Consider the following 144,179-nt stretch of genomic DNA (forward strand, 5'->3'; position numbering starts at 1 on the left):
CAAGGTGTTTTTGCCAGAAAAACACTTCGCATTGGCGTGAAAACGCATGCTGGTGAGCACAATATCGAGCTGAGTTTCTCAGCCCAATACCCCTTGCCCATGTGTAGGTAGCCTCAGTATCTTGCACATCAAAGAGCACATGGACAGGATGTCTGCGGGCTGTCTGATGAGAGTTGCGCTCTAGAAACTCAACTGCAACTTTTTTCTCAGTCCGTGTGCATGTGCCCAAAGCATGCAATATCTTAACAAAATGTATCAGCTAAGTGAAATGTAATAAGTTCATACTTTTTCAGATGCACAAATATTATGGGTTTACTCAGAGGCGTAGCTTGAAGCTCCTGGGCCCCAATGCAAAACCTGCAACAGGGCCCCCAACTATAATGCTTTATTCATAGTACTGGGCTGCCTATATGGAGAATAGAGGCCTTTTGGGCCCCCCCGAGGCTCCTTGGGCCTGGGTGCAACCGCATCCCCTGCATTCCCTATAGTTATGCCAGTGGGTTTACTTAGTTTTGTTCAAAAATCATGATGAAGAATATTCATTTTCTAAATAAGACATTTCAGTTTCCATAAGGTAATGGTTGTCTTTGTGGGTCTGTTTAGCCCAGAAAAGTACCTTGATCTTTTTTCTAACACAATAATCCTAGAATGAGATTAGCACTAAACATTCTGGGAATGTACCACAAAGCTGACCACAGCCCTGCTTTATATCTCAGCTGGCATTTCCCGAAGGTACTAAGGGAAATACCCTTTGTGGTCACAGACTCTTCTGACACGTTTTCTCATCTGCATCCAATAACATCCCACCTATTTATTTGCACATTCTTACTTGTATCTAAAGCTCTTTTCAAAGGAAACCTCCTGTGTGCATCTTAGTGGTCCTTCTATGGCTTGTAACCGCATGCAATAAAGACTATCCCAATGTCTCCTCGCTGTCTTGGATTTAGGATAGAAATGAAGTATAACCACCTAGAAATCCATTCTTATTCATCTTGTTTTTCAAAACAAGATGAAGTCTCATGGAATGTCTGCAATGCTGATATCTTCATCGTAACCCTTAAAAAGGATGACTCATGACAGACCTTTATGATCTATCATTAGAATATGCCATCAAAGTCTGACTGACAACTGTGCACTGCCAGAAAAGTGCCTTACTGGCTAATTCAAGACAAAAAGAATCTCTTTAGAAAAATACACTTTATTAATATATCAATTTTAAAAAATTTAAGGGCACACTATTACCTCAAGCAGAATAGCGCAACCCTTGGGGTTTCCAGACTCTTTTACATCTGTCATGGCCTCATTGTGAACCTACTGTCATCCATAAAGAGAACCAGGTGCCATTATGGACCTTCCAATTCTGCTGTTCTCTGACAGATGCCAATCAAGTTGCATGGTGCTGGGCTGTGAACACACATCTTGACACAGTATATCTTGACTTTAGTAAAGCATTTGACAAAGGATCTCATAGCATCCTTATTGAAAAAAAATGACCTAATATGGGATCCACAAGGCAACTCTTAGGTGGATGCACAAATGGCTGAATGATAGTGCTCAAAGGGTGGTCATAAATGGCTGCACATCCAAGTTGAAGAATGTCTCAAGTGGGGTACCACAGGGCTCTGTCCTGGGCCCAGCGTTGCTCACCATTTTTATAAATGCTCTAGACGAGGGAATTGAGGGGAAGCTAATCAAGTTTGCAGATGACACAAAGCTAGGAAGGATAGCGAACACTGGAGAAGAGAGAGGATTCAAAAGGATCTAGACAAAGTTGAACAGTGGGCAGCAACTAACAGAAAGGTTTTTAACAAGGAAAAATGCAAAGTACTACATCTAGGCAAGAAAAATGAAAAAAGCACATACAGACTGGGTGCAGTTGGGCTAAGCAGCAGTACATGTGAAAAAGACTTGGGTATACTAATAGATCATAGACTGAACATGAGTCAGCAATGTGATGCAGCAGCCAAAAAGGCAAACACAATTCTGGGATATATTAAGAGAAGAACAGTGTCTAGATCATGTGAGGTAATTATCCCCCTCTACTCTTCCTTAGTCAGACCTCATCTGTGTCCAGTTCTGGGCACCCTAATTTAAAAAAGACATTAACAAACTGCAGCAAGTTTAGAAAAGCGCTACCAAGCTGGTTAGCTGTCTGCAAAAAATGTCCTATGAGGAACGGTTAAAGGATCTGGGAATGTTTAGCTTGCAATAAAGAAGGCTGAGAGGAGACTTAAAGGGGTTGTCCCGCGCCGAAACGGCTTTTTTTTTTTCAATAGGCCCCCCGTTCGGCGCGAGACAAACACAAGGGATGGGTTAAAAAAAAAAAAGTTTAGTACTTACCCGAATCCCCGCTCTGCGGCGACTTCTTACTTACCTTACCAAGATGGCCGCCGGGATCTTCACCCACGATGCACCGCGGGTCTTCTCCCATGGTGCACCGTGGGCTCTGTGCGGTCCATTGCCGATTCCAGCCTCCTGATTGGCTGGAATCAGCACACGTGATGGGGCGGAGCTACGCGATGATGCGTAGAAGGGGGCGGAGCCAGAACTCCGTTCGTGCCGAGACCCAAGAGAAGGGAGAAGACCCTTCTGCGCAAGCGCGTCTAATCGGGAGATTAGACACTGAAATTAGACGGCACCATGGAGACGGGGACGCCAGCAACGGAGCAGGTAAGTGAACAACTTCTGTATGGCTCATATTTAATGCACAATGTATAATACAAAGTGCATTAATATGGCCATACAGAAGTGCTTACCCCCACTTGCTTTCTCGGGACAACCCCTTTAATAGCGGTCTACACATATCTGAAGGGCTGTCACAGTGCAGAGGGATCAGCCCTATTCTCATTTGCACAAGGAAAGGCTAGAAGCAATGGGATGAAACTGAAAGGGAGGAGACACAGATTAGATATTAAACAGTGAGGGTGATCAATGAGTGGAACAGGTTACCAATGGAGGTGGTGAGTTCTTCTTCAATGGAAGTGTTCAAACAAAGGCTGGGCAGACATCTGTCTGGGATGACTTAGTGAATCCTGCACTGAGAAGGGGTTGGACCCGATGACCGTGGAGGTCGCTTCCAACTCTACCATTCTATGATTCTAATGCATAGTGTGTAGGTAGTCAAAGAAATGGTGCAGCCATTTTTGTTTGTCTAAGACCGGAGGGTTTCTTTAAGCATTCAGGATCTTTTATTGTGTAACATTCTTTATACCATATATTAATTTGTATTTTGGAAACTAAATGTGCTCCCTAAAACTCCACTGTTAGTCTTGATACTGCAGAGTACATAGGTGAACCTACAATGGACGGACGTTTGAATATCCTTGCCTCCACCTTCTCTCATAAACAAATATATCTTATGCACATAAATGGTCTGTTGGCTGTGGGTAGTCAAAAGCCATCTGCTATGCTGGCATTTATCCCTAATCCAAAAGATGCATCCAATAGTTGATTTAATCTGTAGTATGTAAGCATGTGTTTTGGGGACGTCTACACATGGGTTTTATTAAAAGTTCCAATATAAATCCCAAAGTAATGGAGAAGGCAAATTTACTGTAGCTTCTGAGCTACCATGATGAGTTGGGTTGTATAATTTATGTATAACAATTTTTTGTAAAACATTTAGACAGTTTGACATTTAAACTACGTCTTAAAATATATCTCCAAGGTGTAGGGAACCAAACAAAAGGATTGACCTTTGCTAAGTTCTTTTCATTGCCAGCAAGTTTTCTTTGAAATACTGGAGAGGTTGTTCTGAGAATAGCAGAGTATGTACTAATGTGATCACGGTGTAGTGTATAAATAAATCTGATGACTGTTCAGCGTTGTCCATTTAATACTAGTTTGTCAAACATTAACATTTATCACACAGACACATATTCCTGTAGATAGAGCACTTATGTAAATTCATTACCTAGTCAGGAATTTGTACTTCCCAAAAGGAAGTTTAGTGAATCCTGCACTGAGCAGGGGGTTGGACCCGATGACCCTGGAGGTCCCTTCCAATTCTACCATTCTATGATTCTATGGATGGATTTTAATAGAATACTTAAAGGGGTTCTGACATGAAAGAAAAAAATTACTCACCTTGCCTGGCCAGGACCGATCGCCAGGCATGTCTCCTCCATCCGACTTCTTCATCTGTGGCTTGCAGAAGCAGAGCAGGAGCGGTCTAAATGACTGCTTCCTGCTCTGCTCCGTCCGTCAGCCACTTCCGAGGTGAACGGACAGGCCGCCCACAGCAAGCACATGCCAAGCAGTGCTTGCTGTGGGCGGCCCGTCCGTCCTGGCTGAAGTCGGAGTTCTGCGCATGCGCAGTGGAGACACGGCCCGTCCTGACTCTTGTCAGAGGGCACCTCTCCACTGCACATGGGCGCAGTCCCGCTCGTCGGAGGAAGAAGAGGAAGAAGACTGCTTGCCGGGAGATGACCCCCCTGATGACAACAACAACAGAACACAAGGTAAGTGTTATGTTTTTATGCTTTAACAGCCATTAATTGTGGGTTCCCTGTGTCCATTAGGCAGACCAGGGAACAATGGCTGTTAAAGCATAAAAACATTATTCATGTCAAAACCCCTTTAATTGCATGCTAATCTCAATCAGCATTTCCAGCTAAAGGAATGGAGTCAGTACAGTGATATACATAGTCACTATGATTGTGAATTATGGGGTCACAGGCACTTGCTCAGTATAAATGCCGTCAGTGACTGAACGATGAATGATAATTCGTTCACCATTCAATTTCTGCATGCATAAAAATCAAATGATGATTGGCCTGTGTAAGCCAATCTATGAACGATAGCCTATTTACTGTGAATGGAGGCAGGTGGCCAGAGTGATCTCCAGCCCGCTTCCCCTCCAGTGGTCATCGCTACAGGGTGAAAACACAGGAACAATTATTGCTAAAACGGCTGTTGGATACTTCAGCACCCAACAATTGGCCCATGTAAAAGGATCCTAAGGGTATGTGCACACAGATGTGTTTTCCATCCAATTTTCAGACCGAAAAATTGGTACAAAACTCAGACAGAAATGAAACCCATTCATTTAAATGGCACACTGGCTGTTTTTTATTCGTACTTTTAGTCCGAGTAAAAAAAAATTGCAGCATGTCCTGTTCTTGGACAAGAATAGAACATTTCAATGTGCCATGCTCAGCACCTCGGACAGCACATAAATGGGATATCCGTGTGCTGTCCCATCCGAGTTGCAACTCTTAACATCCGTGTACCCTAAAACTGAGAATGCTAATTATTGATAACGAAACCAAAAAGTGGAGGAATGGGAAATCTGACCCTAACTAACAAATGTGATAAGACCCTACCTAAAAGCAGAGCGCTCGCCCTGATGAGGGAGACCCCACATCAGCAATCTAGAGTGACCCTAAGTCTCCCTAGTTGAAAACAGGGATGATGTTTGCAACAGGAAATAACAAAGGATATACAGTAGTATGGATAGAAACAAGCATGCAGTTTACCAGATGAAATAGAAATGCAAAAATAGCAATTTAGACATCCCAAAATATCTTTTACACCAAACAGAATTATCTGGAACAGGACAGAGCCACCAATTTGACACCTTCAGACTAGATGTATAACTGGCGTCCTCCCTGGGAGCCAGTATAAATGTGTTCAGACTGGTGCCGATGGGCCGGCAGAGACACACGATTTCCAGCCAACCGATCCATCCACACCCCCACAGAGATGTGCTCATGTCGGCATCTAGCGCCAAAATGACAATGAGCATGTGTGGATGATTTAGGCTGGGGGTGACGCCCTGACATCATCCCGGTCCCAATCTAACACAGTTGGTGAGATGTCACAGAAATGATTTGAAGAAAACTTTTAATTGTACAAAGCTTGCTTTATCAGGTATTAGGGGTATAGTTTACCATTGATCTCCCACATAATTTACGCCAAAGATCCAAATCTGAGGTTCAAATTTCTGCTGTGGATTTGCATTTCAGCTGCTATGGATTAACCCCACTAAAATATAACTTTTTAAACTTTTTACCTTAGAGCTACACACAACCATTTGAGTTTTTTTTAATCTACCGTAATATTCAATATTCGTTACGTTTTACCCATCATGTTGCTTCCTGTCATCACCTTCAATCAGAAGGTCAGTTGTCATATACAGGATAGGCTCTGTGCACATCACATTTTCAGCCTCCATTTGATGTATATGCAGAAAAAACTTTTGGACATATAACTTTGATGAAAGGCTGCAAAGTCTCCCACTATAGAGTCATGTAGTGGGATAAGTAACTAAAAGGGTCAATTATTAAAAAAAAAAAAAAAAAAAAAGATACCGCACAATATGTTTTTTACTGTGTACTGGTGTATTGAATAACATAGTCTATTGTGCTATGCCATATTGCATAAAACAAAAAGATTTACCCATTTATACTGGCCCAGTTGAGGCCAAAAGGATATTATTTTGTCCTCCATTGAATACATACAGCCCTTTCCTGATATATAGCAAATTTAGGACCATAACGTTATGTGAATACAACCAGAAAGCAACGGAAGTAACAACAGAAGTGTGTACTGGGGGGACAATATACCACGCTCAGTATACCCAAATATATAAGTGGTGCCCACTGCAATACCACCCTGCAAATTAGATGGATGTATTAGATAAAATTAATTGATTGAACTTTATGGGTGAACAAGTAAAAGAGTGGCCAACCAAATAGTTATGTCCATATTGATAAGTGGCACCTCTTCCAAAATGGGCCCAAAATTAGGAAGCATCACTGCCTCCTTGACTACTCAATACCACTACAAATAGCAATTGAAGTTCAGCTGCTTGATAAAACCTGTGGCTGATACGGTCTTCCAAGAAAGAACCCATTAAATCTCTACTTGCGACCGCATTCTTTCCCAGTCTTCCCTTCTCCCTGATGCTTTTTTAACTTGACACATGTAAATTTCATACAGAACAGATCCCCATTGTGCTCCTCATTGATGTGTCGGGAGGTTTGCCAATTATTTGGCACAGTTCACATGTAGTTGTGCCGGTGTACTTTAATCCACATACATATGTGGTCGTATAAATCACGACTGCACTGCTAGTTTTTCTGTCAAATGTGACAGCATCTGTTTTACCGATTTGATACTTTCATTGTTTGCTCTTGTCATTTCCCCTGTCTGTTTAGGCTATTTTATATTGGCCTATCAAGATAACAATAGAGATGTGATTCCAATCCTCCATCTACTATTATAATGAGATTACCTTGCCAACAGCCTCTTCGCTTAGCAGCAGATTGTAAATTGAGATTAGGCTGGATTCATATCAACATTTCGTTTACTCTCTTTCTGTTCCATCCTAATAGCACAAAAATGGAAAAAAAAACAGATGGCGTAAAATTACCATTGATTTCATTAAGTTTTGCTCGCATTGTCTAGTTTTCTGTGTTTTTTTATGGAAAAAAAAAAAAGACCAGTAGGACTTTTTTTCTGTCCAAAAAAAGACAAAACTGGATGTAATGCATCTTTACATTTTCTTTTTTTAGACTCATAATTCCATAATACCATAAAGGGAAAATTGTAGTGCAGCATTTTGCACAATTTATTTCAGACAACCCCAAAATCAATGTCCAAAATAGGACTGCAGAAATTATCATACAAATTGTGTATTGAAAATTACATATATATATATATATAGTAAAAACATTTTAAAAAAACAGAACATGAAGGAAATACAGCATTAGTACATAGGGAAATACATCACCTCAGGTCACACATATACGAAGTTCCTAAAGAAAATCATACGCATTGTTATATACATATGTTTCATACATCAGCCTACGCAAACATGTACATATATTCATATATCTACCTTCATAGGAAATAGCTAGCAGTTAACTGGTTATACCCTGGTATGTGCAAGCAGAATGTTGAGTTACACTCCCCCGCAGCTTTCTCACAAGAAACCTATCTAGAAAGAACACTGGGGCCTCATACACTGATAAGGAACAGCTACTGTGTTTCCCCGATAGTAAGACCTATCGGGTTTTCGGGGGAGGCATGAGATATAAGGCCTCCCCCGAAAATAGGACCCCACTTAAAAAAAACAAAAAAAAACCCCAAGAACCTCACATGGTCGGCGGTGTCAGCGGGGTCGGCATCGGCGGCGGCGGCCCGGCGGTGTCGGCATCGGCGGCGGCCCGGGAATGACATCACTGAATGGCTGTGATTGGCTCATCAAGCGCCAGCTGTGATTGACTGCCAGCGCTCGATTAGCCAATCACAGCGATAGCTTTACTGGAGGCGGGGTATTCAAAGCCCCTTTGCCAGTAGAAGGCATCTGTAAGACTGGAAGGACGCCACGCCACCGCCAGACACCATCGGGAGGAATCAGGGTGCCGCGGACGAGGTGAGTAAAAGGCCTCCCCCGAAAATATGACACTGTGCCCTTTTTGGGGCAAAAAAAATATATAAGACAGTGTCTTATTTTTGGGGAAACACGGTACTTGGATAATGAACACAGTATAAGTTTAGTTTGTTCTCATCTAGTTAGAGGTGACGTGTTTGGTAGCAGCATACACCTGGGGCGTTAACATATGTTACTCATAGAGTCATTACATACTAAGCCAATCATGAATTGTTATGATATTGGGGGCGTACATGTGTATTGATGCATCATGTCCCACTATATCTGTACTGTTATGAGGTGTATTAGAGAATGACCAACATGGAGTCAGACTCAAATACATTTACATACATGCTACTTCTCATTATAACCAATTTGGAGCAGACAGTGAAGTACATGAAATATGATATTTAGTCCCATAACATCATATGAACGTACAATAGGTGCAACCAAGCTCAATGTTATGCACATATTAAAGTGTTACCACGTAACCAAGGGTCTGGAAATCCCTGCGCCCTGCTGCACACGTTTCGTCCCATTAGGAACTTCGTATATGTGTGACCTGCAGTGATGTATTTCCCTATGTACTGATGCTGTATTTCCTTCATATTCTGTTTTTAAAGGTTTTTATTATATATGTGACTTTCAATAAACAATTTTTTATGATAATTTTTTGGACATTGAGTTTGGGGTTTTCATATTAATAAATATGTAGGACTGACATGTTTTGTGGAATTGTCTTTATACAGGATTCACAATTTAGTTCTGGTAAAATAATGGAAGCTTTGGACAGAACCAGACAGAATCCATTATATAGTCAATATATTTTCATTTTTTCTGTTCCACAACGAAATAGAGCAGAGCCTTACATTGTATTCTATGGGGGATGAACACAAAAAGAAACTAGTCTATTTGAGTCCGTTTGAGCTTCCATTTAAGGGTTCGTTCACATCAGCATTGGAGGTTCTGTTTTATTGTCCAAACTTTCCAGCATGTTTTATGTAGCGCTACAGAAACATATAAAGAAACTGATGAAATGAGTAGAGATGAGCGAGCATGCTTGGATAAAACAGTTACTCGAGCGAGCATCGCTCTTCTTGAGTAACTGCTTACTGGTCCGAGCAGGCTCGGGGGGGTGGCGGGGGTGAGTGGGGCGGTGGGTGTTAGTGTGGGGTAGAGAGAGAGAGATCTCTCTCACTCCCCCCCCCCCCCCCCCCCGCCACCCACCCAAGCCTGCTCGGACCAGTAAGCAGTTACTTGAGAAGAGCGATGCTCGCTAGAGTAACTGCTTTATTCGAGCGTGCTCGCTCATTTCTAGAAATGAGTACATGACAAGCTTTAGTGCATTGCAATTAAGTAATCAGTTAAAGAAATCAAAGCAGCTTTGAAATATTTTAATAGTTTGTCCTGTTCTTGCCAGTATGATATTTATCAAAATGTGCTCCAAAAGGGGAATAATAATCCCTACAAACAAATCTTATCCTAGTAATCTGGTGTTATCAGCGTAAGAAAAAATTATGGGAGCAGATGATATAGAAATACAATCGGATTCCTTAAACTTGATGGAGGAGGCAGACACTGAGGTCAAGCGTTATATTTAGCAATATGTAACGACCACTTGCATCTATTAAATTGAATGCTCTGAAGAAAATGAAACACTCTCTGACAAGAAAATAGAGGGGTATTACATTCCTCGTGTCATCTGCATTTTTTACTCCTCGCCTCACACTAGAAGGATGGTACATAATTGTAGGTTCCAACTGGTGGGTAGACTTAGTGTATACACAAAGCAATAAACCAAAAGAGAAATGGAATGGACTAAGAATTATTTGTATTAAATATGTGAATCTTTTAATATGTTGTACAATTACTGTGGGGCACTCCCTAAAGAATTACTCCCTAAACAAACACTATCACTGTGTTATACATCTCAGTAGAATAAAAATTGAGCTGATGTAACTTTTAATGTCATTTCATACCCCACCAATAATCACAACGCAAAAAAATATTCTCGGAGGAGAGGAGGGAGGTCTGTATTAATAGAAAGGCTAGCTACCAGCAAGAGATTTGCCTATTTTTAAAGTCTAAACTACTTCACTCTATAAAACATAATATACTCATCCCTTATTCCTCCACTGCATAGATTATATTACTGGCATTGGATTAAACTCTGCTATGCAAAAACGATCAACCTGCAAAGTTTCCCTAACCTGAATGAAATGGCTCCCTTACATGGAATATCACAAATACTGATATTGACTATATCCTCTTCTATACAGTGGAGCCACAGTAACTGGGCACTAAACTTCCATATGGAATATCAGGATACTTATAACAGGTTCTTGCCCATTCCATATATCGGCAAGTATCCCTCCAATATCGTCCCAGAGATAATCATTCCTGTGCTTTTACATAGGGATGATCAGTGAATGGAGGAGAGTGGGCCAGGGTTCTCATGGGCTAATTCGTCATTTGGTTTTTAGGCAGGCATAAACTCGACAAACGAATTATCATTCATTATTCAGTCTGTGCATGCTTTTACACTGAATGACAATCGTTCAGACTCTGGCTGGTCTTGGGAATCTGAACAATTTATTGGCCCATGTAACGGAGCCATAAGGATGAACCCGAAGTGTAGGGACCTCCATTTCCACCCCATATCCAACACCAGGCAACATGGTATGGGCCCTTTCTCTGTGCCCACCACATCACCAAAGGGACTGGCTGTTTGACTCATCTTGATAACTAGTCCAGCTCCTTTCTCTTTTACAACCAATGTAGAGACAGAGGTCTTTGTGAAAATAAATATATCTGAGTTCTTTGTGACAGGCAACAGATTATTTAAAGGGGTTGTCTCGCGAAATCAAGTGGGGTTATACACTTCTGTATGGCCATATTAATGCACTTTGTAATGTACATTGTGCATTAAATATGAGCCATACAGAAGTTATTCACTTACCTGCTCCGTTGCTGGCGTCCCCGTCTCCATGGCTTCGTCTAATTTCGCTGGCTTCTTGCTTTTTTAGACGCGCTTGTGCTGTGCGGTCTTCTGCCTGGTGAATGGGGCCGCTCGTGCCGGAGAGCTGGTCACCGTGTCGTCATCGTAGCTCCGCCCCGTCACGTGTGCCGATTCCAGCCAATCAGGAGGCTGGAATCGGCAATGGACCGCACAGAGCCCATGGTGCACCATGGGAGAAGACCCGCGGTGCACCATGGGAGAAAACCGCAGTGCATCCCTGGGAAAGGACCGGCGGCAATCTTAGGGAGAAGATTTTTTAAACTCCTTATTTCGTCGGATCGGTGAGTAGCAAGCGGTTTAAAAACCGCTTTAATTTGCTATTTTATGCCAGGGGGATGACAGGGGGAATGGGGTAAGGTAAAATTTTGATGCTTGCCGCGAGACGGACGACCCCTTTAAGGTCCCTGTTACAGTATAGGATCAGAAAGCAAGAGCAAGTGTGATGGCTGATCCCGCTGATGGCATTGTATGCAGAAGCACAAAGTGTCTTTACACTAATCATGTAAATTAACGAGTTGCAGATACAAGGACCGGCCTGCTAGGCTGTTATAGGGATTGTACCACAATTACCCATAGGGTAGGGAATGATTTGCTGATCGGTGGAGGACTCACAACTGAGACCCCTGCTGATTTCAATAACAAGGGTCATGCCTCTCTTCTTCCTGATCGTGGCGTTATTGCATCCCTTGCAGTGAGGAGGAGACTAAGTGGAGCATAAGTGCACTATCACTCCATTAATTTTCAATGGGACTGCAGAGATACCCAAGCGGCACCCGCTGGGGTATTTTCTTCAGTCCCACTGAAAGGAATGTTGCACCGACTGTGCTTGTTCGGCCAGCTCTCTGTTCACAGCAACATCACTGCTGGGGGAGAAGTGACCCCCACAGTGACAGGCAGAGCAAGACATGGGAGTCCTGTTCTCAAGATTGGCAGGGTTCTCAGTGGTGAAACCCCCACCAATCAGAAAGTCATCCCCTATCCTGTGGATAGGAGATAACTTGTAATTGTGGTACAATCCCTTTAATTCAGGTACCTTTGAAAGTTCTAAAGTATTCATTGTCAGTTCTTAATATTTTACATTTTTCTTTATTTTTCCAAGTTTATATTTTAGAGTAGTGTACCCTGGGATTTTGTTCACTTTTTTTTTCTTTTTTACCATTTTCTGTGATCAGTGCCATTAGGAAAGAAGGGCATCATAGTACGAAATGCAATATTCAATTTAAAAAAATAGTAAATATGTATTGATACTAATAAAGTTGAGGAATCCTGGTTTTGTAGTAAAGGATGCTATCACTGGACTTAAAGGGGTATTCAGAGATAATTTTCAATTTTTCACTCATCCACTGGATAGGTGAAAACTGATAGATCAGTGGGGGTCCAACCAACGGGAACAAAATTGGTCCTGAGAATGAGGGTCCAGTTGGCCTCCCAGGGAACTGAGCAGAGATTGCACAGGCACACCGTTTCTCGATTCACAGAATGGTAGGGTTGGAAGGGACCTCCGGGGTCATCAGGTCCAACACCCTGCTCATTGCAGGATTCACTAAATCATCCCAGATAGATATTTGTCCAGCCTTTGTTTGAACACTTCCATTGAAGAACTCACCACCTTCCCTGTTACCTGTTCCGCTCATTGATCACCCTCATTGTTAGAAAGTTCACTTCAATGAGAGTGCTGCAGATTGTTGAGCATTTGAACTTGGCAATCTAATGTGCTCTCATTGAAATAAACGTAGCAGGGTGCACATGCGTGACCTCTAGTTCCTTCCTTTGGAGATCATCCAGACCCTCGTTCTTTAAATCATTGGGGTCCCAGTGGTCAGACCTCCACCCAGTGGATAGGTGAAAACTTGAAAAACTGTAAGCTTACAGAATACCTCTTTAAATAACATCAGAAGTATGCTTCACTGGCTTGATCACTAAAAGTATGCTCTTCAAGAGTGTAGAGAGGCCAGGTAGTCTTTGAGTTGTAATGGTGGCCATATCGGCCCTGAGCCAGCATTCTTAAAGGGGTTTTCCAATATTCAAACACCATCAATGTTTGATCAGTACATGTCTGACCTCGTAGACTCTCAGGAATCAGAACACTAAAGGAAGCATTGTGACCCAGCCTGCCTAAAGTTAGCTCATCAATGTTAAAGTTCCAGAGAATATTGCTTCCAACAATATTTAAAGGGAACCAGTCATCACCTTTGAACTTTATAAACTACATCATGGGGATCAAAAGGTGATGGGACTGGGAGTGCCATTTCATACTTACTGGGTACCCTGTTCCACTGCTGTGTCCCCACGAACATGAGGCACACACACAACATGACTCTTTTCAGCAACCGGCTTAAATGCGCTTTCCCATATAGATGAATGGGAGTACCTGGTGAGTATGAATCACCACTCCTCAGATTCCCAGTTCCATTACCTTTGAGCCCCATGTAGTTTATGTTGCTCAAAGGAGATGACAAGTTCACTTTAAGCTCTTGAACTATCAGAAGACAGTTCAAGAACCTAAAGGGGGTTTGGATTGCAAAACTGCTGAGACATATTGCGTCGGGGAATACGGCGGATTTTTTGTCTGCTTCAGGTCGTGGTTGTGGCAACATGTCAGTCACACCCACTGACCTCAATAAGTGTGCAAGCTTGCAGAGCTACACAGCGATCTTTGCTCACATGACTCCTCATGTGACCAAAGTCACCAAAAAAGTTGATTTTCACCATCCTGCTGATAACATAACTGTCCAGAAAGGTAAGTATATTCCCCCCTCCCAAACCTTACATCATGTTGTCTGCAATTTTCTCGATGCATCACTGCTGACCGAGTACTCCCTTTAAATATATTGGTGACTCTATTTTGTCTGCAGCAGCATCTATTTTACATCTAATTTTGCCATCACCTTATATTTAACACACCTGTTCAGAAAAACATTTTGCTGTAACTATTTTCGTTCTGCTTTTTTCTCAGCAATGTACCCTGTCTATAAACTGCATGTCGTACATTAGTAATACGTAACTGACAATCCAAAATCTGGGAATACACGCTGATACATTCGTAAGAAATATTTATTTTTGGCTAATAAATTATTAATGTTTACTTTCACAAAGTCCTCCTTTGTTCAACCCTTGCCGCATACGGGCAGAGACGTTTCACAGGGCATCTGTAAAAATTGCTCCTCTACTAGATTTGAGGTTAAAAAATGAGAATGTCCCCATTCTATTTATAATGAGCCGTATTTCCGGCAGAAGGCAACAAGCTAGGAGCTAACAAGTGAGATCTATTTACTAGCCTCGTCCATGCCATCTGGTTGGAAGCGGTCCAACAAGGTCTCAACACACTGACGTATGTTTGTACTGAACGATACGTGAAAACATTGACTGCGGTCAACTGAATGAATGGACTAACCTAGAGTAATTACAGTCAGTAATGTTAGCACTTTATCTTACTGCACCTAACCATACAATTTTCAACCCACAGCTAACCAACTGATAGGCTCGTTGGGTAGTACACGATTATAGTACCTAGGACTGTGGTTGGATTTCCTTGGTTTGTATGGCTGTATTAGTATATCAGAAGTGAGAGCAGCAACTAAAAGTTGGTAATTTTTAACACAGAACATTTTTTTATTTTTTAAAATGTTTTTCGCAGAGGACAATTTTGTGGCCATACCTGTTGTCACCTTTGAATTAGCTGATCAGAAAGTGATGTTAAATAGAGATGAGCGAACGTACTCGTCCGAGCTTGATATTCGTGCGAATATTACGGTGTTCGGGATGCTCGTTACTCATAACGAGTACCACGCGGTGTTCTGGTTACTTTCAGTTTCCTCTCTGAGACGTTAGCGCACTTTTCTGGCCAATTGAAAGACAGGGAAGGCATTACAACTTCCCCCTGTGACGTTCAAGCCCTATACCACCCCTCTGCTGTGAGTGGCTGGGGCGATCAGATGTCACCCGAGTATAAAAGTCGGCCCCTCCCGCGGCTCGGCTCAGATGCCGTGTGAGTTAGTGAGGGAAAGTGCTGTTCTATTGGAGTTGCTGTAGGGAGAGTGTTTGTAGTGAGTGTAGGCTTCAAGAACCCCAACGGTCCTTCTTAGGGCCACATCTACGTGTGTGCAGGCTGCTTCAGTTAGCAGTGGAAAAAATTTTTTTTTTCTCAAAATCGCCAGTGCAGAGCATTGCACCCGGCATTAGGGACAGAAGTGGTGCTTAGGCAGGGAGAGTGTTAGGAGTGAGTGTAGCCTTCAAGAACCTCAACGGTCCTTTCTAGGGTCAAATTTAACCGTGTGCAGTACTGTGCTGGCTGCTGTTAGCAGTGTTGCATTTTTTTTTTTTTTCAAAAAATCGTCTGTGCAGAGCATTGCACCCTCCATTGATACTACAGGGAAAGAATTGTGTAGGCAGGGCCACAACACAGTTATTGTTCATTGAATATCCGCAGTGGGGCCCTCCCTTTGCAAAAAAGCAGGGAAAAAATTATATTTGGCCTGCCTGTGTCAGTCCTAAGGTCTCCGTGTACGTGTGTGCTGCGTGGAGAACGTACAAAAATCAAACGCAACCAGCTACGGTTTACTGCAGGCTTGCGCCATTGTCTTTCCTGACAGGCAAATACCTGCTCTGCCAGAGTTAATAACTCTGCTACACTAAAGTTGTGTGACACTTTTTCAGGGCCACACCACAGTTATTAATTAAACGTATTGTTCATTGAATATCCGCAGTGGGGCCCTCCCTTTGCAAAAAAGCAGGGAAAAAATTACATTTGGCCTGCCTGTGTCAGTCCTAAGGTCTCCGTGTACGTGTGTGCTGCGTGGAGAACGTACAAAAATCAAATGCAACCAGCTACGGTTTACTGCAGGCTTGCGCCATTGTCTTTCCTGACTGGCAAATACCTGCTCTGCCAGAGTTAATAACTCTGCTACACTAAAGTTGTGTGACACTTTTTCAGGGCCACACCACAGTTATTAATTAAACGTATTGTTCATTGAATATCCGCAGTGGGGCCCTCCCTTTGCAAAAAAGCAGGGAAAAAATTACATTTGGCCTGCCTGTGTCAGTCCTAAGGTCTCCGTGTACGTGTGTGCTGCGTGGAGAACGTACAAAAATCAAACGCAACCAGCTACGGTTTACTGCAGGCTTGCGCCATTGTCTTTCCTGACTGGTAAATACCTGCTCTGCCAGAGTTAATAACTCTGCTACACTAAAGTTGTGTGACACTTTTTCAGGGCCACACCACAGTTATTAATTAAACGTATTGTTCATTGAATATCCGCAGTGGGGCCTTCCCTTTGCAAAAAAGCGAAAAAATTATATTTGGCCTGCAGGCTTGCGCCAATTTATTTCCTGCCTGGGAAATCAAATCACTGGTAATACAGCATGCTGAGGGGTAGGGGTAGGCCTAGAGGACGTGGACGCGGCCGAGGACGCGGAGGGCCAAGTGAGGGTGTGGGCACAGGCCGAGCTCCTGATCCAGGTGTGTCGCAGCCGACTGCTGCGCGATTAGGAGAGAGGCACGTTTCTGGCGTCCCCACATTCATCGCCCAATTAATGGGTCCACGCGGGAGACCTTTATTAGAAAATGAGCAGTGTGAGCAGGTCCTGTCCTGGATGGCAGAAAGTGCTTCGAGCAAGCTATCATCCACCCAGAGTTCTGCGCCGTCCAGTGCTGCAAATCCGAATCCTCTGTCTGCTGCTCCTCCTTCCTCCCAGCCTCCTCACTCCACTACAATGACACATGCTCAGGAGCGGGAACACTCCCAGGAACTTTTCTCGGGCCCCTGCTCAGATTGGGCAGCAGTGGTTCCTCTACCACCAGAGGAGTTTATCGTCACTGATGCCCAACCATTGGAAAGTTCCCGGGGTCCGGGGGATGAGGCTGGGGACTTCCGGCAACTGTCTCAAGACCTTTCAGTGGGTGAGGAGGACGATGACGATGAGACACAGTTGTCTTGCAGTGAGGTAGTAGTAAGGGCAGTAAGTCCGAGGGAGCAGCGCACAGAGGATTCGTAGGAAGAGCAGCAGGACGATGAGGTGACTGACCCCACCTGGTGTGCAACGCCTACACAGGACAGGTCTTCAGAGGGGGAGGCACGGGCAGCAGCAGGGCAGGTTGCAAGAGGCAGTGCGGTGGCCAGGGGTAGAGGCAGGGCCAGACCGAATAATCCACCAAGTGTTTCCCAAAGCGCCCCCTAGCGCCATGCCACCCTGCAGAGGCCGAGGTGCTCTAAGGTCTGGCAGTTTTTCACAGAGACGCCTGACGACCGACGAACAGTGGTGTGCAACCTTTGTCATGCCAAGATCAGCCGGGGAGCCACCACCAACAGCCTGACCACCACCAGCATGCGCAGACATATGATGGCCAAGCACCCCACAAGGTGGGACGAAGGCCGTTCACCGCCTCCGGTTTGCACCGCTGCCTCTCCCCCTGTGCCCCAACCTGCCACTGAGATCCAACCCCCCTCTCAGGACACAGGCACTACCGTCTCATGGCCTGCACCCACACCCTCACCTCCGCTGTCCTCGGCCCAATCCAGCAATGTCTCGCACCGCACTGTCCAGCCGTCGCTAGCGCAACTGTTGGAGCGCAAGCGCAAGTACGCCGCCACGCACCCGCACGCTCAATCGTTAACCGTCCACATAGCCAAATTTATCAGCCTTGAGATGCTGCCGTATAGGGTTGTGGAAACGGAGTCCTTCAAAGCTATGATGGCGGCGGCGGCCCCGCGCTACTCAGTTCCCTGTCGCCACTACTTTTCCCGATGTGCCGTCCCAGCCCTGCACGACCACGTCTCCCGCAACATTGTACGCGCCCTCACCAATGCGGTTAGTGGCAAGGTCCACTTAACTACGGACACGTGGACAAGCACAGGCGGGCAGGGCCACTACATCTCCCTGACGGCACATTGGGTGAATTTAGTGGAGGCTGGGACAGAGTCAGAGCCTGGGACCGCTCACGTCCTACCCACCCCCAGAATTGCGGGCCCCAGCTCGGTGGTGGTATGTTCGGCGGTGTATGCTTCTTCCACTAAAGCACCCTCCTCCTCCTCCTCAACCTCTGTCTCGCAATCTAGATGTGTCAGCAGCAGCAGGACGTCGCCAGCAGTCGGTGTCGCGCGGCGTGGCAGCACAGCGGTGGGCAAGCATCAGCAGGCCGTGCTGAAACTACTCAGCTTAGGAGATAGGAGGCACATGGCCCACGAACTGCTGCAGGGTCTGACAGAGCAGACCGACCGTTGGCTTGCGCCGCTGAGCCTCCAACCGGGCATGGTCGTGTGTGACAACGGCCGTAACCTGGTGGCGGCTCTGCAGCTCGGCAGCCTCACGCACGTGCCATGCCTGGCCCACGTCTTTAATTTGGTGGTTCAGCGCTTTCTGAAAAGCTACCCACGCTTGTCAGACCTGCTCGTAAAGCTGCGCCGGCTCTGCGCACATTTCCGCAAGTCCCACACGGACGCTGCCACCCTGCGCACCCTGCAACATCGCTTTAATCTGCCAGTGCACCGACTGCTGTGCGACGTGCCCACACGGTGGAACTCTACGCTCCACATGTTGGCTAGGCTCTATGAGCAGCGTAGAGCTATAGTGGAATACCAACTCCAACATGGGCGGCGCAGTGGGAGTCAGCCTCCTCAATTCTTTTCAGAAGAGTGGGCCTGGTTGGCAGACATCTGCCAGGTCCTTCGAAACTTTGAGCAGTCTACCCAGGTGGTGAGCGGCGATGTTGCAATCATTAGCGTCACCATTCCTCTGCTATGCATCTTGAGAACTTCCCTGCAAACCATAAAGGCAGCCGCTTTGCGCTCGGAAACAGAGCCGGGGGAAGACAGTATGTCGCTGGATAGTCAGAGCACCCTCCTGTCTATATCTCAGCGCGTTCAGGAGGAGGAGGAGGAGCATGAGGAGGATGAGGAGGAGGGAGAAGAGACAGCTTGGCCCACTGCTGACCGTACCCAAGCTGCTTGCTTGTCATCATTTCAGCGTGTATGGCCTGAGGAGGAGGAGGATCCTGAAAGTGATCTTCCTAGTGCGGACAGCCATGTGTTGCGTACAGGTACCCTGGCACACATGGCTGACTTCATGTTAGGATGCCTTTCTCGTGACCCTCGCATTCAACGCATTCTGGCCACTACGGATTACTGGGTGTACACACTGCTCGACCCACGCTATAAGGAGAACCTTCCCACTCTCATTCCCGAAGAGGAAAGGGGTTCGAGAGTGTTGCTATACCACAGGACCCTGGCGGACAAGCTGATGGTAAAATTCCCATCCGACAGCGCTTGTGGCAGAAGGCGCAGTTCCGAGGGCCAGGTAGCAGGGGAGGTGCGTAGATCGAGCAGCATGTACAGCCCAGGCAGTGCAACAGTCTTTAAGGGCCTGGACAGCTTTATGGCTCCCCAGCAAGACTGTGTCACCGCTCCACAGTCAAGGCTGAGTCGGCGGGAGCACTGTAAAAGGATGGTGAGGGAGTACGTAGCCGATCGCACGACCATCCTCGGTGACGCCTCTGCCCCCTACAACTACTGGGTGTCGAAGCTGGACACGTGGCCTGAACTAGCGCTGTATGCCCTGGAGGTGCTTGCTTGTCCTGCGGCTAGCGTCTTGTCGGAGAGGGTGTTTAGTGCGGCTGGGGGAATCATCACAGATAAGCGTACCCGCCTGTCAACCGACAGTGCCGACAGGCTAACACTCATCAAGATGAACAAAGCCTGGATTTCCCCAGACTTCTCTTCTCCACCAGCGGACAGCAGCGATACGTAAGCAATACGTAGGCTGCACCCGCGGATGGAAGCTACGTTCTCTCTCACCATCCAAAACGGGGACATTTCTGCTTCATCAATCTGTGTCTAATATTCCTCCTCCTCCTCCTACTCCTCCTCCTGAAACCTCACGTAATCACGCTGAATGGGCAATTTTTCTTAGGGCCACAAGGCTCACTCATCTAATTTTTCGAAACAATTTTTATGTTTCAATGCTCTTAAAAGCGTTGAAACTTTAACTTGAACCAATTTTTCGTTAAACTGGGCTGCCTCCAGGCCTAGTTACCACTTAAGCCACATTAACCAAAGCGATTAATGGGTTTCACCTGCCATCTTGGTTGGGCATGGCCAATTTTTACTGAGGTACATTAGTACTGTTGGTACACCAATTTTTTGGGGCCCTCACCTACAGTGTAATCATAGCAATTTGTATGTTCTTTGCCTGCACTCATCGTACAGAAGTGTGTGTGGGGTTGGCCTACACTTTAGCTACATAAATGTAACTTGGGCCTTGGCTATACTGCAGCTACTGAAATGGAACTAAGACTGCGCTCCCACTATACTGCTGCTTCAGAATTGTTACTGGGGCCTGTCTTGAGTGCTACTATTGCTGACATGGAACGAAGACTGCGCTCCCGCTATACTGCTGCTTCGGAATTGTTACTGGGGCCTGTCTTGAGTGCTACTATTGCTGACATGGAACGAAGACTGCGCTCCCGCTATAATGCTGCTAGTGATATGTTAGTGGGGCCTGTCCTAATGCTACGGCTGAAATGTTACGAATTATGGGCTCTGCCTATACCGCTGCTAATGGTATGTCTCTGGGGTGTGGAAACAGAGGCTTCCCAAAGACATGATGGCGGCGAGGCCATTTCCCACCAACGCGGTTACTGTTAAGGTGCATATAACCATGGACACGTGGAGAGGACACGTAGTGCCTCAAAAACATCCCCCTCCTCCTCCAACAGGGAAAACATTCTTGGCAAATGCCTTTGCATTGGTTCGTCTGGTGGCAGTCCAAGAATTTCACCTTTACCGACACTACAAGAGAGCCCCCCCACCATCCCCCCGCCACGGCCCACTTAATCCTGGCCACATTCCGAAAACCAACAAAATAAAACCGCGCTACTAGGTCCACAGTCACCACCACATTACCACCAACGCGGTTACTGTTAAGGTGCATATAACCACGGACACGTGGAGAGGACACGTAGTGCCTCAAAAACATCCCCCCGCCACGGCCCACTTAATCCTGGCCACATTCCGAAAACCAACAAAATAAAACCGCGCTACTAGGTCCGCAGTCACCACCACATTACCACCAACGCGGTTACTGTTAAGGTACATATTACCAGTCTGACTGGGGCATGCAGACACCTTGACAGAATGAATAGTGTGTGGCACATAGGTTCCCCATTGCTATGCCCACGTGTGCAGCTCCTGATGGCGGTGGCACAGGATTCTATTTCTCATTGCTTCTGTACAGCATTGTGGGCTATCGCCCCGCCCCTTTTAAAGAGGGTCGCTGCCTAGCCGTGCCAACCCCTCTGCAGTGTGTGCCTGCGGTTCCTCCTCATGGCAGACGCACTTCTAAATAGACATGAGGGTGGTGTGGCATGAGGGCAGCTGAAGGCTGCGCAGGGACACTTTGGTGTGCGCTGTGGGGGGGAGGGGGGGCGGTTGGTCAGCATGTAACCCAGGAGAAGTGGCAGCGGAGTGTCATCCAGGCAGTGATTGTGCTTTGTTGTAGCTAGTGTGGTGCTTAGCAAAGGTATGCCATGCTAATGAGGGCTTTTCAGAAGTAAAAGTTTTTGGGAGGGGGGGGGCACTCTTGCCGCTATTGTGGCTTAATAGTGGGACCTGGGAACTTGAGATGCAGCCCAACATGTAGCCCCTCGCCTGCCCTATCCGTTTCTGTGTCGTTCCCATCACTTTCTTGAATTGCCCAGATTTTCACACATGAAAACCTTAGCGAGCATCGGCGAAATACAAAAATGCTCGGGTCGCCCATTGACTTCAATGGGGTTCGTTATTCGAAACGAACCCTCGAGCATCGCGAAAAGTTCGTCCCGAGTAACGAGCACCCGAGCATTTTGGTGCTCGCTCATCTCTAATGTTAAACTAATTTTGTCAGCAAGTTCTACTAATAACAGATTGACCGCTTTATCATCATATTCTTCAGACTGGTTGAATTTCATCGGTTGACCCATTATCATTTTTACTGGATATCAAAAGTAAGTGAGTATGCTAGCAAGACCCCGCGGAGACATAAGTCATACCTTTATGGCACCGGCATTATGTAGTTAGCGCCATAAACGTTCAGCGTGGGGATGGTGCAAGCACAGGGGGTTCTGTCCGTATCAGACAGAGGGAGATGGCTGCCTGTCAGTTTTATATGGATAGACTTAAAGAGGCATTTTTTTTCACTTAAATGCATCTATTTGGGGCTGACAAATCATTTTTGCAATAGGGTTCAATTAAAAATGTTGCACCATTTGTCTAATGCAGCTTCTATTTATCACTATATGTAGATGCTGTAGTCTAAGGCCTCATATCCACAGGAAAATGTCCGCAGCGAATCACTAGCACGCGTGATCCGCGCCCCATAGGGATGCATTCGACACCCGCAATTAATTAAATACCTGTGGATGTCATTTCCCCTTGAGGCGCGGATTGCGTGTGCGGGAAAACACCAGCAGCAATCTCCATTTTAGTGCGGGTCTCCTGTGCGGACGGCTCCCGTGGCTTCTATGGAAGACGTACGGTCCTGTGGCGCATCCACAGCTGTATTTCTGCTGTGCCGTGGGACCGTGGGAAAGCAGGCATTCAAAAAAAAAAAAGTGTGCCTGGAGCATGCGCGCAGCACGCTGCTGGCTCATCAAAAACTTGGGGTGACCCTCATATTGTGGCGAGCCAGGCAGAGGAGGGCCGGAACTAGACGCAGAGGCTGTCTGAGGTTACAGTACCGCAGTTACAATTGCTGCAGAAAGCTGCGGTAACGCTGTGTTAGATGACATGTTGCTTAGACGAGCATTTGCATTATGCAGGCATGCCAGAATTTGCTTCTGGCAATCACACTGTTGCGCCATTCCTTGCAACAACTCGGAGAGTCCCTCGCGGGAGGGATCAGTGGGGTCCATGGTCTCAGTGTCAAGAGTCTCCCATGGGAGAGATCAATGGGTTCAACGGCTTCCATGTACTCTTAGGGACTGCCAGTGTGGACCCACCATGCCAACCTATCATTAAGGCTTGGCAGCTGACCCTCGGTGGTCAGAGGGGAAATCTCGCCCTTTGCTAGTCGAGAAGATAGGGGTACAGTTGCCTAGAAGTGGGGTAGGTGCCCTAACAAGGATTAACAGAGTAAGCACAGACAAAGTAGTAGGAGAAAAGACCAATGCTGAGTGTCTGAGACAAACACACACCAACATTGAAGCAATGAGGGAGGATTCCCAGCTCAGCTAAATAGGGAAGTAATTGCCCATGCCCTACAGCTGAGCTGGGAACACTGGAGAAGGTAACCCTTCACATGTTGGCAATAAGTATGCAGCAGTTTATGTTATGGAGAAAGCAGGATGACGCCAGAAACAGCAGAGGGAGGGCAAGTCTGAGAATCTGGCCCAATTTTATTATTATATATTTTTTCATTTTATCAATGTAAATCAAGTTTAAAGTGGCTGCCACAAGAGGTCTTCCTTCCAGCTCCTCTGCAATCCACTGCATGTTGTTAAGTATTGAGATTTTGTATTTACTGGGACTTTTTTTTAGTTGTGAGAGAGGGGATATCTTCATGGGCTGCTCCCCTGCACTTATAGGCTGACAGATCTGTTTACCCAGTGTCTGCCATCTCCACAATTTCTGCCTTTCTTGGTGTTACAGCATGTGTGTGCACATTACTTTGCCTTTACTAATCATTTGGCCTAATTCATAAAATTATCCTGGGAATGCAGAGGGGTGGACATTTAGATACTGCCTCCCTCCTCGTTGGATCAGCAATGCAGCATGGGAAGTGAGGGAAAGGGAGTACAGGACAAAGAACTACTAGCAGAATGGTAGACTTGCAACACATTCTCTGCCTGAAAGTGAATTGCAAACATCAGGGCAGCTGAAAAATGGAGAAGATCTCCTGTAAATCAGAACTTAAAAACATGAAACAGGGTGCGAACAAAAGCAAATAAGCAGGTAAGGAAAGTCTGGTATATTTTAGAAAACTTGCTGAAAACTCAGGTAGACTTTAACTTGTTCACCAAGAGCAGAATATGAGTGTCCACTGACGTCATATTGGAGCGCAGCTATTTGCAATACACTTCATGCTATGTTTTGGGCCTGAAATCCCCAGGATGTTTAGAGAGTGCTGCAAGGAAGATGGCTGTAAAATAAATCATACACAGTCATAACCAGGATTATTACTCCCACTTCCAGGATTACCGCTTAAAAAAATATGTGCGCCAACAGATGGCCAGCCATAAAATATATACCCATGTTTCTGGTCAATCAACATCTCTTTGTTGGGGCAATATTTACAGAAACTTTATTTCTTCCCAGATACAGTATTTCACCATACATATTTGTAAATGAATGTTTACATTAATTTAAAAAGTGCACATTCAAGTTTAGGAACATACTTGGGAATGAATACTTGTACTCTGTCATAACTGGCAATATTCCATGCTTGAATGTTTTCAGTATACCACTTCCTTATATAAAACGCATCTTGGCACTATGAGGTGTGCAGTCAACATAACTTTTGACTTGATGATTTGAAACAGCTTGCTCCATTATTGCTGGTGTACATGGGGTCATCCCTTAAACATTAATCAAAATCACAAAAAAGGGAAATACAAACAAACCAAAAATAATAACAGATAGCGGCCGTATACTTATTGATACAAGAGGGCAGATAAAAACTTCACATCCTTCAACATGCAGACAGCCAAATGCTAAATGGAGGAGCAATTGCACAGGTGCAAGGATGGGTGAAAAGTCACTCAAACACCTTCCTTATAGTGAGGGGGGCGGCTGCTTAGCATTATACTTGCACACAAATAAAGCATATACAGGGTGTCTGGCCACATAGGACTTGTAGTGCACCATGCAGGCTTACAACCTATTAATGATGCCAAATTTAGTCCAGTGTGCTGCCCTGCATCCCAAAGGTGAACCACACCGGCACCCTTGGCTCCCCCAGCGTTCGAATTCCGCATTGCATGTTACTGATAAATATGAGGTATTGGTTAATATTTTGGACAAAATACACAACATGTATGAACAGTCACATGAACTCCCACCTCTCGCTGCCTTGGAGAGCCCACCTGATGCCTTCCATGGTGTGATGCTCCACACTAACCCACAGCACGAGATGCCCAGGCACCATTTATTTGCCCAAAAAGTTGTCTCTGCACTACACTGCCATATGAGTTATAATGTGTCTCTGGTATTAAAGAGTGCTGTCAGGGGCAGGGTACACCTGACCACGAACATGTGGTCAAGCAAGCTTAGCCAGGTGCATTACATATCCTTAACAGCATACTGGGTCAATGTCCTGCAGTGGGGTATGGAAACAAGAGTGGTGGCCAAGTCTCATGCTACAACAAAAAGTTGTGGGACATTCATCTATGTCTGTCCCCTCCTCAGCTCTTCCGTCTTCTCTTCCTCCTTCCTCCTCTTCAACATCCTTCATATCGTCACATATATCCGTATGTGACAAATTCTAACCTCCCTTTTGTCAATTATTGGCTTTAACTACTTGACTAGAGATGAGCGAACGCGTTCGTCCGAGCTTGATATTCGTGCGAATATTAGGGTGTTCGGGATGTTCGTTATTCGTAACGAACACCATGCGGTGTTCTGGTTACTTTCACTTCCTTCCCTGAGACGTTAGCGCGCTTTTCTGGCCAATTGAAAGACAGGGAAGGCATTACAACTTCCCCCTGCAACGTTTAAGCCCTATACCACCCCCCTGCTGTGAGTGGCTGGCGAGATCAGGTGTTCGCCTAATATAAAAGTCGGCCCCTCCCGCGGCTCGCCTCAGATGCGGTGTGAGTTAGATGAGGGACAGTGCTGTTTATACCGGAGCTGCTGTAGGGAAAGAATTGGTAGTTAGTGTAGGCTTCAAGACCCCCCAAAGGTCCTTATTAGGGCCACTGATAGCTGTGTGTTGGCTGCTGTTAGCAGTGGGATTTTTTTTTTTCTCAAAATCGCCTCTGCAGACCGTTGCACCTGGCATTAGGGACAGAAGTGCTGCATAGGCAGGGAGAGTGTTAGGAGTGAGTGTAGCCTTCAAGAACCTCAACGGTCCTTTCTAGGGCCATATTTATCCGTGTGCAGTACTGTCCAGGCTGCTGTTAGCTGTGCTGCATTTTTTTTGGGCTTCTCAAAATCGCCTCTGCAGAGCATTCCACCCTCCATTGATACTGCAGGGAAAGAATTGTATAGGCAGGGCCACAACACAGTTATTATTCATAGAATATACGCAGTGCTGCCTTTTGGTGGGAAAAAACTGAAAACAAATCTATTTGTCCAGCCTCTGTCCGTCCTTACGGGCGGTGGAGACGTGTGAGCTGCGTGAAGAACAGTGCTAAATCATACGCACCCAGCTACGCTTTACTGCTGGCTTCGCCATTTGCTTTCCTTAATTGGGAAAAAAAATACCTGCTCTGCCAGAGTTATAATAACTCTGCTACCCTCACGTTCTGTGACACATAAGCAGGGACACAGCACAGTTATTAAACTTCTCATGTTCATAGAATATACGCAGTGCTGCCTTATGGTGGGAAAAAACTGAAAACAAATCTATTTGTCCAGCCTCTGTCCGTCCTTACGGGCGGTGGAGACGTGTGAGCTGCGTGAAGAACAGTGCTAAATCATACGCACCCAGCTACGCTTTACTGCTGGCTTCGCCATTTGCTTTCCTTAATTGGGAAAAAAAATACCTGCTCTGCCAGAGTTATAATAACTCTGCTACCCTCACGTTCTGTGACACATAAGCAGGGACACAGCACAGTTATTAAACTTCTCATGTTCATAGAATATACGCAGTGCTGCCTTTTGGTGGGAAAAAACTGAAAACAAATCTATTTGTCCAGCCTCTGTCCGTCCTTACGGGCGGTGGAGACGTGTGAGCTGCGTGAAGAACAGTGCTAAATCATACGCACGCAGCTACGCTTTACTGCTGGCTTCACCATTTGCTTTCCTTAATTGGGAAAAAAAATACCTGCTCTGCCAGAGTTATAATAACTCTGCTACCCTCACGTTCTGTGACACATAAGCAGGGACACAGCACAGTTATTAAACTTAGATAATTCATTCACTAGAGGCAGTGGGGCCTTTCGTTTTCCAAAAAGGGCAAAAATTATATTTGGCCTGCAGTCTTGCGCCAATTTATTTCCTGCCTGTGAAATCAAATCACTGGTAATACAGCATGCTGAGGGGTAGGGGTAGGCCTAGAGGACGTGGACGCGGCCGAGGACGCGGAGGGCCAAGTCAGGGTGTGGGCACAGGCCAAGCTCCTGATCCAGGTGTGTCGCAGCCGACTGCTGCGCGATTAGGAGAGAGGCACGTTTCTGGCGTCCCCACATTCATCGCCCAATTAATGGGTCCACGCGGGAGACGGTTATTAGAAAATGAGCAGTGTGAGCAGGTCCTGTCCTGGATGGCAGAAAGTGCTTCGAGCAACCTATCGTCTACCCGCAGTTCTGCGCCGTCCACTGCTGCCAATCCGAATCCTCTGTCTGCTGCTCCTCCTTCCTCCCAGCCTCCTCACTCCACTACAATAACACCTGCTCAGGAGCGGGAGCACTCCCAGGAACTGTTCTCGGGCCCCTGCTTAGATTGGGCAGCAGCGGTTCCTCTCCCACCAGAGGAGTTTATCGTCACTGATGCCCAACCATTCGAAAGTTCCCGGGGTCCGGGGGAAGAGGCTGGGGACTTCCGCCAACTGTCTCAACAACTTTCTGTGGGTGAGGAGGACGATGACGATCAGACACAGTTGTCTTGCAGTGAGGTAGTAGTAAGGGCAGTAAGTCCCAGGGAGCAGCGCACAGAGGATTCGGAGGAAGAGCAGCAGGACGATGAGGTGACTGACCCCACCTGGTGTGCAACGCTTACTCAGGAGGACAGGTCTTCAGAGGGGGAGTCAAGGGCATCAGCAGGGCAGGTTGCAAGAGGCAGTGCAGTGGCCAGGGGTAGAGGCAGGGCCAGACCGAATAATCCACCAAGTGTTTCCCAAAGCGCCCCCTCGCGCCATGCCACCCTGCGGAGGCCGAGGTGCTCTAAGGTCTGGCAGTTTTTCACAGAGACGCCTGACGACCGACGAACAGTGGTGTGCAACCTTTGTCGCGCAAAGCTCAGCCGGGGAGCCAACACCAACAGCCTCACCACCACCACCATGCGCAGACATATGATGGCCAAGCACCCCGCAAGGTGGGACAAAGGCCGTTCACCGCCTCCGGTTTGCACCCCTGCCTCTCCCCCTGTGCCCCAACCTGCCACTGAGATGCAACCCCCCTCTCAGGACACAGGCACTACCGCCTCATGGCCTGCACCCACACCCTCATCTCCGCTGTCCTCGGCCCCATCCAGCAGTGTAGTTCAGCGCACCGTTCAGCCGTCGCTTGCGCAAGTGTTCGAGCGCAAGCGCAAGTACGCCGCCACGCACCCGCACGCTCAAACGTTAACCGTCCGCATCGCAAAATTCATCAGCCTTGAGATGCTGCCGTATAGGGTTGTGGAAACGGAGTCCTTCAAAAGTATCATGGAGGCGGCGGCCCCGCGCTACTCAGTTCCCAGTCGCCACTACTTTTCCCGATGTGCCGTCCCAGCCCTGCACGACCACGTCTCCCGCAACATTGTGCGCGCCCTCACCAACGCGGTTACTGCCACGGTCCACTTAACTACGGACACGTGGACAAGCACAGGCGGGCAGGGCCACTACATCTCCCTGACGGCACATTGGGTGAATTTAGTGGAGGCTGAGACAGAGTCAGAGCCTGGGACCGCTCACGTCCTACCCACCCCCAGAATTGCGGGCCCCAGCTCGGTGCTGGTATCTGCGGAGGTGTATGCTTCCTCCACTAAAGCACCCTCCTCCTCCTCCTCCTCCTCTGTCTCACAATCAAGATGTGTTAGCAGCAGCATGTCGCCAGCAGTCGGTGTCGCGCGGTGTGGCAGCACAGCGGTGGGCAAGCGTCAGCAGGCCGTGCTGAAACTACTCAGCTTAGGCGATAAGAGGCACACGGCCCACGAACTGCTGCAGGGTCTGACACAGCAGACCGACCGCTGGCTTGCGCCGCTGAGCCTCCAACCGGGCATGGTCGTGTGTGACAACGGCCGTAACCTGGTGGCGGCTCTGCAGCTCGGCAGCCTCACGCACGTGCCATGCCTGGCCCACGTCTTTAATTTGGTGGTTCAGCGCTTTCTGAAAAGCTACCCACGCTTGTCAGACCTGCTCGTAAAGGCGCGCCGGCTCTGCGCACATTTCCGCAAGTCCCACACGGACGCTGCCACCCTGCGCACCCTGCAACATCACTTTAAGCTGCCAGTGCACCGACTGCTGTGCGACGTGCCCACACGGTGGAACTCTACGCTCCACATGTTGGCCAGGCTCTATGAACAACGGAGAGCTATAGTCGAATACCAACTCCAACATGGGCGGCGCAGTGGGAGTCAGCCTCCTCAATTCCTTTCAGAAGAGTGGGCCTGGTTGGCAGACATCTGCCATGTCCTTGGTAATTTTGAGGAGTCTACCCAGGTGGTGAGCGGCGATGCTACAATCATTAGCGTCACCATTCCTCTGCTATGCATCTTGAGAAATTCCCTGCAAACCATAAAGGCAGCTGCTTTGCGCTCGGAAACGGGGGCGGGGGAAGACAGTATGCCGCTGGATAGTCAGGGCACCCTCCTGTCTATTTCTCAGCGCGTACAGGAGGAGGAGGAGGAGCATGAGGAGGATGAGGAGGAGGGGGAAGAGACAGCTTGGGCCGCTGCTGACGGTACACCGGCTGATTGCCTGTCATCCTTTCAGCGTGTATGGCCTGAGGAGGAGGAGGAGGAGGAGGAGGAGGATCCTGAAAGTGATCTTCCTAGTGAGGACAGCCATGTGTTGCGTACTGGTACCCTGGCACACATGGCTGACTTCATGTTAGGATGCCTTTCTCGTGACCCTCGCGTTGCACGCATTCTGGCCACGACGGATTACTGGGTGTACACACTGCTCGATCCACGGTATAAGGAGAACCTGCCCACTCTGATTCCCGAAGAGGAAAGGGGTTCGAGAGTGTTGCTATACCACAGGACCCTTGCGGACAAGCTGATGGTAAAATTCCCAGCCGACAGCGCTAGTGGCAGAAGGCGCAGTACCGAGGGCAAGGTAGCAGGGGATGTGCGTAGATCGAGCAGCATGTACATCCCAGGCAGTGCAACAGTCTTTAAGGGCCTGGCCAGCTTTATGGCTCCCCACCAAGACTGTGTCACCGCTCCCCAGTCACGGCTGAGTCGGCGGGAGCACTGTAAAAGGATGGTGAGGGAGTACGTAGCGGATCGCACGACCATCCTTGGTGACGCCTCTGCCCCCTACAACTACTGGGTGTCGAAGCTGGACACGTGGCCTGAACTCGCGCTGTATGCCCTGGAGGTGCTTGCTTGTCCTGCGGCTAGCGTCTTGTCGGAAAGGGTGTTTAGTGCGGCTGGGGGAATCATCACAGATAAGCGTAGCCGCTTGTCAACCGACAGTGCCGACAGGCTAACACTCATCAAGATGAACAAAGGCTGGATTTCCCCAGACTTCTGTTCTCCACCAGCGGACAGCAGCGATACGTAAGCAATACGTAGGCTGCACCCGCGGATGGAAGCTACGTTCTCTCTCACCATCCAAAACGGGGACATTTCTGCTTCATCAATCTGTGTCTAATATTCCTCCTCCTCCTCCTCCTGCTCCTCCTCCTGAAACCTCACGTAATCACGCTGAACGGGCAATTTTTCTTAGGGCCACAAGGCTCAGTCAAATAATTTTTCAGAACAATTTTTAAAAGTTTCAATGCGCTTAAAAGCATTGGAACTTTAACTTGAACCAATTTTTCGTTACACTGGGCTGCCTCCAGGCCTAGTTACCACTTAAGCCACATTAACCAAAGCGATTAATGTGTTTCACCTGCCCTCTTGGCTGGCCATGGCCAATTTTTGGGATGTACATTAGTACTGTTGATACAGCAATTTTTGTGGGCCCTCGCCTACAGTGTAATCAAATTAATTTTTAGCCCACCTGCATTACAGCTGACGTAACCTCAGCTGTGTTGGGCAATGCAATGGGATATTTTTGTGTACCGCCGGTGGGTTCCAGGGAGCCACCCATGCTGTAGGTGCACACGGAGTTTTTAATACATCTGTACACTTCTAAAGAACCCCAGTCTGACTGGGGCATGCAGTGTGGGCCGAAGCCCACCTGTATTACGCACAACATTACTACCTCAGCTGTGTTGGGCAATGCAATGGGATATTTCTATGTACCGCCGGTGGCTTCCTGGCACCCACCCAGGCAGTGGGTCCACAGGGAATTATAAATGCATCTGTTTCCACTTATAAAGAAACCCAGTCTGACTGGGGCATGCAGTGTGGGCCGAAACCCACCTGCATTAACCCTTTCCAGTCCACTGTGTGACCTGTGAAGACATTAGGGTTTAAGGCTGTACAGCTCCGTTGTTGGTAGACGTCCGTCGGGGTTCTCTTACTGTATATTGCCAGCCTCTCTGCTGTCGGAGCCTATCCTACGTGTCAGCTCATGCAGTACTGGCTTTAGCCAGCATATAGCGCCGTTGTATAACGGCAGAAAAAGAGTAAGCCCCCTAGGAAAACCATATACAAATTGGATTGGAAAGGGTTAAGCACAACATTACTACCTCAGCTGTGTTGGGCAATGCAATGGGATATTTCTATGTACCGCCGGTGGCTTCCTGGCACCCACCCATGCTGTAGGTGCACACGGAGTTTTTACTACATCTGTACACTTATAAAGAACCCCAGTCAGACTGGGGCATGCAGTGTGGGCCGAAGCCCACCTGCATTAAGCACGACATTACTACCTCAGCTGTGTTGGGCAATGCAATGGGATATTTCTGTGTACCACCGGTGGGTTCAGGGAGCCACCCATGCTGTGGGTCGACAGGGACTTCACAATAGGGAGTTGTACCTGCCTGTGTCTATGAATTAAAAAGCCCGGTCTGACTGGGGCATGCAGACACCTTGACAGAATGAATAGTGTGTGGCACATAGGTTCCCCATTGCTATGCCCACGTGTGCAGCTCCTGATGGCGGTGGCACAGGATTCTATTTCTCATTGCTTCTGTACAGCATTGTGGGCTATCGCTCCGCCACTTTTAAAGAGGGTCGCTGCCTAGCCGTGCCAACCTCTGCAGTGTGTGCCTGCGGTCCCTCGTCATGGCAGACGCAATTCTAAATAGACATGAGCGTGGTGTGGCATGAGGGCAGCTGAAGGCTGCCCAGGGACACTTTGGTGTGCGCTGTGGGGGGGAGGGGGGGCGGTTGGTCAGCATGTAACCCAGGAGAAGTGTCAGTGGAGTGTCATGCAGGCAGTGATTGTGCTTTGTTGGAGGTAGTGTGGTGCTTAGCAAAGGTATGCCATGCTAATGAGGGCTTTTCAGAAGTAAAAGTTGTTGGGAGGGGGGGGGGGGGCACTCTTGCCGCTATTGTGGCTTAATAGTGGGACCTGTGAACTTAGGATGCAGCCCAACATGTAGCCCCTCGCCTGCCCTATCCGTCACTGTGTCATTCCCATCACTTTCCTGAATTGCCCAGATTTTCACACATGAAAACCTTAGCGAGCATCGGCGAAATACAAAAATGTTCTGGTCGCCCATTGACTTCAATGGGGTTCGTTGTTCGAAACGAACCCTCGAGCATCACGGGAAGTTCGTTACGAATAACGAACACCCGAACATTTTGGTGTTCGCTCATCTCTATACTTGACCCTTTTATGGCCAAGGGTAATTTATGTTCCTGTGTCCAGTTCTCATTCTGGAGTTCTGCTATTCCCACTTACATACTTTTTTATTTTTCCAGTGACATATCTACATGAGGACTTATTTTTTGAGGAACAAGCTGTATTTTTCAATGTACTATATAATGTGTTGGAAGACTCTTAAAAATTTCTAAGTGAGGTAAAATGGGAAATATACGCAATTACAACATTTTTTGGGGGGGGGGGGGGGGATTATTTTTACAGTGTTCATGGTGCAGTTAAAATGATCTTTATTATGCTGGTCGATAAGATTACAGAAATACCAAATTTATATTCTAAAAAAAGGTAGGAGCCTTGTGTGGCACAGAGTATTAGGGCAATCCTAAGATCTCACTCATGACCTGAAGGTTGCGGGTTTAATTTCTGCTTGAGTCAGGTAGCCAGCTCAAGGTTGACTCAGCCTTCCATCCTTTGGTAAAATGAGTACCCAGCTTGCCGTGGAATAAAGGATGACTGGGGAAGGCAATGGCAAATCTGCCGAGAAGACATCACCCGAGGAGTGAGTCATTACTCGGTGCTTGCACCATGGGACTTTACCATCCTTAAAAAGGCAAAATAACCTCCCTTTTGTCAGTTGTTGGCTTTAGCTACTTGATCCTTTAATTGGCCAAGGGGTATTTATATCGCTGTCTTTTTAACTTTTCTATGAATGTGGGTGTGGGAGGGCTTGTTTCTTTTTTGCAGGGTGACCTGTAGTTTTGGAGTACATATAACTTTTTTATTGCTTTTTATTGTATTGTTTCTCAGAGATAGGGGTGACCAAAAAATGCACAATTTTGGCATTGCGTATTTTTTTTATTTCTGACGGCATTCACCATGTAAGCTTAATGCTTTACTGCAAAAAGTCTCTTTGCGCCTTAATGGCCAACTCATTTTTCTTTTTTTCATTGTCTTACTCAAAGCTTTTTAATTTTTATATTAACATAGCCATAAGAGAGCTTGGTTTTTTGCAGGACAAGTAGTAATTTTTAATTACATAATTTGGGGTACATATAATATATTTTATACCTTTTGATTATTTTTTTTTTAGGGGGACTGGGAAAAAAATTCTGCCAATTATTTTTTAGATGCCATTTTTACAGCGTTCAGCATGCAAAATAAATAATGTGATAACATTATTATCTGGGTCAGTACAATCTGGCAGTGCAAAGTTTATACAGTTTTAAAGTTTTGCTATTTCTGCTCATTAAAAAACTCTTCTTCTAAGATTTGCTTTTGCATTGACTGTGGCATGTAAAGGGTTAAACAGCAGGGATCTGAGGTTTCTCCAGTCCCCACTATTTGAGCAAGTGTCAGGCTGCTATCCAACAGCCGAGCAACTGCTTCCCCTGTCACGGAAGACCTGTGCCAGGCTTTTGATGCAGCGCAATAAAAAAACATTAGGCATTAACAGACGCTGTTAAAGCTCATATGGGCGGTCGTTAAGGTGTTAACAATGTGACAAATAAACACAGCGATACAAATGTTTACACTTTTAAAAAAATTATTTTTTTTTATGTGACTGGAAAAAGTAGATTTTCAAAACTTTTTAGATTCTTGTATATTAGTTAAAAAGTAGAGATGAGCGGGCATGCTTGGTTAAGGCAGTTAGTCGAGTGAGCATCGCTCTTCTCGAGTAACTGCATACTGGTCCGAGCAGATTCGGGGGTGAGCGGGAGGCGGCGGGGGGGGAGAGAGATCTCTCTCACTCTGCCGCCCCCCCCCCCCCGATATCATGCATCCTGTGTTGCCAGTGCCTGGAATTGCTGTATAAGCGATAAGGCATGGCAGGACAAAAAAGAAAAATGTAAAAAAATACCTTTTTTGTGCTTTTTTCTTTACTAGCATAAAAAAAAATTTAAATGGCACGTATTTGGTATCGATGCATCCGTAACGACGTGTACAATAAGTTGAACATGTTTTTTATTCTGCACAGCAAAAAGCGTTAAACGCTAAAAAATGCAATAAAAGTAATCAAAAAAGCCGTATATTCCACAAAATTGTAGCAATAAAAACTTCAGCTCGTCTCGCAAAAAATAAGCCCTCGCAGAGCTCCGTCCATGGAAAAATAAAAAAGTTACAGGACTTTGAAGGCAGCGATTTAGAAAAAAAAAAAAGATTTCCAAAAAAGGGTTTTTATTGCAGAAAAGTGGAAAAACCTAAAATAAAATATAAGAATCTTGGTATCGATGTAACCGTACTGGCCCACAGAAAAAAAAATGTATTGTATCATTTATGCTGCATGCTTAACGCTGTAAAAAACAAAAAACTATGGCAGAATTGATGTGTTTTCTCTACCTGTTATCATAAAAAAAAAAAAAAATTTGTACAATATAGTCTATGTACCCAAAAATGGCACTGATAAAAACTACAGTTTGCCACACAAAAAACAAGCCCTTATACGGCCGCGTCGGCGGAAAAGTAAAAAAATTATGGCTTTTGAAAATGGAGATGAAAATCTGCTAAAAATGGTTGCGTCCTTAAGCCCAAAATAGGCCATGTCCTCAAGGGGTTAAAGAACCATGGAAACCACATCCAGAGATGTCCTACCTACACAGCAGAAGGAGACTGCACATAAATTGACCAGCACAGAATCCAGGCCAGGAGGGCACTAAAACCCCTCCCTAATTGCCCCCAGGTGTGCACCAACAACCGACACACCCACCAGAGTCAAAAAGGACCAAATGCACAGTCAAGCTCAAACTGACACACACACACAAAAAAAAAAAAAAGAGTATGGAACTCAGAATCAGTACAAGTTTAGAAATGGAACTTGGACTTATCGAAATAGAGTCTTCAAGACTTTATTGATCAGATATTACTGATGTGAACGACCTCTTTACTGTCCAGTAAAAAATATGAATATGTTGGGGCTCTTTCTTAGAAACATCCTGTTGAGTTTGAAATCATGCCCATTTATGGCCAACCATACGTTGATACGATGAGTTCATCTTATGCTCAGTATCAGCACCAAAATATCACAAGGCGAAAGGAAAGAAAGCCATTAAAGTCACAGAAACTCACCAAAGTACAGAAAAAGAGAGACCGTTATCGAGCAAGCACACAATAAACAAGAGCACCTTATTCTTGTGTTCAATGATGTATTATCTCCAATGCATTACAGCTGTAGGATGGCGCACAATAAAATGCCAGCAGCTGCAGTCAATTACTAGGTATCCCAGTGGTAGCTTAAAGTAATAATCACAGTAATTTAGTAAAACCCATTCAGTATGACATGATTAGATTTTACTGACTGCAATAACATTTAGGGATTGAGTTTACATTACGCAGACACCAGTGATTAACTCGTTTCAGCCTTTCTCGGCGTTATATTTGGAGAGCATATTTTCACACATCTAATTTGTGACCACTTGAAATTTGTAAGTCTAATTATATCCTGCAGCGTGAATTATAGGCATTTTGCACAGCTTTACAACATTCCCAGAAGGTTAGAAAGGAAAGAAACGGCTGGTCAGGTCTCACAGGAAACTGAGACTAAGCATTGTATACATTCCGGCTAGCGGCTAATTGGGTTTGTCTTAATGGGTTATGCAAATGACAAAAACACTCTAAAAGGGTACAGTATCCTAACAAGAGCTTACTGTACTTACTGCCAGTTCCTTGGTAAACACGCGCTACTCGCTCAGACGGCTACATTTCTTGTTGGATATTATTTTAGAATATTATGTAGATTAGGGAAACCGCTATATCTGACACGTCTGTGGTGCATATTGTATGTCATATGAGTGGCATGGACATATACAGATATAAGGTTCTGTTCGCACGGCCAGAGGATTCCGTCATAAATGCTGGAAGAAGTAGTGTAGCACATAGCGCTAATTTTTCTGGCAGAATGACGCAAATTTGGTGGAACCCATTATAGTAAATGGAGTGCATCTGGCGGCATCAGTGTCCATCATATGACGGATCTGGCACTCTGTTACGTTCTCTTTTCTGCTCCTATGGCAAAACAAAGAAAAGCTAATTTTAAGGGAGGTGTGAAAAAAGATGTAAGGCCCATTTAGACCCAACGATTCTCGCACAAAATACTCTTTTGAGTGAGAATCATTTGGTCTAAATGCACAGGCATCGTGCAGTTTTCGTGCATGAGTTGTTCCTCGCTCAATACTAGTTTTCTTGAATTGAGCGATGAACTCTTATGAATGGTGCAGGCTGTTATCACAGTCAACAGCGCTGATGATTTTCTTTCAGCTCACGTCCCACTGGTAGTTCACAGCGGGACACGAGCTGTAATTGCGGAAAACTATGCAGCTGTTTGCTTATGCAGAACAGCTGTATTGTTCGCCGAGCGATAGCCGCAGTGTCCTGTTCAACCTGCATAGCTCTTAAGTAGCTACTATAGACTATGCAAAGATGATCGCTCAAAACGGTCACTCAAACTATCGTTTGAGTGACTTTTAACCCCTTAATGACACGGCCTATTTTGGCGTTGAGGACCAAGCGATTTTTTGGTATTTTTCCATCTCCGTTTTTCAAAAGCCATAACTTTTTTATTTTTCCATGGACGCGGCCGTATAAGGGCTTGTTTTTTGCGTGGCGAGCTGTAGTTTTTACCAGTGCCACTTTTGGGTACATAGACAATATCGTAAAAATTTTTTATTTTTTTTTATGATAACAGGGAGAGAAAACGCATCAATTCTGCCATAGATTTCTTTTTCTTTTTTTTACAGTGTTAATCATGCAGCAAAAATGACACACAAAATTTTTTCTGCGGGTCGGTACAGTTACAACGATACCAAAATTGTTATTTTTTTTTAGGTTTTTACACTTTTTTGCAATAAAACCCCCTTTTTTTGGAAATCTTTTTTTTCTCTATAGCTGCATTCAAAGTTCTGTAACTTTTTTATTTATCTATGTACAGAGCTCTATGAGGGCTTATTTTTTGCGAGACGAGCTGTTGTTTTTATTGGAACCATTTTGGGGAATGTACAGCTTTTTTGATCACTTTTATTGCGTTTTTTGTGAGGCAAAATGCTAAAAATTAGCATTTTGCCTCTGTTTTTTAGCGTTTTTTTTTACGCTTTTTGTCGTACAAAATAAAAAGCATGTTCAACTTTTTGTATACGTCGTTACGGACGCGTCAATACCAAATATGTGGGGTTTTAATTTTTTCCCCCTTTATGCTATTAGAAAAAGCATAAAAAAAGGGTTTTTTTACTTTTTTTTTTGACATTTTTCTTTTTTTACACTTTTCTTTTCTTTTTTTCACTATTTGAGTCCCTCTGAGGGACTGGCAGCACTGTACCGATGATCGCTGTGGTAAGACATGGCTGAGCTACTGCTCTGCCATGCCTTATCGCTTGTACAGCGATTATAGGCACAGGCAATACAGGACGCCAGTGTCTGGCGTCCTGTTGCCATGGTGACAGGCCGGGCTCTCACGATGACATCGTGAGAGACGGCCGGAGACACAGAGGGAGCGCGATCCCTCTGTGAACTCTTTCCCTGCCGCGATCTACTTAGCTGTTGCAGCTGGACGCCGGCTGTGACTGACGGCCGGCTCCCGCTGCGGGATAGCGTGGGATCATATGTGATGTCGCGCTATCCCCAGGACGTACTGGTACGTCCTGTTGCGGGAAGGGGTTGAGCAATCATCTATCAGTGTAAATGGGGTCTAACTTGAATGGAACTTTAGTTGCTTTTCCAGACTACAAGATTTTTTTTTGTAGGTTACTGAAAAAAAGTAGATTAAAATATGACTTTTATTCGCACAATTAAAAAATATTCAACACAAGCTCAGTGTTTTTCGTCTAAAGAAGGGAAATTGCTATTTGCTTATATAAGGGTGGCTTTACATAGGCTTATTTGCGTGCCCAATATACACAGAATGGAACCAATTGATTCCAATGAGATCATATAGATTTCCTCTGTTTGCATTTCGTGCACATGAACAAAAAAACCGCATCCTGCTCTACTTTTATGTGCGTTTGTACACTGAGGGTCCCCATAGAAGTATTTGGGGGTTGCACAAATGCACGCGGAAAGCGCAACAGGATGCACGATGGACTGTGCAATTCTGTGAGAAAGAGGACACATGTGGAACTCAATTAAGGAGTATTCATCTGCCGCACGCAAATGAAAATACTCTCAAGCTCTGGGTGAAATCTCTTTGATTGCGTCGTAGAGGCGTCTAGTGGTCAACAAGCTTTACACAAGTGGAAGACTAGGTCATTACACACAAGGAGCCTCCGAGAGCCTTTTATAGGCCAAGGGGGGAACCACTTTTAGAGCCTCCGGTGACAAGACCGTTCATCTAATCGCACCACAACTCCAATCATTTGCATATCTGCCTGAGATGTAACTGCAGGACGAGTTTTACAGCAAAACGACAGCTTCAAGGTGCTTGATTTTTTTTTTACAAAGTGTATAAAGCCGGCTCATCCAGCCAGTGATTGAAGAAATCTACCTTATTGGAGATCAGAAGGACTTCATTTTGGAGCAACTCTAGAAGATGTGAAGGATATTTCCTTCTTTTGGACCACATCATGAACAGAGAGAGGGCGATTCTAGGAATATTTTCCTCCATACAAGGCGGTTCATGATACCAGCGAGACAGAATTTTGTAATTTGTTTCCTGGTAGTTATTGTTGATATTTGTCTTTTGGGTAATAAAATGTTGTCTCTTATTTGGAGTAAGGTGCAAATGAAGGTGTCTCTCCCACTTAAGTAAAAAGGGGGAAAATTCATCATCTGCCTTGGAAATAGATAAACATTGTTGCGAATGTATATCTGACTTTTATTGGGGTACACCACAGCCAGGAAACAGTATCGCTGGATGCACCCCATTTCACTGCAACACGTGGCAGGAGTGGGAAAACAAAAGAAGTGCCACAGTGAGAAATAGAGACTGTTGCTTCATCCTCTTAATATCTTATACACCGCCCGCACCTGTGTGTTACATGTCATAGGAGCTGGATCATGGATCTGTATTTTTAGACTTGATTATCATGGGAAGAATACGTAGTTATATTTACTATGTATTTTGCTGATGGTTCAACTTATTTTAACCCTTGGCTTCCTAAATGGTCAGTAAAATACAATTTGGGACTTTTCACACAGACCCATAACAGTATAATTCTACAGGAATACATTCCACCAAGACCAACGTAAGTTTTCAGTTTGTTGGAAAGCTCGGCCTACAGTTACATCTCCAACTTTGCAGGTATGCAAATGATTAGATGAACGGCCTTGCCACCTGAGGCCCTAAAAGTGGTTCCACCTTTGGCCTAAAAAAAAGGCTCTCAGAGGCTACTTGTATGTAGTGACCTCTTTTTTCACTTGTGTAGAGCTTGTTGACCACTAGTCATGCCTCTTAGATGCAATCAAAGAGATTTCACACAGTTAACAGAGTTTGAGAAGGGGCGCATTATTGGAATGTAATAAACTGGATGGTCGTATTGATGCATTGCTCGCCACCTCGGCAGGGCTTCCAAGAAGCATTTTCCAGCAGAATAATGCTCTGTCGCACACAACAAGGGTGCTCCAGGAATGCCTCCAGAACATTGCCACACTTGGGGAGCAGAAAAGACGGCCTTACCTATTATGGGGTCAAAAACAATGGCATTATTATTGTGGCAGAAGAGGGGCATGATTTATAAGTGGGGCAGAAAAGGAGATATCAGCTAAGGGAACGTGAAAGGTAGTATTATGACCTATGGGAGGATTTTACCTACAGGGGGTAGAAGAGATGGCATTTTTACCTATGGGGCAGAAAAGGGAGCATTATTAATTATGGGGGCAGAAAAAGAGGCATTACTAATTTTGGGAGCAAAAGACGCTGAATAATTACTGATAGGGTCAGGAAAGGGGGCGCTTTTACTGTGTGGAGGACACGAAAAGCAGCACTTACTGCATGGGGCGTAATTACTATCTTAAGCATTATGCATTATATGCAGATGTGGAAAACATAGGGAGGGTGGTGGAAAAGCAAGGAGCCAAAGATTTCTGTGTCAAATTCTGCAGAGAGAAGTTGTGACTGGGAGAAGTCATTGTGATGGTGTGGGCGCAGATGGAGAAGAAAAGGGAGAGAGAGCGACACCAATACAAAATGACACCACCTGTAATCACTAGAGGGAACTGCACTGTAATCAATGTCACTATGTAGAGCTGGTAATTGACTTATTTAGAGATATACTATTACTATACAGGGGTCACCAGTGAGCACTATTACTGTGAGAGGGTATAAAGAGCATGGCTTAGCATAAAAGGGTCGTGATCTAAAAATTTGCTGCAGAGGGTGTAGAGCACTACTAGTTTACGGCTTTAACATTTCTTACCATGGGAGGGGCGTAGGGCATTGGGGGCCCCATCAAAATTGGCTACTTAATACTGCAGGCAGCCTTAATCTGTCCCTGCCCGGGGGTCCAGGATTTGTCTAGAGAGGACTTGGAAGCCTATCCTGCTCCATACATGGTGTGTGCCAGATGTCTTTAGCAGCCTGCAACAGCCATGATCAGCGTGAGCTTTGATTGTGTCTGTTAAGCCTTTAAAGGCCACTGTGAATTCTGCCAAAAGCATTAAAATGCTCCAATTGGCCCACCCATGATGAGATTGCAAGATGGTGCTCTGTTGCCACGAGAGCCTGGGGCTTCCTGAAGACCCCCAGGGCTGCCATGTCCGATTGCCTAAAGCTCACCATCAGAGCCGCAGGCGCTGCTGGAGATTACTCCTAAAATCTCTCTTTGCCTTACTCTACTCTACCTCTCTCGCTCTGCTGACTAGTATAGCTAGCCTAAGATTGCTTTGTGCCATTGTGGCAGTTACTAACAGTAGCTAGGCTAGACTTGGGCATTGTCCCAGATTGAATTAACAAATTTACAATCTGGCAGCCTATTCATGTGAAGCTACTAGTCCTGGCAGACGACTCACTGGTCTAGATTGACCTCTCAGAGACCTTGGGGGCTACCTAAGATAGATTCTACTCTCATAGTGCCTGCATATGTTGTGCGTATATCCCTTTAACCGGCTGGGCTAATAGGTATTTAACCTGGTGGCTGTTCATTTAGTAGCCACCAGCCCTAGCGTATGGTTCATGGTTTTATGCTAAATACCAAAGTAAAACTTGGTTATTCTGTACAGATGCAGGTAGCACTTATACGGATCGTGTGCATTATCCTCACACGATGCACATAGTGCATATTTAAGATTTCTCACTCCAGAGTGACACACCCCCCATGTCTACCTTCAGCTTCTAATTGCGAGCTAACTTAGATCCAGGTGTATTGATCTATAGATGGGTAGAGTATGCTGGTGAACCCGAATATTGTTAGGGTCAAGCAACATATTATAATAAGGCAATTGGGAGCATCTCCCTTTATGAAATATTGACAGACACATTTGAGTTATTCTTCTGTTATACCTTCTCAGTTAGTAAACTCCTCTCTGCTCACTCAAGGGCATATTTTTCGCCCAGCTCCTGATGAACTATCGGTCATTTCCGATACAGAAACGCGTCGAGCAAAAGCAGAAGCTTTCTATACGAGCAAAAACAAACTCTAAAAAAAGCTCTTATTGTTGAGCAAAAGCAGAAGTTCTTTATATGAGCAATAAAATAAAAAGCTCTCATCCTTCGAGCAACAACCATATCTACGTAATAACAGAAATTTCTTGTACATGAGCTATACCAATAAAACTCTCACTTTATTGTCTTGGAGAGTTTTCATGTGAGAAATGGTGAAAAAAAGTACAAGAAACGCACCATTTAATAAAGTGTAATACATCATAAGACATTGATCTAAACTTCTTACACATAAAAGTCTTTTAAATAAAGACTCTTGGTGCCTCTCTGGGAAAGAATATACGGGAGTTGTTGATATCCTCTCTCCTTCCCCTATATTCCCCGGGACTCCACTGGCGTGGATCTGTCTGTCTTGTGTTATATGTTCTATGTGTTGTTTTGTTAGTAGGCCCTGACCCTTTTTATATATTAATTCTAAATAAAAGTGAAATTTTAAATTCTATATCTGTGATGGCCTCAACTTTGGACTAATATAGATATTACATACCACTGTGACTTCGTTACTACTAGTTTACGGCTTTAACATTTCTTACCATGGGAGGGGCGAAGGGCATTGGGGGCCCCATCAAAATTGGCTACTTAATACTGCAGGCAGCCTTAATCTGTCCCTGCCCGGGGGTCCAGGATTTGTCTAGAGAGGACTTGGAAGCCTATCCTGCTCCATACATGGTGTGTGCCAGATGTCTTTAGCAGCCTGCAACAGCCATGATCAGCGTGAGCTTTGATTGTGTCTGTTAAGCCTTTAAAGGCCACTGTGAATTCTGCCAAAAGCATTAAAATGCTCCAATTGGCCCACCCATGATGAGATTGCAAGATGGTGCTCTGTTGCCACGAGAGCCTGGGGCTTCCTGAAGACCCCCAGGGCTGCCATGTCCGATTGCCTGTGAGACATCTTGATAGACTTCCTGTCAGAACACAGTGTATTGCAATACTATGGTAAAAATCACAAGTTCAAGTCCGCTATGGGGACTAAAAGAAAGAAAATAAAATTAAAAGGCAAGTTAAAAAGAAGTACTTTTCCCATGATTATGGAGAAAAAAAAATTACTATTGCTGAGTCCATGAAAGTATGATCTATCAAAGCAATGTATTATTTATCCTGCACGGTGAACGTTGTCGGAAAATAAAACTGACACCAGAATTGCGCTTTTTTAGTTACCTGGGCTATAAGAAACAATTTTAATAACTGTGTTTACGCTTACCCCCCCCCCCCCCCCCCTCACAAAAAGGCAGAATTGTGTTTTGTTCTTTTTTCAATTCACTCTTAGAAATGTTAAAGTTAGAAGTTTTGCACTACATTGTATGATGCCTTAACCCCTTGAGTGGCACGCCCGGAAAATTTCCGGGACGAGCTCCACTGCTCATACCAACATAGCCCGGAAGATTTCCGGGCTATGTATCACTATGGGAGCTGCAGAGCACAATGCCACAAGCTGTAACATTGTGCTCTGCCTGCACAGACTGACAGAGAACAAAGCAAGGGCTTTGAAAAACCAGCAGAAGATATTGCCGATATGCCGGCAATCTCCTGCTTTGTTTATAGGTTGCCATAGAGACCATCGGCTTGTCCGAAGCAAGCCGATGGTCTCTGTGGCAGGGAGAGCTGGTTGTTAGCTGTCAGAGGACAGCTAGGTACCAGCTCTTACAGCAGAGATCAGAGATAACCTCCGATCTCTGCTGTGTTAACCCTTTACATGCGGCAGTCTATGTGACTGCAGCATGTAAAGGGCTGTCACTGCAGCATGTAAAGGGCTGTCACCATCGGACCCCCGGAATGTGATCAGGGGGTCCTGATGGGTCCTTGCGGAAGTCCCGTAAAGGGACAAAAAAATAAAAATAAAAAAATTTAAAAAAAAGGTAAAAAATTATAAAAAAAAATAAAAAACACTTGTCTCCCTTTACTTTGTAAAAAAATCAAAAATACAATCACACATGTGGTATCCATGCGTCGTAATGACCCAGAGAAGGAAGTTAATACATTATTTAACCCCTTAATGACATGGCCCCTTTTTTTTTCTTTTTTCCCCATTTCTTTTTTTCCTCCCCCGTTTAAAAAAATCACAACTTGTCCCGCAAAAAACAAGCCCTTATACGGTCATGTCTATGGAAAAATGAAAAAGTTATGGCTCTTGAGACGCAACTGCAAAATTAGTTGAAATTCAATGATTAGACCATTTTAAAAAACCTGCCCTGGTGGGCACGACAGGGTGGTAGGAAACCCGCCACTCAAGGGGTTAAATGGTACCATTATAAAATACAGCTGCGTCAATGGCAGAATAAGAGTTATGATTCTTGAAACTGGGAAGGAGAGGCCAAAAATGAACAAAAAAAAGTGTGTGTGTGTGTGTGTGTGTGTGTGTGTGGGGGGGGGGGGGGGGGGGCATCATTAAGGTGTTAAATCCATGCTATAAAATAGGACTGTTTATGCTCAGCTGGAGCCCAATCCTGTATATGGCATTAACAATAAATACAAAAAGGCAGCCACTGGGGATATAAACAGACTTATGTCAGAGCCCTATCTGTTGAAAATATAGCATGTGTTAGGATATAAAATAAAGTTGATGTTGTTTACTTACAATATTGTTGGTAAAAAAAAAAAAAAGGCAAAAAAAAGAAAACACCAACTCAAGTCCAAAAAGGCAAAACCTACAGGGAAGTAAAGCAAAACATTTAACAAATGGTAGAAAGGTCAGTGCTGCAACACTGCCATCTAGTGTGCGAAATACAGACTACACTGCTATTATGCAGCTATGGATTAGGATACACACACACACGGTGCATATACATATTACACAGAACTGTAACCATTATATACACAAGTCTTATGCCGATAAAAAAATTCTTCACCTAGATGTAGAGAAGTATGACTGTGGCAATGAGAACTACCAAGTCTGCCTTACACTTGTCACCAAATAACTGATTATCTCATAAGGTAGCTCCAATCATTTGGCGGTATATATAGGATAACAAGAGAATAGACAGATTTTGGAGTTGATGTATTGAAAGCAGGAAAACATGCAGAATGTAAGGTTGTGAGTGACTCTAACAGACAAGTTGTAATGGATAAAGGGTCAGAGCATTTCCAAATTGGCAGGTTTTGTGAGGTGTTCCTGGTAGAAGGCGATTAGTACCTACCATAAGTGGTCCAAGTAAGGATCCACCCACAACACAGTCATAGATGCCAAAAGGAATGTATTGAGAGTGAAGGTTAACATGACTGGTCCGGTACCACGAGACACTAGTGTAGCGCAAAAAAAGAAGTCACGAAAAAAAAGCTACACTCACTGCTAGAGTAACAAGAGAAGGCACAAACACCAATTCCCAAACAGCATTGAGAAAAAACAAAGTGCCACATGGAAGAGGTTGCACAGGTGCAAAATACTGATGAGCAACCACTAGCACTCCTCCCAATGGGTGTATGAGTGATTGTTAACCAGTATTTTGCACCTGTTCAACCTCCTCCATGTAGCATTTTGTCTTTTCTGCATGATTCCAGGAATTTGGTGTTTGTACCTGCTCTTGTACGTTTGTATCAATAAGACCGCGTTAACACGGGGGACAAAGTTGCGCAATTTTGTCGTATTGCATCAATGCTACAAACCGCATGTATATAAAAAGCCCAAGCTTTCCTATAGGTTAATTCACATGCGATGTCTTGGAGTGTGCGTCATCCCGAGACAAAAACCTTCCGGATCCCACGATATGCCCGCGACTCGTGAGGTTGTGTAGCCTTCCTCTCTGTTGCATTGCATGAAAGCGCGATTTTCGTGCAGTGCAACTTTGACAGTAGGAAATCCTACTGTCAAAGCCCTAACCTAAGCCCTGGCTGCAGAAAAAAAAAAAAAGTATATAGCACCTTAGAAGTGCTGTCCGGGGCTCCACTGCAGCTTCCTCCCATTCCTGGTAGTCTTCATCTATTTATCTCCTCCTGGAAGCGCTGCCTCGAATTGGCTGACTCTTAGCTAATCACAGTCAGCGCTCGATGAACCAATCACAGCCATTCATCGAGCGCTGTCTCTGATTGGCTAAGCATCAGCCAATCACAGCCAGCGCTTCCAGAAGGCAAGGATTTTTCATTCCCCGGCCAGAAGAGATAAAGAAGACCAGTGCTGGGGGCCGGGGAGAAGCAGACACTTTCATGGTAGTGGTCCCCTAAAAGTAGTTTTATGACTACAATAAAGGTTCTAGCAGCTGGGTCCTAAAAAAAAACAAGGCATACTTACCTCTTTCCTGCCCCATGGGTCGCAGCTCAGGGGAATTCAGGTGACTGCTGCAGAGGTGTGCAAATGTATACAGCTGCACACCTCTGTGGCCTACGGGCAGCAGTACTCTACAAACGTGTTACAGAGCTGGCATGTGCTGTGACCAGAGCATGAGAGATAAAAGTCTCCCCATGAGCAGCATACGCAAAAAGACAGGATTGTGCACATTTCTTGAATTTGCAAAAGTTCATGAATGCTTTTAAAATAATACGCATCAGATATCCACTGTAAACCCAGGCAACGTTTATCAAGCCAAGAGAGAAAACATCCACCGTAGGGTAATATACACACAATTCCAGAGGGGTTGGTGGTTGAGTCTACCAGACGATACTGCTGGGGTGTGGAAGGAGATTCAAGAAGTGTGTGCAATCCTATCTTTTGAATTTTGGTTACCTCTGGCGGTCATGATGGGGTGACCATGGAATTCTGCACCACACTGGTACCAACTTGGCTAAAATGGCAAGTAGAGTGCAAACAGCATGGATAACACAAACACCGTTTCATGAGAAACCACCACAACACACATCTTGGCTTTAAAAGTTTTATTACAAAACCATGTTGAAACAAATTTTCACAAAATAGAACAAACTGTAAAAAGTTTTAATTTCTTGGCAGAACAAGTTAAGACATTCAACTGAAAACTGCAAGAGGCAAATGTGATGATGTGAGCTATGTTGCAATAGACCTTCATCTGTGATTAAAAAAATTCCTATATTGCTACAAGGCTAACAAAACATTAAAGGGGTTGTCTCACGCCAAAACGTTTTTTTTTTTATTCAATAGGCCCCCCGTTCGGCGCGAGACAAACCCAAGGGATGGGTTAAAAAAAAAAAAAAAAAAAGTTTATTACTTACCCGAATCCCCGCGCTGCGGCGACTTCTTTCTTCCTTTACCAAGATGGCCGCCGGGATCTTCACCCACGATGCACCGCGGGTCTTCTCCCATGGTGCACCGTGGGCTCTGTGCGGTCCATTGCCGATTCCAGCCTCCTGATTGGCTGGAATCGGCACACGTGACGGGGCGGAGCTACGAGGACCAGCTCTCCGGCACGAGCGGCCCCATTCACCAGGGAGAAGACCGGACTGCGCAAGCGCGTCTAAAAACGCCAGAAGTCAGCGAATTTAGACGGATCCATGGCGACGGGGACGCTAGCAACGGAGCAGGTAAGTGAATAACTTCTGTATGGCTCATAATTAATGCACGATGTATATTACAAAGTGCATTAATATGGCCATACAGAAGTGTATAGACCCACTTGATTTCACGAGACAACCCCTTTAACGGATGTAAACCATGAAAATTTAAAGGGAACCCGTCACGTGCCCACAGCACTATAAACTAAGTTTATGGGAGAGCGTGCGCACGGGACTCTGAAAAGAGTCAGATCTTCGTGCCACACACCAGCTTTAGAGGGTGACAGCGCTAGATCTCAAGAGTGGGCGAGTATAAAAATAAACACATCACCCGGCTCCCTGTCACCAGCCTTACAGTTTATGGTTGTGTGGGGACGTGACAGGTTCCCTTTAAGTCACTGGAACAAAGATTAAGTTCACCTATATAGAAAATACTAAAATTAAGACATTTACAAGTGCAGAACTGGCAAGCAGAGGGAATAGCTGAAAAGTGTGGACCCTATCAAAATAAGGCATTATTTATCCCGCACGGTTTGGCTGCACCGCGCATTACATGAATACTGCATCTGTCTAGAACTTCATTGTTTCCATGGTTTATAGATCAAGGATTAAGCATTAATGATGAAGATAATTTGGGCTCATGAAAACAAATGTGACAAGGAAGGGGCGCCTGTACTGACCTCCATAGAAATACCCACCAGAATCCCTCTCAGCCATAGAGTTAAACACAAGATCATGTAAAGCATCCAATTACAGTTACAACAGGAGGCGCAAGTCACAGGGATGGGGGAATATTGCACCAACTTGTGTAAACCATTTTTTTAATGCAGCTTGGTTATTCAGAATGTATCAGGGTTGTCCAGTCTTAGGTATAAAGAAACATGCATCTGCACGCTTATAGTGAAAGCGAAAACTTCACAGCGCTCTCAAATCCTCATCTACAATACATCTGTGCAGCCTTTCACTGCAAAGCCTAGGCGTTTGTGCAGCAGGCACCTCCCTCCCTTTCCAGCTAATTATATATAAGGGGAGGCTATGCTGCGGTATGTCCGCTGTGGAATTTACAGTGTACAATCCGCAGAGTTTTGAGATCCCAGCTAAATGAATGCTTTTTAGTGATTTTGCGTCTTTCTGCACGTTTCCGTAGCAGAAGTTAACAGAGGTAATATAGAGGATCGCAGTAACAGAGGGAAGTCTGCAAAAACCAACGGAAATCAAAATTGTATCAACTGCTCTGCAGAAATTCTGCAGCGTATCCGTCCCGTGTGAATATAGCCTAAGGAAGTTATCATTTTCTATCACGTTACAGATCTAGTGGAGCTGCAACCCGCAACCCATTACTATCCGTACAAGCCTGTTAGCTGATATAACACCATTCCCATTTTCTCCCCTCTCCGCTGTTTGTACACTCCTGTTGTCACAGCTTTCTCACAATGCAGGGATTACCTGCTTGAAATAGTGCAGAGGCTGCTGAAAGTAAAGGACCTTTAAATAGGGATTGTCCAAGGTCTGGCTGTTTTGCTGTAGGAAGTACTGTATAATGCATAGTGATACTGCAGGCCGTATTCAATAGAGGTGAATGAGACTGTGGCTGCAGTACTAACCTGAGCCAGTGTGCAAAGTACAATGCAGCAAAACAGCTAGAAGTGGGACAACCCATTTTACTACCGCGGCACGTTCTCTGCTGAAACATAAAAGAGCTGGCCAAGAGAAAAAAGTAGAGATGAGCGAGCACCCAAATGCTCGGGTCCGTGTTATTCGAGTCGAGCTTTTCGTAAAATTTGAGAGCTCTACTTGAGTAACGAACCCCATTGACTACAATGGGAGACTCAAGCATTTTTGTATGTGGAACGCATGGTCCTGAGCTTTCGTTCTCTCTCTCTCCCTCCCCCCCTCCCCCTTCCTGCCAGACCAAAAATTTTCAAATGACGCGCGCTGCCTCGCGGCAGGGAAGGGCCAAAACAGGCACGTCACAGCGGGAAGGAGCCAAAAGCTGGGGTGAGGTCGAACGCGATTTGATGCTCGTTCGAGTAGCGAGTACCATAGAGTACGCCAATGCTCGAACGAGCATCAAGCTCGACAGACTACGTTCGCTCAACTCTAGAAATAAGTCATCAGGAAAGAGGCAAAGAGCTATAGTTAAAGTTTTTTCTGCATGATATTTTAATAAATGGAGTGTGCAGGTTAAAAGTGAATGAAGTACCAAACATGGAGCACTTTTTAATTTTAGACGGAGTATATTCGAAGGATATATCTTGTTCACTTCATCATCGTTCTGTCAGGGAAGTCTGGAAATGGTTTGCGAACAACTGAACTATTGCTTTTTACGTGGCGATAGTAAAAAAAAAACTCTTTTTACGAATCGTAAAACCAAAAAAAAAAACCTTTTTTCTTTTTTACTATTGCAGAATTGCTTCAGACAGCATTCAGTGTGAGCGATGGCCTGCGTGGTTACTGAGCTTTTAGCGCAATAACAATGCAGGCAAAGCACGCCGATGACGTCACCACTTTCACTTTCCCTTCCAGTGGCATAGAAAGCTGCGTTCAAAAATGCGGGCGAACTAAATGAAACAAGTGCTACAGCTTTATTTATATAAGAATGGACAAATCCCTAAAAAGCATAGGGCCACTGTGGGCCTAAAATTGTGACATGTTGTAAATTTTGTCAGTCGCTTTCCTCCATTTCCATGTATTAGACTAATAGTCAACATTCAGTGTAATGTAAGGCAGTGACTTTCTGCAGTCTGCTTCTGTGGGCAACAAAGGACAGAATTTTAAATGGCTTGCAGCCAATCTCAGAAAGACTGAGCCTAAGCTTTAAAGACCGTAGAGGCAGGATTGTGTACATCTATATTCGAGGTAGGCATTGAAATATATATAGAAAGCATAAGGTATTTTTTAACATAAGTTACAATTAGTGTTATAAAAGCATTCATAAATTATGCGAAAAAAGGACACCCAAAAGTTAAAGAGTTCTTGCACTTTCAGAAAATGTTTGGCATGTCATAGTGGGGCCTCCTTTGGCTCTGATGACATCGAACACTCTACCTAGCATACTTTCTGCTAATGACTGATATACTTCAGCTGGTATTTCCCTCCATTCATCCTGTAAACATATGGCAAGTTCTCTCAAAGATGATGCATTGGCCTGTATACAACAGATGCAAGGAGCGTCGTCACTGGACACTTGAGCAATGGAAGAATTTTCAATGGAGTGATGAGTCACGCTACTCCAACTTCAAAATCAGATGGACGTAACTGGGTGTGGACGACGCCTGGGGAACATTTTTCTCCAAGTGTGTTATGCCAACAGTTAAATATGGCATAGGGTCCATTATGGTCTTGATCCCCTGGTTTTAGTAACAAGAACCACGACTATACCTTGACATTCTAGACAATAACGCGCTGACAACAATGTGGCAATACTCTGGGAATGGTCAACCATACTTCCAACAAGACAACACACCTCGTCACAAATCAAATGCTGTTTTACGTTAGTTTGAGGATATGGATGTTCCACAATTGGACTGGCTGCACAGAGTCCCAACATGAACATCTTTAGAACAAACTGAGATGTAGGGTCAAGAAAACTGAACAGCATCCATATTCTTTGAGAGATCTTGCCAGAGCTTTGCAGGATGAATGGAAGGAAGTACCATTTGAAGTGTATCAGATGTTAGAAGAAAGTATGCCACTGAGAGTATCCGATATCATTAGGGCCAAAGGAGCCCCACTAAGTATTAATATATGTAAATAAACACCTACTAATGTGTCCAATTACTTTTAGAATGAAAGTTTAAGTGTATGATGGAAATAGCCCTATAACTCAGAGGTTACATTTTAGTATTTTCTGTATAGAGGAACTTAGCTCTTATGTTATGACAAACAGTAATACGCTTCCCATTAAGTCAAACGGTTCTACATTGCATTAAGGCAAAAGTGTAATTCCTATAAAAATTATCTTATTCTACCAACTTTGGCTTGATTTCACTTACAGTACAATGGCCGGAGCTCAGCCAGCCAGTTAAAAGAGTGACATAAAACGTAAAAAAAAAAGAGCCAAACTCTTCCTACCGATTGTCTGGTGATCCGTTCAGGACTCCTTCCGGTTTTCAGCCCCACTCTGTACTAATTCACAGCTGATCCTGCCCCATCTAACCACGTGGCCACTAACGCTAATAACCGGCCACAGCGGTTAACCATTGCAGGGAGTACATAGCTGCAGCAGTAATGTGGTTAGATGGAACATGATCAATTGTAGGGAAGTACTGACACCGATGTGCGCCCAGAAGGGGTCCGAACTGGATCAATAGGCAAATCGATCAGACGAGTATAAGTTTATTTTATATCATAAACCATTTTAAGATATGTCTGACTTATAAGGTTCAATTGGTTGTTGCACAGGTGATTGTGCTGATCACAAGTGGCAAGGACTTTCCATTTCTTTTTTAGGACACTTTCAGTCAACTAAACAAGTTTAAAAGGGGTATTCCGGTTCCAACAAGTTACCCCCTTATCCACAATATAGGAGGTAACTAGGTTATCAGTGACTGCTGGTCATGTGAATGGAGTGCTTGACTCGGGAACCTTCATCACGCTTGTTAAAATGAATGTAGTGTAGTAAGCGTGCCCGACCTGAGCTTCCTTAATTTGGGGACTGACCAGACCCCTGTTCTTGTGATCAGTAGGAGTGTCAGCGTTCGGACTTCAAGCTATCCCCTATACCGACAATACGGGATAACTTGCTGGAACTGTAATACCCTTTAAAGTTCTGAAATAAACACCAGACATAAGAAAGATCCACCTCCAAATTATTGTTGGACGAAAAGGCAACAGCTTCTTCAGAGTAGATGTCAGTTCTGTGTAGTCATCAGGCACAGTCCTTCAAACTGTAGATCCAATGTACGTTTTACCTAGTCCAAATCAGTACTCACTGAAGACAAAAATCAGTGAACTTCAATATTCATCTTCTCTATCACAACTCATCCTAAAAAGAAACAAGTTTGGTACCGTGTTAGCCAGTAGAGCAAAATGGGATTGTTCTCAGCAAGAGAAACCAAGTAATCTTGTAGATATGATACCTTTAAATGGGCAACAAAAATACATGATGTTACAGCGAGCTTTCGGACCTACTTCGAAATGGGATTAAGTCTGAGGAAGAACCCCAAGAGGTTTGAAAGCTCACTATAACATCATGTATTTTTGTTAGGCATTGAAAGGTATTATATTTACAAGATTACTTGGTTTCTCTTGCTGGGAAGAATCACACTATATCCTAAAACACAAATATACGGTTTACTAAACTTAGTAGAAACAAAACTCAGTAATATCAATGGTCATCATTTAAAAGTTGACCGATGCAAGTCTCCCACATATTCTTCTGGGTTTCTCCAGTGCGCAGTTGCTTGAAATGAGAAAATTCATCTGTGTACATTATTGCAGATGCTTATAAAAGTGGCCACAGAAAAAAAAAAAAACATACTAGAAGTTTGATAGAAGTTTAACTGGGAGCTCATCTAAAATGGCCCTCCAAGTGAAAGAGGCGGCCATGTCAGCCTATCCCCTCCACGTCGTTATGACTGACCGCGCTCTCCCTATACACAAGCAGAGAGGAGCTGTCACTCTTTATGCTGTGGGTGGGGAGAGCTTGACACGGCCCACTTCATGGACTTAGGAGCTCTGAGATCAGATCCAAGTTAACTCTAGAAGTATATTTTCTTCTGAAACGCTGCAGTGTTTCAGAGTAGAATATATATGGGACAATTGGGCATATCTGTCCCGAGTTCGTGCTTTCCATAGTCTCAGAGATTATGTAATAAATATACTATGTGACAATATCCTTTAAATAAGGTTTTATACATACACTTACATAAGTCTGAGATAAATATATGTTCTAAATCTAACTTACTCTGTGCATGTCTATAAGAGTTAAGGCCCATTTACATGCAAAGATTTCAAACGACTGAAAGTTTGTGATCGCTTTGCATAAAAAGTGTTAGTGGACACTAATGTCCATTAACACTTTATCATCTTCATTTGCGCATAAATGAGCCTCCAGAAGCTATTTGCAGAGACCAGCATGTGGGCTGGGCTCTGCACACAGCTGCATTGTTCTTGTTGGGGCTGTCAGCAGAATACAATGTAATCTCCCGACTCCGGCTGAGAACACAGCATGTGGTCTGTTGAGAGATACTTTCTCTCTCTGTGGCTGAAGGATGGATTTTAAGTTCACCTTAAAACCATTGTTCAGATGGAAAGTACACAGTGGCAGCATTTACACGCAACGATCATTTGTGGTAGTTTGAACGAATTTTGAGCAATAAGCGTGTAAATGGGCCTTTAGGGTTAAAGCTGCGAATACAGTAATTGAACAAAAATAATCCATTTACCTTCCGAGATGCCTTATTTTGCTTTTGTAGGACCCCTAGTCTTGCCGTTACTGTGTTCACTATATCTTTGGCATCTCTTGAATCCACATGTTCACCTTCCACATTTTTCTGTACAAGAGACAAATCTCTGGATCAACATATTTCCTTGTCCAATTGCAAATTTACAACAGCTATGACAGGAGTTTACATAAAAATCCAATAAAGTAAGAGTTGAATCGATTCAGGAAGACGACAGGGGTAACGAAAGAAGAAGTCACCCATCACATCACAGGAAGTCTCCAGTAAGTGTTGTATAGACGGAAGCGGAAATACAACAGGAGTTGTATAAGAAGATGCAACAAATACCTTTTTAGATCCCACGTAAGGATAGAATTTCACGGTAGGGTACGCTCTGATGCCTGCTGACTGGCAAATGTGCCCATAAGCTTGGCAGTCCACTTTTCCAGCTTTTACTTTTCCTGTTAGAAGCTGTAAAGTAATCCATAAAGACATTATTTAGAAGAGGTCCGATAAAGCGAGTAGTTGTCCTGTTATGTCATACAAGAAGGAGGATGGTAGTACAGTCAGACAAAGCCTGAAAAGGACATTGTATTCAGGGATGCAATACAAGTCCTTGTTCGCATAGCGGATTAATGTTGCAGGTTCTGTATCAAATCTGCGGCACTGATGTTTTATTTTAATGGCTTTGAAATCTACAGGTTAGGCCGGCTTCATACGACCGTACTTGCTGCGTGCCACCGATCGCAATGTACTATCTTACCAGACGTGTATGCGTGTGTAACAGACTCCAAGATAGAACATGCCACAATCTGCGCGAGTCTTTCGTGAAATGCGAGAGTGGCAACATGGGAGCCTATGGCAGATTGGTACAGCATATGACTCGCCAGAGAAGGAATCGCTGCTAATAAACCGCACACCCACTTTACAGATACAGCACATGTCTGAGTGATGAAGAGGAGATACAGAAGAGAAGACAAGAGCCAAGTCTCCAAGTAGATTCATGAAGTGAACCCAACGTGTGATTCTTCAAAAGGTTTTGACACATTTAAAGTGCAGATATATTTGGATTTTGTAAAGTATTACAAGGATATGCTATAACGTAGCGTTTGAGAATGAACCTTCTGGGGTCCCGTTTGCTTTTCTCCTGCACACCGATGTTCTCATCCACCTTCCTTGCAGGTATACTACAACACAGCCCCCTTCTAATGTTAGCTGCACAGTAGGTCGCTGGGGATATTAACTTTTTATTCCATGCCACTATACATTCATGAGCAATACATCTAAAGTCACTGACCACCTACCCTGGCCACAAACTCAAATTCAGGAGCAAATTGTTTACAGGGACCACACCACGGAGCGTAGAAATCCAAAACCCAGTGATCCTGGCTCTTTAAAACTTTTTCATTGAAGTTTTCAGGTGTAAGTTCTGTGGCCATTTTTGGCAAGAATCTGTTTAGACACAGAGAAAAGCATGAGATTGATTAAAATCCTTCCTATAACATGTGGATCTCAACAATTTTACAGAAAAACGGACGGTGCTGCTTACAGCAACCAATCAGACCTCAACATTTACTTTTGCAGGTCATTTTAATGGGAGTGGTTTGGTTTTAAAAGGATCTTCGAAATAGGACACCGAGTTAATGGAGACATGGGAGCTCCCATCTGCTGGCCTTTGGAAGGGGAGGCGAAGGAGATGTTACAACTGCCCCACATGTTCTTCCAGCTATTAATAACCTACGCTAAGGCCCATTTAGACAACAATTATCGCTCAAAATTCGCTCAATAGCTGTCTTTTGAGCGATAATCGGTGTGTAACTGCACTGACATCCTGCAGTTTTCGTTAAGCCGTCGCTCATCGTTGTTTTTCAGCCTGCTGACGATGAGCCTTATCAGGGATTCACAGCAGGATACAGCTGATAATATTGTTTCAGCTGTATCCTGCTCCCTGATGACAGGCAGGGTATGAAGAACAGAGCTGTCCAGCTAGGTTCTCCATACCCCGCATGGAGCGCTCGGCTGTATAACAGCCAGGTTCTCCATGCAGAAAACATCTGGATGCAGAAGACAAGCCACTTGTCTTCTGCATCCTCCGCTGGCAGCACAAGGTGATCGCTCATCTTTCGCTGTAAATGACACAAAGATGATCGCTCAAAAGTCGCTTGAGCGGCATCTTTTGAGTGATTATTGTTGTGTCTAAATGGGAATCTAGGGATTGGTCATCAACAGCAGATCGACAGATATCCACCCCAAGACCTCAGACAGCTCTGTACATCATGCAGTGGCCAGGGTTGGTATTGCAGGATGAGTTCCATTAACGGAATTAATGGAATGCAGTTTTAACTCAGACTGCTGGAAAGTATGCAAAGCTGTTGACCTCTTTCGTTCAGTATGGTCAGCAGAGATAGAGAATATATATATATATATATATATATATATATATATACATACATACATACATACATACACACATATATACATACATATATATACATACATATATACACACACACGCATATATATATATATTATATATTTATTTTCCTCTTATCATATGAGCCAACTTATTGCTGCTGTCTTTTGGTTTGGAAGTTACATATGTAAAAGTCCATTGCTAATAAATAAGTACTCACGAAAGTCCCCAGCTTTTGAGTGCATAGGAATCTCTCTGCCATCCGTTGTAGGTTCTAAAAGAGAAGGGAGTAGGGACTGATTATATGGGCCATTTCCCCTTTGAAGCGCATTCTTTACATTACATATAGAGAATATGCCCGGTATACTCACTGGTAAGAGTTAGGATTCTTAAAGTTTGCTGGGTAAAGTCTGATTTCTGGATACGCTTGCACATATTCCTGGTTGCAGAGTGAACTGTATTTCTGACAGTCAACACTTCCAACGTTGATCAATCCGTTCAAATTCTGAAAAAGGAAAGACATTGCAGTAAAATAGTACAGTAATAAGCCAACACGATTACTAATGTGGTCAAGAGGACAGTAATTCACAATTCTAATAGAGCAATTTCTAAAAAGGGACACAGGTCTTTTAGGTCTAGGGCCAAAGTAGGTCATCCAGGGCACTGCCCGAATGCTCTCTCCACCTCAGTGTATGATGGTTTCTGACATTTCATGGTTAAGTGCGATTTTACTTAATTTTCATGTGATTTTCTCTACTTTGCACTTCTTGGGTTTTTTGTCATGCGCTCCCCATAGCAACTAGCATTAAAAATTCACACTCGCATGAAAATGGCATGGCATGCGATTCAGGGTTGTTTTTCTTTTTAATGCTCCTATAGAAAATGGGTGATTTTTGAAGAATCGTCGCACAAAAATAGGACATGCAGTGACTTTGTTTTTTTGAACTCAGCCTGAGATAAAAATTGCTCATGTGAATTTGAATTGGGTCTTTTCCCGTGTAAGGTCTGTCTGATTCCGAAATGGACAAAACTCACATCGGAAAAGAACCCGCTCGTTTGGATGGATTAATTCACAAGAGCGATTTTTCTCTCGGACTGAAAGTCTGAGTTAGCAAAAGCACTGCATTCCTATTTTTATGTGCATCTCCTTCAAGACTAGACTAGAGGACTAGAATACCCAGAGAGGTCAACAAAATTGGGATTATTTACCCTGGAGAAAAGACGGCTAAGGGGCGACCAAATAACTATGTATAAATACATGAGGGGACAATACAAGGATCTCTCCCATGATCTGTTTATACCCAGGACTACGACGGTAACGAGAGGGCATCTGCTACGTTTAGAGGAAAGCAGGTTTCATCACCAACACAGAAAAGGGTTCTTTACTGTAAGAGCAGTGAGACTAACTCTCTGCCTGAGGATGTGGTGATGGCAAAATCCATAAAGGAGTTTAAGAGGGGACTAGACGTCTATCTAGAGCGGAAAGATATTACAGGATATAGACATTAGGTGACCAGCAGGTTGTTGATCTGGGTGTTACATTCAGGTAGGAACGATCAAAGGTTCATCCAGGTATTATTCTGACTGCCATTATGGAGTCAGGAAGGAATTTTTCCCCCGAATGGGCTAATTGGCTTGCTGTTTTTTGTTTTTTTTTGCCTACCTCTGGATCAACATGAAGTGGGTGGAAACAGGCTGAACTAGATGGACATTGTCTTCATTCACCCTAACATATTATGTTACTATGTAACAATCGCCCATTATTTTTGATTAAAGTGTTAAAAAAATGCATTGCAATCGCGTATAATGCAATTTGCATGCAAGTGTGATGCATTTTAAAGCAGGTTATTATTATAGGGACTACATGATGAAAAGAACCAGGAAGTGCAGAGCAGAGAAAAACGTGATTAAAAACATGAGAGGCAAGAAAATAGCATGAAAATTATATGGAACACCATCAGTTTTTCACTGACCAAAATCGCACTTACCTGTGTGAATACAGTCTAAGGCCACTCAGACACATGCGTTTAGATAGCGACATTCGAAATCGCAGCATTTTAACGCATTTTTGTCATACACTGTGACATGTGTTCCAAGTAGCTTTTTTGTTATGCACCACATCATTGTGATGGGTGATGAGGTGCGTTAAAACAGAATAGTGTTCAACAATTGCAGCATTAGAAACATTCAAGCGCTGGTCTGCGAGGCCCCACCGAAATCAATGGCGGCGTTGTGTCGTGGTTCACACTCGCGGTAATAAGCTGTGAGTGTGAGAGCGGCCTAAGGCTGATTTAGGGGTGTGAACATGCTGAGGAACGAACAGTGAATAAACACTTTCTTACATCGTAGCGGAGAGTCATCCCTGCATAGAACAGCATTATCCACTCTCTTATAATATGTATTACTATCAATATACTACAATGCACTAATAGGACACAACTGTGTACCCGTGCCATGCGTTTCCACTCGGGCATCAGGGCCTGGCAAGGTCCACACCAGGGAGCGTAATAATCCACCATCCAGATCTCATCATGGCCCCGTCCTTTTACCAGTTCCCTGAAAGTTGTAGGTGTGAGGGTGACCACAGAGGGATTGCGAAGGTCCTACATGAAGAGAGAAGGGTTTCAATTTATGAAATGTAACAAAAAGATGTGGAGAATATACTCAATTTTGGCAGGGCACAAAGCAGAGAGGTTTCAGCATGTTGTACAGAGGTCATTAGTTTATGTAATTAGTACGGGTTGATTCACACTGCATTTTGCAATATGTGCTTGCTGGATCTATTGGGAAAGCTCCCAACAAATATGTCCTATGTGTATATGGGCTGCCATTCAACCAATGGAAGCAAAAATAGTGTCCTTATGGCCTCAGTGAGAGAGGGATAGAGTTTTTGGGTTTTTTATTGCATTAAATAATGAAGTCCGTTGATGAGCTACAGAACCACACAAGGAATAGAAATGGCTACTTTTAAGAGTCTGGATTAATTTTGGTGAAACAAAGTTAATCCATTATTTTTAGTCATCTTAACTTGTTTACTTCTTTTAGGTGTTCATTTCAAAGTACAATTGAGACATTAAACTGAGTAAATATCAATGAAAAAACTGGAAAAATTGAGGCGTTCTAAAACATCTGACCGATCATGTATATAGTGCATACTTATTCCGCAACGCTGTACTTCACCTGATGTTCCCACTGGCTTCATAGTCTATGTTCCCTATTAGCATGTTTTTGGAGTGGGGGGAAACTGGAGCACCCAGAGGAAAACCACAAACATGGGGAGAAGATATAAAATGCATGCAGAGGTTTCCCTTGGTGGGATTTGAACCCGGGGCCCCAGCGCTGCAAGACAACAATTCTAACCACTGATCCACCATGCTCCCCATTAATATTGATAAATTAGCAGTTTACATATGGCGTCATCCAAAAAGACTGTCCTATGAATAGGATGTTTTCACAGCTTTGTACACATGTATCCCATGTGCTTCTAACCCGCAGGCAGAATAAATACACCATATGCAAATTAGAGCATCAGAACTACATAACTGAACTTTAAGTATTGTTTGGATACTGGAGAGTTAGATGGGATCTGTTCAACTTGTACATTGGAATAGGTAAAAGGAGTTTCATGAGATTTGTAGCGATACAGCATTGCTACAAAATGCATGTATGTGAAGCTCAGGGCTTCCAACGGGTTCTTTCACACGAGAGATGTTTTGTAGCCTGAAAGAACCCACTGGAAACCATGGGCTTCACATACGTGCATTTTGTAGCAATGTTGCATCACTACAAAGACTCGTGATTTTGTAGTCTTCACACGATCTGAGGTTCTCTGCTGCGTGCTTTCAAGGCTCCCATAGAAGCCAACGGAAAGCACGCAGTATAGATAGGACATGTCCCATCTTTGTGCGCACCTCGGCGAGGACATATGAGTTTGTTCTCGCATCTCCTATCTTTCGTTAGGTGCGCTGATTCAGCGTGCCTAGCATTCTCTCATGTGAACGCTTCTATAGGAACCTATTGGATTGTATAAAAAGTGCGTTCTGCAAACAGCGCTCATCTGAATGAGCCCTAAAGACTAAAAGATCTATCAACCCACTCACATACACGTTGAGAGTTGACAAGTGTTTAATCTCACAACAGCCGTAACATAAAATATACAGTACCTCAATGAACTCCAAGATCTGCTCTGCGCTGTGATGCCCCTCGTACTCATGAATATTAGACTGATTGAAAACCACGGTTGTTGGGTAAGCCCTTATATTATGCTGTAAGGGAAAAGGGAAAGAAATCCAGAATTCAGCCGATGGGGATGTGAGCAGCCAACGACAATATGAAGCCTTTATAACAGGCTGAGCACAAAGTGCTTTACATAGTGGATGATCTAGCATCAGCGCACTTACACCACGGACTCAATGACTCACCATATTGCAGAGCCCTTCGTGAATTGTGCAATCCAGAGTGCCAAACCGTACTTGTCCAAACGCCCGCTTTGATGCTTTCCTCAATTCTGGCAGCAAGGCTTTACATGGAGGGCACCACTTCACATTAAAGAGATAGAAGTTAATAAAGTGACATAACTTTACAGTGCGGTCATCTCTCCCAACAAGGAAGAACTTGTAGTGCTCATGAAATTACAATGTTGGAGCTCTGTAGTGCGATATTCCCCTGTTACTCCTCCTGGAAAAAGGATCAATAAATTGACAACAGGGTGTTGTTATTTTCTTTTGTCAATTGGGCATCTCTCTACATATAAACCTGTCCAATCAGAGCATGTAGTGTCAGACAGCAGGGACATGCCGCACTAAGAATAGTAACACCCAGTTGTCAATTTATTCAAACACTTCTAGGAGCAATGACCGAGAAACTGCAAAATGAAGATTTACCCATGGTATTTCATGGAAAATACAAGTATTTCCTAATACAGGCGTGTGAGAACAGACCGATCCTTTCTAAATAGAGTACATTGTGTAATAGAAAAAAAATCCAACTTTGGTTTCTCGGATGGAAAAAATAATAATAATCATCTGCCAATAAACCGTTAATATGCCATTTAACCCTTTGCAATCCAATTTTGGATTCAGGGTTTCCTAAAAGGCCTTCTCTTTTTGCTGTTATACAACGGTGCCATCTGCTGGCTAAAGCCAGTGTGTGCGCGCCACAGAGGCTCCGACAGCAGAGTGGCTGGCAATAGACTAAGACTACATCGGACATCTTCTGACATTGGAGCTGTACAAGGTTCAATCAGAATGTAGGAAGACGTTAGACAGTGGATTGGAAAGGGTTAAATAGAATCTGTTATGTACTTTATGCTGTCCTCACTGAGCGCAGTAGTGACAGACATGCTGATTCCAGCGGTTCGGCATTTATAGGGTAATGTGCAGTAGTTTTTAAGAAGGTACAGCATACTTCTGTATATGTTCCTGCAGCGCCCAGCCATGAGCCCAGCCACTCTGACTGACCGCCTTGCAGCCATTACCCTCCATAATGATAAAACTGCCAAAGAGGATGGATGGAAAGAGATATTGGGTCCTCATGAATAAACTGGACTCATCTCTTGCTGGGAGCTGCAGAAACATGCTGCAAGTTCTTAAAACTAAAGCACATTACCCCATAAGCGAGGACACCATAAAGATACATGACAGGTTCCCTTTAATTATTTTTAAGATATACCCAGAATTCTAACATGTCCATGTGGAACAGACTCTCTGATGCTATAGGAAAGGCTTTGCAACAGAACATCTACTCACAGGAGCAAAGAAGTCCACCAGCCACGGTTCTCTCTCATTTCCAGGGAAATTCTTAGGCCCCAGTGTAATTACATGAGAATTGACACTGTCTTTTGCAAAGGTCACCAACTCATAAACATTTGTTTTTCCTTGAAAAATATTTTTAAAAAAGCGTGTAAATAACTTCACAATCCCACAATGGTCTACTGAATAAGACAATCAAATAAAAAATAAACAAGATTATAATTAAGCAAAGAATAGTTTATTTACTTGGGATGTAGTAATGTAGTATGCAATTCTACTAAACCAGACTTAGATCCCCACAGGATGTATGCTCAATTCAGCAGACTCCGGGGAGGTTTGGGAATTGCAACTGCAATACGGATGCTAAAATGTGTCCATGTGAGGGCTGTACTAAAGATTCCTTAGGCCTCATGCCCACGACCGTGCCCTGGCATTGACCTCATACTCACCCCTCCGGCATCTTCTCCTCCACTGTGTGATATGCTGTCTGTCGCACAACGGCGCAGGCCCGCACAGAAATAGAACATGCCGCGATTTGTTTACCACACGCATTTACGCGCGGTCAAATCGGAGAAGTGAGCATAGGATTGCATTAAACTAATGAAAATCTATGTATAGCGTGCCACAGCGGAAATTCATTGGGAAAAAACGGGCCTTATGGTAACTTCCCAGTGTGTTTTATCATCTCCCTCCACCTTACGCTTCTTTCCCACAAGCGTATATTGGCCGGCGTTTTCAGGGCCGGCCGATATAAGCTGCCATTTGGGGCGTAGAAGCTTGTGAACGGGCACACAAATCTACCGTTTGTGCGCCCATTCGCACGGCATGGGGCTCGGCGCATATACACCGAGGTCACCATGCCGTCGCCCCTTTCCCCTCCCTCACCCTTGCAGGCTCACCTCTGCTCTCTTCCCTGCTCTTTCTTTGCAATAGCAGGGGGTGGGATGGGGAAAGTTAGCTCCGCCCCACCTCCTCCCATTGCTGGCTGCAGACAAGGGGCGGGGAGGGGGCGGCGCCTGCCCCCACCCTTCCCCTCTCATTACAAAGAGCCAGCGGGGAGGAGAGCAGATGTGAGCCTGCGAGGAGGGAGGAGAGCAGGCACACTGCTAAACTCCCTCCCACCTCCGGCGGCTGTCATGGGCTCCCAAAGGAGCCCATACAGTGGCCGACGTATTCCGGCCCAAAAGATAGTTCCAGGACTATCTTTTGGGCCAGACATAAAAACGCCCGGCGCTATATTGACCTGGCTGGGTGCTTTTACGTCATGGGAATACACCCATGTGATCTGATGCATTGGAATCCAATGCATCAGATCACAGCGTATATCGCCCGGCTGTCATCTAAAGCAGACATCTAAAACAGACCCCAATGTTTCCAACATAACTAGGAGTCTTTGAAAGCGTGCAGTACTTGCTGTTATGCTACTACAGACAAAGGGGTAATTTAATAAGGTATGTGTGCAAAATTTCCGGAATAAAAAAAAAAAAAAGTCACAAATTTTAGTGTGAGCCATACTTGCACAATTGTTTGCAATGTTTTCGCTGTTTTCTGTCTTTCATCGCTTTTCTAAACCATGGGTGGAGATTGGTGGGAGGGGTGGGGCCACCCACAGCCCAACAAATTTATTATAGTTTACACCAAGGACTGGCATACATTGTAGAGCAACTCTATGCCAGGTCATAGCTGGTTCACATTTGACTTTTTTTGCCCACAGGAAATCCAGTAGATTGACAAATGTGTCAAGACGTTTGCACGGCTTCATAAATGTGCGCCAAAGGGATTTCTCTTTATTATACAGTGCTAGAAAATTTCTACCCTTATCTAACACTCCTCCCTATTGAGGTCCAGTCTAATGAATGCGGCTGAGCTGCAATACCAGACACAGCCAGTGACAAGTGTGGCACTATTATAGAAAAATAGGCAGACCCTTTTCTAATTATTGTTCAATGATCATTAATACACGGGAAAAGGGGAAAACAAAGAAAAAAGATTTCATTCATTTGTACTTTGTCTGAAACTGGCACATTTCATGAAGCATATAATCAAGGCCATGTTCACATCTGCATTATGGACTCCAGACGCCGATTCCATCGATGGGAAAAGAAGAAAAAAAAAACAAACAAAAAAAAAAACACACCACACAGCATGCAGAAAAACAGACACTCAGCAGAATAAGATGCACTCCATCGTAAGGCAATGGGTACATTGGAGATTAGTGGTTTCCGTTGCGTGACGGATCAGCGCTGCATCGTGGTTCCTCTTCATGGCAGTAATCATGAGGCAGTTGTGAACACAGCTTAAACAAGAATAATCCTGTAACACTACTACCATGTTTCCCCGAAAATAAAACTCTGTCTTATATTAATTTTTGCCCCAAAAGATGCACTAGGTTTTATTTTCTGGGGATGTCTTATTATACTTACCTAGCACACGCTCGTCCAGATCTCTCCCGCTGCTCTTCAGAGCTCCGGCGCAGTCCCGCACTCCTTAGCCGCTCATACATCATCACTTCCTGGTTACGAGATTCATAAATCCCACCTCCAGGAAGCGATGGCTGTGATTGTTTCCTTAACCACTGCTCAGCCAATCGATGCAGCGTTTGATGAACCAATCACAGCCATCGCTTCCTGGAGGCGGGATTTATGAATCCCGGAACCAGTAAGTTATGTTGGATGAGCTGTCAAGGAGTGCGGGACTGCGCCAGAGCTTTGGAGACAGAGGGAGGGACCTGGCCGTAGGTAAGTATTTCTTTTTTTTTGTTTAAATGTAGTGTAACTAGGGCTTATATTCAGGGCAGGGCCTATATTTCAAGCCTCCTCAAAAATCTCGAAAAATTAGGCTAAGGCTTATTTTCAGGATAGGTCTAATTTTCAGGGAAACATGGTATCAGGCTTTTTCTACCTTGATCTTTAGATGCACATATATTTTCACTGATTACTGAAGATATATCACTTACAATCCTGATAATAACTCATTCATGCTCAAAAGCTAAATTTGATTCCTTTGCCACCCTCTCTTACCATGATGGATTTCAAAGTCCTTGACGCCCTTCCCTTTAAATGCGGCCACACAAGGCTTGTGAATGTACAGGGAACTGCAGGTTGATGGACTCGACTGGCAATCAAAACGTCCAACCTTACAAGAGACAGAAAAAATGGGTTAAAGTCATTTCAAAACTGAGGTCTAGTTGTGAATCACAATCTATGGCCCCCCTTTAGATTTCTGTAAGATGTACACTATTCTGTTCTGTCATGGAACAAATGAAAATAACGGCATGCTAGATCTGTTAAACACCAGCGGCGGCGGACAAAACCTTGTGGTGTGCCATCTTACCGGGAAAAGATACTATGGTCCAGCTATTTTTTTCTAGCATTAATGATGGAAAGCACGAGCAGAAACAGGACCAGTGTCTTTTATGTTATAGCTATTTATTCTTTCCAGAAGAATTGTCAGATGGGGTTCAATATGAAGGCCACTTGTCTCATCAAGGGTCACAATGCTGCACGGTTCTTCCCCTATGCTCTACAGAGCTTCTGCGCCTTACCAGGAAGGCAGTGCATGAAGAGTGTATGCCAAAACAGCAAGAAGGATTATAAAACTACTATACAAAAAAAATGGCCAAATAATCAATGCCATACATAAGATCTAATGAGCCTTGATAAGTGGAGGTCTAGATTAATAACCATACTGAGCATTACACCCCATTCAGACAGCAGTACCTGGTCAGTAGTTTGCATCCCTATTCGAAAGCCAAAACCAGGAGTGGAACCTACAGAGAAGAAGTATCATGGAAAGATTTGTATCCCCCAATACCGATGCAAAATACAGACCAGATACTCCATCTGAATGGGGCCGAACACTGACAAACGACTTCTGGAAGCATCAGATGACTGTAGTGAATACACACACCAATAATAGCATAAAAACTATCATATACAAAGTGTACAAAGAGAGTTTAAAGCCATAATCAACTTACGTGAGAGAATATTTACCTGCACATGTTCACCACGCAGTAAAACATTGAGCTTCTTGAAATCTGGGAGATCAAACTGTTGGTCGTATCCATGAGTGAAGAATATCAGCCATCGATGATGGGTTAGCCTGTCCTTAAAAAAAAAAGGGAAAAAATTCCCATCTCATGGTTTCGTCTATTGAACAATATATAGAAGACCAGCTTGCTGCCCGCGACTTCGTCCGTGTGGAATTTGTACTTTTTAAAAAAATCTAAATCTGTGTTTTGCTGTATATAGAAACATAAAAAGTTGAAATATTTCTCATACTGCTAAGTTTAAATAAAAGCTGCGCTGTGATTGGTTGCTGCGGGAAACACAGATTTTCTTTAAAATCTCAATCCATATTAATGTGTCTTTTGTTCAAGTTTCAATCCCGTCAGTGTGTTTCTGCAATATGCGTCTGCCAGGGAGATGGCAATATGCGCAAGAAATATTCTGAGTAGAGATGAGCGAACGTGCTCGTATAGAGCAATTATGCGATCAAGCATCAGTTGTTTCGAGTAACTGCCTAATCGGGCGAAAAGATTCGAGGGCGCAGGGGGTGAGTGGAGAGCTCCCGCCTGTTCCCCCCCGCTACCTCCCCACCCCCCGAATCTTTTCACCTGAGTAGGCAGTTACTCGAAAAAAAACGATGCTCGATCGAGTAATTGTCCTGAACGAGCACGTTCGCTCATCTCTAATACTGAGAGATCAAGATTCTTGTTCTAGCATAAAGGACATAACGCTGTATGCAAGAAAACAATGAGATATAAAAAAAATTATATTATAAGTTCCTTCAAGTCACGCCTCTGAAAGGTCAATACCGGAAGTATACACGATGGCCAAAGATAGCTGGAAACTTAGAGCTCCTAGTTCTCACATTTTTTCCCCTTGCAAAAAGCTTTGGCCTTCCCAGCAATATATACCCTGCCTCCATGGGCCCGCCTCTATCCCCTGCCTCCATGGGCCCGCCTCTATCCCCTGCCTCCATGGGCCCGCCTCTATCCCCTGCCTCCATGGGCCCGCCTCTATCCCCTGCCTCCATGGGCCCGCCTCTATCCCCTGCCTCCATGGGCCCGCCTCTATCCCCTGCCTCCATGGGCCCGCCTCTATCCCCTGCCTCCATGGGCCCGCCTCTATCCCCTGCCTCCATGGGCCCGCCTCTATCCCCTGCCTCCATGGGCCCGCCTCTATCCCCTGCCTCCATGGGCCCGCCTCTATCCCCTGCCTCCATGGGCCCGCCTCTATCCCCTGCCTCCATGGGCCCGCCTCTATCCCCTGCCTCCATGGGCCCGCCTCTATCCCCTGCCTCCATGGGCCCGCCTCTATCCCCTGCCTCCATGGGCCCGCCTCTATTCCCTGCCTCCATGGGCCCGCCTCTATCCCCTGCCTCCATGGGCCCGCCTCTATCCCCTGCCTCCATGGGCCCGCCTCTATCCCCTGCCTCCATGGGCCCGCCTCTATCCCCTGCCTCCATGGGCCCGCCTCTATCCCCTGCCTCCATGGGCCCGTCTATATCCCCTGCCTCCATGGGCCCGTCTATATCCCCTGCCTCCATGGGCCCGTCTATATCCCCTGCCTCCATGGGCCCGTCTATATCCCCTGCCTCCATGGGCCCGTCTATATCCCCTGCCTCCATGGGCCCGTCTATATCCCCTGCCTCCATGGGCCCGTCTATATCCCCTGCCTCCATGGGCCCGTCTATATCCCCTGCCTCCATGGGCCTGTCTACACAATGTGGTCAGATCGCAGTTTGTTGCACAATTACTTGCTTTGCAACATTTTGCAGTAATTGCAACAAAAAATAAACAAACAAAAAAGATACAATTTGATTGCATCACCTGGGTGTCCCTTCTAGCATGATGATATTTAACCCCCGCTCTTTTTCCTCTCTAAATCCATGTATTTTTACGTAAAGGTTTGTAATTGAATGTTAACAAACATTTCCAACAGTTTACTCTCCAGGCTTGTGGTGTGCCCCATTATAGTGATAGCGGGAGGACTGGGGTGCTTGTACAATCCATCAGTCAAGCAGACTAATGGACTATGTAACTAATGACAGGAGGAGAGCGATCTGTATATACGCAATTGCTGCTCCTGTCAGTGATAACCAATTCACTGGTCAGAACTCATTTCCCCCTCAGCCTGCAATCATCAGGGCAGCAGCGTGAGCAGTAACAATGAATCAGTGATCACTGACAGCCGCCAGCAGTATGGAGCTGGCTGACATATAGTCATAGAATTACACACAGCAGTGGTGACCGCAGTCATAAAGGCATAAGGCCGGCTGCACACGACCGGATTTGAATGGCACAATCCTTGGAAGATCTGCAGTATTCCGCACACATTGAAAGAATAGAACATTCACATGAGCAGATAGCGACAGAGATTCCTGCGAGGGGGGGGATTTAAAAATCACAGCATGTTCTATTTTTCGGCAGAAGTCAAAGGAAGCCGTCCGACCCGCGGCCCATCCGCAATTGACACTGTGGATAGGCTGCTGGTACCCAAGTCTTCGCCTAGCGGCGGCGTGGGAGAAACAAGTAACTGTGCGGCGCATGACCGACGGTGAGCACCCATGGTTATCTGCGATACAGGAGAAAACAGATACACGGGGTCACCGGCCGCAGGCTCCATCTGGTCGGGTGCAGCCGGCCTAAATTAGAAAGTGTGTGAGAAGAATCCTTCCCCACACTCGTCTTGTGTAGCTGTAAATGACAATCCCCCCCACCCGCCGCCTAGCTCATATACAGAGATTTCCCCCCTCCTTGAAAACAATGGGCAATGCGTTACAAGGGAACGCCTAATGATAGAACGTGCACTGAATACAAATAGCATGTTGTCATTGAAGGAACTTGTGGAAGTCTGATGGGGGTAGATCATACACTTGTTGGATTTCTTCAAAGGATACAAAGAGGTTTTCACTAAATAGGTGTGTTGATGCTATCCCATAGGGGGGTTTCAGATGCCAGTTCTAGATATCCTGTCACTTTTCTTGCCAAGTCCCAGATTTGAGCTGACAGTTTAGGAATGGGTAAAAGAGGTCCAGTAGATAGGCTTATTGACTAAAAGGGACCACGGAATACTGGAAGAGGAGTAGTGTTGTAAGTGATGTTCGGCATGTCCTACAATATTATATAATTTAACCCCTTAAGGACACTTTTGGCCATTAGGACACAACAATTTTTTTCCAGGATTTTTATCTCCACTTTTCCAAAGCCATAACTATATTTTTCAGTTGTCATGGCCAAATTTTGGAGAGAATGGAGAGAAAATCCTGCCATTTTTTTTTTTTCATATAGCTTTAATCATGCAGCATAAAGGACATGATCAATATTTGTCTGCGGGTTGGTATGCTTACGGCGATACCAAAATTATTACCTTTTTAGGTTTTTCCATAATAATTAGTGGTACGGTTCTGAGATGGCATAGTTCTTCTGCTATTATCCATCCGGAATGCGTGGTCTGGATTTTCTTTTTATAATCTCTTCAAGACTCTTATATGCAGTTGCATTAGCATTATTGTGAAGGTAAATAAGTGTAGTTTACAATGGCAGAGACTGCCCCAGTAAACAGATATTCTCTGCTCTTTCCTACAGGGTTTTCTAGTTCTCTGGTGTAACTATATTCTGCGTTCCGTCCTTCAGCTCCGCACACTCGTCTTCACATCGGTGGTTATAGGGCTTCTGGTTGAATTCTTTCTCCTGATTTACAGTCAGATCTTTCTTATACCGCTAACAGGTGCATATATCTGAATTAGGGTTATTAGTTGGATTTAGTGTGGGTAGTTTAAAATTGCAGCTTTTTCTGACCCCTAGTCTCGCTTCCAGCGATTATTCTTGGCTCTCATTTATCATCTGATATTCAAATATTGTTGGTGATTGGTTCTCGAGCACCATAGCTCAGCCAATCAGAGCAAGCCCTTCATGGAGCCGGAATTTGTGAACCCCCTGACCAGGAAGCAGCGGCTGAAGACCGCCAACAAGTATGCCAGAGCTTCTGGAGGAGAAGTGCAGCGGACGGCACCTTTTTTTTTTTTTAATGCAGCTCGGGCTTATATTTCAAGCCCCTCGAAAATCCTGGCAAAAAAGCACGACTAAATCACGATACCGCCAAGAGAAAAACAGTGATAATGCACAGACGTTGCAGGAACACAGCTGCAATATCGATGCCATCCGTGTGAAAGAGGCCTTGTTGTACAGAGTTTTAAAAAAAAATAAAATAATTTTTTTTTTTTTTCCTTTTACATTTTTTCAACCATAAAAGCTATGTCAATACATAGCAGTACCTTTTTACTACATTGCATTATCACTCACAATAGCCATCACAAGCCATGGCTGGGCCGGACACCAGTGTATGGTGTCTGATTGCAGTAGCAACCTAATCGCGGAGGGCTGATGATGTTACGCAGGGAGTGGACTTCCTCTGTGAAACTTTTATGTGCCACGATGTACATTGATTGAAGCATGTAAGGGGTTAAGAGTGGGGATCGGTGTTCGCATCGAACCCTGCTGTTGCAGAAGGAGGCCGGCAATAAGTCACAGCCAGCGCCCATTGCAGCATGGTGTGGGCTCACTTCTGAGCCATCCACAGGGATATTTATGTCCCGTTGAGTCAACTACCACCTTGCCAGGACAGGTCTTCACCACTCTGGTGACCCCAGTCTCTGCTTACTCCTGGATCAAGCGGTCATGTGCCTGTTTAAGCATGAAACCACAACAGCCAATCACTGGTCTCCGCATTGCAACAATGAGGCCAGTGATTTGTTGGGGCGATAACATGCTCAGATGGGTATGCGATTGCTCAACCTGCAGCGAGTGCAGAATAGAGGGCACCAGAGTGGTAGAGGCATGGTCTAATATATGACATTTCCTTTAAATGTGACAATGTGGTAATAAACTAGCAACTTCTTAGCAAGGTACCTCGGCTTACCTTTAAAGAATCTGAAGAAAGCATTTCCAAGTTTGGAAGAAGTTCCATCACTTCTTTGTAGATTTCTTTAGTGTCTAATGAACTAAAGAACTAAATAAGCCAAAAAAAGAGTGTTAATACACATTAGTATTTCTGAGAAAAAAATAAAAAAAAAACAATAAAGTAATTACCAGGACACCACTTTTCTCTTTGTCTGCTAGATTCGCTCCAGGTGGAAAGTAAGCTGTAGCGCTGGTTGTGATTTCCAGGTTGTCACAGAGGTCAGCTTGAGTGGTACAATCCATCCATCCCACACTCACTAATCCATCCTAATTCATAAGGAAAAACAGCAAAAAAATAAGAAAAAGTGATCCCCGAAATAAACAATATTTTAAAATTTTGTTTGCCTTTCATTAAACTTTCCTTTTTTTGTCAATGTTATTTTTTGCTATAGTGCATTCCAATGCATAGCGGCCTCTACATGTAAAAACGAATAGGCAGCTGGTACAAGGGTTCACATTTAAAAGCCCTGGCGGCCTCTTGTCCCGTCCAGATCTGTTCTGGCAATTGCTATCAGCAGGGTTGAAGATCCACCTGACAGACTACTTGTGGACTGGTTTATAGAAACAACTTATAAATCAATGTTTTATAGTAAAAGTGGATGTGACCATATTAATGGTGACCAAATGCATTATCTAAACTGATGTATTTGGGACATGTGTCAGGACTAGAGATGAGCGAGCATACTTGCTAAGGGCAAGTTCGGCTGCCGGCGGGGGAGGGGGAGGGAACGGAGGGGAGATCTCTCTCTTTCCCCCTGCTCACTCCCGCAACTCACCGCTCACCTGCGCCGGCACCCGAATCTTTTCTTCCGAGTGGGCAGGTACTCGCTAAGGGCAATACTCGCTTGAGTAATTGCCCTTAGCAAGTATGCTCGCTCATCTCTAGTCAGGACTCAAGACAACGTAAAAAATTTGTATCATCCATTAAAGGGGTTGTCCCATCATGGCAATCCCTTTTTATATTGAAACTGGTCTGGCAATCGCCACAGTTCTGGGTTCAGGAATCCCTAGCAATCAGCTGTTGTGACCGAGGGAAGCTGCAGCAGACCATACATTTCAACTGTTTGAACTGCCCCGATCTCGGGGGTCTCTCTCTATTATATCCACTTGCCCTAAAACTGCATACAGGGTGAAGTTTATGAAAACCAGTGCAGGACAAAAGAGGAGTATCGTTGCTTATTACTGCCAGTTGCCTGCATTAGGGTTAGGTCACACCTAGCAGAATTGGTGCAGATTTCCACTGGGGTGGATTTTTTCACGGATCCGCAGAAGAAGTCACCTCTTCAATTAAAAGTGCGAAACCTACTGTGAATCCATAAGACAAACAGTGTCCAAACCTGCAGTGCAAAATATGCTACGGATTTTGGTGCGGATCTGCACTAAAATAAGCTGCGAGTGAATGCCCAATTACGTTCCCAATGAGCCTCTGAGAGATTAGAGCTAGAACTCAAATAGTTGAGATTTGCAACGACTCCAGTTTGCACTACTTGATATTTTTATAAAACTTCCTTGTCCATCAGCAAGAAAGTACCGTATATACCGGCGTATAAGACGACTTTTGAACCCCCAAAAATCTGCTCTGAAGTCGGGGGTCGTCTTATACGCCGGTAATACAAAAAAAAAAAAAAAAAAAATCATTACTCACTTCCCCCGGCGTTCTGCGGCGCTGCTCCAGGCTGTCGCTCCTTTCTGGTCCCCGGCAGAGCATTGCTTTCTGAATGCGGGACTTGAAATCCCCGCCTCCAGAAAGCTAATACTGTGACTGGCTAACACACACCGTCAACCAATCACAGCCATTCAATGACATCATTGAATGGCTGTGATTGGCTGACGGCGTGTGTTAACTAATCACAGTATTAGCTTTCTGGAGGCGAGGATTTCAAGCCCCACGTCCAGAAAGCAATGCTCTGCCAGGGACCAGGAAGGAGCGACATCCTGCAGCAGCGCCACAGAACGCCGGGGGAGGTGAGTAATGATTTTTTTTTTGCTCCGCTGTATTTCTGGTGTATAAGGTGACAGTTGGGGGGGGGGGGGGGGGGGTCGTCTTTTACGCCGGAAAATACGGTAGTTAGAATACAAGAAGCAGAGTTAAGTGGTATGTAGGTAGTGGGTGCAATAATTTGGAACAGGTCTACAGGCGAGAGCGGTTCGGGAGGAGATAACCCCTTTCAGTATGTGGCACCTGGGGCAAACAGAAACGGCTTAAAGTCTGCCAGAATAGGAGCAATTCTTACAAAGACTCTTGTTTCAAGCTCTTGGAGGAGTTCCTGAGTCAGTGTTCCCGCTCTATAACAGCCATGTGCCCAAATATGGCATATAAACAAGGGTTGTGTTCTTGGCACAACCCCTTCAACAGAATCTTGTCATAGAGAGGAATGGGAGCGTGTGCATAGCCTTCCAAAGGGAGTCCTGCTGGCGTACGTCTACTACCTTTGCTAGGGTACACAGCAGGAACAGGTGACTGGGCGAGTATGAGAAGAGGCTCCCCGGACTCGGCATCACCTAAACTAAGTTATGGTGCTAATAGTCAATGACAGGGTCCCTTTAAATGTTGCTTCAGGCAGTAGTAAACCATTTTCTCTTGTTTGTAGAATACTTACAAGCATGCCGGCCAGTTTTAACCGTGTCTGTGTGGACAGGCAGTCTGGAATAAAGTAAAGAGACTTGTTTAAACTGCAGGATACTTTAAGCATACTCAATTTATCAAGGTACTCGTGCCAGTTTTCTGGCATAAAGTAGTTAATTTGGTTCTTTTGCACTCTGTAGGATTTTAGCGAGAACTTTTTCAAGAAGTGGGTGGGGTTTAGTGAGAGCATGGCCCCCAGTGACCTGACAGACATAATATATTTTACACCATGACCTGTATGTTTACAAGTCTATGCCAGCTCATAGCTAGTGTAGATTAGCTTTTTTGGTGCATAAACAAGAAAAAAAAATGCACCAAAATGTATTAAGAGGCATGTGTTCCTCAGTAAATTAGGGGCATGTAAAGCCCCATTTACACGCAACAATTGTTGCTTGATTGAACGAGCAAACGACCAAAAACTTTTTTGCATACATTAACACTTAAAGATAATCGTTGGAAATCCTCACCATTTCCCGCATTAGCTAAAGTAAACCCTGTACATTCAGTTTGCTCAGGTGTGCGTATGTTTATGCGAGGAATCTCTGGCCAGGGAGCTTTTTAATTAGTGTGAAAAAAAGCCATTGCCTACTGCAGCACGAGTCATTGTGTTTAGCTGAAGTCCTTTGAAAGACTGAACAACTGCCATTTAAATCACCTTGAAAAGCGAACCAACTAACAACCATTTTTATGCAGGCTGAAACTCTCTGATAAACAAGTGAATGAATAGTGCGCGATGGCCGTGCGCTTACTTACAATTTGTTCGACCGAATTTTGAGTGATAATCGTGTGTAAATGGGCCTTAACTCCAGTGAACTTTACATTAAAATCAGCAAATGAAACACAGTTCTGAAGAAATCTAGGTGTCATGCATGAACTTGACCTGTTGGCTTGAAAAAGGTGCCAAGATTGGAGCACCGAAACACGTTGCTTTCATATTGAAGTACTGGAGTATATCTGTTCTGGCGGTGGAGTTGATACTTCAAGGAGGGGGGTTTCTGATTATCATATCCCCCCTCCTGTCCAGTAAGTGTTGTTTCTACACCTACTTTCGTTTTTAGGACAGAGGTGCTCTCTTGCTACAGTATCGTGAAGCACAGAGACGTTTTTTCTAACAGAGTACATTGTTTAGATTTCTTCTTTTTTGGGGGCTCTCTTTTCTAAGAGAAGCCCTCTACATGGCCTGCAGCTCTCCCTGAATCCAGAGGATTGGATACATGTAGCCGAGAACCCGAAGATTAACCCTGTGGATTCCTGTTGGTTTTTCATGCATGAACTGGAGGTTGAAATACATTGGCTTGTGTATTTACTGGACTGATAATAACATCCTGGACTTGCTATATGTATAGCATCAAATCAATTATCACATTAGCAACCAACACGGAGTCCAGATAAGCACATAAGTGGCGCAACGCCTCACTTGATCCGAAAATTCATGATCTACTGAAAAACCATGAAATTAATGGCACTTACATAATGAACCTTTGTGCCTTTTTTAACATAGAAGATATTTCTAAACCTGAAAGAGTAGCCTTTCTTCCTTCTCTATCCCGCGCAGAAAACAAACCACGGCATACTCTATTTCTGCGCGGGGCCCGCAGAGACGTCACTCCACGGCCGCCGGCTCCGCTCTGCACATGCGCCGGCTGTCCGGCAGCCGGCACATGAAAGAGTCGGAGCTGCGGGAGCGGGTGAGTTCCGCGCTGCTCTCTGCAGGTGCTCGGGTGGGGTCCCGCGGCGAGAATTCTCGCAGCCGGATCCGACCCGGCCGTCTGCAGGCGGCCTATATTAGATCGGGCGTTTCATTTACTGACCTCCACTAGGAAAGAGCAGCTGGAATCTGACTGAACGCTGTGACATAATTCTCCGGCTATGTGATCACTTGGAGTGGGCGACTTCTCAATGTTTTACCTGCATGGTTTCCTTCTTAATAAGGTACAAAGTGAAATCCTGCAATACCTGACCAGTAAAGCACAGCCCGAGGGCATGTATACATCGCTAACCTTATTGCAGGCGCTGCACAGTGGCTTCTCTAGTGTCATGGATGGGAGCGTAGCGTTGAGTTCCACTAATGTGACGGAGCATTGCATATACATCACATGCACTTAAATCAACTGCTAGAACCTGTGAAACTGGAAACACGATTACTACTGCATATTATATGACGAGATTAGGTTACCTCCACTGTCCGCACAGAATGTAATTAGCCAGCCAACTCCTGATGCAAAGGAATTTTCTAGAGAGCTTCTGAAATTACCTAATCAAAGTATAAATACAAAAAAAGTTAGTTTGATCATTCAGATCATGGCTGTTAACCCTTTAAATACCACCATCAATTCAGATATCAGCACTTAAATTTCCAGAACGGCCACCGCCTTCATAAGATCGTTGGGTTGCCGTCTGGGTGTCACAACAGCCTGGGACCTTCTGAAGGCCCCCATAGCTGTCATGGTTGTTTGCCGATTGTGGTCAATAGGCAACCTGTAATACAGTGTAATGCAGTATTATAGTATTGCATTATACTGTACAAGTGATCAAATGAGCACAAGTTGGAGTCCGCTATGGAATTTAACCCCTTAGCAAGCAAGCGTGTTTACGCGTTAATGACCAAGCCAAATCTTAGCTAAAAGTAATACTGTAAACTGTGTGGTATGCCGATAAACAGGGGCGATTATGGAGGTCCATCTGGAATGGGCACATGGGGCAATAAAACTGGGTATCCCTCCTCCCATGCTTTTTGGGGGGTATTTCTTGACCTCAGCAGCAGGGAGGAAGTGTAAAAAGTGGCGCTCTGTGAGGCTTCGTAAGCTTGCTAAGGTGCGGCGGTCTCACACAGAAGGCGCTCAACAAGCTGCTCCTGGAACTGCAGGAAAGTGAGCGTTCCCGGGGCTTCTTGTAAATTACGTATGACAGGTATCTGAATAATGTCTGGCTCACACGGCCGTATGTGGAATTTGCTTGTGGAGACACGCAGCGGATCCCAGCTGTGAACCCGGCCATGGCACAGTGTACGGCTGCGTAATGTACTGCGCAGAGATGAAACTAACTTTTTGTTAAACTTTTTTTTTTACTTTATATGATCGCTGTTATCCGATGGATAAAAGAGTCTATGTGACCAGAAAGTGCATACAGCGGTCCCCGGTGACATCTCCCTGCACTCGGCTATCTTTGACAGCCGGGTGCAGGGAGATTTTAAATTTGCTGGGCCCTCTGGCCTTCTGCACATGCGCGCCACATCAGTGCCCGCGCAGAAGGCCGCGGCAGGTCCTGATCGCCGGGGGACATCACGGAGGACGGAGGCGAGTATTTTCACCTGCCCTCATAGATCCGATCTATGACAGGAGCTGAAAATGTACCTTTTTTTCCCAAAAAACTTTTCCGTAATCGCCATTATCCACTGGACCGCTCACCACTATCCCCAGTGACATCTCCTGCCTTCCAGTTGCCTTCAGTAGCTGGGAGCTTGGAGATTTCGAATCTCCCGGCTGTCTGCACACAACTTTGTTAGGTCCTTTCTGGACCACATTGCACCTGCAAATCGGAGGACGGGGGTGAGAACGCTTAGCTGCCTTCAAGGATCCCCCCCCCTCATTAGGGAATAGTTTAATCCAAAAACATATAGATAGGTGAATATAGATTGTGAACCCCAATGGGGACAGAACCCAATGTCAAGTCCTAGAGAGTGCTGCGTAATATGCATGCGCTATATAAATGAAGAGGATTAATACCTTATTTACTCTAGCAGGTTACATCCTTACCTGCCCATAACTCTGTTACAGCACTTGAAACATACTTCATTGCAAAATTTACTAAACTTCCATGTGATCGGTCCCCAAAATACTTGACTGGATTCTGTAAATTAAAACCAAAAAACAAAAACATTTTACACAAATTCTGTAAATTCCAGCACAAAAATTAAGTCTAAATGAAATTGGCCATTTCCGGACTCACCATTCCAGCTTTAAAGATATAGAGACTTGGATAACTGTTGATCCCACGGTTCCTGCAAAGCATCCTTTCATCTCTACAGTTGACAGCCCCTATTCGGATGAGTCCATCCATTTCCTTGGCAAACTCTCTCCACTATGAAATAAAGCCAGTAAGAAGTTACAAAGTGACTCTCCAGGAGTGATCTAACTTTACCGCAACAATCAGATTATATGCTGAAAAACCCTCCTAAAATATTTCACTTTTTATTAGAGATTTGGAATTTAAAGTTTCATACAAATATACTTCACACAGAACTCAAATCGCCTTTAGTGCATTTTTAACCCTGTAATGATTTAACAAATTTTAGCTTTAAGTGCCAGTAAATCATTTCTCCTTGTGTGTTCCAGGGGTTGTAATTTTTTTAGTTTGGCTTACATACCCAAATCGCGGTTCTTGCAGTTGACCTTTTTTATATTTGAACTTCAAGGCACCGCGCGTGACCACTGTTAGCGACTAGGAAACTACATTTCCCAGAGGCGCCCAGCATCCTGTCCCAGCTCCTACCTTCTCTTTCCCTTTAGCAGGGTCACATGTAATGCGTAGAATACATTATTTTACTCTGAATTTTCTCCTAAGTGGTTCAAACGGTATTTTCCGTGCACGCTCAGCTGTCTAATGACAGCCAATCAATCAGTGTGTAATGACAGCCAGGATCTCCTCAGGTGGGGCAAGCGCTGCATGTTGTTACACTGCACATATTTGCCCTGTGTAGGGAGACCAGTGAAACTGTACATGCGCCAACTCATTGCACAGGGGGAGAGAAAGATGCGCTATGCAAAAATACCAGATGCTATTGCGCATGCTCGGCCTGGATAAGGAGAGCTAATAGTGGACGCGACCAATAAGCAGGTAAAGACATCACAACATGGGACACTTGGAGGGTTCTCACAGAAGATGGGTGCATTTTGGATTAGTACAAGTATTTGCAGGTCTTATTTATTTTTCACAATAAAGGAAACGTGTGATTGTGGGAGTAACCCTTTAAACCGATAAATTAGGAGAGCAAACAAACAAAAATAATGATGTACAACGATTCAATATTTGACTTACCGTTGGTGCCAGATCATGACAGTGAGAGCAACCAGGGGAGTAGAAATTAACGAACCATACTTCTCCCGAGTTTGTAGCTCCATCTACAGAAAAATGGCACACATGTATCATAAAAGAGTGTTAGGATCAATACTGCCGTCATAACCTGTGTTTCATTCTAATCTTTTATCTGGAGTTAGGATGAAAACTTTGGGTACAGCAACAACAGAAAATTAAGGCATCATATCCACGGCCATGTCGGACTCCGCCAGCAGAATATCGCAGCAGAGTCCAACACGGCCCCCCCTACTCACCTCTCTGGATTGCCAGCAGCAAGCGATGACGCGGCCAGCGGTGACGCATGATCATGTGATACTTCCGCTGTACTCACGGGAAGTATTGCATGACGAACGGCTTCTATTGACTACAACGACAGCCGGCCGTGCATTTTCCCGCTGCAATTAGAACATGCCGTGGTTTCTTTCACATTGCGTAATTCCGCATTGTGAACATTAAGCCATTAGGTTCAATAGAACCCAATAGCTGCAGGATAACGCCGTGGATTTCCACTGCGTAAACTGCGGCAGAAATCCATCTGTGGGCATTAGCCCCGAAACTGGTAAAAAAAAGTCAAGTGAGCTGAGTCAGTGTAATTTGTAGCATTATGTGTTATGTTGTTTAATAAATACCGGCATTCGCCATAAAATAAATCTGGAGCTTTTTACCATTCACAAGGGGAACAGAATCTTACCTTGGGACTTGCACCTATCTCCAGAACTGGGGGTCACCCAAACCCTCTCTCACCTGGTGAAGCTGGCTGCAGCATCCAGACAGGATGGCAGTAAAGTTATAGTGACTGCGCAAGAGTCTGGTGACCCCGGTTGTCCGATTCCCACCGGCTGCATACTTCATTAAATGCAATGAATGGAGAGCCACGATTACACATCGCACTCTCCATTTAGTTTATCGGAGTTACAGAAAATGCCGAGCAAGCAGCCGCTCACATGATCATTGCAGGTTAGGAAATCTGGGATCACAACTCCTGGACCACACATATAACTTTCTGACAGATGAGAACATTTTAAAATTGTTCCTTATTGTGTTTCCTGTGACCGCCCAAGAAAGGCATAAAGTAGGAAAAAAATGTGTGATTACTTACCAAATTCTCCTTTATCCAAAGTGAAAATTTCAGGGTCGTCATCATAAATACCTTAAATCAAGAAAAGAAAAAAAAAACAAAAACTGGTAAACTATAAGTAGGGCTTTGTTATTTTTACATCTATTAGCGGTGCAATTGTTCTTACTGAGCACCAGATGGGCAGTTTGTGCAAACTTGCTAACCAATGTAGTTTAAAGCAGGTCTATGAGGTCTGCTATACGGAAGACACACTCAAATTGAGTAAGAACAAGTGTTTTTATGGACGCAACAAAAATTTTACCATAGATGTACAGTCAGGGTTGCAATGAGACCAGCCCCTGCGTTTAGGAGGCTCAGAGGGCACCTTCCGCCATATACAACTGCACATTCAGTGCATTACCAGCTGTCCGCACAGTGGGCCATATCGCACCAATCACGGGGACGGGCCACGAGACCAGCCGGAGATGAAGCGGAGCGTGTTGATGAAGACATCTTGCTGCTCCTGCCTCCTGCTGTACGGCGGCCACATCTTCATGCCTTCTGCTGCGCTCCTCACCTAGAGACGTGGTCCGGGCCCCAGGGTATGGATCGGTCGATCTATCTCACGTCTGTCCGTATGTATATATCTATATATCGCTGGTATAAGTTATTCATCTCCTTGTATATACTGTATAATTGCACACTTTAGACACAATTAAAAAACGCATCAAGAACACATGCGTTTTTAAATAGTGTATGTTGTTTCTTATAACTTATGTGGTCCTTGAATACCACATGCAGTTTTTTTTCATGTGTTTTTCTTAATTGTGGTTCAAAAGCCCAAAAAAAACAGGAAGACACCCTAAGGCCACTCTTGGACATGCATTCAGAAAATGTAGCTATTTCGAGCAGCGTTTTTGAACACAAGGTATGGCGTTTGACAGCACTTTTTAATGCACCCCATCATTGTAATGGGTGAGGTTGTGCGTAAAAAAATAAATAAAAACGCAAAAATAGAATAAACAGCTCTTGAAAAATTGCGGTGTTAAGATCACCGCATTCGAGCATATGTCTGAGTACCCCTATAAAAATCAATTTGAGCATTGTACCACAGTTAGCACGGCGCTCGGGACACCACACTAATAGCGGTATAAATAAATACAGCCCCTGCCCCCCTAGTTCAAGATACACTCTTCAGTTTATGTAGTGTAATGGGCAATGGAGCCACTGGTCGCACTTGCACAACAGCGGCTCCATTCCACTCAATGCTGCAGGCAGATAGCCGAGCTTTGTGCTCAACCATCCCTGTCTGCTCCATTCATTTCAATGGAGCAGACTTGTCAACCACAGCGCTTTACTAGTTCTATCTGCCCCATTGAAATTAACAGAGTGGCGTGACTTCATTCATTTTAGACCCAAGCCAAGTACAGCACTCGGCTATATGCTTGCGCTATTGGGAGGAATGGACAGCAGCTACGCATGCACGATCAGCGGCTCCATTCCCTACCACACCACAGAAATGGAACAGTGTATCTTGAACTGTGAAATAGAAGGGACATGGGTCCCCCATTTTCAGGATCAGTGGGGTCCCAGCAGCCACATGCCAACTAATCGATCAGTTTTCACCCATCCAGTGGATGGGTAAAATCTGAAAAGAAATATCCCAGCGCTGGAACACCCTTTTAAGCTCTCCAGTTAGAAAAACAACTAGTATAAAACTTATTCTATAACAGTAGTTCATTCTTTGCAAGACTTACAGTTAACATTACACTAAATCTGGGAGTATTTTTAACTGTGTAATGAGCAATATGAGAAGTCAGGCTGACAATGGGCGGCTTACTGGACCAGAACAAGAGAAGCTGGAATGAGCCTTGGAGACTTCTCTACATCCTGCTGTGTAAGGGAGCATGACCACTCTTTCAACATGGCAAGAGAAGGCGGACGTGTCTTCTACTTTGGTATGTGTTAAATCAGAAACAATCAGGGACGTTTGTGTCCAATTAGCAGAAGAAAGTTCAAGAGTGAAAAATCAAAAACATCACAAAGAGAAAAACATACCAAAGTCATAGCGATAGAAGCTCCAGCTCTCATAATGGCCTCCTTGGTTTTCGTCCAGACCCTTTTCCCCATATTTATCGTACTTCTTCCGAAGATCTTCGTCTTTTAAGACCTCATAAGCTCGATTTATTTTCAAAAATTTGTCATGTGCAGTTGGGTCATTCTGGAAAGATTAGAACCAAATCATTTATGATGAGCATCGCTATAATCAGGATTTATCTGGGCAGAACAATTCATCCTATCACCAAAATGTCATTTTACGCTTCTATAACCTCTGAATCTAAAGGCGCAGCTGTCTGCATCTTAGGTATGGCGGGTCACATCTCATTCATGGCAATAGGAGACTAGTGCAACTTTACTGCCACACGGGTGGCTTTGGAGCAACTGGGAATTCTATGACCAAAGTCATCATGTAGCCCAAGCATTATATAGTCAGGGGATATATAGTAACACTGAAGACATCCTTAACCCCTTCCTGCTCCATGACGTACATGTACACTATGGAAAGAGAGGGGTTCACCAAAAACGCTGTACATACAGCATATGAATGGCACAGGCTCTGGAACAGAGCCTGCACCATCAGCAGGGGAAGTAAAATAGAACTCTGATCCCCACTATTAACCTCCTGCATGTAGCGATCAAGGTTGATCTCATTCTGTGGATTCATCTGCCTTCAGTCATGCAATCGCAGAGGGACATTCGGTTGCCATGGAAACAGGAGCCAGGCAGTGGCCCCTGGGTCGGTCCTGACTTGTAGAGAGATAATAGACTGCAGTACAAAAGTACTGCATTGGGTTATCTGAGTAAATCACAGGATGGCCGGTTTAAGACATCAAAAATAAAACGGAAAAAAAGAAAAAAAAAAAAAGTTTTGGTATCATTACATTCCTAACGAGAAATTGATTGCATGTTTTAGGGCTTATTCAGACGACTGTATATTGGCCGGGTATTCACACTGGCTGATATACAGCGTCTCTCTCTGCAGGGGGAGGAGGCTGGAAGAGCCGGGAGCAGTGCTCTGAGCTCCAGCCCCCTCTCCACCCCTTCTGCACTATTTGCAATAAAAGGGGGCGGGGCTACATTTCAGGGAATTGGCTCCGCCCCCATCCCACCTTCGCTCATTGCAAATAGTGCAGAGGGGCAGAGAAATACCTTCCTCCGCTTCCCTGCTTGCGGAGGAATAGAAATCGCAGCATGCTCCATCGGAAGCAGTCTGATCTGCAGCCCATTAGCAATTGACATTGCGAAAAGGTTGTGGATTCCGTGTGATCGCTAGGCGATGACACGGGAAAAGCAGGAGTTTAAAAAAAAAAAATATATATAAAAAATCTGCAGTACACAGTTGAGAAAAAGATAGCAGCTACACGCGGATGTTACTGCTGCCAGGACGGATTCCGCTGCAGGAATCCGACCTGCCAGTGTGCAAGGGCCCAAGTACTAAATTAGGGTGCATTGTTAAAGGGTTAATAAGAACAAGATGCTATCACTAGTTAAACATAAGTACAACACCAACATTTGCAGAAGGGTGTGACTTGCATTAGAGAGCCAGCTAAGTGACATCATCAGAAGAGAGGAATGTGCACAATCTGAAAAAAGATAACCCAGGGAAAGTAATTAAAAATGACATTTCCATGTTAAGAAGCTAATTACTAAAGTACAAGTAGGTGCCGCTCATCTTCAACATCACCTGTTCCTTATATTAGAGGGCAGAAGTGCATCCCCTCATTCTAATGCACCACAGAGACGCTAACAAGGCAGCATTTAGTTGAGGGACGGCCTGCATCTCCGTGGTGAGCAGTATTAGTCATCCATTCAGATGGTAATGTGTGTCAGATTTCAATGTTCTTTCCCACATTAGTAATTGTTTAAAAAACAGGTTTGGTATCCCTTACATCAAGCAAATATTTGGGGTCTCAACTGAAAGGGAGTCTCTCAGTGTGAACCAGCTTTCCAGACTGCAGGCGTCTTGTTGTAGAGCGGGAGGAGCTCCGCAGATTGATAGACTGAAAATCCTTCACTGCAAGACTATATAACGGGTATATAATTCATTTAACCTCTGCACATTCTGTGCTGAACAGTCCAGTTGGCGGTGCTATCAGTGATTGACCGCTACCTCTATATATACTCAGATAGCTGTCAATCACTGATAGGACCGCCCATTGGACTGTTCAGCTCAGAATGAGGAAAGGTTTTAAATGAATAAAATACGAGTTAGACCAAATGTCCACGGGTGGATTTGATTTGCGGACTCCGCGCAGAAGATCCACAGTTCAAGTCGCCAATAGGGAAGCATAGACGTCTGCACCTCAATTGACAAATGCGGATTTGATTTGCGAATTCCGCACCCAGAAAAGAAATCTCAGCATGCTCTATTTTAGCAAGGATTCAGTGCAGGCATGCTCCATTGATCTCTATGGAAGCAAGCGATTCGCAATTAAATTGCAGATTTGTAGACAGATACCCCTCTGATTGCTTGGAGACCGGGCAGGTGGGTGATTCCCCCCCCCCCCACACAGATAATCAGTAGTGCATCCGCGTACACCTGCACAGGGGGAAAAAAAAAAAAAAGAATCACACCCGCAATCGTCGGCAAGCATTTAAAAATCATTTCCGCACTGACTCGCAGGTCTTCCACTGCAGGAATCTGCGTGTGCCGTGGACATGAGGCTTTATACTGAATCTTTCCCCGTAAAACTATATATCAGTCTGCTGAGCTACTTTTGCTCTAAAACAGGATGCCTGCAGTTTGCACAGCATGTTCCAGATGTCAGACTCCCTATTAGGCCTCATGTCTACAGCACACGCGAATTTCCAGAAGACCTGCAAGTAAGTGTGGAAATTTTTAAATGCTTGCTGGCGAATGCGCTTTTTTTTTTTCTGATGTGGATATACGTGGATGCACTGCAGATAGTCTGTTTTGTAAAAAAAATATGCAAGCCCAAAGTTACTTCCTTCCCCTTCCTCCCTGTTTCCTCTCCAAGCAACAAAAGAGGTATCTGCTTACAAATCTGCAATGCATCTGCAATAGAATTGAGGATGCATTACGGATCGCTCGCTTCCATAAAGATTAATGGAGCTCGTCCGCGGTAAAAATGGAGCTTGGGTTAATAGGCCAAAATTACTGGTGCATTATGTCTCCACCACAACAATGGGTGGAGACATGGATTGGCCGGCCTGAGTTACAGGGGACAGCCAGGTCATGCCTACAGTTGCAGATTGGCTGATGGAGACAGAAATGTACCGGCCATCCTTGCTTACAGCCCAGACATCTCCCCGGCCTCGTGTCACTGTTCCCGCCAGCCACCCATCTCCGCTCCTGACCCCGCTATCATTCTCCCTGGCGGTCTGCCATCTCCACTCCAGGCTCCTGTCACTCTCCCAGCTGGCCTCTCATCCCCCTGCCGACTCCATTGCCATGCTCCCCGCTGGCCTCCCATCTCCTCTTTGTAGAACCTAATGTGATGGCTCTTGACTCGTAAAAGATGGCGCTCTAAGATGATATTTGTAAATACCGTACTTACCTGATTTTTATCAGGATGTAATTTTAGAGCTAACTTCTTAAATGCCTGCCTGATTTCTCTACTACTGGATGCTCTGGATATGCCAAGTAGGTCATAGTAGTTGTCATCTGTGCAGACCAACACGGCCAGAGAAAAGATAATGAAACATAGAACGGTACATCTCCGGTTAGCAGCTCTTGCAGTGAGAGAAACCATCATTTATGTAAATACTGATGTGTCTAGTAAACAATGGATTTGTGCTCCGGTCCTTAGTGATTTTTCATGGTGTCTTCTTTCTTTCGGCTGAAAATGAAAGAAAAGAAAGGGGGGGGGGGAAACTCAATCACATGTAAATTATGACTATTGTGTCACGCAAAAGTTGCAGCCAGCTGCCATTATACTGTAATACTGAACTTAGTGAAGTTAGTGGCATACCTAGACAAGAGGAGGCCCCATAGCAAAAGATTAAAGGGGCTGTCTACACTTTTACTACCGATTACCTAACCTCAGTATGGGTTAGCAATAGTTGATCAGTGAGGGTCCACATGCTAATTAGCTAATTGCTGGGCCCGCTGTCAGTGTGAAAGCAGATAGCGCTGTCTGCATTGTAGCAGCTCAGTTTGGCACTGCAGGCACACCACCGATTGAATTGAAATTGAGCCGTTGCAGTGTTGACAGCGCTATCTGGTTCTAGTGCTGACCGCAATGACAGCAGGCCCATCCCGAGCAGTAAACCCTTGTCAATCAACTACTGATGACCTATCCTGTCCAACCTCCTTAAAGTGCCGCCCCCTGTTATGATGCCAGGGATTCTCCCAGAAGTGAAGGATGATTGTTTTTTTTTCCCTTTCCATATTTTTTGGCTATCCTCATGTTCCTAACAATCCTATGAAGAGAAGTGCTGCACAGGTCCTCTCTACTGGCTTTGGCTTATATTCTCATTCCTTGTTCCATGCCCATTAAAGGGCCACTGCTTTTTTTTTTAAATTCACTCCTGATGTAGCTATCCCCCCCCGAAACTGCCTAGAGGGGGATACAGACACTCCTATCAGAGTTACTGATTATGATCACACAGCTCCGGTCACACAGTTATAATAGAGAAGATCAAAGCTCATCTATGGTCTGTAGGGTGTTCTCCCTAAGGCCTCATGTCCACAGCATTCACAGATTTTTCATGCGGACTTCCGCAGCGGATGCACTGCGAGTCATCGTTAAATTGATTTTTTATGGTTTGCGGGAGATTGTGGATTGTGTTTTCCGCACAGATGTAAACAAATGCACAGCGGATCATCCGCGTGGAAAAAAAATCTCCAATCCCACCTCCCAGCCTTTCCCCCACTTTCCTAATTGAATTTAACTTTCAAATCCGAGGGCATCCGCAATTACATTTGCAGATGCACTGCAGATCGCACGCTTCCATAGAGATGAATGGCGCGTCATCTGCGGTAAAAATGGAGCATGCTGTAATTTCTTTTCCACGCGTGCCACCCGCAAATCACATAAAATCAAATCTGCAGGTGTTACATTAAGTGCTTCTCTATGGGCTGCTTGAACTGCAGATCATCCATGCGGATTCTGAAATTCAATTTTGCTCGTGGACATGAGGCCTAAAGAGAAACTTTACCCCTTCAGATCAACCTAGTAAGAAAGTAACCAGCTCCCCATAACAGCCCATGGTCTACTCTCTTGGGTAAGGCATTATGCCATTGGCTGCAATGATACATAGTTCATACATAACTACGACCACAAGGTATTTTGCTACCAGTTGTCATGCAGATCATCCTATTAGACTTGGATAAATATACTTGGAACGTGGAAGGAGGGATGAGCAGCTGTCGCAAAAAGCAAAACCTAATATGATCACCCCGGAAATAGAAGGGGGCATATCAGAGGAAGGCTGTGAGGAATAATGTAATGCCAATGGCAGACATCATCTTACAGACCAAAGGCTTCTATGAAAAAAGTCAGAAAACATCAATTTCTGAACTCAAGCTTGCTCAAAAAGATCATAAATATTAGAAAAGTACTTTAACCCTTCCCAATCCAATTTCCCTGACACCCACACCCTCCCCAACTCTTACTTATTTTGGATGGGAAAGAACATTGTGGATTCCTTGGAATTACTCAACAGAAACAAAAAAGATTTTTGAAAATTAAAAAAATTGAAAGTGAATCAATGTTAGATTTTGGAAAACTAATGAACAGCGCAGAAGATGGGCCAGAGGTTTGTAATGTATCTAGTACTTTAATTGGGTCCTAGACAAAGATCTTGGGGCTGTGATAGCTGGCAATGTAGTGTCGCTTGCATCTTCTGGGGCACGGATGGATGAAGTATGTATTCCCATGAATAAACAAAACATGACCTGCTGCCCCAAAGGTTCTGCTCTTTGTAGCTGTTTTCTGCAGTACTAAATAGAGATGAGCGAACGTGCTCGGCTCCGCCCCTTTTCGCCCGAGCACCGAACTTTGCGAGCAATTCCGTGCTCGGGCGAAAAAAGTTCGGGGGTCGCCGTGGCAGCGCGGGGGGGTGCGGCGGGGAGTGGGGGGGAGAGGGAGAGAGAGAGGGCTCCCCCCTGTTCCCCGCTGCTGCCGCCCGCGCCGCCGCGCCTCTCCCCGCCCCCCGGCGCCGGCCGAATCTTTACGCGCGGACACTGAAGTCCTCGGTAAAGCCGGTGTCTGGGTGCGTAAGTGTTCGTTTAGAACACGTTCGCTCATCTCTAGTACTAAATGGTTGATTGAAATCATAAAATGGTAGATTTGGAAGGGACCTTCAGAGTCATCTGGTCCAACCCCCTGCTCAGTGCAGGAAGAGACAAGCATGCCTCCGGGTTCAACTCTGTGGGGGATGCGGGCATCGATCTTGCTACCTCTCGCATGCAAACCAAGAGCTCTACCATGTGAGCTAATCCCCAACGCTAATAGGTGATCAGCCTATTAAAGCCTTAAAAGGGCTTAAAATAAACAAAAATTGATTACCACCTACGCCCGCAGCTTACCGTCCAGCACTGTAGCCCCAATTCTCTCCACAGGAAATTTGGAAGCAGCTACTCTCAGGCTTCATCGACCAAGGGGGAGCACTCTCTCCCCCCTCCCCCCCCCCCCCAATCCCCTGCTCACCCAGAATCTTTTCGCCCGATTAGGCAGTTACTCAAGCGATGCTCGATCGAGTAATTACTCTAAAGCACGTTCGCTCATCTCTACTCAGCACCTTTGCAATCAGCCAATATCTCCAGAGAAAAGTGCTAAGTGACTACATGAATCCCACAGAATCCCTACAAGGCATGCAATGAGGTCAAAAGGTGTCCACTAATTTCTATGAACCCTCGTAGTCCTTCACAGCAAACAGGTGCTACTTATGGCTGGTGTAGTGAAGGGGGTGTTGCAGACCCAAACAAGATGCCCTTAGATTAGTTCAGGGTGCACGAAAAGTCAAATATAAAGGGGTTGCTAATGGCTATTACTTCCTTTAAGTACAAAGTTCCGTGCATTACTAATTCCGCACTTTGTGAAGTCGTTTTTTGTTTTCTTTTTTGTAGGTGACAAATCTATGATGGCCACAATCTAAGTTTGTCTTTACAAGAAACTCACCCATCCACTGGATAGTTCAAGCGCGGCAATCTCTGGCACTCTTACTAAAATGAATGGAATGGTAGTGCACCTGCGCGACCTCTGCTCCATTCCCTTAGAGACCAACCAGACTCGTTTTCAGAATTAGTGGACATTCCAGGTGTCGGCCCCCCCACCCATCCATCATTTTTCATGCATCCCGAGGATGTGTGAAAACTTGAAAAAAACATTAAGGCCTCCTGCACACGGGCGGATTTGCATTGCGAAATCTGGAGTGGGATTCCGCCTCCGGATTGTGCAGCAAATCCAGCCCATAGTATGCTATGAGAAATCGCGATTTCCTGCCCACAAGTGGAAATCGATTGCAATTTTCTGCTCGTGGGGGAGAAATCGTAGCATGCTGCGGTTCTCTGCGGGATATGCACAGACAGCTTCCATTGTGGTCAATGTGAAGGAGACCGTCCCGCGGCACTTCCACAATGAGCACTACAGAAGTATCGCGGGATCCACGCCATTGCCGGTGGCTACTGTGCATGCTCGACAGAGTGCCGGTTGGCACATTCGCAGCACAGAAAGACGCCACCAGACAGGTACGCAGGGGTCAGCAGCCGGGCACTGGGTCGAACTCCACTGCAGGAATCCCACATGCAGGGTCCAACCCGCCTGTGTGTAGGAGGCCAAAGGCCTCATGTCCACTAGGAAATTGGGGCCCGCGCGGATTCTCCATGCAGAATCCCGCAGCGGGTCCCTCCTTTTCCGCGGACATGAGACCTGCAAATAGATTTTTCTTACCTGTACGGACACAGTGGATCTGCCCTCCTTCGTGGCCGGATTCTTCGGCCCGGTGGATGTGCTTGGCACGTCGAAAGCGTGCAGCGCGAATGCACCGTGCACTCTTTCTTTATTTGAACTCCTGCTCTCCCACGCCAGAGAGCAGAAAGCCAGCTGCGGGTGTGCCGCGGAAACAAACAGCTTCTACGGAAGCGCGCGGGAGACATGCAGAAAATGGAGCATGCTGCGGGTGATTTCCCACACGTGCGATCCATGCGGCAGGGAAAAAGGACATCCGCAGGTATTTACACACCTGCGGGTATATAATGCATCCCTATGGTCGCTGAAAACACGTGCAGGACACCCGTGCAGATTTTGTAATCATAATTGTCCAGTGGACATGAGGCCTAAGTCTCTGGAATATCCCTTTAAAAAGGAGAGCTTAAGCTTTTGTTACGATTTGCACTGGACACTCGCAACCTCATTTAAGGGAGCTGTCTGAATTGTAAGAACTCTGGAATCCCCTTCACCATGCATTAAAATGAGTAAGTCAGCGGTCTGGGTTAAAAACAAAACGATAACACCAAATCAAAGGAACGGACCCACCTGGCATAAACTGTCATGCCTCCTGGTGGTCCGCTACACATGTGGCCTGTGAAGGTGTTTAAGTAAAAGCAGTTTGTTACCAGAGCGTCCCAAAAGGAGAGAGCGGGGAAGGGATCCAAGACTTTACGAGGCTCAGTGTTAAAAAACAAATAAAACAGCAACCAAGAGTTTAGACTTTGTGTTTGAAAAAGGAGATACAATTGTCCGAAACGGGTCGCTCTGTACTGTACCTTTTGTTTGTCTATAATAAACATTTTGAACAATCCACTCAACGTTGGAACCGGCCTCATGTTTGAGGAAGAACACCTGTTGAATTTTGGCTTTTCTGGATAACAGAGGGAGGAGGCTGTTCTGTAGACGTATGTTAGAGTATACAGGACAGCGCTCCATGGGATTGCCCTGCAAAGCTCCGATGTCGGACGAGACGTTTCTAACATTATGCAGGACAGCACTCTGATGTCGGAGGCTGTTCTGCATATGTGTGTTGCAGTATGCAGGACAGCTCTCCATCTGGTGGAGCGCTGTCCTGCATAATGTAACATACATTTGCAAAACAGCCTCCAAAACAACATGCAGAGCAGGGCTCCAAGAACACAGACAAACACAACAGCCTCCGATACAGTAAGCAGGACAGCGCTCCAACAACCTACATATGCAGAACAGCCTCTGACATTGCAGCGCTGCCCTGCATACAGTATGCTGGGTATTAGTGTATCTTGACGCCACCGGAAGCTAGGGGTTTGATAGGAGGAACTCCCCTCTCACACCCCTAGCTCCTGAGAGTGCCAAGGCTGGCAGGTCCTTGTCTGCAGGCTTACGCTCAGGGTAACGTGTTATTAGGCTTACATTATTACCTGTAAATGCTGCCATGTTACTGCTGTAACATGGCAACATAAACATGTAATAATGCAAACCTAATAACACGTTACCCTGAACCTAAGGTCCCCCAGCTCACATTTGGCGGCCTCAGCGCTTGTTCTCCGCTGCATGCATAGTCAGCTCAGTCTCGGACGCTTGCAGCTGCCGCGCTCACAAGTACTGCACCGCCACTGTGAGAGTGAGGTCCCTGGACGCCCCTTCCATCCTGAGAGATGGTGCTTCTTCTCCGCCACCGTGAGAGTGAGATGTGTGCCAGCCGTTCCCCTACTTACAGCTGCCGGGCAGAGCGGTTATGCTACGTGTGTGTGTGGGTGTTGGTGGTGGTGGTGGTGGTGGTGGGGGGGTTGGGGGGAGATAGGAGGGGAAAGCCGGCAGCGTCTGCTCCTGCATCGGGTGGCTGCCGGATAACACTGTGTCTTCCCCCGACCATATCGCTTGCCGGCAGTATGTGGAACTCACTTCGGTTGCAGGTGGGGATACCTATTGTGCAGCGCCGCAGGCTGTAGTGCCCTTCCAGAAGCTATGTGACAGGCTGCTGTGCAGCCAATCAGGTACAGGGGGCGTGAACCCCGTCAATCTTGAGTCCACCAGGACTTCCTGGTGGCATCAAGATACACTAATACCGGAATGCTGTTCTGTATACTGTAACATACATATAGCTATGCAGAAAAATCAGACGAAGGCCAACAGGATTAATGTCGGACGAGGGCCAACAGTGGGTTGGAAATTGTTATTTTAAAAATTGCTAATAAAATCATCATGACAGTTAATTTTTAGGTGTTTCTATTGAGTAATTCCAAGAAATCCAAAATGCACTTTCCCACCCAAAATAAATAAGAGCTGGGGAGTGTGGGGTGGTAGGGAAATTAGATTGGAAAGGGTTAATATCATATTTGAGTGCAGGATTTTATTAGTTGCTGTTTTAAATGCAATAAAACAACAAATGGCTATATACTCTCCTCTCCTGCCGGGTCCCACAACATGCTCAGCCCCCCGCTTTGGTCTTTGTTTATAGCTGCGGCCCCGCCCAGGATGTCACGGGGGGGGGGGGGGGCAGCAGCCAATAACAGAGGTCAGCGATCAATCACTAAGGCCCAATGGCCACGGGTGGATTTGATTTGTGGCACGCACGAGGGAGATCTGCAAATTAAGCAGCTCATACATATGCATTAGTCTCTGCAAAAGAATTAAAAGCATGCGTATGTCATTTTTCCCCCCTGAGTGTGAATTGCATGCGTGGGAGAAAATTGTAGCACGCTTCATTTTCTGCGGATTCCCGCATGGATGGCTTCCATTGAAGTCAATTGAAGCCGTCCGATCTTCGGGAACACATGCAGCTGACACTTTGGACATACCACAGATCCTGCGGGAAAGCAGCAGATTTGAAAAAGAAAAAAAATAGAAGAGGACTGCGCATGTGCCGGGCGAGTGTGTCAGCAGGAGAATCCGCCGTGCAGAAGAAAGATCCAGTCGCGACTGAGGAGACTCGCCGGAGAGGTAAGAAAATGTCCCATGGCCACGGGCGAACTCTGTGCAGAATTCCGCACTTAGAATCCGTGCCTGCCGTGGACCTGGGCCCAAGCGCCGTTAATGGCTGCAGCCTTGTGACATCTCGTAAACCAGGCAGGACTGCAGCTGTAAGCAGAGACCAGAGCGGGGGACCGAGAACCGTCTTGGTATCCATTGGGAGCGGGGAGAGCGGAGTATATTACCACTTGTTATCTTAACACATGGGGAAGGAGTTGTTCCGAGTTCTTACAACCCATTCAACATCAACACTGCATTCTTTATGATTAGACAGCATTGAAAATCCGTAAAGTGATTTGTCCCCGCTACTCCGGGCTGTCAGTTTAAAGGGACTGCCCAGGTATTGTGTAACATGCATCCAAATAATAAAAGCAGTTGTACTTCCCTGTCCCCCGGTGATCCAGCGCTGCGGCCCCGCGGTCCTACTAGTCTTTGTTTAGCAGCGGAAACCCCTTGACCTCTGCAGCCAATCAGAGACCACAGTTGGCAGGAGGATGGCACGTAACCTCTGCAACAGTCAAGTGGTGGCCATTCCTAAAGCCCCGGAGGACCGCGGTGCTGGGGGGAGGAGGACGGGTAAGTACCGCTGCCTTTATTGCTTTTAGAAGATTTGGATCCATTTTTAAGAAAAGCTCATCACACCAAGACAACCCCTCTAACGATGGCCCGGGCTCTTAAGGCGGTTTTCACATCTGCGTCGGCAGTTCTGTTACAGAAGCAGCAAAGGGGATTCTCCCGACCGAATCGGTCTTATGATGTAACCGAACAGACCCCACTGACTACAACGGGGCTCATTCAGTTTCCAAGTTACGAGTAACGATCAATTAAAGTTTCCACCATACAAATAACGGCCATCTCTTCACTATTATAACCTTATATCGCACACAGGAGCCGCCATCAGCAAAGTACATGCAAAAGCATCTATCACATCAATGTACGCAGCACCCCCGCAGGCACCACAGCTACACACCGTCCATCACTCCCAGCTCTGCACTACTGCAGCTCCCAGATCACAACCAGTTAGTAGACAGAGCTAACAATACTGATGGGGGATCCACAAGAATGAGGAGACGTGCTGTGCACCGCTAATCCTCGTCCCCAGCATCTATAGCAGGCTGGGTGCTGTCTCCTACCTCCAGTCCTGAGCCGGCACAGTAGTGTGAAGTAAGCCGGAAGCCGCTTGTACACATCAGATGATGCTCCGGGCAGTGACGCCGACACACTCGGCCCCGCCCAGCTCCTTCTAACTAAGCCACCGCCGCACAGGATTATGGGATTTGGGCGGGACTCGTGTCTTGGCGCGCGGGGATTGGTGCTGGAAGCTTCTCCGGCGGAGCCGCAGCGGTGTGGAGGCTCCTGCTCGGACGGTTGTGGCGCCGGCTATATCTGTAGCTCCTAGTTCAGTGGTCACAGCGGGGCTTGTGTCAGTCAGGGAGTAATGGTGGCTGCATGTGTTATCTCCACAGTTTCGCTCACATTTCTCATCCCCATTAAGCACCCGGCGGTTTCTCTTCACCTCATGTTTTTCTTCCAAGAACCAGGAGGGAGATTTGGGAAACTGCCTAAAAGAAAATCTGTTTTAGTTGCCCATAGCAACCCATCACAGAGCAGCTTCCATTTCTTATAGCTCCTATTGGTTGCTATGGGCAACAAAGACAGGTTTATAAATCTGCCCCCATAACTTTAGTAGTCTTAGGCTGGGTTCACACGTGGCGTATTTCTGTCGGAAATCTCGCGGTTGGCCACAGCAAAAACCGCGGCGGCGGCTTTGAAGCGGCCCAGCCGCTCGCTTTTCCGTTGCGGCCGGCGCTCCCATAGAGGAGAGCGCAGCCGCGACGAAAATAAACAAAAAAGTAAATAGACATGCTGCATCTTCTGAAACTGCGGCCGCCACAGCCGCGGTTTCAGCCGGACTTACCGCAGCGGATTGGTCGTCCCGTGTGGACGAGATTTCTGAGAAATCTCGTCCACATGGCTGGCTAATCCCGAGATTAGCGGCCGCGGGTGGATTTGCAGGGGCGAAATTCCGTCCGGCAAATCCGCCCTGTGTGAACCCAGCCTTAGGCCTCCCTCACACGGGGCGTTTTGTACAGCGTTTAACGCTGCCTTTTCAGCCCAGCGCTATACGCTGTACAACACTCCCATTCATTTCAATGGGGCTGCTCACACAGGGCTGAAAACACAGCGCCTTCCAATGCTGCGCTTTGACAGCGATGCAAGTTCTATTTTGGGGCGTTTTCAGCCCTGCGTCGCCCATTAAAATGAATGGGCAGCAGTTTTAGCACTGCTGAAAATGCGGCAACACTTGGTGCCGCGTTTTTGGCAGCGTTAACCGCTCGCCGATTTTCGGGGTGAGGGCTTGCAATAGAAGCCCTACCCCGAAAATCAGTCCCAGCTAGGTAGAGAGAAAAAAAAAAAAGCAATACTTACCTAGCCGCTGCAGTCCGGGTCATGGCCGCTGGTCTCTGCCGCTGATCCGGGCTTTTTCGGCACTCCCAAGTCTATTGCTGTAGGCCAGGTTTGAGAACCCCGCCTCCAGCAATAGAGTGCTGTGATTGGTTATCGGCACGCTCGATGTCCAATCACAGCCCTTCATTGACTGTCTCAGCCAATCAGCGCCGGCAAGCTCTGATTGGCTGAGACAGTCAATGAAGGTCTGTGATTGGACATAGAGCAAGCGGCAACAACCAATCACAGCACTCTATTGCTGGAGGCGGGGTTCTCAAACCTGGCCTACGGCAATAGACTTGTTAGTGCAGAGGAAGCCCGAGTCAGCGGCTGCAACCCGGACTGCAGTGGCTAGGTGAGTATTACTTTTTTTTTTCTTTTCAGCATCCTTGGCTGCGTTTTCAGCCGAGCTGAAAACGCTGGCATAAAGTATGCCAGCGCTGCGGAAACTGGGGGGATCTGCAGTAAACGCAGCGTTGAAAAACGCTGCGTTTCTGCAAACGCCCTGTGTGAGGGAGGCCTTAGGTTGTTTTCACACGGCCGAGAAAATCGAGTGAGAGTTCTGTGTTGTAAGATGCATAAATCTCGCAGGAATATGAACCTTATTCTTTTGAATGGGGATTGTGCAGATGAGTGATGGAAAAAAATATATATATTTCACCTGCACTGTGATGTGGGAAACAAGTGGCACCTATCTGTGGTACCTACCTACCTGACTGCTCATTCAGTGTCTCCTTTGCTGGCTCTATCTCCCCTCCTCTTCCCCTTGCTGTTGGGGTCCCCCAGGGCTCCGTCCTCGTCCCCCTCCTTTTCTCCATCTCCATTTCCCCTATTGGACAAACCATCAGGAGATTTGGCCTCCAATACCACCTCTATGCTGATGACACCCAGCTATACACCTCTTCCCGTGACGTCTTCACCTTCCTCCAAAACATCACTGACTGTCCGCTGTCTCTAAAACCATGTCCTCTCTCTACCTAAAATTGAAGCTCTCTCAAACTGACCTACTGGTGTTCCCGCCATCTGCTAGCCGACCTCATCCTGACATCTCCATCTTAGTGAGTGGCACCACCATAACTCCTAGACAGCACACCCGCTGCCATGGGGTCATATGCGACTCAGATCTCTACTTTACCCCCTACATCCAACCTGTGGCCTGAACTTGTCAGCTCACCTCAAGAACATTGCAAGAATCCGCCCTTTTCTCACCATGGACACGCTAAAAGTGCTTACTGTTGCCCTCATCCATTTTCGCCTCGATTATTGCAACTCGCTGATCAGCCTCCCCCACACCAGACTCTACCCTCTCCAATCCATCCTGAATGCGGCAGCCAGGCTCATCTTCCTGTCTAGCCACTACGCAATGCCTCTGCCCTGTGCTGGTCACTGCACTGGCTGCCCGTCAAATACAGAATTCAATTTAAACTCACTACTTTCATCCATAAAGCCCTGCACAGCGCAGCGCCCCCCTAAATTGCCTGCCTCCCTCATCTCAATCCATCACCCAGCCCGGGCTCTCCGCTCTGCTAATGAAATCAGACTGAGTTCCACGTTAATTCGAACCTCTTGTTCCTGCCTCCAAGACTTCTCCAGAGCAGCACCAGTCCTCTGGAATGCGCTACCCAAAACTACCCGCGCCATCCCTGATTCACAAAACTTCAGGTGTGCTCTAAAAATGCACCTCTTTAGGGAGGCATACCATATTCCCTAAACCAATCTGTACTTTGCCTGAAAACGTGCTTCCTGTACTAGTATCTGCAACCCTTGCTAGCCACCATCAACCGCCCCCTGTAGTCACACCAATTCAGCAACTACACTGCTTAATGTCTGACCATTGTTTATGTATATAGCACCCCTCACTCTCCACCTCACCATACCATACACATCTCCAGCCCCTTTACCTTCTGTATCACCCTGTTATTTGTATGTCAGCTCGTTGGAGCAGGACCCTCACCCCTACTGTTTCCATCAACTGATTACTCTATAACCATGGTTTTTGTACTTTGTCTTACTGTATCCCCCTGTTTTTGTAAGCACTGCGGAATATATTTAGTGCTATACAAATGAAGATTATTATTCTTATTTAGGCGTGTCCTCGCATCACCCATCATTTTCAATGTGGCCGGTGGTAGCATGGCACCACATTCTAGGTTGTTGAAAACAATTGGTGAAACTGCAATCCTCCACCACAGCTGACAGAGCTAAAGATAAGAACACCTCGCATTCATGGGGAAATTGCATGTTGGCGATGATGATATCGGACCGTGATTTGCGTCCTGATATCACACTCGCCCGTGTGAAAGCCTTATTGGGTTGTTCTCACACTTGCGTTAGGGCTCAGTTCAGGGTTTCCGTCTGCTCTGTTTTTGAAGCAGGTAAACCATTTTTACCCCCATAGATTTCTACGGGGTTTCCAGAAAACGAAAAGCAAACTGAAAAGTTTCCATTTGCTTCCATCCCATCAGGTTTCTATTTTTTTGGGGGAAAAAATAACGCTGCAGACAACGCTATTTTCTTCCCCCAAAACCTGAAACCTAGCTCAACAGAAGCAAACTGAAGCTTTTCAGTTTTATTTTACTGTGTTCCCCGAAAATAAGACCTACCATGATTTTCGGAGGGATGGAGGAGGAGGGCTTGAAATATCCCTACCCTGAAAATAAGCCCTAGCTACATTACCTAAAAAAAAAAGACAATACTTACCTAGCAGGCACCGTCCAGGTCCCTCGGGGGGTCTTGCTTCAGTCCTCGGCAGCTGACAGAAGATCGTTTCCTGGTAACAGAGTTTGTAAACCCCAGCTCCAGGATGTGACAGCTTTGATTGGTTCGTGAGTGTCACAGCTAAGCCAATCAATGCAGCGCTTGATGAACCAATCACAGCCATTTGGGGTTTACAAACAGTTACCAGCAAGCGATCTTCTGTCAGCAACTGCAAACAAGCTGCTGGAACTCGTGGTATAACGCTCCCATTGATTTCAATGGGAGCTTCGCAGACATGCCCTTAAACACAATTTTCGAGCGCTGTCTGTTTAACTTTTTGTGTTTAGCGCACCTCATCAATGATGGGGTATGCTAAAGCCTCTGTCAGAGGCAGGAACACTGCCAGCAAAAGTGAAATTGCGGTGCTCTGCTGCTGTTATAAGACGTCCCGCAAAAATAAGACCCATTCTTCTTGTGGGGCAAAAATTAATATAAGACAGGGTCTTATTTTTGGGGAAACAGTGTAGTTCGCACTAAAAAAGAAACAGAAAGATGGAAACCCTGAGCTGAGCCTTAACACAGGTGTGAATACAGTTTAGGGCAGGCAATAAACAGAAGAGCACCAATTGATTTCAATGGGTTCATACACATTTTCCGCACGCATTTTGGTCACGCAAAAAGAAATGTGAAAATGTTGTATTTTTCAGCAAATTTGCACACCAAAAATCCCTATAAAAATCAACGGAGGGTGCTCAAATGCAATGCACAAGGAGATGCGTGGAACACCGCATAACTGCTGGAATAAAAACATCTTGAAATCATTAGACAAATTAGCAATTTTACTCAGTGCGTCTTTGTGTCCCACACAAATGAACATGTCCTGCAAGCGGAAAAAGTACAGTAAAGTACCCCTACATGCGCGCAAAAAAGCCTTGTTCATAACGCAAAAGGCATTGCGCTAAGATGCAGGCAATTGCACCTAAGCTCGTAGGAAGTCAATCTTGGGGCTTGTTTTTTGAGGGAGGAATTATACACTGGGGAATACTTTTGAACAAAATTTCTGTTGACTACAGTTTTTCAGGTGATTTAGACTAACATAGGCATGCGGATTTTAAAAATGAAGTTTTCTTCTATCACGTCGGCTGTTTTCTCCACAGCTTATCTTAAGCCCATTACTCAAGCCTGGGTTGAGTCGAGCACTGGTGTTCTATTAGCTGAGAGCGTATCTCCCAAGTGGAGGAGAGTAATGGATGACTTTGACGACAGGGCGGAGAGGAGGCAGAGAGGGGGCGGGAGCTCAGTTCCTGCTCCTGGCTCTTCCATCCTCCCCCCTCTGCACGTGAGGACGATGTATATCGGCTCGGCATGAAAACCGAGCCGATATACGTTCGTGGGAGTGCAGCCTTAGTTTGTAAGGGATTTTATCAGCATGAGTTGAATGATTTGGCGTGAGATTTGGGACTATCAAGTCTTCAAAACTCCTAGCATTAAGGGCTAATTCCCATGGGCGGATTTCCTCCGTGTTGCCCTGCAGCTATTAGGTTCTCTTGAACCTAATAGCGCAATGCTCACGGTGCGGAATTCCGCACCGTAAAATCTCCCGTCCTCACCCGCGGCATGCTCTATTTGCCGCAGGCGTACGCAAGGACGGCTTCCATTGCAGTCAATGGAAGCCGCCCATCACGCTATCTTCCACTGTAGCACAGCGGAAGATAACGTAAAACCGCTTCCCCGCCTACCGCTAGCTGCGTCATATGACGCAGCCGGAGGGCCATGTGACGCTGTGGGCATGTCATATGATGCGGCCGGCACGTCACATGACGCTGCCGACGCGTCATGCGGTTCTGGAAACACTTCCTTTTTAGATAGTGTGGTGCAGATCTTGTGTGTGTTTGTCTCCTGGCTATGGTGGGAGTGGTATTAGGTGAGATATGCTTGGCTCACCTGTGGGTAATTTGTCAGGGCTGTTTAGCCTGGTCTGGTGCTTGACTTGGATGTGGTTTATTTGCAGTCATCCACTGGCTGTGGAGGAAGTCAGAGCTTGAAGCTGGTTACCCTGTTTACCTGAGTCTACACAAAGCTAAGTACAGCTGTCTATATCTGTTACATCTTGTTTGCTGTGGTATTCTCCGATCCCATGTAGGGTCAGCTAGTGGCCTAGGTACGTGGTCAGGTGTCCTCTTCTCGGGGTGGGTTATCTGCGTATAGGCAGGTCCATTCCCTGGGTAGGTTCATTAGGGACAACATTTCCATTGTTGCGGTTGTCTTTATTGTTTACTATTGGGTGTGCATTTGCATAGTATTTCAGGTTATGGATCCAGCACATCCCGTTTAGATGTGACATAATAAACCGCTTACACTTACTTGTTGGGATAACCTTGCTTTTATCTTGGTGTGGATTCCATTAAGGTTTTGGCAGACCAGCTAAGGATGCTGGCAAGTGAAGTCGCTGAGATTAAGCAGCGGCATCCAATTTTGATGGCTCCAGGTAAGAAGCCTAAGGTTGAGTTACCTGACCAATTCAAGAATTTGTCTTTCAGAGAGTCTTGCAGTCTTTACTTTAGGTTGCATCCTGTTTCCTCGGGGATCGCGTTGCAAAAGGGGGGGGTATTGTTATTTCCAGGCTGCATGGGGCTCCCCAGGCATGGGCTTTTTCTTTGCTTCCCTCCTCTGAAGCTTTGTCCACTGTGGATAGGTTTTATTCTTGCTCTAAATTTAATCAATGACGATCCCGATAAAGTGTCATTGGCAGAGAGAACAGGGAGACTCTTCTATTGGGGATTTTTGTGCTGAATTCTGCCATTGGGTGACAGAGATTCAGTGGAATGACCCTGCGTTACAAACCCAGTTTTATTCTGGTCAAGCCAATAAAATTAAAGATTTATTGGTTTCTTATCCTGTCCTCACAACCTTGATGATGCCATGTCCTTGGCCATCAGAGTTGGTCGACGGATTAGAGAAAGGCATAATCAGCTGTCCTCTACTTCACCTTTCATGCCGGATGATGGAGAGGAACCCATGCAACTGGGTTCATTAGTTGGCAACATCAGGAGAGGGGAGACGTTTTCAGTTAAAGGGCAGTGCTTCTTATGCAATCATACTGGACATTTTGTTTGGAATTGTCTTCCTCATAGGTCTCGGCTAGAAGAACTAGGGGGCCTGAAGGTGGGAGGGAAGTTCCCTCAAGGTCCACTGATTGCTTGGATGGCGTCCTCCAGGCTGGTTCTTCCTGCTGGGATCATTTTTGGGGGTGATAATGATCCGATCACAGTTTTTCTAGATTGTGGAGCTGGTGTCAACCTAATCGGTCAAACGCCTAGGGTTGGAGGTAAAACCTCTGTATTCACCCATTCCATTGTTCACCATCGATGCCTCTCCATTATCACAGAAGTATTTGAAGTTCTGTGTTCCAGATGTGTGTTTAAAGATTGGATTATTCCATAGTCTATCACTCTATATATCTTGGAATCCCTCCCAATGCAGGAAGTCTTAAGGTTGCATTTGCATAATCCTTTGGGGGATTGGGAGAAGAGAGACCTCTCTAAATGGAGTCCTTACTGTAATTCTTGTATATGTAAAGGTGTCTTTCATGCATATTGATGAATCGCTTGAATATACAGTGGTGCCTTGCATTAAGAGTTTAATTTGTTCCCTGATGGAGCTCTTAATCAAAAACACTTATGTCATATCAATTTTTCCCATTGAAATGAATAGAAAAGCCATTAATCCATTCTGGATCGCGAAGTTCTCCAACTGATTTCAATAGGGATGGTGTAACCCAATTAAAAGCAATAGGACGCTGGCACCCCCACAGTGATTTTTGGGGAAAAGCTTTAAATATAAGCCTTTCCTGAAAATCATCCCTAGCGCATCTAGCCGCTGATTGTTCTCCCTGCACTGCTCTAAAGCTTTTCAGCAGGCGGGGATTAAAAATGCAGGGAGAACAAGCGGCAGCTGGACACGCCTGAGCCCCAGCAGCGGCGGACAGGTGAGTATATATTTTTTACTACAGCTAGTGGTGGCCATATGACTCCACTGCACACTATCCAATCTTATATAGCCAATATTACTCTTAGTCCAGCCCCTGGGTGTGTCTACCAGACCATTCCCCCGTAATCAACATTGCAACGGTCAATAGAGACCCGCTTCCATGGTAACCAGGGAAGTTTATTCCCGGTCTAACACCTGATCCATATATTAAATACCTCAGAAGGACAACTCCCAACTGGTTGTATCCTAAGATGGAGCATCGCGATATAAACCATAATGGGATGTATAGATGCCACCGTATTGTATGAGACACCAGCCCCCTTGTTGCCTGACCGAAGGGTCATCAATGCCATGCCCCTTCCATTATGTCGCGTCCATTATTATCCTGTGACATATCTGTGAACATTTGCTGTAACTTAGCCTCTAGATCGTACAAACTTGTAGGCTGTCAAAATTAGTGTTCCAGATAGTCTCATACATGTTCTATTGGTGATAAATTTGGTGACCGGGCAGGCCACAGAAGTATGGTAGTATTATGGAGGCATTTCTGTGACATGCTTGTGTGTGTGGCTACGCATTATCTTGCTGGAAAATGTCTCTTGGAAGCCCCGCCATAAGAGGAACACCTGTTGCTGCAGGATGTCCTGAACATATGGCTGAGCGGTCATTGTCCCTCGTACCACTACTAGAGGTGATAGAATGTTGTATGCAAATAAAAAAGATTGAAAAATACCTCTACAGCGCCATCTATTGGATGGTAGCATTCCTTCAGATCAAAGTGACTTTATAAGTCTTATCAATGATTAAGAATAAGAAACCAAGCCAGAATCCATACACAGACTGTTTCAGGGTGATTGGCCCCTTAGCCGTGTGCAGCAGGCTTCTGGCTTAGTTTGTGAGAGGCCTATGATGTGGGTCAGAAGCAGTGTTGTGTCTCCTTAAGGAGAACACCCAAAAAGTATGTGGAGACACCTAGGGGGTAAGTGGTTCAGGGGATGGTATAGTGTCTCCCAAAGGACAGCACTCAGAAAGGGTGTGAGGACACCTAAAAGATGAGTAAGGAGACTTTATAAAGCAATGCTCCTCTGGGAAATTTATGCAAATAAGAAAGATGGAAAATTTATTGGATGGCAGCATCCCTTCAGATCAAAGTGACTTTATAAGTCTTATCAGAATGTTGTATGCGATAGCCCCCCAAATCATCACATCAGTAATGGTGGCAGTGTGGCACTCTACAGCAAACGCAGAATTGATGCACCCACCCCTCGGTCTCCAGACAGGAACACGGTCGTCGTCAGTGCCCAAACTAAACTTGCATTTGTAACACTCCAGTTTTGTAATTCACAACTCCACTACAAACGGAGGTGATGATGGGTGGGTGTCACAGATATTGCACGTAATGGGTGTCGTGTAACCAAATGTCCTTCCATCAAGCACCTGTAAATGGTGTAGATGGACAAAGTGACCTGTAATGATGGTGCCACCTGTCTCTGGATAGCAGACAATGAAACAGATGGAGTTGCTCATGCTTTTGGGACGATCCTCTCTACTGGTGGTCTATCAAGGGCATTCTAAGCCTTGATGCCTTGTGTGTGTGCCCTCATACATCCACTGGTTTCAACACCTCCTAACAGTTTGGTCAGAATGTCCCAGGTGGTTGGCAACTCATCGATACAACCATCCAGCCTCTCTCATTCTAATAATGCACCCACTCCCAAACTCTGTTAATTGGGCCAAATCTCTTTGATTACTTTGTAGAGGTGTCTAGTGGTCAATAAGCTCTATACAAGCTGATAAAGAGATCACTACACACAAGTAGCCTCTGAGAGCCTTTTTATAGGCCAATGGTGGAGCCACTTTTGAGGCCTCTGGTTGCAAGACCATTTATCGGGGGCTGCATTCAGACGAACGTATATCTGCTTGGTTTTCACGCCAAGCTGATATATGTTGTCCTCGTGTGCAGGGGGGGGGGGGATGGAAGAGCCAGGAGCAGGAACTGAGCTCCCGCCCCCTCTCTGCCTCCTCTCCGCCCCTCTGCACTATTTGCAATGGGGAAAGGCGGGGCTAAGTTCCGAGAATTAGCCCCGGCCCACCTCTCCCCATTGCAAATAGTGGAGAGGGGGCGGGAGCTCAGTTCCTGGCTCACCCCCCCTCCCCCCTGCACACGAGGACAACGTATATCGGTTCGGCGTGAAAACTGAGCCGATATACGTTCGTGTGAATGCACCCTAAGCACGCTGAAACTGTATTCATTTGTATATCTGCCAGAGATGTAACTACATGCCGAGCTTTCCATCAAAATGACAACTCCTAGATGCTTGATTTTTATTTTTTTTTTGTTTTTACAATGTGTATTTTTAAAAAAGTAAGCATAACTTTTTCTTTTTCAGGATTGGGTTTTACGCTTTTTAATCAAGGCCATCGTTAATTTGCTATTTTTGTCCCTATATGCATTTTATGTATTTTGTAGATCATATAGTTTTTGCTGAGTTAGCATTTAATACGGAGAGTGTTTAGGTTATTAGGGCTATTATTCTTTCTGCATCGTTTTCAAGATTACTGGGGAACTGAGGGAAAAGTGCAACTAATGAGTGGGGGCATGGTCTGATATTGTTCAGACTCTAATGTTTGCTTGTGAGGGTCATTGCAGCATGTGAAGAGCTGTGAGTTCACTTCTCCTTTATATTGATGTCTAAGATTTGCTATCTTGAGGGAAGCAGTAGATAGAGCAAACCCCACTAAAATTAAAGGGGTTGTCTAGTTGTAAACTATTGATGGGCTATCCTTATGATAAGTTATCAATAGGAGATTGGCAAAGGTCGGTCATCTGGGACCCCCATTGATCGACTGTAAGCTGGGCCCTTGTGCTGATGCACTGAGCTGATTTCTTTAGTAAGTAGATAGCTCTATTCTTACTGCAGTGGACAGTCTTGGAATTGCAGGCCAAGTTTGCATTCTCCTAAATTCCTGTAATATCAAGCCTAGCCACTGCAGTGAGAATGGAGCTGTTTGCTTCCTACAGAAATCATCTCGGTGCATGAGCACAAAGGCCCAGCTTCAATGTAAATCCTCTAATTTTATGCATAGCAATGCCATATATATACATTGTCTAACATATGATGCCAATACAGCGCTACAAGAACATAGCCTCCATTTTAGTTTGACACGGCAGGAAATACGGGATTGGTCTGTCGTGACTTTCTGAAGCAGCCCATGGTACTGTGCGTATGAGAAGACATCGAACAGTGCACATAAAATAGTGAGGCAGCTAAGAAGGGGTTAAAAAAATTTAATTTCATTCAAATGTATTTGTAAAAAAATGTTTGCTATGTAAAAACTCATCTCCTATCCCCGATAGGACACGTGAGGCGTTTTTTAAAGCACAAGCTCTAGTAAAATTTGTAGCAAACCTGGACATATAGCTACAGTGAGTGGTCATGAAGTGGTTAATAAATCTTCCCTGAGCGTTCCAAGACATCTAAAACTAAAAAAATGAAGCAACTTTGCAAGAGCCTTTAATAAAAGATCATTTTATGTCTACAACATCTATACAAACCCTTGTGTCTCGATTGTAACAAATTATGCGCAAACCCCATGCAGCCTGATCGTGTAGTCATACTGTAACATACCAAGTGTATGTTAGTACGACTCTGTTCATATCTGCCTTGCAGGCTGTACTTGGAACCTCAGTCGCAGATCCGAAGTTAAGTCCCAGACAGAATAGCACATAACATAACAGAAGTTCGATGGACCACAGTATAGTCAATGAAGTTCATTGGGCAGTGTTTAAGTCTGTTAAATGCCTATGTAATTTTAGTTGTTCGGCTCCTATGATGGAGCTGAACAACGTAAATCTGGATCGCTGGAGTGAGTAGAGTCTAAAGGGCAGGAGACAGAGCGGCGGGTAGAAGTAAGTGGGACTGCAGGATCAGGTCACACTGGGCTTATTTGTAGTTTTACCGTGGAGATACGTAGATCTGCAGAACAGCTGTAGAATCCAGTGATAGAAAACGTGTTAAATATTTGCAGAGTTTCTTGATTTTTTTTTTTTTTTTAATTTTGCATGCATATGATTAAAAAATAGTTTGAGGCATTTAACCCCTTCTTGCCTCATATCCATTAGTTTATTATGGTAGGTGTGTCATTAAGACAAATTGCTATTAAAGCCAACTAATAGCTGACATCCCTTAATAACTTGAATCTTGGCTAATTAAGGCCTCCTGCACATGGGCATATTTGCATTGCGGAGTCCGCGATGGGTGTCCGACTCCGGACTCCGCCGCGAATACAGCCCATAATATTCAGTGGCAAAGCAACATTTCATCTCCAGGAGCGGAAATCGATTGCGATTTTCTGCTCGCGAAGAATAAATTGCAGCATGCTGCGATTTTGTGCAGATTACGCACGTCATTGAAGTCAATGGAAGAAGTCCATCTCGCGGCACTTCCGCAGTGAGTACTGCAGAAGTATCGCAAGATACACATTACCGTCCAGCCAGGGCGGTTACTACGCATGCGCGATGGAGTGCCGGCCGGCACATCCGCAGCATCTGCAGAAGCCGCCAGACAGTTAGGCTGGGGTCACCAGCTGGGCACTGGGTTGAACTCTGCTGTGGGAATCCCGCATGCAGTGTGCGACCCACCCTTGTGCAAGAGGCCTAACTCTTCAGATGCTATGGCCATTAGCAACCCTTGGCAAAGTTTAAAGTGACCCTCCAGGCCTGTATAAACAAAGATGGCTGCACCAGCTTCTCTGACTTCCTGATATACACTGTGTATTAATATACATCATTAGTCTAAGACGCCTGCTTTGATTTTACCAGTGCTGTCCACATCGGCCCTACTGGCCAGCCAGAGCAGCATGTAGTGTCTTAGACCACCGATGTATACTATGCACAGTGTGCATCAGGTAGTCAAAGAAGTGGTTTAATCATCTTGCTTCTCCAGGCCCTGAGGGTTGTTTTACAAGAGGGGCAATAGGTTGCCTGTCAGTGTAACATTGACAGGCAATAAAACGTTTCAATTCAAAATTATTGCAACATTCTGTATCATAGAAGAGATCAGCGAAAAGTAAGAAAATATAAAAAATGTAAAGTAAAAATCCGCTTACTGTTAAATACTGTGCCCTTTGTTAGAACATGGTTCCTTGAAATGGCTCTTAAAGGTAATAACTTCATTTGTGCTCATCTATACATTGATATCCATAAATGTATTACATCCAGATATACAATGAGTTATGTATCTGCGCTTCCTTATTCCATTGTTTGGCTCCAACATATGAGCTGAACAATAAGAATAGTGTAAGCATTGGACCCCATGTACATGCAGGAAAAGAACAATGCCATAAAGACCCTATTGACTCAGGTATACAGGTATTACTGTATCTTGACACCACCGGAAGCTAGTGGTTTGACAGGAGGAATGCCCCTGTCACACCCCTAGCTTCCGATTGGGTCCAGCCTTGAAGGTCCTAGCAGTGTGGGGATTTACTTCATGCTGAGATGGAGGTTTACACTTTGGCTTGTTTCAGTATTAACCCCAACACTGAAAGGAACTCTCTCCCTAACCCTCCATGCCAGCCACACGGTCACCCAGTGCTGTCCCTGCTCCCCTCCAGCCTTACCATCCCTCTCCCTCCCTAACTCACTGTCACCCAGCGCTGTGCTGGCGCCACTGCAAGTCCCCTCTCTCCCTTAGTGTCCGGCGCCGCTGGCCAGTGTAGGTAGGCCACCGGGAAATCTGCTCTGCCGCCACCGCTCCCTCACTCTCCGCCGCCGCTGGCCAGTGCAGGCAGGCCACCCGTGAAGCCACTCTGCTGCCTCTGCTCCCTCACCGCGCCCCACCGCTGCCCAGTACAGGTGGCGACAAGATACAAGAATACCCTGACTATAACTGGGTGTGTCTGGCTTTGCCATGCCACCAGCAATTTGCCGGACAAAACAGCGCAACATGCTGTGTAATTTCATACAGGAGTTTGTGCCAAATCTTCTACAGAGATTCTAAACAGATGTGAACAAAGCCCTATCTAAACAGTATTAAAACACAAATGGAATTAGAGTAAGATGTGACTGTACTGCATTATTACTGTAACTTTTTAATAAAATGCTAAGTATTTTTATTTCTAATCTTAATACATTTCGTTTAAATATTATCTGCAACATTTTAATATGTGCACTGTAATACATCTGCAAATATTGAGAATATGACGGTTTCTGCCAAGGAACCACCTTAGTCAAACAAAATGCTCTGTGTTTTTATCATGTTCCCTTTTGTTTCATTAAGCCTTATTGCTGACGTGGTTCTGCAGGATATATCCAGTGCAGTAAATCCGGTCGAGTCAGAATATTGAGATATATGTGGAGTTTTCAAAGTGCTGACTAAGAAGTCGTTCACCAGCCTTTAACTAAGCAAAAACTTTGACAGAAATAAAACCTTGGTAAGTGTAATTAAAGGCCCATTTAGACACAACGATAATCGCTCAAAAGATGTTGCTCAAGCGACTTTTGAGCGATCATCGTTGTTTCATTTACAGCGCAAGATCGCTCAAGATGAGCGATCACCTTGCGCTGCCAGTGGAGGATGCAGAAGACAAGCGGAATTGTTGTTTGTAGGATGAGTTGTCTTTTAATGGTATCATTTAATGTATCATGTAATGCATTGGAAAATTTAAAAAAATTGTAAGTGGGCAAAATGGAAAAAAAGCAACAGCATTCCCCCTCAATGGTGTGGTTCAGTTCCAAATCAACACTGTGACAATCCAGTTTTGGAACTGAACAGCTGACTTCTGATTGATAGCATCATTGCTAGTGATAAACTGTAACAAGCGAAGTCTTTCAATAGTGTAGTCAGGCAGCATGTCCCTAGCAAGCAGCCTGTCTCAGATTAGTAAGGTTAAGGCTTTGACTTGGGGGCGTATTGATAGGTCTAGTAGACACTTCACAATGGATGCCCAGCCTGAAGTGGCCACAGCTTTTCTATGGGACAGAGGCTACTGTGTTTTAACAAATGCTGTAGCCTTTTGTTCTGAACACCAGTGGGGTCCAGAGGTCGGACAGTTACTGATCAGTCATTGATAGTTCGTCATCAAAGTAAGAGCAGTGAGACGATGACTACATTGCAGAGGGCTGATGACGTCACAGAGGGAGCGCACTTTGCATGCCACGATCTACATAGATTGCTGCATGTAGAGAGTTAACAGCCGGGAACGCTGTTCTTATCTATTCCTGTTACAGCGGAAGGCTAGCTAATTAACAGCCAGCTTCCGATGCGGGATGGCACAGGCTCTGCTTCTTATCCCACCCCATCCACATGTAGGTATACATCCTGTTGCTTTAAGTACCTCGAAACCAGGATGTAAACTTGCATCCTGTAGAGTAAAGGGGTTAAAGGGAACCTGTCATCACCTTTTGAGCCCTATGAATTATGTTACAGGGCTCAAAGGTGAAGGAACATGGATTCCAGGGCGCTGTGTTTCATACTCACTGGGCACCCCATTCCAGTGCTGTCTCCCCAGGAAGTTGCAGCGCACACACATCGTGACTCTTTTTAGAAGGCTCTGTGCGTGTGCTCTCCCATAGATATGAATAGGGAAATGGAGAGCCTCTTTAAGGATCAAATGAACATCAGAATATTGAAGCTACAATAGTATCAAATAAGTGACATTACATCACCGAATGATAATCTTGCAAAATAAAGATGTTCCCATGCATTCTCAGGCATGATGATGATATGTATAATGATAACAAGAACATTGAAGACCTATTCCATTTTTTTATGCATGTACAGTAATTACCCTCTAAATGTACAATATGTTATGATGTTTGAGTCTGATCTAATATTGCTCTGTTTTGCTCTGTTTATCATTTCCATCATCAATCAAACTGGGGAGCAGGATTGGGTGTAATGTAATATTGTTTTTTTTTTCACTTCATAGGGTATAGGTTTGGAGAATTCCTCTTGATTCATTAAAATGGCACTGCATTGATCGGGGACTCCCTGAGTTTGTATACTTGCAAAACTGCATTGGGTAATGACCCTGCTGTATTACAATTCTCTAATCTTGGCATTTGATATGTTAGTTTTCTTGAAAGCATCTGTGATGTACCAACACCATAGCAACAGGATAAAATAAAACAATTGTTACAAGTAGTCTGTTTTGTGGCCATTTTATTTTACCCTGTTACCATGGCATCTAACTTTTAGAGATCTATTTACATTTTCTCATGATTTTTTTAATATGCTAGAATCCCTTCTCTCTGGCTTTTTATGGAGTAGTTAGAGCAGCGGGTGAAGTCCGTTGCATCTTAGAGAACAAGAGATGCTGAGAAGTCGCCTCAGGGTCGTTTTACACAGGACGATTAAGCGCCCAACATGTCATGCAGGCCGATGTGGATGAACCTTGCCACTTACCAGTTTGACTTTGTGCTATTTCTAGAGGCAGCACATGGCAAACCCCAGCCTTGACCAAGAGGGATTTGGTCTTTTGCTGCACGACCCCCAAGCTCTTACATGCACTGATAGTTCTGGTAATGTAGCTAATGACGTTGCACTGAGCTGAGACACGGTACCTGAAGGTCTGAACAGGAGCGTAGTAGAGAAACAGACTAAAGTCAGGGCAGGCAGCATGCAATAACGAGGTCCAGAATTCAGAGCCAAGATCAGAGATCACAGAAGTCAGAATAGTCAGTCAGGTAAGGGGCAGAACCACAATGAACACAACCAGTGGTTTTGTCATAAATGGCAGTATGAGACTTGGACATTCACCTTAGGGTGTTGATTAACTAAAAGATAGGCTGTGAGAAGGTGACCGGCAAAGTGCTGGAGGGCAGATATATCTCGCCTAGGATGCTCTCCTATGAGGCGTTGGGGAGCGCTTGGGCAGATACGTGCCACCGAGCAGCCTGGGCTCGGTGGAGGAAGCCGGCAGTATAGTGTTAGTAGCATTAAGCCACTAACACGGTGTAGTATGTAAGTGGCTCCAAGCCACATAATCCGGGCCGGCTTTTCCTGGAGTGACCAAAGTGAAGGGTGGGATGGACACTCCCACGTACCAGGTGGGGCTGGTACCAGGCCATATAAAGCCTGGGCCTACAGGGCCTAGAGGAGAGCTGAGACCTTTGCAGGTCTGAGAGTCCTGGCTGGCTGGGTGCAGGAGCCATTTGTTTACCAGTACGTAGACAGGGACGCTACATGTATAGTAAGTGCTCAGACGAGCAGGATTTACGTTATGTTTGCCTGATGTTAAGGCCTGTATTTTGCTTTTGTTTGCTTGGAAATAAACCCAGGCAAGGCCTGGACTAAAGACTTTATCCTATGTGTCACTGTCTCTGACTGCTTATGCCCCGGTTGCTACCGATCCTAAACGCTGATCCCTCACAAGGCTCAAATGCTTAACAAATGCAAAAACTCTCTACTATATTGCTATGAGAACACAAAAAGGATCCACACGTAGAGCTTAGAATAGTTAAATAGATTAGCTTTATTACAAAGCAGGACAATAATGCGAACACTATGTCAAATGAGCTAACTGTAGCATATTTACATTGTGAATAAATTATCCATTGAATAGACCTCATCTAGAATAGATTATTTTTACACAAGCAAATGACGTTCTTATGAAATCATGACATATTGGATGATACAGACTTATTTGTCTACCATAGTAGTCATATATAGTCAGATTGTATAGATTCAGAAGAAGAATCTGAAACAACTGAAGCGCATGTATAGAATTATCTTCAACATAACTAGACTGTAACCCTGAAAAGTCTTATCTCATCTTGGGTAAAAGTGACAAGATGCTCCCTCCTATATAGTGGACTCCTGCGGGAGAGCAGGAGTTCCAAAAAAGAAGAGTGCACGGCACATGCGCCCGGCACGCTGCCAGCGTGCCGAGCACATCCGCCGGGCCAAAGAGAGAAGATCCAGCCGCGACTGAGGGAAAATCTGCAGCGTCCGGACAGGTAAGTAAATCTTCTTATTAGGCCTCATGTCCGCGGGAAAAGAGGGACCCGCTGCGGGCCTGATTTTCCCCATGGACATGAGGCCTAAAACTTTTTTCCGATGTCTAAACATTACTTTTTCTGTAGTATGCAGTGTGTATAGTACTTTTTTAATATGGTTGTAGACTCTTGGTCAATGATATTCCTTTTCTGGAGCAGGAATAAGGCGGGTTCTTTACTGCCGTTCTTGCTAATTAATTCAAGTGCTAAGTTCTCCTTGTAGATTTGAGGCTTATTTGCTTTTTTTAAAAGGAATAAATGTAGTAATTTATAATGTTATAATTGTCCATACATGTTGAAGGGTACCAATGGCATTTTAAACAATACTCTGTGGACAAAGGGATTAAAATTTTGTATCTGTCCTGCATGATGATCTTATCCATGTAATGCTACCTGCAGTTACTTGTATTCCATGCTGGCAAATTGCCTTTTAAAATTTATAATTTATTTCAGCTAGATACGGTTTTTAGTTGGGTTGTACGCATAGATGATGATCAAGAACCAGATTACTTGATACAGTTCAGAGTAAACTATTTAGGTTTTATAAATATTGAAGTACAAGGTGGAACATTGAGACTTGTATTTCCCCCAGCATCTACAGCAGTGATGGGGAACCTTTTAGAGACTGAGTGCCCAAACTGCAACCTAAAACCCACTTATTTATCGCAAAGTGCCAACATGTCAGGGGGTGGGGCTTATCACGACGTATGATTTTTACCTCCGCCATTCTAAAAAGGACAGGGTCGGTTCAAAATAGACCCAGTGCAGATTTTGACTGCTTTTTGGATGCGGTAATGCTGCAGAATTTGTCACGGAAATTTCCGCTGAGGGCATTCTTCAGCATTTCCGCCACGTGTAAACATACTCCAGCAGTGACAGTGACCCCCAGAGTGGCCCCAGCGGTGAGTGACCCCTTCCCCCCCCCCCCCCACAGCGGCCCCAGCAGTAATCGTGGCATCCCACAGTGGCCCCAGCTGTAGTAGTGATAACCTACAGTGGCCCCTTAGTAGCAATAGTGCCCCCTGAGACCCATATATTACCCCCCCCCCCTCCTCGTGAAAGCGCCGCTGCTCCTCTGCTCGGCGTTGCTGCTGATCCCAGGTGCACACTGTGACGTCGGACGCCTCCTCCCCCTGCTCTCGCGGAACAATGGAGGCGACATCAGAGGAGGGGGGGGGGGGGGAGGAGGATTACGGCTGCACACTGACGTCACAGTGTGCGCTGGGATCAGCGCCGCTGAGTGAATACTGGCAGGGAAGCTGCGGTACCACTGACTGTATGTGAGTGGCTGACGGTGGAGCATGCCAGCAGAGAGGGCTCTGCATACTGCCTCTGGCACTCGTGCCATAGGTTCATCACCACTGATTTACAGTAATTAAAGTGAAGGTCCACAGTTATGTACTAATGTTTCAATCTCGTCATTGTGGTCATTGCTTTCTTTGATAAGAGTTCCAAATAGACATACATGTTATCATAAAGGATTCTTTTACACAGAACAATCAATTATTTGAAAGCAAACGTCTCATTTGCTCGTTCCAACGATGTCCATTTACACTTGTAGATAATCGTTCACATTTTTTAACTTTTTTGTTCACCCCTTTTAATCCATTTTTGGTCTGTTGAGACTCTAGAAATGCTTGGGAATGTTTTGCGAAAAACTGAACGAACACCTTTTACACACGACTGGCAAACGAACAATTATTTTTATGACTCCATAAAATGAATAACTAATAGAGATGAGCGAGCACCAAAATGCTCGGGTGCTCGTTACTCGGGACGAACTTTTCGCGATGCTCGAGGGTTCGTTTCGAGTAACGAACCCCATTGAAGTCAATGGGCGACCCGAGCATTTTTGTATTTCGCCGATGCTCGCTAAGGTTTCCTTGTGTGAAAATCTGGGCAATTCAAGAAAGTGATGGGAACGACACAGCAACGGATAGGGCAGGCGAGGGGCTACATGTTGGGCTGCATCTCAAGTTCACAGGTCCTACTATTAAGCCACAATAGCGGCAACAGTGGGCCCCCCCCCCCTCCCAACAACTTTTACTTCTGAAAAGCCCTCATTAGCATGGCATACCTTTGCTAAGCACCACACTACCTCCAACAAAGCACAATCACTGCCTGCATGACACTCCACTGCCACTTCTTCTGGGTTACATGCTGCCCAACCGCCCCCCCCTCCCCCCCCACAGCGCACACCAAAGTGTCCCTGCGCAGCCTTCAGCTGCCCTCATGCCACACCACCCTCATGTCTATTTAGAAGTGCGTCTGCCAAGAGGAGGAACCGCAGGCACACACTGCAGAGGGTTGGCACGGCTTAGCAGCGACCCTCTTTAAAAGGGGCGGGGCGATAGCCCACAATGCTGTACAGAAGCAATGAGAAATAGAATCCTGTGCCACCGCCATCAGGAGCTGCACACGTGGGCATAGCAATGGGGAACCTATGTGCCACACACTATTCATTCTGTCAAGGTGTCTCTGCATGCCCCAGTCAGACCGGGCTTTTTAATTCATAGACACAGGCATGTCCAACTCCCTATTGTGAAGTCCCTGTCGACCGACAGCATGGGTGGCTCCCTGGAACCCACCGGCGATACACAAAAATATCCCATTGCATTGCCCAACACAGCTGAGGTAGTAATGTCGTGCTTAATGCAGGTGGGCTTCAGCCCACACTGCATGCCCCAGTCAGACTGGGGTTCTTTACAAGTGGAAACAGATGCATTTATAATTCCCTGTGGACCCACAGCATGGGTGGGTGCCAGGAAGCCACCGGCGGTACATAGAAATATCCCATTGCATTGCCCAACACAGCTGAGGTAGTAATGTCGTGCTTAATGCAGGTGGGCTTCGGCCCACACTGCATGCCCCAGTCAGACTGGTAATATGTACCTTAACAGTAACCGCGTTGGTGGTAATGTGGTGGTGACTGCGGACCTAGTAGCATGGTTTTATTTTGTTGGTTTTAGGAATGTGGCCAGGTTAAGTGGGCCGTGGCGGGGGATGTTTTGGAGGCACTACGTGTCCTCTCCACGTGTCCGTGGTTATATGCGCCTTAACAGTAACAGCGTTGGTGGGAAATGGCCTCGCCGCCATCATGGCTTTGGGAAGCCTCTGTTTCCACACCCCAGAGACATACCATTAGCAGCGGTATAGGCAGAGCCCAGAATTAGTAACATTTCAGCCGTAGCATTAGCGACAGGCCCCACTAACATATCACTAGCAGCAGTATAGTGGGAGCGCAGTCTTAGTTCCATTTCAGTAATAGTAGCAGCCTACACAGGCCCCAGTAACAATTCCGAAGCAGCAGTATAGTGGGAGCGCAGTCTTCGTTCCATTTCAGTAATAGTAGCAGCCTACACAGGCCCCAGGAACAATTCCGAAGCAGCAGTATAGTGGGAGCGCAGTCTTAGTTCCATTTCAGTAGCTGCAGTATAGCCAAGGCCCAAGTTACATTTATGTAGCTAAAGTGTAGGCCAACCCCACACACACTTCTGTACCATGAGTGCAGGCGAAGAACATACAAATTGCTATGATTACACTGTAGGTGAGGGCCCCAAAACATTGGTGTACCAACAGTACTAATGTACCTCAGTAAAAATTGGCCATGCCCAACCAAGATGGCAGGTGAAACCCATTAATCGCTTTGGTTAATGTGGCTTAAGTGGTAACTAGGCCTGGAGGCAGCCCAGTTTAACTAAAAATTGGTTCAAGTTAAAGTTTCAACGCTTTTAAGAGCATTGAAACATATAAAAATTGTTTAGAAAAATTAGATGAGTGAGCCTTGTGGCCCTAAGAAAAATTGCCCGTTCAGCGTGATTACGTGAGGTTTCAGGAGGAGGAGCAGGAGGAGGAGGAGGAATATTAGACACAGATTGATGAAGCAGAAATGTCCCAGTTTTGGATTGTGAGAGAGAACGTAGCTTCCATCCGCGGGTGCAGCCTACGTATTGCTTACGTATCGCTGCTGTCCGCTGGTGGAGAAGAGAAGTCTGGGGAAATCCAGGCTTTGTTCATCTTGATGAGTGTTAGCCTGTCGGTTGACAGGCGGGTACGCTTATCTGTGATGATTCCCCCAGCCGCACTAAACACCCTCTCTGACAAGACGCTAGCCGCAGGACAAGCAAGCACCTCCAGGGCATACAGCGCTAGTTCAGGCCACGTGTCCAGCTTCGACACCCAGTAGTTGTAGGTGGCAGAGGCGTCACGGAGGACGGTCGTGCGATCGGCTACGTACTCCCTCACCATCCTTTTACAGTGCTCCCGCCGACTCAGCCTTGACTGGGGAGCGGTGACAGTCTTGCTGGGGAGCCATAAAGCTGTCCAGGCCCTTAAAGACTGTTGCACTGCCTGGGCTGTACATGCTGCTCGATCTCCGCACCTCCCCTGCTACCTGGCCCTCGGAACTGCGCCTTCTGCCACTAGCGCTGTCGGATGGGAATTTTACCATCAGCTTGTCCGCCAGGGTCCTGTGGTATAGCAACACTCTCGAACCCCTTTCCTCTTTGGGAATGAGAGTGGGAAGGTTCTCCTTATAGCGTGGGTCGAGCAGTGTGTACACCCAGTAATCCGTTGTGGCCAGAATGCGTGCAACGCGAGGGTCACGAGAAAGGCATCCTAACATGAAGTCAGCCATGTGTGCCAGGGTACCTGTACGCAACACACGGCTGTCTTCACTAGGAAGATCACTTTCAGGATCCTCCTCCTCCACAGGCCATACACGCTGAAAGGATGACAGGCAATCAGCCGGTGTACCGTCAGCAGCGGGCCAAGCTGTCTCTTCCCCCTCCTCCTCATGCTCCTCCTCCTCCTCCTCTACGCGCTGAGAAATAGACAGGAGGGTGCTCTGACTATCCAGCGACATACTGTCTTCCACCGTCCCCGTTTCCGAGCGCAAAGCAGCTGCCTTTATGCTTTGCAGGGAATTTCTCAAGATGCATAGCAGAGGAATGGTGACGCTAATGATTGCAGCATCACCGCTCACCACCTGGGTAGACTCCTCAAAATTACCAAGGACATGGCAGATGTCTGCCAACCAGGCCCACTCTTCTGAAAAGAATTGAGGAGGCTGACTCCCACTGCGCCGCCCATGTTGGAGTTGGAATTCGACTATAGCTCTACGCTGTTCATAGAGCCTGGCCAACATGTGGAGCGTAGAGTTCCACCGTGTGGGCACGTCGCACAGCAGTCAGTGCACTGGCAGATTAAAGCGATGTTGCAGGGTGGCAGCGTCCGTGTGGGACTTGCGGAAATGTGCGCAGAGCCGGCGCGCCTTTACGAGCAGGTCTGACAAGCGTGGGTAGCTTTTCAGAAAGCGCTGAACCACCAAATTAAAGACGTGGGCCAGGCATGGCACGTGCGTGAGGCTGCCGAGCTGCAGAGCCGCCACCAGGTTACGGCCGTTGTCACACACGACTATGCCCGGTTGGAGGCTCAGCGGCGCAAGCCAGCGGTCGGTCTGCTGTGTCAGACCCTGCAGCAGTTCGTGGGCCGTGTGCCTCTTATCTCCTAAGCTGAGTAGTTTCAGCACGGCCTGCTGACGCTTGCCCACCGCTGTGCTGCCACACCGCGCGACACCGACTGCTGGCGACATGCTGCTGCTAACACATCTTGATTGCGAGACAGAGGTTGCGGAGGAGGAGGGTGCTTTAGTGGAGGAAGCATACACCTCCGCAGATACCACCAACCGAGCTGGGGCCCGCAATTCTGGGGGTGGGTAGGACGTGAGCGGTCCCAGGCTCTGACTCTGTCCCAGCCTCCACTAAATTCACCCAATGTGCCGTCAGGGAGATGTAGTGGCCCTGCCTGGGGGGGTTGGATCTCAGTGGCAGGTTGGGGCACAGGGGGAGAGGCAGCGGTGCAAACCGGAGGCGGTGAACGGCCTTCGTCCCACCTTGTGGGGTGCTTGGCCATCATATGTCTGCGCATGCTGGTGATGGTGAGGCTGTTGGTGGTGGCTCCCCGGCTGATCTTGGCGCGACAAAGGTTGCACACCACTGTTCGTCGGTCGTCAGGCGTCTCGGTGAAAAACTGCCATACCTTAGAGCACCTCGGCCTCTGCAGGGTGGCATGGCGCGCGGGTGTGCTTTGGGAAACAGTTGGTGGATTATTTGGTCTGGCCCTGCCTCTACCCCTGGACACACACTGCCTCTTGCAACCTGCCCTGCTGCTGCCCATGCCTCCCCCTCTGAAGACCTGTCCTGTGTAGGCGTTGCACACCAGGTGGGGTCAGTCACCTCATCGTCCTGCTGCTCTTCCTCCGAATCCTCTGTGCGCTCCTCCCTCGGACTTACTGCCCTTACTACTACCTCACTGCAAGATAACTGTGTCTCATCGTCATCATCCTCCTCACCCACTGAAAGGTCTTGAGACAGTTGCCGGAAGTCCCCAGCCTCATCCCCCGGACCCCGGGAACTTTCCAATGGTTGTGCATCAGTGACGATAAACTCATCTGGTGGGAGAGGAACCACTGCTGCCCAATCTGAGCAGGGGCCCGAGAACAGTTCCTGGGAGTCTTCCCGCTCCTGAGCATGTGTCATTGTAGTGGAGTGAGGAGGCTGGGAGGAAGGAGGAGCAGCAGACAGAGGATTCAGATTTGCAGCACTGGACGGCGCAGAACTCTGGGTGGATGATAGCTTGCTCGAAGCACTTTCTGCCATCCACGACAGGACCTGCTCACACTGCTCATTTTCTAATAAAGGTCTCCCGCGTGGACCCATTAATTGGGCGATGAATGTGGGGACACCAGAAACGTGCCTCTCTCCTAATCGCGCAGCATTCGGCTGCGACACACCTGGATCAGGAGCTCGGCCTGTGCCCACACCCTCACTTGGGCCTACGCGTCCTCGGCCGCGTCCACGTCCTCTCGGCCTACCCCTACCCCTCAGCATGCTGTATTACCAGTGATTTCCAAGCTAGGAAAGAAATTGGCGCAAGCCTGCAGCCAAAATAGAATTTTTTCCCTTGTTTTTCAAAGGACAAGCCACACTGCGTGTATTCAATGAATACTACTAAGTTTAATAACTGTGTTGTGGCCCTGCAAATGTGTCAGAGAACTGCAGTGATGCAAAGTTATTGGCTCCAGCAGATCAGGGATTTCCCATGCAGGAAAAAAATTGGCGCAAGCCTGCAGTAAAACGTAGCTGGCTGCGTCTGATTTTTTTTAACGTTCTGCACGCAGCACACACGTACCCAGAGCCCTGAGGACTGTCAGAGGCAGGCGAAATAGAATTTTTTCCCTTGTTTTTCAAAGGACAAGCCACACTGCGTCTATTCAATGAATAATGTATGTCTTCTGGCCCTGCCTACACAATTCTATCCCTGTAGTATTAATGCCGGGTGCAATGGTCTGCACAGCCGGTTTTGAGGAAAAAAAAAAAATATGCAACACTGCTGACAGCAGCCTGGACAGTACTGCACATGGATAGATGTGGCCCTAGAAAGGACCGTTGGGGTTCTTGAAGCCTACACTCACTGCTAACACTCTCCCTGCCTAACCACCACTTCTGTCCCTATTGCAGGGCGCAATGCTCTGCAGATCCAATTTTGAAAAAAAAAAAAAAAATACAGTGCTAACACAGTACTGCACACTATTAGATGTGGCCCTGAGAAGGACCGTTGGGGTTCTTGAAGCCTACACTAACTCCTAACGCTCTCCCTACAGCAGCTCCAGCACGATACCACTGTCCCTCAGCTAACTCACAAGGCATGTGTGGCGAGCCGCGGGAGGGGCCGATTTTTATACTCGGGTGACATCAGATCTCCCCAGCCACTCACAGCAGGGGGGTGGTATAGGGCTTGAACGTCACAGGGGGAAGTTGTAATGCCTTCCCTGTCTTTCAATTGGCCAGAAAAGTGCGCTAACGTCTCAGAGAGGAAACTGAAAGTAACCGGAACACCGCGTGGTACTCGTTACGAGTAACGAGCATCCCGAACACCCTAATATTCGCACGAATATCAAGCTCGGACGAGTACGTTCGCTCATCTCTAATAACTAACGATAAGCAAGTGAATTACGTTCACTCATTTGCTATGCTTACACCGAACAATTATCGTTCCTTTTTGCACGATTCAACTAAATCGGGGGGGGGGGGGGCAAATTAAAGAGAAAAAAAAGATAATAGACACACACTTTAAAGCTGCTTTTCTTATTCTCTTCTGCATGTCTGTTGCAATGTGGTAAAATGTCTCCACTATTAGCATTGATTAAGCAGTGTTTCCAGACTTGTAGCCAATTTACAGTTTTGTGTATGTCCCTATTGATGCATGTTAATGTACTGGTTTTGCTTTTAGTTTTTTGGTGGTCTTAATTTTGAGAACTTCTTCTCTTCAACAGGTAGTGCATCTTCATAGGCTGCTATATTCACAGCTCAGTCACTTTCCTCTTGACATTAGCCTATTCTACATGACTGATGAAAGCAAAGGCCATAACTAAAGCGCATGTCTTTGGGATCCAAGAAAGCTGGGTTTGTCTTTCAGTGGCTCTTCTTCTGTCATTCTCTTAGTGTTCACATATCTCTATATAAAGACGAAAGCCCTCACTGACTCGCCACTAATTCTCTCACTTCCTGATGTCGTAGAAACATGAAATTTGGCACAAGCATTGACTGTCATAAATAAGAAACTTTAATGGGTCTCAACTCGATTATTCAATTCTAGCACAAAATAACTAGCGTCCAAATTTTACGTACAGAATCTAATTCTCTCACTTCACGATGTCATAGAAACTTGAAATTTGGCACGATCATTGATTGTGTTATAAATAGGAAAAGTTAATGGGTCCCAACTCTATTATTCAATTCTAAGCGCAAAAGAATTGGTGTCCAAATTTTACGTACGGAATCTAATTCTCTCACTTCCCGATGTCATAGAAATGTGAAATTTGGCACAAGCATTGATTATGTCATAAATAGGAAAAGCTAATGGGTCCCAACTCGATTATTTAATTCTAAGCGCAAAAGAATTAGAGTCCAAATTTTACGTACAGAATCTAATTCTCTCACTTCCCGATGGTTTATGCACTGGCTTAACCTTCACTGTTTATCTTGTCAAGGCTTTCCACATCCATCACGTTTGTCAGGTAGTACATTTACTCTGTGCACAGAATGTCTGTACTGCGATTATTATAAGCTACTTTCTTACATTAAAATCCGCATATGAACAATTATGTCTGGAGGGATAGAGGGCTCCTACCAGCTTCAGCCAGAGGACAAGAAAGGCAGGAATTATGTTTCTCCAAAAGAGGCTTTGCAGTTAATAGTTTAGCTGTTGGCACTATTAAACAAGATCTATTTACCTTTTGGCTTCTCACATCTATGTATGCTGTCATTTTTCCAGCTTGCTTGTCTTAAACCTGAGCTTTTAGTTCACCTGTTGTTTGAGCATATGAAAATGGCAGTTTTGTAGTCCATCACATGAAATTACTGAATGCAGCCACCGTAGGAACAAAGTCTGTCCATCTTCTGATTTTTAGGTCAGAATATCAGCAAGTCTTAGCTCCGTGAATCCCACTGTTGATCTCCATTAAAAATGAGTTGCAAAACCTTACGAGTGAGCATGAGCCATCAAGGTGACCTTCTGCCATAACTGTTTGACGTGTGGTACTATTCATTGCCTGTCGCCGTTTTCGGCAGGGGCTGAGTAAACTTGAAGTTTAAAAAGGCAAAAAACTATTTATGTATGACCTGTTAATATGCTTTATAAAATAATTGGAAAAGGTGAAGAAAAGGGAATGTGTCATCAGAAAATCACTGGTATTTTTTTAAGTTGAGTTTTTAGGTCAAACGTTTTTTTGTTGTTTTTTTACTTTGTCATGTCACGATGTATAATTCTTTTTAAATTGTATCTAGCAGTTTTTGACACTGTGCACTAAGCCTGACACTCCCTATTCTAAAAAGAGAACTTTTCAGTAGGCACCTCATCACAGGCAAGATTATAATGAGATATAAATGTATTGTAACAGTGTCCTCCAAGGGTGGGGGCGGCAACGACACACTGGACTCAAATGGGCATAAAAATATACTTCAATCTTTATTTTAACGTATGCTTCCAGGCAACAAAACAGCAACACAAAAGTCCATGCAATATAACAGATGAAAATGCTGCACCACGCAGCGTGCTCGGAGGGTTTCTCCCTCAGGCTGTCAGACACTGACTCCTTGGGAGCTGCAGCCTTTTATGCCCCAGTAACGGGGTCAGTGCCCACAGCTGAGCTTCCTAAGAACCAGGGTGAAGGTGTAGACTGGACCGCCACCCTGTCCAGACTAAGAACCTCAGAGGGAGATAACCTCCATCTACAACTTCACCCTTTAACTGCCTACCGTATTTATAATAAAAATAAACACAAGATCCAGCATTCACCTCCTCCCCTCTCTGCACAGGTCACAGAGCATGCTTACAACTCCCATCAAAGTCAGTTAGTGCCCTCCAGTTTATTGTGTCTGTAGTCCTGAAGGGTGTTGTACAGAATGCAAAGTTGCAGATTAGTAGGCTAAAGGTCCCTTTACACTGGACGACTGTTGGGCATATTAACACCTGACGGTTGTTGTGTGAATGAAGGCTGAGTCTTCACGGCCCAACAGTTGCTTGGCTTTTAGTTTTGCTAAAAACCAAGCAACTCTGACAAGTGAGCGATTTGTAATTCGGGGGATCATCACCCTGTATCAAGGTAGCTTTGATGGACAGAGTAATAACTGCAAGATTTAGGATTGAAAATTTTAACTATACATAGTAACATGAAAAATACAAAAGAATTACCCCCAAAAAAGTTTATAATAAAAATGGGACATAAACAATAGGTTACACATTCTCATTAAGGCATATATGAATGCTTCGTACGTATGTATGAGACTGCACCCTTAAAATCTTACCATAGTTTACTATGTGTTTAGAGGTATGTTAGCCACTTAGGCCTAATCAGCATTGTCCCCCAGTATTATTTCTGGTACCAGTATCGTAACTTTTTTGTGTCTGGTTTTAGGTATTATCGGCACTCATTGCAGAATACCTTAGTTTGAAGAGATCTTTAGTTACAAAGCACTTGCCATCATTTTGAGTACATGATGCCTATCCATACAGACATCCAGTTTTGCTTCCACCTAACACCAACTTAAAGTATTGCAGATGAGTAATGGAGGAAACAATGCATATAATGTAGGACTTTTATTGGTGACACTTAGATGTGCGATCTGCTTCTAGTTCCTGAACATGTTCTAAAATGTATTGTAGAATGTTTCCCTTTTCAAGCCAAATCAGGGCTTGGGAATGTGTCGGTATTTATTAAAAAAATCATTTTTATTGGTAAAATGTAGTATGCATATTTTTATTTAGTAATTCATTTTTACAACTGGAAATTGCATTCATTTAGTAAGGTACTCCAGATCAAAAAAAGCTTTGATTAATATTTTTCAAACTTTTGTACTGTGCTTCAATCCAAAATGTGTCATTTTTTTAACCAAATCTTTAATTAAAAAATGTTATTTGTTGCAATACATTTTTAGATTACAAAATGTACTTTATGCACTCAAATTTTCAATTTCTCTGCAAGTTTGAGCTTTTCACATCACAAAGCTGTAATGTAAGCAAAGTATACCCAGAGGTTTTTTCTCTCCCACGTCTGTATAGTATATGTGTTTTGTGGTTTTTCAGAGTATAGGAAGTTTGGAGTGTCCGAAGCATAAGTTTTAGCACTTATTCAGGCCCCCGTATACCGGCTAGGTTTTCACGCCCGGCCGATATATGGTGTCCCTCTCTGCAGGGGGAGGAGGCTGGAAGAGCCGGGAGCTGTGCACTGAGCTCCCGCCCCCTTTCCGCCCCTCGGCACTATTTGCAATGGAGGAGGAGGGGGGGGGGGGGGGGGGCGAGACGGGGGGAGCTAAGGTCCATAACGTGGCTTTTCCCCCTCCCGCCCCCTCCCATTGCAATTCAAATACTTGGAGAAAAGGGTATTGCATTTCAATTTGTAAAAAAAAAACTTTTTAATTTTAAATACTTTGTAAAATGCAACCTGTAACTGGAGAAACATTTAATAAATAAAGATTTTCTATATTGAAAAACTTCTGTGTTTTCTGGGTGGTATTGCGGAAAATGTCAGTATTGTATGGTTCATGGCAGTGTGACCAGTTTTGGAGCTTCTAAACAACTTTCTTGATCATATCATATTTTGAGACTTAAGGCCCTTTTACACGGGACGACAGTCGGGTAAATGACTGCACGAGCGATTACTTCACCAGTAAGATGGTAAGCGTTCTTGCAGAGCGTTTGCACTGACAGACTTCACCTCTGGATCGCAGGTTTCACACTCAGTGCTTCACCTGCTATGGGGGCGTTTACACTGAACCACAAGCCCGCAATCCAGTGATTAGTATTTATAACTACAAACGAATAGTGAGCGTTTTTTTTGGCGGAGGGGGTTCTGCATTTACACATTCGTTTTAGAGAAAGTCGTCCCGTGTAAATGGCCAATTAAGTGCTACCATAACAAGGTCCACACTTCAAGATTAAATCAGTTTCACCACTAATTACAGATGTCTGCAATCAGTTTTTCCCTGTGAGCAGAAAAGCTCTAATGATCATCGTAGAAAACAACCGCATCTTTCTTTCTTCTGACTTTTACAAGTTCTCTTTGCAACTTTCCCACAAGAGAAAAATGCTGCAGTTTTTTACCCTGAATTGCAAGCGTTTGTGTTAACCTCTAGCCATACGGCATATGATCTGACTGGTAGGTCTCCGACAGCTGAGTGTGTATGTATATATAACAGACATGCCAGGAGTGCTCAGTTCCTTTCCCAGTATAGTTAGTCAAATTGACAACTCATTCATATTGAATGTGGGAGAGCCCCTTAAGCATGGGCCCTGTGTTTTTTTTCCTTTTCTTCTCCACTTTTAAAAAATCAGAACTCTTATTTATCTATTAACGTAGCTGGCTGAGGGTTTGTTTTTTGCAGGACAACTTGTATTTTTCAATGGTATTTAAACCCTTAACACGCTATAGGACGTACATTTACATCCTGCAGCGTCAGAGTATGTATAAAGAGAGATCGCGGGGTAATCTCCCTCCATACAACGCAGGTGCTAGCTGTTTCTCATCGGAGCTGCTAAGCCACTGAATGCCGCTGTGAATTCTGACAGCAGCATTTAAATCCCCCGTATGATTTTTGTGGGTCCCATATAGCCCCCGCCACAAGAAGATTGCATGCAGCCGTGCGGGTGTCATGGCAGCCGGGGGCCTTTCAAAAGGCCCCAGGGCTGTCATGGCAGAATGCCTATCAAGCCATGCATGTGAGGTGGCTTGATAGACTGCCTGTCAGATTCTGTAAAAGTACAATTTATCAAAGTAACGCATTATTTACCCTGCACGATGAACGAAGTCAAAAAAAAAACCCCACCAGAAATGCGCTTTTTTGCTCACCCTGTCTCAAAGAAAAAATGCAATGAAAAGCGATCAAAAAGCCGCATGTATTCCAAAATAGTACCATCGTAAACTACAGGATGTCCTGAAAAAATTTAGCTCTCGCACAACTATGTTGACAGAAAAATAATAGTTATGTCATTTTAGTTGCAGTTTGTGCACCGTAGAAACAAGATGCACCGAAAGATGGCGGAATTTCATTTTTTTACCATTTCTCTCCACTTAGAATTTTTTAAAAGTTTTTCAGTATATTATATGGTACATTTAAATAGGACCATTAAAAAATACAACTCGTCTCGCAAAAAACAAGCCCTCATACAGCGACGTCGATGGATAAATAAAGGAGTTACGATTTTTTTTTTTTTTAAAGCGGAAAGGAAAAAAATGAAAATGGAAAAGCAAAAAAAAAAGCTTGGTCACCAAGGGGTTAATGTACCATATAATGAACTAAAATTTTTAAAAAAAATTCTGAGGATAGTGAAATGGAAAAAAAAAAAAGAGTAATTCCGCCATCATTGGGGAGGGTCTTGTTTCTTTAATGTATACACTGCAGCAAAAATGACACAACAGGCAATCTGCAAGGCAGCCCTTGGGGCTTTCAGAATGACGCTTGGCTACCATGGCAAATAAACAGCACCCCGCGATCTCATTGTAGAGGGCTATTCAGAACCCATGAACTCTGATAGGAGCATTTAAATGCAGCTGCCAGAATTGGCGGTGTTTAAAGGGTTAATGCTGCAATCAGCGTAAATGCTGATCGCAGCAGATGCTGACTGGTTTTAACTATAAGAAACAGCCGGCACCAACGTTGTATGGAGTGGGATCTTCTGATACTACTCCATACAAACCGTGAACCTTCAATCTGTGGCCTTTACACCACTATTCCCTGTTGGAGAGGCATCTTTCACGTCAAGAATGTACATGCTGTTCTGTGTGTTCTAGGTTTTAATGATTTTAACATAATCAGTTGAGATATAATGACAGAAAGCCAAATGCAACCCCTCAGCCAAATCTCAGCATTCAATTAGCAGAATATACCTTGAGCATTTCTGTTCTACCAACGGCTGGATGCTATCTACTGAGTTCTGTTCTGATGAAAACGTTCTATTGAGGTCTCACTACTTACTACCAGCAGCTGTTTGGACACTAATGTTACAGGATAAAATACAATCTGATTGGGAATGGGTTAGTTTTACCTTGGTTGTCAGTTCCTCGCAGGTCCCTCAGATTGTTACTCCTTTCCATAGCTCCTGTACATTTCAGTTACTGTTTGATCACGTTTCCTGTTGTACCATTCTAGAAGTTTGCCAGTATGTAATAAATGTAGCTTACTTGTCATTAAACATATAATTATGCCATTTACAGATCCTAGGTGGCTTGTTAAGGGACTACCCTAATTTATCTTCCCTACTTTCTCCACTAATTTGTTGCATGGTCCAGATTTGCCACAAGGAGTTCCTTGGTCTCCTCCCCTGGTTCACTCACGCTCCTGTTGGCTAATCCCCAATTTAAAGCCTTTCGTGTATAGTACATTACTCCTGTCTCTCCCTACAAATCCTATCCTTATGTATTTATATTAAAGAATATAGTTTTTATAGCATTCTGGGGACTCCTCTGGGCTTTAAAAAAGAAGAGCACTTCACAAATCTAACCAATCGTGGACCCAGAGACACCGATATAAGGCACAGGAGCTGTAGCAAAGCATATATCAAAATCACAAACATATATGCAAGACACATAGTATCATAGTATGTTAGGCTGAAAAAAGACAGTGTCCATCTAGTTCAGCCTGTTTCCACTCCCTCCCTTGTTGATCCAGAGGAAGGCATAAAAACTCCCATGAGCAGAAGCCAATTTAGCCCATTTGGTGGAAAATAATGGCAGTCAGAATAATCCCTGGATCAACGTTTTGCAAGTTCCCTTCTGACTTCAAGCCTGTATCAACACCCCCGCTGGTCACCTAATGTCTATATCCTGTAATATCATTGCTTTCTAGAAAGACGTCTAGTCCCTTATTAAACTTCGTTATCGATTTTTGCCATCACTACGTCATCAGGCAGAGAGTTCCACAGTCTCACTGCTCTTACAGTAAAGAACCCCCTTTTTGTGTTGGTGATGGAACCTTCTTTCCTCTAACCGTAGAGAATGCCCTCTAGTTCCTGCCGCAGTCCTGGGTATAAACAGATCATGGGAAAGATCCTTGTATTGTCCCCTAATGTATGTATACATAGTTATTTGGTCATCCCTTAACCGTCCTTTTTCCAGGGTGAATAATCCCAATTTTGATAGCCTCTCTAGGTATTCCAGTCCTTTCATTCCGTATATTGTTAGTTCCCCTTTTTCGAACCCCCTCAAGCACTGCAACATCCTTCCTGAGCAGCGGTGTCTAGAACTGTGCACAGTATTCCATATGAGACCTGACAAGTGCCTTATATAGTGGAAGAATAATGTTCTTATCACTTGCCCCATACCTCTTTTAATGCATCTCAAGACTTTATTTGCTTTTGCAGCAGCTGACTGGGATTGATTGCTCCAGGTAATTCTACAGTCAACTAGTACTCCCAGGTCTTTTTCCATATCACTTTTCCCTAGCAGTACCCCATTTAGTGTGTATTGGTGACATCCATTTCTCCTGACCATGTGCATAACTTTACATTTATCAATATTGAACTTCATTTGCCATTTTTTGTGCCCAAGCCCCCAGCTTATCTAGGTCCGTTTGTAGATGTATATTGCCCTCCGTTGTATAAATTAACCTATATAATTTTGTATCGTCTGCAAATATCGATATTTTACTGTGCACCCCCTCTATCAGTTTGTTGATAAATATATTGAACAGAATGAGGCCTAATACTGAACCCTGTGGCACCCCACTAGCGACAGTGGCCCAATCAGAGTATGATCCATTTATTACTACCCTCTGCTTTCTATCTCTGAGCCACTTCCTTACCCAGCTACACACGTTTTCGCCCAGACCGAGCTGTCTCATTGTAGCACGGTATCAAATATTTTAGAAAAATCCAAATATACAAGATCAATAGACTCTCCCAGGTTCAGCCTAGAAATTACTTTATTGTAGAAGCTGATTAAATTGGTCTGACATGATCTACTCTCATGAACCCATGCTGATGAGGAGTTATACTGTTGTTTTCCTTGAGGCATTTCAGGATGGCATCTCTCAGAAACCTTTCAAATATTTTTCCAATTATTAAAGTGAGACTTACTGGCCTGTAGTTACCAGGCTCTCTTCTTGACTCCTTTTTGTATATTGGAACCACAATGGCAATGCTCCAATCTAGTGGTACAACCCCGGTCTCAGAGTCCCTAAATATAAAAAAAAGTGGTCTGTCTAAGTTCCGTCACTTCCTCCCCATAGAACCTTTGGGTGTATTCCATCTGGGCCCGGCGATTTTGTCAATTTTAATCTTTTTTAATCAGCTCTGCATTCCCTCCTAAATTATGCAGGTGATATTTAGCGGGGGGTTCGTTTAATCTCCCTGCATCTCGTGTGACATTTCTGTTTCCTCCGTGAATACACTTGAGAAAAAACTATTTAATAGATTTGCCTTCTTCCCATCATCTTCTATGATTTCTCCTGCATTATTTGTTAAATGGCCAGTGCTCTCAGTGCAAGTCCTTTTAGAATTTATATAATTGAAAAATAGTTTAGGGTTATTTTTGCTCTCTTTGGCAATCAATCTCTCCCTGCTCCTTGGCAGTTTTGATCTTTTCCTTACATAATTTGTTTTTTTCCCTGTATGTTTTTAGCGCTTCTTCACTGCCTTCTTGTTTTAAAAATTGAAACACTTTTTTTTCTTCATTTCTTGCCCCCCTTACAGTCTTGTCGAGCCACATTGGTTTCCATCTACTTGTAGTTCATTTATTTTTAAAGGGTATGAACTGCTCACATGAGGTAATTAGGATGTTTTTAGACTTCTCCCATTTGTCGCCTGTGCTGTTATTTTTGAGGATGTTGTACCAATTAATGCTGCCAAGAGTAATTCTGAGCTGATCAAATTTTGCTTTACTAAAGTTTAGCTTTTTGTCCCTCTGATAAGGCTTCCTATTGAATGACAGCTGGAAATTATTTATACTATTTCCCAAGTGTCCCTCAACCTGCACCCCCCAGGATTTTGTCCGGTTTGTTAGTGAATAATAAGTCCAGAATGGCCCTCCATCTAGTTGGCTCCCGTACAAGTTGGGTAAGGTGGTTATCTTTAATTGATCTCAAGAACTTATTGCCCTTGTGAGATTTGTGGGTTTCATCTTCCCATATTATATCTGGATAATTAAAGTCCCCCCCCCATAATAATTACTTAACTGTGGTTTGACACAATTTCTATTTGCCTTATTGATAAGTTTTCCGTTTCTTCCGTTATTTTTAGTGGCCTATAGAAAACTCCCTTTCAGGATTTTGTTATTTTTACCTCCCTGTATTTCTACCTACACGAATATCAAATATTACCAAAAGTTTATTTCAATATACATAATCTTTTAAAAACAGCATAAAAAGGGACAGCCATGCTTCTTCTGAATGTAGAGATAAAAGATTACATATGTTGAAATAAACTTTGATAATTTTTGATATTTGTGCCTGCCATATAATTTTCTAGGAGGTAGTGGGCCCTTGGCTGCCTGTGCTCAGCCCTTTTATCTCCAATTCCTAATCATAGAGCACTTCTACATAGCTCAGCCCTACACACACAATCTAAGGCTGGATTCACACGAACGTATATCGGCTCGGTTTTCACGCCGAGCCGATATACGTCGTCCTCATCTGCAGGTGGGGGGGGGGGGGGGAGGATGGAAGAGCCAGGAGCAGGAACTGAGCTCCTGCCCCCTCTCTGCCTCCCCTCCGCCCCTCTGCACTATTTGCAATGGGTAGAGGTGGGATAGGGGTGGGGCTAATTTGCGGAACTTAGCCCCGCCCCCATCCCACCTCCTTTCATTGCAAATAGTGCAGAGGGGCGGAGAGGAGGCAGAGGGGGCGGGAGCTCAGTTCCTGCTCCTGGCTTTTTCATCCCCCCTCCCTGCAGATGAGGACGATGTATATCGGCTCGGCGTGAAAACCGAGCCAATATACGTTCGTGTGAATCCAGCCTAATAGACAGTAAGAAACTACTTTTAAAGGAAACCTGTTACCACCATTTTATCTCCTAGCAGCCAGTGAAATTGGTTTGAGAGGTGGAATGGTGTTGACAGTTTGCCTTTAAGGTGACTCTGGCTCACCTAACTGTCCTCCAGTGTGACTGCACAGGTTGCATATATGTTGTGCCTGCCCTTTGTATCAAGCCATAAGATAATGGAAGAACAATAGAAACATCTGTCATAAACTATAGTAAATGAGTTGGGCTGTAGGAGGCTACACCTTCCCACTAAGCCCCACCCACTTTCCCTCACCAGAAGCACAAAAAGTTGCAAATGATTACACAACTGTGGTATGTGCCATAATTGGAACACAGCCTGTAATAATTTTTCCCCAATATTCATTATGTAGCAAAAAAATGTACGCTAATTCACTGACCAGGTCAGTTCATTCCTCTTATTGGAGCATCAGCAAAGCTGAGTGTGACCAGCGCCATTTTAACTATAGGGCAAAAAGTGCTCTAACTGTATATGTATCCTCGGGACACATATAGAGTTGAACATGATAAAGGACCCCTTGCATGCATTGTATTTTTGTTCAATGTGTGGCTACTCTGTGGGGACACTCTTACTTTCTGACCACTAGTGTTGTTGGAGGGACATTAAGAGAAGCATTTGGGGAGGATGGGAAGAGTGTGCAGAGAAGAGTCATGGCTGAACCGAGTCTTCATGGTGGTCTGGGCCAAGATAGAGAACAAAAAGGAAAGTGAATGTCACCAATCAGACAACACTGCACCTGTGGTCATATTATCATGTGTTAATTTGAATTATTTAACTGTATACTATAGCTAAGCCTGCTCTGTTATAAAAGTTGTACTGTAGATATGATGCCTCTGAGATGTGTATATATACAGTGTATTTTAAAAGTAAGGTAACACCCCAGGGGCGTAACTAAAAGCTCAGGTGTTCGGGTGCAAAAGTTCAGATCAGGCCCCTCCCCCACCCTTACGCATACTTAAATCATGATGCATACAGCTGTGAAACAAATTTAAATATGTGATCAAGCCCTTTGGCATAAGCTTTCTAAATATGACTCATTTCTTGGATGACATGAAAATCTGTTTGTAGCCCGTATGGCCACAATCACATGCCCGAGAATATCATGCAGGATTTGTGCTTTGCGAGATTCATGAAGATGAACCCCATTCTTTTGAATGGGGCCAGAGGCGTAGCTTGAAGCTTCTGGGCCGCAATGAAAAACCTGTAACGGGGCCCCCAACTATAATGCTTTAGTCATAGTACTGGGCTCCCTATATGGAGAAGAGAGGCCTTATGAGCCCCATAAGGCTCCTTGCCCTGGGTGCAATCGCATCCCCTGCATCCTCTATAGTTACACCCCTGGTGCTTACGCTTCTACAGCTTTTCTGACCAACTATCTGATTGATAATTGCTCCATGTAAAGATACTGTAAGCCTCCAGCAGTACAACAGGGCTGTTATCTATCACTGAATCCTCAGGTCTCTAATGTCAATGAGATTACTCTTCTGACTTTCCCAGCCTACACAGCAAAGCTGATAATCAAGCTGGAGAAAAAAATGAAAACCAATATAAGTGCTCCAATATAAGCCGCAACAGAGTATCGTTACTATCCTAAAGTCATGCAAGGGTTTTTTTTAAATACAAAAACTCCTCGCATTTGCGGGGACATCACACGTTGGCGAGCACGTGCCCAAGTTTCATTGCCAGATATCGCATTTGCCCGTGTAAAATTAGTCTTGGGCTGTGTTCATGTTTTTTTGTTGCATTTTTAAACCACAATTTAAAAAACACACAGTTTTTGAATACCGTATGCAGTTTTTTAAAGAAACTGCATATACTATTAAAAACCACATGTGTATGTAAACAAAACATGCAGTGTTTTTAAAACCGCATGCAGGTTATACCAGCATGGTCCATATCACTATATACAGCAGATGCATAACTTATACCAGCTGTACATATATAATTATATACAGGAGATCTCCAGGTTATACCAGCATGATCTATATATATAATACATCTCCCTGTATGTAGTGGTATGGAGAATGCTGGTATAACCTGGGTGTCTCCTGTATATAATTATATATTGTAGCAGGGTGAGAGGAGAAGTCAGGGATGGAAGGTATGTGTCGCAGAGGTTACTCAACTCTGTGATGTAGGCCTCGCATCCTCTCTCCAGTACAGGTTTTCACCTGAGCCAGGAAACCAGGTGGGGCTTAGGCACCTGCTAGATATAAAAGGAGTCAGTCTGCAAGCTCCACTGCAAGTTGGTAAAAGCTGCCTGAAACAGAACTATCACTGTTATATTGTTTATTGCTATGGATAACAAGGACATTCAGCTGTTCATACTACTTACCGCATTGAACTTGAAGGACTTTTTTGATTTTTTTCCCCTTTTACTGGGATACCAGCTGTTTATGTTACACCCTTTCGTGTGAATAAACCAACACGAACAGACTTTTGTTGTTTGCCTGGTGTTTAAACCCCCTGGAGCGTCACTATATGTACAGATGGTATAAATTATACATCTCCTGTTTATAGTGACATCGACCATGCTGGTATAACCTGAGTATATATTGTATATAATTATATATGTACAGCTAGTTTTAGTTATACATCTCCTGCATATAGTGATATGGAGCATGCTGGTATAATTTTTATATCTCTTGTATAGAATTATATAAGTACAGGTGGTGTAAGTTCTATATCTCCGTGTACATAGTGATATGGAGCATGTTGGTATAACCTGGTTAGCTTCTGTATATAATTATATAGGTCGTATACGTTATACATCTCCTGTATATGGTGATATGGACTGTGCTGGTATAACCTAGGTATCTCCTGTATGTATATACATACAGCTAGTATAACTGATACATAGTTACAGGCCGCACATATCTCAGCCACTCCACATCGTTACACAATTTTATTTTTTTCCCCCGCAATGATTCTCCACTTGGGGACGGGGACGGCACTTTCCATAGTGACCGACAGCGAAATCACGTTCGTGGACAGGGGGCCTAAGAATCCTTAAGATTAGAGATGAGCGCGCACCAAAATGCTTGGGTACTCGTTGCTTGAATTAAACTCGTTGCTTGAATCAAACTTTCCGCAATGCTCGAGAGCTCGTTTTCGAGTAACGAACCCCATGGAAGTCAATGGGCAACTCAAGCATTTTTGTATGGGACCGATGCTTCGCATAGGTGATGACTTGTCAAACACCAGAAAACATCAGAAAGTCATGGAACCACCACAGAAACGGGAAGGGCAGGGGCAGCATGCATGGCTGCATCTGAGGCTCCCGGGTCCTACTATTAAGTCAAAATGGGGGCAAGAGTCTGGCATTCCCCCCCCCCCCCTCCCAAACAATTTACTTTGGACAAACCCTCATTAGCAAGGCACACGCACTGGAACATCTTAGCTAAGCACCACACTACCTGCAACCAAGGACAATCACTGCCTGCGGGTGACACCACTGTCTCTTCTCCTCGGTTACATGGTAGCATTGCTGCCCCCCCCCCCTTCCCGGCTGCGCGACCCTGCATCCGCAGCGCACACAAGTTCCCCTGCGCAGCGTTCAGCTGCCCTCATGCCACACCCTTGCTCCATAGCTACACCACCCTCATGTCTATTTATAAGCGCGTACTGGATGAGGAGCAACCGGAGGCATACACTGCAGAGGGTTGGCAGGGCCAGGCAGCGACCCTCTTTGACAGTGTGGGCGATAGCCCACAATGCTGTTGAGAATGGATGATAAATTGATGTATGTTCATTAGAGATGAGCGAGCACCAAAATGCTCGGGTGCTCGTTACTCAGGATGAATTTATCACGATGCTCGAGGGTTCGTTTCGAGTAACGAACCCCATTGAAGTCAATGGGCGACCCGAGCATTTTTGTATTTCGCCGATGCTCGCTAAGGTTTTCATGTGTGAAAATCTAGGCAATTCAAGAAAGTGATGGGAACGACACAGAAACGGATAGGGCAGGCGAGGGGCTACGTGTTGGGCTGCATCTCAAGTTCACAGGTCCCACTATTAAGCCACAATACCGGCAAGAGTGGGGCCACCCCCTCCCAACAACTTTTACTTCTGAAAAGCCCTCATTAGCATGGCATACCTTAGCTAAGCACCACACTAGCTACAACAAAGCACAATCACTGCCTGCATGACACTCCGCTGCCACTTCTCCTGGGTTACGTGCTGCCCAACCCCCCTCCCCCCTGCACGACACAGTGTCCACAGCGCACACCAAACTGTCCCTGCGCAGCCTTCAGCTGCCCTCATGCCACACCACCCTCATGTCTATTTATAAGTGCGTCTGCCATGAGGAGGAACTGCAGGCACACACTGCAGAGGGTTGGCACGGCTAGGCAGCGACCCTCTTTAAAAGTGGTGGGGCGATAGCCCACAATGCTGTACAGAAGCAATGAGAAATCCAATCCTGTGCCACCTCCATCAGGAGCTGCACACGTGGGCATAGCAATGGGGAACCTATGTGCCACACACTATTCATTCTGTCAAGGTGTCTGTATGCCCCAGTCAGACTGGTAATATGTACCTTAACAGTAACCGCGTTGGTGGTAATGTGGTGGTGACTGCGGACCTAGTAGCACGGTTGTATTTTGTTGGTTTTCGGAATGTGGCCAGGATTAAGTGGGCCGTGGCGGGGGGATGGTGGGGGGGCTCTCTTGTTGTGTCGGTAAAGGTGAAATTCTTGGACTGCCACCAGACGAACCAATGCAAAGGCATTTGCCAAGAATGTTTTCATTGTTGGAGGAGGAGGGGGATGTTTTTGAGGCACTACGTGTCCTCTCCACGTGTCCGTGGTTATATGCACCTTAACAGTAACTGCGTTGGTGGGAAATGGCCTCGCCGCCATCATGTCTTTGGGAAGCCTCTGTTTCCACACCCCAGAGACATACCATTAGCAGCGGTATAGGCAGAGCCCAGAATTCGTAACATTTCAGCCGTAGCATTAGGACAGGCCCCACTAACATATCACTAGCAGCATTATAGGGGGAGCACAGTATTAGTTCCATTTCAGTAATAGTAGCACTCAAGACAGGCCCCAGTAACAATTCCGAAGCAGCAGTATAGGAGGAGCATAGTCTAAGTTCCATTTAAAGGGGTGGTCTCGCGAAAGCAAGTGGGTCTATACACTTCTGTATGGCCATATTAATGCACTTTGTAATATACATCGTGCATTAAATATGAGCCATACAGAAGTTATTCACTTACCTGCTCCGTTGCTAGCGTCCCCGTTGCCATGGTTCCGTCTAACTTCGGTGTCTTCTTGCTTTTTTAGACGCGCTTGCGCAGATGCATCTTCTCCCTTCGGCTGGTCTTGGAAGCATCGGAGTTTTGGCTCCGCCCCCTTTTCGCGTCATCGCGTAGCTCCGCCCCCGTCATGTGCCGATTCCAGCCAATCAGGAGGCTGGAACCGGCACACGTCATGGGGCGGAGCTACGCGATGATGCGTACAAGGGGGCGGAGCCAAAATGCCGATGCTGCCGAGCGGAGCCGAAGGGAGAAGAAGGGAGAAGACGGATCTGCGCAAGCGCGTCTAAAAAGGCAAGAAGACACCGAAATTAGACGGAACCATGGCGACGGGGACGCTAGCAACGGAGCAGGTAAGTGAATAACTTCTGTATGGCTCATATTTAATGCACGATGTATATTACAAAGTGCATTAATATGGCCATACAGAAGTGTATAGACCCACTTGCTTTCGCGAGACCACCCCTTTAAGTCATTGTAGCAGCCTACACAGGCCCCAGGAACAATTCCGAAGCAGCAGTATAGTGGGAGCGCAGTCTTAGTTCCATTTCAGTAGCTGCAGTATAGCCAAGGCCCAAGTTACATTTATGTAGCTAAAGTGTAGGCCAACCCCACACACCTTTCTGTACCATGAGTGCAGGCGAAGAACATAGAAATTGCTATGATTACACTGTAGGTGAGGACCCCAAAACATTGGTGTACCAACAGTACTAATGTACCTCAGTAAAAATTGGCCATGCCCAACCAAGATGGCAGGTGAAACCCATTAATCGCTTTGGTTAATGTGGCTTAAGTGGTAACTAGGCCTGGAGGCAGCCCAGTTTAACGAAAAATTGGTTCAAGTTAAAGTTCCAACGCTTTTAAGAGCATTGAAACGTATAAACATTTTTTAGAAAAATTATATGAGTGAGCCTTGTGGCCCTAAGAAAAATTGCCCGTTCAGCGTGATTACGTGAGGTAGCAGGAGGAGGAATATTATACACAGATTGATGAAGCAGAAATGTCCCCGTTTTGGATGGTGAGAGAGAACGTAGCTTCCATCCGCGGGTGCAGCCTACGTATTGCTTAGGTATCGCTGCTGTCCGCTGGTGGAGAAGAGAAGTCTGGGGAAATCCAGGCTTTGTTCATCTTGATGAGTGTAAGCCTGTCGGCACTGTCGGTTGACAGGCGGGTACGCTTATCTGTGATGATTCCCCCAGCCGCACTAAACACCCTCTCTGACAAGACGCTAGCCGCAGGACATGCAAGCACCTCCAGGGCATACAGCGCTAGTTCAGGCCACGTGTCCAGCTTCGACACCCAGTAGTTGTAGGTGGCAGAGGCGTCACGGAGGACGGTCGTGCGATCGGCTACGTACTCCCTCACCATCCTTTTACAGTGCTCCCGCCGACTCAGCCTTGACTGGGGAGCGGTGACACAGTCTTGCTGGGGAGCCATAAAGCTGTCCAGGCCCTTAAAGACTGTTGCACTGCCTGGGCTGTACATGCTGCTCGATCTCCGCACCTCCCCTGCTACCTGGCCCTCGGAACTGCGCCTTCTGCCACTAGCGCTGTCGGAAGGGAATTTTACCATCAGCTTGTCCGCCAGGGTCCTGTGGTATAGCAACACTCTCGAACCCCTTTCCTCTTCGGGAATGAGAGTGGGAAGGTTCTCCTTATAGCGTGGGTCGAGCAGTGTGTACACCCAGTAATCCGTAGTGGCCAGAATGCGTGTAACGCGAGGGTCACGAGAATGGCATCCTAACATGAAGTCAGCCATGTGTGCCAGTGTACCTGTACGCAACACATGGCTGTCCGCACTAGGAAGATCACTTTCAGGATCCTCCTCCTCCTCAGGCCATACACACTGAAATGATGACAGGCAAGCAGCATGGGTACCGTCAGCAGTGGGCCAAGCTGTCTGTTCCCCCTCCTCCTCATCCTCCTCATGCTCCTCCTCCTCCTCCTGAACGCGCTGAGATATAGACAGGAGGGTGCTCTGACTATCCAGCGACATACTGTCTTCCCCCGGCTCTGTTTCCGAGCGCAAAGCGGCTGCCTTTATGGTTTGCAGGGAACTTCTCAAGATGCATAGCAGAGGAATGGTGACGCTAATGATTGCAGCATCGCCGCTCACCACCTGGGTAGACTGCTCAAAGTTTCGAAGGACCTGGCAGATGTCTGCCAACCAGGCCCACTCTTCTGAAAAGAATTGAGGAGGCTGACTCCCACTGCGCCGCCCATGTTGGAGTTGGTGTTCCACTATAGCTCTACGCTGCTCATAGAGCCTAGCCAACATGTGGAGCGTAGAGTTCCACCGTGTGGGCACGTCGCACAGCAGTCGGTGCACTGGCAGATTAAACCGATGTTGCAGGGTGGCAGCGTCCGTGTGGGACTTACGGAAATGTGCGCAGAGCCGGCGCACCATTCCGAGCAGGTCTGACAAGCGTGGGTAGCTTTTCAGAAAGCGCTGAACCACCAAATTAAAGACGTGGGCCAGGCATGGCACGTGCGTGAGGCTGCCGAGCTGCAGAGCCGCCACCAGGTTACGGCCGTTGTCACACACGACCATGCCCGGTTGGAGGCTCAGCGGCGCAAGCCAACGGTCGGTCTGCTCTGTCAGACCCTGCAGCAGTTCGTGGGCCGTGTGCCTCCTATCTCCTAAGCTGAGTAGTTTCAGCACGGCCTGCTGACGCTTGCCCACCACTGTGCTGCCACGCCGCGCGACACCGACTGCTGGCGACGTCCTGCTGCTGCTGACACATCTAGATTGCGAGACAGAGGTTGAGGAGGAGGAGGAGGGTGCTTTAGTAGAGGAAGCATACACCGCCGAACATACCACCACCGAGCTGGGGTCCGCAATTCTGGGGGTGGGTAGGACATGAGCGGTCCCAGGCTCTGACTCTGTCCCAGCCTCCACTAAATTCACCCAATGTGCCGTCAGGGAGATGTAGTGGCCCTGCCCGCCTGTGCTTGTCCACGTGTCCGTAGTTAAGTGGACCTTGCCACTAACCGCATTGGTGAGGGCGCGTACAATGTTGCGGGAGACGTGGTCGTGCAGGGCTGGGACAGCACATCGGGAAAAGTAGTGGCAACTGGGAACTGAGTAGCGCGGGGCCGCCGCCGCCATCATAGCTTTGAAAGCCTCCGTTTCCACAACCCTATACGGCAGCATCTCAAGGCTGATAAATTTGGCTATGTGGACGGTTAACGATTGAGCGTGCGGGTGCGTGGCGGCGATATTCGCGCTTGCGCTCCAACACTTGCGCTAGCGACGGCTGGACTGTGCGGTGCGAGACATTGGTGGATGGAGCCGAGGACAGCGGAGGTGAGGGTGTGGGTGCAGGCCAGGAGACGGTAGTGCCTGTGTCCTGAGAGGGGGGTTGGATCTCAGTGGCAGGATGGGGCACAGGGGGAGAGGCAGCGGTGCAAACCAGAGGCGGTGAACGGCCTTCGTCCCACCTTGTGGGGTGCTTGGCCATCATATGTCTGCGCATGCTGGTGGTGGTGAGGCTGTTGGTGGTGGCTCCCCGGCTGATCTTGGCGCGACAAAGGTTGCACACCACTGTTCGTCGGTCGTCAGGCGTCTCTGTGAAAAACTGCCAGACCTTAGAGCACCTCGGCCTCTGCAGGGTGGCATGGCGCGAGGGTGCGCTTTGGGAAACAGTTGGTGGATTATTCGGTCTGGCCCTGCCTCCACCCCTGGCCACCGCACTGCCTCTTGCAACCTGCCCTGCTGCTGCCCTTGCCTGCCCCTCTGAAGACCTGTCCTGAGTAGGCGTTGCACACCAGGTGGGGTCAGTCACCTCATCGTCCTGCTGCTCTTCCTCCAAATCCTCTGTGCGCTCCTCCCTCGGACTTACTGCCCTTACTACTACCTCACTGCAAGACAACTGTGTCTCATCGTCATCGTCCTCCTCACCCACTGAAAGGTCTTGAGACAGTTGCCGGAAGTCCCCAGCCTCATCCCCCGGACCCCGGGAACTTTCCAATGGTTGTGCATCAGTGACGATAAACTCCTCTGGTGGGAGAGGAACCACTGCTGCCCAATCTGAGCAGGGGCCCGAGAACAGTTCCTGGGAGTCTTCCCGCTCCTGAGCATGTGTCATTGTAGTGGAGTGAGGAGGCTGGGAGGAAGGAGGAGCAGCAGACAGAGGATTCGGATTTGCAGCACTGGACGGCGCAGAACTCTGGGTGGATGATAGCTTGCTCGAAGCACTTTCTGCCATCCACGACAGGACCTGCTCACACTGCTCATTTTCTAATAAAGGTCTCCCGCGTGGACCCATTAATTGGGCGATGAATGTGGGGACGCCAGAAACGTGCCTCTCTCCTAATCGCGCAGCAGTCGACTGCGACACACCTGGATCAGGAGCTCGGCCTGTGCCCACACCCTCACTTGGGCCTACGCGTCCTCGGCCGCGTCCACGTCCTCTCGGCCTACCCCTACCCCTCAGCATGCTGTATTACCAGTGATTTCCAAGCCAGGAAAGAAATTGGCGCAAGCCTGCAGCCAAAATAGAATTTTTTCCCTTGTTCTTCAAAGGACAAGCCACACTGCGTGTATTCAATTAATACTACTAAGTTTAATAACTGTGTTGTGGCCCTGCAAATGTGTCACAGAACTGCAGTGATGCAAAGTTATTCGCTACAGCAGATCAGGGATTTCCCATGCAGGAAAAAAATTGGCGCAAGCCTGCAGTAAAACGTAGCTGGCTGCGTCTGATTTTTTTTTTAACGTTCTGCACGCAGCACACACGTACCCAGAGCCCTGAGGACTGTCAGAGGCAGGCGAAATAGAATTTTTTTCCCTTGTTTTTCAAAGGAAAAGCCACACTGCGTCTATTCAATGAATAATGTATGTCTTCTGGCCCTGCCTACACAATTCTATCCCTGTAGTATTAATGCCGGGTGCAATGGTCTGCACAGCCGGTTTTGAGAAAAAAAAAAAAATGCAACACTGCTAACAGCAGCCTGGACAGTACTGCACACGGATAGATGTGGCCCTAGAAAGGACTGTTGGGGTTCTTGAAGCCTACACTCACTGCTAACACTCTCCCTGCCTAACCACCACTTCTGTCCCTATTGCAGGGCGCAATGCTCTGCAGATCCAATTTTGAAAAAAAGTAAAAAAAATACAGTGCTAACACAGTACTGCACACTATTAGATGTGGCCCTGAGAAGGACCGTTGGGGTTCTTGAAGCCTACACTAACTCCTAACGCTCTCCCTACAGCAGCTCCAGCACGATACCACTTTCCCTCAGCTAACTCACAAGGCATCTGAGCCGAGCCGCGGGAGGGGCCGATTTTTATACTCGGGTGACCTCAGATCTCCCCAGCCACTCACAGCAGGGGGGTGGTATAGGGCTTGAACGTCACAGGGGGAAGTTGTAATGCCTTCCCTGTCTTTCAATTGGCCAGAAAAGCGCGCTAACGTCTCAGAGAGGAAACTGAAAGTAACCGGAACACCGCGTGGTACTCGTTACGAGTAACGAGCATCCCGAACACCCTAATATTTGCACGAATATCAAGCTCGGACGAGTACGTTCGCTCATCTCTAATGTTCATCATTCCAACCCCGTGCCACTTCCATTACAAAATTGTCAGGAGCCGCAAACGTGGGCATAAAGGGAACTCAGGTGCCAGCACTTCTATACATCTCCACAATGCAACAATACTGTGTGAGAAGCACGTGAGCGAGCCCTGGGTCAGGCTCGGTCCTAGCCTCCACCTTGTGTGACCCAAGGTGCCGTGAGTTAAATAGCTATGTGAAATCCATGTGTCCCCACACTGTGTATGTCAGGCAGCTGAACACCGCAATGGGAAACCTTTGTGCACCCACAGTATAGGTGAATACTGTACCAATTGTATAGGCGGACCCCCTGTAACCTTTCAGTAGCAAGGGTAGAGGCGGACCCCCTGTAACCTTTCAGTAGCAAGGGTAGAGGCGGACCCCCTGTAACCTTTCAGTAGCAAGGGTAGAGGCGGACCCCCTGTAACCTTTCAGTAGCAAGGGTAGAGGCAAGGGCCTGAAAAATTGGTGCACCAAGAGTACAAGTGAACCCCTAAAAAAATTGCTCAACCGCGAGGGCAGGTGATGACATGCTGTTTTAGGAGGAGGAGTAATAATATCCGAGAGTAATTGATGAAGCTAATTTCCCCCCCCCCCCCTTTTTTTGTGGTGAGGATGCATTTTTCTCCTGTTGCAGCGTAAAGAATCATTAGGTTCCGCTGCTTTCCACTGGTGGAGAAGAGAAGTCTGGGGAAATCCAGCCTTTGTTCATCTTTATGAGTGTAAGCATGACTGCACTGGCAGTTGACAGGCGGGTACGCTTATCCGTGATGCTTCCCCCAACTGCACTAAACACCCTCTCTGACAAGATGCTAGCGGCAGGGCAGGCCAGCACATCCAGGGCGTACAGCGCAAGTTTATGCTACGTGTCCAGCTTTGACACCCAATAGTTGTATGGAGCAGAGGCATCACGGAGGATGGTGGTACGATCGGCTACATACTCCCTCACCATCTTTTTACAGTGCTCCCTCCGACTCAGCCTTGACTAGGGAGTGGTGACACAGTCTTGCTGGGAAGCCATAAAGCTGGCAAAGGCCTTGGAGAGTGTTCCCCTGTCTGCGCTGGACATGCTACCTGATCCCTGTGCCTCCCCTGCTAGTTGGCACTCGGAGCTGCGTCTTCTGCCACCAGCGCTGTCAGATGGGAACTTTAGCATCACTTTTTCCACCAGGGCCCTGTGGTATTGCATCACTCTCGTACCCCTCTCCTCTTCGGGAATGAGAGTGGAAAGGTTCTCCTAATAACGTGGGTCTAGAATGGTGTACACCCAGTAATCCCTGTTGGCCAGAATGCGTCTAAAATGAGGGTCATGAGAAAGGCAGCCTAACATGAAGTCAGCCATGTGTGTCAGGGTCCCAGTATGCAACACGTTGCTGTCCTCACTAGGAAGATGACTTTAAGGACCCTCCTCCTCCTTTTCAGCCCATACACGCTGAACAGATGAGCGGCAAGCAGCATGGGTACCCTATGCAGTGTGGCCAGCTGTGTCTTCCCCCTTCTCGCCCCCCCCCCCTCCTCCAAAACGTGATGAGATATAGACATGATGGTGGTGTGGCTATCAAGCAACATACTGTCATCCCCTGTCTCCTGTTCCAACCGCAAAGCATCGGCCTTTATGCTTAGCAGCGAACTTCTCAGCAGGCAAAGCAGTGGGATGGTAACGCTAATGATGGCCGCATCGCCACTCACATCTGGGTAGACTCCTCAAAGTTTCTGAGGACCTAGCAGATATCTGCCATCCATGCCCACTCCTCAGTAAAGAATTGCAGCGGCTGACTACCACTCCACTGCCCATGTTGCAGCTGGTATTTCACTATTGCTCTACGCTGCTCGTAGAGCCTGGCCAACATGTGCAGCGTAGAATTCCAGCATGTGGGCACGTCGCACAGCAGTCGGTGCTCTGGCAGCTGAAACCGACGTTGCAGTGTCCTCAGGGTGGCAGCATCCGTGGTAGACTTGCGGAAATGTGCGCACACACAGCGCACCTTACCGAGCAGGTCAGACAAGTGGGGATAGTTTTTCAGAAACCACTGAACCACCAAATTGAAGACGTGGGCCAGGCATGGGACGTGTGTAAGGATGCAGAGCCGCCACCAGGTTACGGCTGTTGTAACACGACCATGCCCGGTTGGAGGCTCAGCGGCGAAAGCTAGAGGTTGGTCTACTCTGTCAGACCCTGCAACAGCTCGGGGGCCATGTGCCTCTTGTCACCTAAGCTGATTAGTTTCAGCACGGCTTGCTAACGCCTGCCCACCGCTGTGCTGCCGCGCCGCATGCTACCGACTGCTGGCAACGTGCTCACGCTTCTTAATTGAGAGGTAGACGTGGCGGAGGAGGTGGAGGGTTTAGAGGATGTGGCATAAAACGCTGCAGATACCAGCACCGAGGTAGGACACGCTATTCTGGGGTGGGTCGGACGTGAGCGGTC

General features: G+C 45.7%; 1 protein-coding gene across 2 annotated transcripts; it reads right to left on the minus strand.

The window, feature by feature from the left end:
* Positions 1-50,637: 50,637 nt before the first annotated feature.
* DNAJC10 (DnaJ heat shock protein family (Hsp40) member C10) lies at positions 50,638-94,480 on the minus strand. Of its 2 annotated transcripts, XM_066575750.1 has the most exons (23): positions 94,390-94,480; positions 85,928-86,209; positions 82,407-82,569; positions 80,391-80,441; positions 79,253-79,335; positions 78,164-78,295; positions 77,971-78,064; positions 76,392-76,469; positions 74,190-74,233; positions 71,719-71,856; positions 71,549-71,638; positions 66,617-66,730; positions 65,645-65,759; positions 62,622-62,749; positions 61,296-61,412; positions 61,038-61,139; positions 59,322-59,477; positions 57,246-57,379; positions 57,095-57,148; positions 55,766-55,913; positions 54,810-54,932; positions 54,465-54,572; positions 50,638-53,062 (listed from the first exon to the last, which is right to left on the minus strand). In XM_066575750.1, exons 2-23 carry the CDS (start codon positions 86,123-86,125, stop codon positions 53,051-53,053), a joined length of 2,382 nt encoding a protein of 793 aa, XP_066431847.1. In that variant the 5' UTR covers positions 86,126-86,209; positions 94,390-94,480; the 3' UTR covers positions 50,638-53,050. The 2 variants fall into 2 exon arrangements, with proteins under 2 accessions (XP_066431847.1, XP_066431848.1); XM_066575751.1 differs by lacking the exons at positions 50,638-53,062; positions 54,465-54,572; positions 54,810-54,932; positions 55,766-55,913 and having other exon boundaries at positions 57,095-57,170.
* Between the last annotated feature and the right edge of the window lie 49,699 nt (positions 94,481-144,179).

The sequence above is a fragment of the Eleutherodactylus coqui genome, chromosome 8 (assembly GCF_035609145.1).
Source record: "Eleutherodactylus coqui strain aEleCoq1 chromosome 8, aEleCoq1.hap1, whole genome shotgun sequence".
In the NCBI taxonomy this organism is placed as follows: Eukaryota; Metazoa; Chordata; class Amphibia; order Anura; family Eleutherodactylidae; genus Eleutherodactylus; species Eleutherodactylus coqui.

Bases quoted from the DNA above. Each gene is read 5' to 3' on its own strand.
- DNAJC10 (XM_066575750.1), bottom strand. From the start codon at position 86,125: ATGATGGTTTCTCTCACTGCAAGAGCTGCTAACCGGAGATGTACCGTT. The intron at 82,570-85,927 runs GTAAGTACGGTA...TAATCTTTCCAG, and splicing joins TACATCCTGATAAAAATCAG to AATGACCCAACTGCACATGA. The intron at 80,442-82,406 runs GTATGTTTTTCT...TCTTGATTTAAG, and splicing joins CTTCTATCGCTATGACTTTG to GTATTTATGATGACGACCCT.